This window comes from Uloborus diversus, chromosome 1 (genome assembly GCF_026930045.1).
Source record: "Uloborus diversus isolate 005 chromosome 1, Udiv.v.3.1, whole genome shotgun sequence".
NCBI classification, from domain to species: domain Eukaryota; kingdom Metazoa; phylum Arthropoda; class Arachnida; order Araneae; family Uloboridae; genus Uloborus; species Uloborus diversus.
In genome coordinates this window covers 191,855,123-191,997,049 of record NC_072731.1, presented here as the reverse complement: position 1 = coordinate 191,997,049, position 141,927 = coordinate 191,855,123, and the positions used below count along the sequence as shown (strand labels likewise).

General features: G+C 34.0%; 1 protein-coding gene across 1 annotated transcript; it reads right to left on the bottom strand.

Annotated features, from left to right (window-relative positions):
* Positions 1–45,861: 45,861 nt before the first annotated feature.
* LOC129234106 (ADP-ribosylation factor-like protein 5B) lies at positions 45,862–132,675 on the bottom strand. The gene is made up of 6 exons (XM_054867998.1): positions 132,479–132,675; positions 73,413–73,473; positions 70,866–71,013; positions 62,452–62,535; positions 59,687–59,838; positions 45,862–50,612 (listed from the first exon to the last, which is right to left on the bottom strand). Exons 1-6 carry the CDS (start codon positions 132,522–132,524, stop codon positions 50,561–50,563), a joined length of 543 nt encoding a protein of 180 aa, XP_054723973.1. The 5' UTR covers positions 132,525–132,675; the 3' UTR covers positions 45,862–50,560.
* Positions 132,676–141,927: the final 9,252 nt, after the last annotated feature.

The following is a 141,927-nucleotide window of genomic DNA, read 5'->3' as shown; positions in this document are numbered from 1 at the left end:
TATTTTCCAAAAATGCCTAGCAGTTAAATGGGGAACGCCAAGCAAAGGGATCGTTGAAAGTAAAATTGTTCAACAGTATTTAATTCCGCGAAATATTATGCAAAGAGAGAAAAGTGTATTCGAACACATGAACAAAAGATGATCTCAATCTTAAAATGCTCAGTACCCTTCATAGCATCAAATGTAGCAAACTTGCCAAAATAGAAGGATAATAAAGTAAAACTTTTTATTTTTCAAGACGTTGCATTACTTTTCTCCAAATTCCAACACATACACTCCTGTTTGTGCAAATTGCAACGCCACGAAGGATACGCGAGTGAGCTGAAAATTGCAAGAAATGTAAAGTAGGGTATGTCATGCAAATGATTAGAATTGCAGACCGGTAGCGCATGCGTATGCTGAGCAGTACCCTCTGAACGGCGGATCGAACCGAATATAGACTGCTGTAGCGAGGCGTGTACGACCCTTCTTCATACCGGTGGTCATGTCAGCTCGATTATTGAACTTTCTCTCTCATCCAGCGTAAAAGAACTTTGTTCTGGCGCGAAGATCTCTCCCGATCCGTATTCGTGTACGATTATCGGTGGTTATATGATAGAGTAAACGTTAGCTGAATCTTTACTATGCCTCTTCGACGAAAGAAAGCGAAATTTGAACAAATTTCGGAGTTTGAATAGGGCAGAATCGTCGGCCTTCGTGAAGCTGGATTGTCTTATCGTGCTGTAGCCGCTTGTGTGCAGCGTAACAGCAGCACAATCATGCGTGTTTGGAAGCAGTGGACGGACGAGATTCGGACAGCTGGGAAATCCGGGAGTGGACCCCGAAATGTGACGTCAGCTCGCGATGGCAGACACCTGGCGCGTATGGCGCTGACGAACCGCAGAGCTTATTCTAGACAATTGGCAGCACAGTGGTCAACAGCTACGGGTGTTTCATTGTGTGCTTCATCAATTCGGAGACGTCTGCTGCAGCGTGGGCTGCGCGAAAGGATTTCTTTATACAGGATTCCTCTCGCGCAAAATCATCGCCGCCTGCGGCTACAATGGGTGAATGTGCATAGGAGCTAGCGTGCTGATTGGCAGCAGATCGTCTTTTCTGACGAATCCCGCTTCAATTTGTGGCACCATGATGGCCGAATTCGTGTCAGGCGCTATGCCAGTGAACGGCACGTTCCGGGGTGCATTAGCGAACGCCACAGTGGACGAACACCCGGAGTTATGGTCTGGAGTGCCGTAGCATATCATGGACGATCAGAATTGCTACGAATTGTGGGCAATTTGAACAGTCCCCGATACATAAACGAAGTTTTACAGCCCCAAGCCATTCCTTTCCTGCAAGGATTGTCAGGGGCTGTATTCCAGCAGTATAATGCCCGTCCACATGTCACCAGGACTGTCAAATCCTACCTTGATTCGCAGCAGGTACAGCTTTTTCCTTGGCCTGCATATTCCCCGGAAAAGTCATCGATTGAACATGTGTGGGATTTCGTTGGGCGGCGTCTCGCTCGTGATCCTCGTCCTGTTGCTTCGACAGACGATCCTTAGTTGCGCATACAAACAATATGGAATCCTCTTCCACAGGCAGATATTCAAACTTTGTTTCACACCATGCCGAGTCGTGTAGCAGCTCTTATTGTGGCGCGTGGTGGTCACACAAAATACTAATTTTTTTAATCTTTTTTTATTGTTTGTTTGGTTTGAAAATGTAATCATTTATTTGTACCATTACCACTCAACTGTGTATTAAATTTCATTCAACTATGATGCTTCCTTCATGGTGTTGCAATTTTCACAGGAGTGTAGTACCGGAGACGAGCAAATTAAATTTATATTTATTGCTACGGTCGTCTTTGATGCACTCACTGTGTGTAGTTGCTTTGCCAGACTCAATAAATTTAAGTTTGATAGTGAGAACTTATATTCAAAACTAGTTTTATATTGTACACATAAATCGATAAGTTCGGAAAGATTTTGGTGGATTAGTATTAATTCATATCTATTTCAAGAACTTCTTTTTTTTCCAATGGCTGGCAGCAAGAAAAGGTTACAAAGAACAAAATAGCAAAAACAAACACAATACACAGAACAAGGAACAATACAGGAACAATAGAGTGAAATATTTAGCTGCCGATACGCTCTCTTGCTCCCCAATAACGGTCACACAGGCTACGTCTGGAAAGCTGGGTGCAAGTGTGCAGGTGACGAATGTCCATTTCTTCGTTTGAATTGCAAAGGGGACAATTGGGGCTCTTGACAATCCTCAAGCGGTGAAGGTGTTTTGGTAAACAGTCATGGCTAGTTAAAAGTCGAAACAAAGCTACTGACTCTGCTCTTGGTGCTGAAGGGACAAAATCACGGTTTATAAAACAAACTTTGTGGTTGCTTCTAGCTTTTAGGTCTTGCCAAAAAAAAAACTCTTGATCTATTTCAAGAACTGTGGTTATGATTTTTGTCAATGTTAAAGGTCTCTATGATTAAATTTGAATATTCGTGAATGAATATCCATTTTGAAATATCCGTGCAAAAATTGATATCAACTGTGTAACGGCTTATAAAAAGTCTTAAGGCTATATTTTTGGCTAAAAGAATTAATGTGAAAGTCTAATATACTTCCTTGTACGTAAATTAAATAATCGATGTCTTTTAAGAATTTAAAGGAATGGTTGCAGGTTGTGTATACTGACGTACCTGATTGGAAGTCACGTGCTAAAATAGAATTTTTCTTGTTACGTGATGTTGCAAACACTTTCCTGCATCTGCAAAGATTAATTGGTGGTTGTATTAAAATTTATGAAAGAAAAATTCAAAAGTGTCGCACATGATTTGTATTATTTTTGGGAAAATGACCCTAATGCAATTTCCGATATCAGGAGCCCACAAAAGCATTACATTTTCTTTTTTACGTTTAAAAGCACCATTCTGTATGCTTACCATTTTGTTATGGGTCTAGAAAGTATCTAAAAAATATGTGTATTTAACAGGTTCAGCGTCCGGCATTCTTTTCCGCATTTTGAGATAGCGCTGTGTGAGTTGTAGTGGATATACGGTGGTAGAAGTAGTGTCGGCAAATAGCAGCATACGTGTCATTTGAAGTAGTGGCATGGTGCGATAAGAATCGCCGTGCGGTGTGAAGGAGCATATTTGAAATGAAGGCTTTTTGATTACCGTTTGGCAAGAATTTTGTATTCAGAACCGAATCATGTCGGCCAAATTGGAACCGAAAGTAAAGTTTTTGCTGAGCAGTAATCAAAAAACAACCATTTCGATTATACTCCTCCAAAACCCACTGCGTTGCTTACCGCACCATGCCATTGTCACAACTGCAAATGACACTAATGTAATCTATCGATACTATTTCCAAACCCATAACTGGCACAACGCCCTCTCCAAATACGGAAGGTTAATATGTCGAATCCTGTATCTTACTTCAAATACACGAAAGAAACTGATTATTTGATTGGCGTACAAGGAACTAATATGGGGTCAGCATCATATTGATTTATAGCTCATCTAATACATTTCTTGATTGTTGCCGAAATATTTTTTGTGAATTTGAGCAGCCATATGTTTTTAATGGAAACGTACAATTTTTACTACAAACATCAAACCAGTTTTCAATTTGTTTCATTACTTTCATTCGAAAAGTCAAATGAGTTTAAGATGCTGTTTTACTTTCCAAGTCCAGGATTCCCATTTCCCCAAAAAGTAATTAAAATTTCCACCGCGAGCTCTTAATATTATTGAAAATGAAAATTGATTTCTCTAATAGGTACAACAAAGAAACATAAAGTAAAAAACTAGAGAAGGGGAAAGAATTGCTTGAGTAAAAATTAATAAACTGAATTGCAGATAATAAAAAGTCAGGTTAATAATTTTACGAAATTAAAACTAGAATGAGCTTTTTGATATTATTAATCATATGATCTTTAATTTATACGTTCCAAAGCAAATAGTAATTTTTTCTCTAGACAAAATATGCTCCTTGAACTCACTGTTTGAAGCATTAAATTGATAACAGCAAAAGTTTTGTATTTTTGAAAGCCGTTTTCTTTAAAGTACCTATGTGTTACACATTGTGCCTTAGATTTTTAAAATTAATTTAATTCTCAATAAGGTATTGAATGAACTTGTGAAACTATGTTTTTTAGAAGCATCATTGAAATTAAATTAGAAAAGCTTTGTTATTGGAAGAGTAAACTTCTAGTTTTAGTTTTAAAAATAAAAAATATCATATAATTAAAAAACTTCTGGTGTTGTTAGACTTAACAAACAATTTATTTTTGCATGATTGACAAAAATATTTTGTGTAACTGAAAAAAAAATACAAATATAACTTGAATTAAAAAAAAATCTCACTTAATTTAGCAAAGCATGAGTTTAAAATCTGAAGAGGGTTTCTTTTCGCCACTCATATATTGACATAATTTATCATAATTGTTAATGTTCTCAGCACTACGTTTAAGTATGCCTGAGCATGATTGTAAAAACGAGTTATAAATGCTTCTCACCTACTTCAACAAAGCATCGTTTTTAAGAATTCAAAATTGATGAGGTTTTTTAATTTTTTAAAGCCTATCACATTCATTTGCATAATTCATAAAAACTGTGACACCTTCTCAGACATATGCCTGAGCAGGAATCATAAAACATACATACTCAGTACTCTTAAATATAACTGTTTTTACCAGAAAGCCCCCCTCTAAAATTTCTTGTATTTTCGGTTCTCCACCGCAAATATGCAAATTTCCTAATCAATCCAATTGTATTATTTATTGTTTTCTTGTTTATAAAAATATTTTTGAATTAAAAAAAATTTGGGGCTTTTTTTTTTTTTTTTTTGAATGGAAAAACCTTTTTAAAATAGGAAATACAGAGTGCTTAAAATTCTGAAGGGAAAAAATAAATAAAAAACATACCTCTGCATTTGGCTACCAAGTTATGCTATTAGAAAAGTGACAACTTTAACTGTAGCAGAAAAGAAAGTTTCAATCCACTAGAGAAGACGGAATTCAGAAACTCAATGGGACTTTCGGAACACATTTTAGTTACACATTCAGGCAACTAGAACACCTTTTCTGATTTTTAGAGTTTCGCACGCGTTTCCAACGTGAACTGGGAATTCGCAGATTGTGTTTTAGTTACAGCGATTTATGAATAGAGATATAATATGAAGGGTCGATGAACATAAGCTTTGGAACCAAAACAACCGCGATAGAAGCCCAACGGTTGATAGCAAATTCAGAAACAACATTGAACTAACTTGCATGAATTACATTCTGAAAAATTCAAACCATGTTTTTCACAATCCCGGTTAAAAACATAACCTTTCAACAAAACAAAAACAAAGAAAAATCAATTTGAATTTCGACATCTTGAATTCAAATTATGCTTTTCGCAATCACGTGTGCGTGTGTGTTTGTGTCTGTGTGCAGGCCTGAGTGTATGGGTATGTGTGTGTGCGTGTATGTGTGTGTATGTGTGTAGGTGGGTATGTATATATGTGTGTGTATGTGCGTGTATAGGTGTGCATGTATGCTTGTGTGTGTGTGTGAAGGATATGGACGGAACCTGGAGACGGTTTTCGCTAGGGGAGCAGTATCATGAGTCCGGTCGACGGTGGTGCTGCAGAGGGAGGCGGGGGGGGGGGGGGAAATAAAACCAAAGGACGCCAAAACAGTCAAATGAGAACAATAAGCAATGTGATTGCTCAAAAAGAAATTTCGAGCAATAATAAAAATACGGAGACACGTTTTTACCTCTTCTCCAACTAAAAAGTATTTGAATTAATGTAGCAAAAGCAAGGGGGCCCATCCCCCCTCCAAGAGCAAGGGTGCACCTCCTTTTCCCCTCCCTCCAAAAAAGGACCATAGACCCCCCCCCCCCAGAGAAAGAGTCTCCCCCCCCCAAAAAAAAAGAAAAATACCCCTCAAAACAATTTTTAAAAAGTTCAATGGCTTAGTCTGCGCCATGCCCCTTCCCACGCCTTCCTCGGTGGTCACTTTAGGCAAAAGGGCGCACTACACTTCCAAAAAGAGAAATAAAAATAACAGAATAAGGGCAAAAATTCTGTAAAAACAATAATAAAAAATAACATTGCAGAAGATAAAAATAATTACTGCTTTTATTTACTTGAAACTCGCACAAACGATTTCATTAAACCTTATAAACAGTATAACTCCAACAAATAATCGTAACTGCCATTCGATCGAAAACATTATCAAAAATAAAATGTAAAAATATTTATCGTCAGCAAAAAACAAAGTGAGAGAGTCAAAGGCGGCCATATTTAAGCTTTGATGATCTTTCAGTTTTCTAGTAAGCGGATCTAACTGATTTTTTTAGGTTGAATTTAAACTTATTTGTATCACATATCAATTGCCGTTTTCTTGACAGATGAAACTAAAATTTTGCAATTCAATTTCAAAATTGAGTGTTATGCATCACCTCTGGAACGGTGTCCCTAAAGTGACCCACATGTTGAGATCATTTATAAAATGTGAAATTCATTATCGGATAACTATTTTTACTTCTTGAAGAGTAAATACAATGTTAATTTAAAACAAAGCTATTAATTACAAGTGAAAAAATACGAAAAAGATCTTTTCGATTCGATGCTGTCATGGCTTCATTAGTTCTGAACTTTTTTTTTATAAAATGATAGCAGAACATTTAGTTATGTTTAAAAATAACTGACAACAGTGGGGAACTGAAAAATACCTTACTGCGTATGTTTACTCTTTTTGCTCGGGGTAGTCCCCCTTGGGAACAGGCATATAGTCACCATTTGCGTGTCGTGAAATTATAAATCCGTTGAATTTATTAAAGTGAATGTTGTTAAATAGAGAGTAATAATCTTCCAGAAAACGTTTCTTAACTAAAAGTTCTAAAAATCTATACACAAGTAAAATAGTATATATTCCTAGCTGGAAATTAAAGCTATTCTTCCTCAAAAATGAAATCACTATGCATACAATTGCGACAAATCTAGGTAATCTTTACGAGTTTAGCCGTTTGCAAAACAGATACATGTTTTACAATGCCGTATACCGCCGTTTTGCAGTAAAAAATAAAATTATTTCTACATTTTGTTTAGAGGGGGGCAATTTAATAACTCTGACCGACTTTGGCCACCTATCTCAAACATAAATAAATGAATACGTCAGCTTTATTAACTTCATTGGTCATTCGACTCGCTATCTACCAATCACAAAGACAATATATTGAGAAACGTTAAGGCGCGTCAATGTGAAACCTATAATCGATCTTGATTGTTGATCTCATCAAAGTTAAACCGGACGTTCTTTCAGCGCATTCAGCCTCAGTAATGATACAGTCGAGTCCCGACTTACGCGAGGGATGCGTTCCAAGACCTCTCGCGTAAGTCGAAATTTCGCGTTGTGGAAAAGGGTGTGTATACGAATTGAAAATTTACACACCCAATTATTTTAGACATTTTTAAACACCCCTCAAACTGTTTTTTAGACCAATTTTTGCTATATATTATCGTATATTAAGTAAAAAGCTGTATTTTTAAAGCAGCTGCATTGTTCAACGCATAAAACCAATGATCAGTAGGAGAGAGAGACATAAAATAGTACGGTTTGTACAGTATGTAGTAATAATAAAGCGCTGCGCTATAATAGTGTACCGTATCGTGCAGTGCATACAATAGTTATTTATAACTTTAAAATTGAAGCGTATGATTTATGTAGCACAGTCTCAAATCGTTATTCTAAAATCTTTTCAAAAACAGTTGCTTCACATTTACTTTCATAACGATTCCATTTATGGTAATTCCCTCTTCCAGGGTATCTATAACACACAGTACAAGAGCAGCTTCCAATTTCCTACTGTTTGCATTTTGCTTCGACACTATACCCGGACTTCATTTTAAAGCTAAGTTCTGAACTTTTGCGGATCGCCTTTTCTAGTTTTTTAATGTGTGTATGTGTGTATGTATGTTTTTAATTTGTGTATGTATGGAAGATTCACCCATACTTAAATTTTCGTGCTACCTCGATCCACTTTTTAGTTGCTCAAGCGTATCAAGAATCTTTACCTTTCCTTAAAGTGTCACAAACTTTCGCTTTTTCTTTCTATATTCAAACCTTAGATGAAACAGTGTGCCAAGGTGACACAATATCTCAGTACCTTTCCCATTTAGAATTTAAAAAGGAAAAAAGACCAACAAAGCAATGTTTGGACTTGTGCAAACTTAAAACTTGCGAAATCAGTGATGCTTAAAATGATGAAAGTACATTCATGAAACCAATATTTAGTAATCGATAACGAAACTGACACTTAGCACCACGATTTTTTTCCAACTATTTTCGTGTTGCGAGTCAGAAATTCGCGTTAGCTCTAAAATTCCTTACTCGTGAAAAACTCGCGTTATAGCCATTTCGCGTAAGTCGAATCACGTTGTAGCGGGAGTCGACTGTACTTCATAAGCACGATTGAATTTGCTGAACTTGGATCAATGGAAAAAAGCATGTGTTAGTTGCATTTATTAACTGCAGATATGAACAAAGGAAATTTGAAGTTAAACTAATGAAAAATATTCAGAATTTTTCATTAATCAGTCAGAGAATTTGAACTATCATTCGGATAAAAATGCTGTTAATCGGTGAACTACACGCATGACTGATTGCAAGTTTCTAGCAAATAATTTCATGCGAGGCTAAGATGACTGAGAACTAGCTGTTGCTTTTTAACTCCTGGAGAACTGATTGTTCATGTTCCATCGCTAAAAAAGTAAAAAGGGCTAAAAGTTAGTTTAAGATTTATCTTCATTTTTAAACAGACAGCAATCTTCCGTGACAGTCGTTTATGTAGGAAACTTTTATAATATCATAACTCAATTAGTTCCCAACCTACAGCCCGTGGACCACATGCTGCCACAGCGAAGCCGACTGTGGGGTCCGTTGTTTTGTTAAATGTTAATCACAGTATTACAAATATGGAGGCAAATGTTCAGAAATTATTTTATGGAACTTAAAACAAAAATGATTTAAATAAGGAATTGTTTTTTGAGCGGAAAAGCAAATTAAAATCTATATTCCGTCGAAACAATTTCCATTCTAATTCTGAAAAATATCAGTTACCTGCTTTATACTCTCACTGCTCCTGCAGAGAAATTTGATGTTAATAAATCACTATAGAATATCCCATATTTTATTTTTTGTAGCAACCGAAACCTGCATTTTTCACCGTTTTTTCTTCTCAGCTTACTCTGTTTGCAAAGCAAAAAGTAACTAATGAATCGAAACTTGTTTATTGGAATTGCGTTTTGAATACAAGAGATATCCGCTGTTCATTTGAATTATTTTTAAAAAAAAACTTTTACATCCTAAGAAAACTTAACGCTTGGAAAAACGTATTTCTTCTTCTTCGTAAACTCGAAAGAAATCCTTTTAAACTTCCTCACCGTAGTATGCAAAAGAATGTTGCTAGGAGAATAATAGAAAACAGAGAAGGAACGCAAAAGTTTCAATCAAATGGCTTTGTGGAATTCAAGATGTACGAGCCGAAGGACTATGATTTAAACGATTTTATATTGGCTTAAATAAGTTTTCTTAATGTTAAAAGTCAACCTTAATGCAAGTTACCAACCAGAATTTTCCTTTATTTTTTTTTACACGTTTCTATAGAAATGGTAATTTGAATCTGTTCTTGAATTTTGGTGCTTTAAAAAAACGTAAAAATATCGTCACAAAGTTGGCGAATAAGCGAAAACAGTTTTTGTGCATTGTATGTTAAAATCGATACATTGCTAATTCTTTGCTTTTGTTTCTACTATTTTATGAAACATTACAGCTTAAGAATAATTGTATTATTTTACCCTTTTTTTTGAGCAATCACGAATTTGCTAATTGTTTTCACCTGACCGTTGAATGACGTCCGCCCTTTGATTTTTATTTTTTATGCTAATAATGCAGGCGTCCGTGTACCTCGGAATCACATTATTTATGATCGACCTTCTCGACTTTACACTATCCGTGTTACGCAAAAAAAGCATCCAGCACACAACAAACAACCAACCAGCACGCAACAACCAACCAACCAGCACGCAACAACCAACCAACAAACACGCAACAACCAGCCCCTGGCATTCATTAGAATTTTGGCGTCTTGAATTCAAATCATGGTTGTGCTAAAAGCCATTAGTAGCAACAAAAAACCTAACGAGTAGGGTCCTGTCACAACTCGTGATCGCGATAAGCATAACTTAAATTCAAGACCTCAAAATTCAATTCTTTTCTTTTTATTCAATTTTTATAACATTTAATTTCCGCTGTAAATTGTACTAAGCAAAAATAATCTACTACAATAAAACTATTTTTGAACTAAATAGATCTTTCTTTAATTAGCACTAAGATGAAAAATAAGAAATTACAAAGTCAAATAGTAGCCCTAATTGCAGATTACTCCAGATAGTGTTTCGGCGTTGCAAAGAGCGCCTTTTTCAATGCAAAAGACAAAAGCTGTCGACAACGCTTTCGTTGAATGTCTTTTCATCCATAAGCTCATTTCTTTTGCATTGAAAAAGGCATTTCTTGTGCGCCGAAACACGTGTCTGCAGTAATTAATGCAATTTGACGTTGTTGTTTCTTATTTTACTTTTTTTGCACAAAGGAATTTAATTGACTATGATGTTTGATTAATTATGATGTAGAGAAAGTGGTACTCAAACAACGCGATATCGTACGCCATACGACATAATGACGTTACTAAAAAAAAGTGTAGGAGAATTAGGATCCTAGTCCGTTTATACCCTTTTGCCCAAAATATTGGACAAAGATATTAACCCTCCAGAACCAGAGCCCTAAGCAGAATACTCACACTAAGAAGAAACTAGTATGTTACAGCCATTACAATTTTTTCCTTCTACGCCTTTCCCACGATATTTTAGTTCTCACGTATATTCGGTACTACGGTATTCTGTCATTCGTAAAAGCAAAATGAAAGAGCAAAAATTGAAAATCATATTAAAAGCCTTGCTCAAATTAATTACAAACATTTTACTTGATTACAAGCAAAGTTGCGATATATTGTAAACTCTCTGAACAACCAATAAGTACATTCATCTACATACTCAAATACTGTTCTTGTACACTAGATGAAGTCTCTGCGCACTTACTCAATTCCTACACCCCCCTCCCCCCCCCCAAAAAAAAAATTTATGAGCAATCTCTATTTGCTTTACCTTATGCATTAAAGTTAAAATAAACCTTTCTTTAACAGTTGCTTATATTGTACTTAACAAAACTTAACTATGTACTTAACAAAAATAAAAATGGATGTTTCACACCATTCCATACCAGAAAAAAAGTTAAAACCCACAGTCCTTGATGGTTAAAAATATGTTTATTCTCTTACAAATTAAAACAAGAAGTTCCGTCCAGAACTAAAAGAGCCTACTTTCCCATGTACCAATATCAACTTTCTAATATCTGATTAATATTCTCAAAAATAATTAAAATTGCATATTATTTCAAACATATTTTTTTAATATTTTAAGCTGATTTCTAGGAATAAAATATGCCTCACTCATTTAAATAATTAGATGCTTAAAAAAAAGAACAAATACAATAGCAGCACTTTTTAAACAAAGCAGCTAATACACTTTTCCCCATTAAAAGAAAGCTTTAACCGCTTTCAAAAAAAAAAAAAAAAAAGAATTAAAATTAATAAGCTCATTAAAATAAATACATCATATCCAAATATATATATATATACTAGAGGACCCGGCAGACGTTGTTCTGTACAAACTTTGTAAATTGAAAAGTTGAAAAATTTCAATAAACTATCAAGTCTTTGAACCTTTTTGTTGAAAAAAATAAATAAAAAAAAATGTTTTAAGCTGCTTGGTGTCAGAATGTGTATATTTATTACAACTTTATTTATCTAATGCCCACTGAGCAGTCGTTTTATTAATTATTTTTTCTCGCGTACTTGAAAGACCGTCATGGATTGCATGGTTTGTTCCTTCAGCGTTACTCAAAAGATAAAAATCGTTCTCAGATATTAAGTGTAAAAAACTAACTACCCATCAAGAACAAAAGGGAAATCCCGCTGCAACGTCTCCCATACAAAAAATAATAAAACAATCGAAAAGCTATTGTTTAAAGAAATGATAATGGTAAAAACAGTTCCCTGAATAAGCGAAAATCACTCTTCCCCCTCCCGATTTAAAAAAACATATTCTTCAACTAAAATGACTAAACATTCTTTAAAAACCAAAAACAATTCCTTGCAGTTTAAAATATTTCGTCAAGTAAACAAAAAATACAATAAATTACATGGTATAACTTTGATATACACCCCCAAAAATTACGCGCCAAATCTGGCATTTCCTACGGACTTTTTAGGGTTGCTGTTTCTTATTTTGGTGTTGCCAATTTAGGTTTTTTCAGCTTTTAGGTTTTTGCTGTTGCCAAATTTAGTATTTTCTTATATTTTGTACAATTTTTTGAGTTTTTTTTTAAGTTTTGTGATAACAATTTTTGTGGCAACAAAGTTTTATGTCAACAAAACAAAAAAAGTCGCCAAATTTCCGATTTGGGGAGGTATATCAAAGTAGTTCCAATTACATTAACAGTAGCTTTAAAATGTCAATAAATAATCCCGCAATTCTATTGTTTATGGTCAAAGTCGCCAAGCCACCACGTTACTGTAATCCAGCCGATCCGTGAGCGAAGCGAACTCCGACCAATTAGCGATCCGATCTTTTGAACGAAAACTTTTAAATCCCGTTCTCTCGCTGAGCATTTGTCTCACTATCTTTCCTTGCGTACATAAATGATCGGAACTACTTTGATATACCCCCCCAAATCGGAAATTTGGCGACTTTTTTTCTCGCCAAGCAAAATACCTGTTTTTTGGCGTTGGCGCAAAATACCTGGTTTTCAACAACAACATATACAGTAGGCATAATGAAAGCTAAAAGATAAAAATAATTAATAGAAAAAAAATATAATTGGAAAATAAACCAGATTTGCGGGAAAATACAGCAAGTCAGAAATCTGCTTGATCACTTCACAAAGAAATAGCGAATGAATGAAATGGCGCTAAAACATTATGAAATCCAAAAATTGTTGCCACAAAACTTTCAACAAAACTTCAAAAAAACTCAAAAAATGGTACAAAATACAAGAAAATACTAAATTTGGCAACAGCAAAAACCTAAAAGCTGAAAAATCCTAAATTAGCAACACCAAAATAAGAAACAGCAACCCTAAAAAGTCCGTAGGGAGTACCAGATTTGGCGCGTAATTTTTGGGGGGGTATATCGAAGTTATACCAAATGATCTTCACATATACTGCCTAATTTGTTCTTTCCACCAAAGATAAAAATCTTCCAATGCACTGACCTTTTGTGTACATCTGGTCGGAAAAAAAATGTTTCGTCTTTAAATTCCACCAACTTTTACTTTAATAACGTACTAATTAGCTTGAAAATCTTTAAAGTCTTCTTGCCAAGTTGTTGTACAATGTTGCTAAGTAGGGTACTTTCTGAGCATTTGGTTAGGAAAACCTGAGGCACCGATCCGATTACATGGTTTAACTACGACGAAAAATACGCTTTTTTCGTGAATCTAGTGAAAGAAATCAGATTTCTTCCAGTACTTGACTTAAAAATATATCACTGGACCTAAAATCGTTGCTTTCCAGAAATGAAGGCTTCGCTCTCTCTCTCTCTCTCTTCGTTTTATCTATTCTCAATTGACATATCACAGTAGGAAATTTCATTACAAAAAGCAGGGCTGACTTTTTTGTTGTCCTTTGGCAACGGGTTAAATGTTTATTAAAGTTCTCGCTCAACAATAGGTTAAAATAAATATTAATCATTTGTGAGATATAACCATCCAATGTTTAAATTAATCAATTAATTAACAAAAACGTTTCCGATTCGATCCATTGCGCTTCGAAACCATGCTTGCCACAACTTAATTACAAACAAAAAAATTGATCAAAATCGGCCCAGCCGTTTAAAAGCCTTATGGTGACAAACGTACGCACAGAAGATTTTTATATATTAAGATATATATATATATATATGGTTTGCTTTTTCTATGTTGCCAAAAAGAAATAATGTACTTTCAAAATAAATGAAAAAAGACAAAATATCAACTTTGAAAAATAATTTTCATTATCAAATAAATAAATAAATAAAAATTGCCTGCGCATATCTTGGGGATATTTCGATAATTGGGAATCTGGCGCTGTCGTCTCATTTTTGGCTCAAATAATTTTATTTTGGTAACCCTGCTGATTTATAGTAACCCTATGTGTATAGATGTTTCTGGTCTCTTTGTTTAGATTTGCAAAGAAAAATACCTCTCGCGCTGGCGCTGGAGCCAAAGATTGACGCCAACGGAGAAAGAGCTCCAGATTCCCAATTATCGAAATCTTGCCCATATCTTTATATAGAAACATCAAGGACTCTGAATTTCTCCGCAAAACACTGAATACATAAATTAAAATTTAGAGAGAAAATAAAAACAAATCATATCAACAAAAATTATTTCAATGTAAAAACCATGGCTGCAGAGTCGGAGTCAATCTCATTTTGGAACAAAAGAGTCAGATTTGAGGGCCGCAGATTTTTAATTCAAAGGCTCGGAGTTGGAATCGGTCATTTTTCTCAAAAGTCCGCAAATCTAGCAATGTTTGGGGAGTCAGAATCGGACTTATTTTGGGACAAAGGAGTCGGATTTTCGAGAGTCAGAGTCAGTCCTTTTTACTCCATGTATACATTTTTACCAACGCTACGAAATCAAAGTCAAAGTCGGGGAGTCGGAGTCCGACTAATTTTCGGGCAAAAGGAGTCGGAGTCAGGTGCCCCAAAACTCTCGAAGTCGGAGTCAAGATCTGTCCGTTGAGAACTATTTCCAACAAAATGTGTTTGAAGTAAATCCGCCTTTCGTAATCTATATTGAATTCCAGTTTTCCCATAGCCGCTAATGTTAAGGGATTGAACTGTTCAAAATTGAACGGAAAAGTGTTCAAATCAAAAAGTGAAATATAGGAATGAGGTGTCCTTGTCAAGATCTTTCGAACAAAAAAAAAATTGTTCGAATCGGACTATTCACTCGAAAGTTATTGGGGGGAGGAGCAGACAGACAGATAGATAGACGAACAGACACACAGACCGATGGATACTTTTTCCCATCTCCTTACCCTACTTAACAAGTTTTAATTTTTCGATATTTAACTATTTTCGATTTATTTAACTAATTTCGATTTTTTCCCCCGTTTTTCGTGATATTTTTGAGATGCATTACGCCTTCTTTCATGCTTTTTTCTTCTTTCTCTCACTTTTAATAAGAAAATACGCTAAAAAGTGCCAGAAGACTAAAATTTTTAAATGAAAGTTTAACTAATATTCAAAATTTTTTTTTCTTTAAATATTTTCTGCTTGCATGTTTTTATAACTAAATCAAATATTGGAAAACTTTTTAATGTAGCTCAAGAATTCAGCTGAAATTATATCGCACATTTAAAATTTACGACTAAATTTTATTGTTACAAATAATCAACAAACTTTTTTATTTCGAATAAAAGTTTTTTAACTTTTATTCGAATTAGTACATCATAGCTACATTTTTCGCATTTTACTTAAATCCGTTGAATTTTTCAATTTACTTTGTTCGTTTTTTGAAGTTGTTCTTAAAGTAACATCAGAAAATCAAGAGTTTGACTATGAAAAAACAAATTTGTCATCGTTAAAGTCATGTAATTAATTACGCGATTTATGTTACTCAACGTAACCGAGTATGTTTACTGAAACATCCGCAATTTTTCATAACAGTAAAATTTTCGGTTAATTTTTCAAATTCTAAACTAATTTAATCTTCATGCAATATACCAGACAGTCCAGTTATCGAATCCAGAGATGCCAGTTTCTTTCTTGTTAAAACTTATCAGTTTAGAATAGCGAATAACCGAGCTGGAGGCAGATGTCATCTCATCGAAGTTGAGAGAGCAAACAAACTAATAGATAAAATGAATTTATCTCACTAGTCCGCAGCGTGTTACGGTTCGACTCGTAAATTGAAGGCGAAGCTTGGGTATTTAGTGGTAAGTAACTGTCTCTAAGCCAAGGCTAAGACCAGAACTACATGCAATATTCCAGACATTCCGGTTATCACATCCGGCAACTTATTGGTAATTTAATCGTGCTTTCTCGAAAAAAAATGGCTGAATAACAGATCATCGGACTTGAACGCATTGCAAAAGTATATGGCGAAGAAAATTTCACGAAATTATAACTTAGCAAAATTTTTCTTTTCGAGATTTCCCCAGTGGAAAGTGCTCTACATCCTGCCTCCTATCTTGCACTCACAAGCACTTTGAGCCTGTGATGAAAATTCATGATATCTTTCCTCGAACAGCTTTTTCAACAAAATGCTAAGTTCCGAAAGGCATGTCTCTCACAATTTTCTCAGTTTGTTTTCTACTGAAAGGTTTAAAGCAATACTTCTTCACAAATAATTCTTAAAGTAAATTTTTCTGAAGGACTTACAAATTAATTATATTTTTACTGTTTTAGAACAACTTTTCTCTCTCCCTCTTTTTTTAAGAGAGAGAGAGATTTCCTGCTAATTTCTTCCGCTTATCAAAAAAGAAAAAAAAAGCTCTGAATATACATCATTCATTGAACGCGGCCTTTTTTCCTGTCCTAATATCGTATAAACGTTTTCTTTTTGATGATATAGTTTTAAGCAAATGTGTTCTATTTTATCCCGTTATGTCCCGACGGACCTTGAACCTCCATCTAAAATAATTGGTTAGGAAGACACAAAGCAACAATAATTAAAGCAATTGGAGATTCAAATCCAGTAATTCAATCTTTTACTTGCCAAAATTAAATAGCAGTGGAATTTCATTTGTACGGTAATGATTTACCATTATTTAGTTGAAGAATCCAATTAATCGATTGTGAGTTCGAAAGATTAGAAAAAATAAGAAACGTTTAAAAATTGGAAATTACTGAAAGAACTTCACCGAAAGTACTTGTTTTAACCCTAAAATGCATGATTTTTTTTAACACTAAAATATGTACCATGGCTTTAAACTTTTTTTTATCACGAGAAAATTCTTAAATCATAGTTAAATTTAGGTATGGCTTACAGTTAAGCAACCTTTTGCCAACATCGGACTTTAACTGAAAAAACAAAAAAAAAATTACCATAAAATGTCCCAAAACATTGATAATAAAAGTTGTAAAGGTGTCTTATTATTAAAGAAGTAGTAAACTATATTAGTCATAGAATTGAAACAAGAAGACATTGTCAAGCGCACTAAACTAATTCGCAACTCCAGAGCTAGAATACGCTACCTTGCGGTGAAAAACAATACTAAAGAAAAAGGTAAAACATTCCACTCCACGTGTTTTCTTTGGGGTAAGTTACAAGCTTCAGACAGTTTGGTGTAATGTAATTTCAGAAGAACAGAAAAGAAAGCTTCCCACAAACACGACGAAAAATTACTGCCATTCACTATGCGTCAAAGCAAGTTATAAGTTACGGCATTTGTTTGTTTTAACTTTTTCATCCGTCTTTAGACAGTGGCTACAGTGCCCCCTATAGTTTATTGCAGTTGCTAATAAAAACTAGTATGTTGTGACCATCACGAAACTTTCTTCTAAATCTTTCTTATAATTCTGATCCTTTTCCATGCTTGACGACGAAGCAATATTCCCAACAAAAACAAAATTACACATGTCGAAACTTGACGACTATCCCAATTCCTGATTTATCTCAAAAGCAAAGCAAAGAATGAAAAATGAAAATTATTTTAAAAGCCTTGCTTAAAATAATTTCAAACATTTATTTGTTAGCAAAAACAAGATGGCAACAGTTAAAAAGTTTAAAGCATCGCGATTTTCTGGTCATTTTCAAACAATTAAAATACGCAGACGACAGTCTATTACGATTTATCTTTCTTATTGTTGCATTTAAAAAGTTCTTTTTATTCAAACAAGAAAAATCAAATATTTGTTTGATTCCGTTCATTATTTCTTAAGATACATCAGTCACAATTGACGACAAAAAAAACTTCTATAGTTAAACCCCCGCTTGAGCTATTGGCACCAAAATTGAATCAGCACCTGTACCTGTTAGGGGCAACATATGGACCAAATTTTGTTCGGTTACGCCAGTTACTTCTTGGGGAATAGCAGGCACGCATAACTCAAGAAACGTCCCCCCGCTACAACCTACTACCCTACTACCTCCCCCCCACCCCTTAGAGGAATTCGCGCCAAAAACCGATGGGCACAAATTCACAAAGGGGGTACTTATGTGTAATGAATTTTGTTCGATTTCATGCGGTAGTTTTCGCTGTAGAGCAGCCACAAAAAATTAGTCACACACATACGGATACACACAGACAGACATTTTCCAAAAATGGTCGAAATGGGCTCAGCACACCTCAAAGCGTTCGAATTCGTCAAAACTCGAAAATCGAAAGTTTGCACGAATCCAATACTTTCTTCTATATATTAGATATAGAAGAAAGTAAAAAAGTCCTACACTCTTGTAAATGCCGAAAAAAAAATAATTTGTGTTTCATCAGATTGGTGCATTTACAAGTTTTAAGTTGATTTGATAGCATCTGTAGTGAGTATTTTCTTAGTTTTTGGCAACTGCAGATTTTCAATTTGTTGTTATAGAATTTAGAAGACTAAATTGGATATGTTTCCAAATGGCAACATGATGCATTTAAGGGCTAATTTTCTACTAGAAATTTTGCTTTTTTTCTTCAGTTCATCGTTTTTTCACTTTTAGAAATTTACATTAAACTTTCACAATACGCTTTTTCCTAGAGATACCGATCTCCCCTCCTTAAAGAAAGCTCCTGAATCTTTAACGGTTATCATAGTTGTCATCTCTGAATTGATTCCCCCTAAAATCGGTTTTGAGAATCAAAAACATGTGTCATCTCTTAGTCTTTCAACAGATCTTTCAAAAGCAAAGTCTTTGCAAATGATGTGAACAACACGGAATTGAGAAAGTAGGGAAAACACCAAATAAGCTACTTAATACCTCGCATACCACATGCTGTAGTAATAAACCTATAATCTATTCATGGGAAGAATGAAGCCTAGGGGTAATAGAGAGTAATTTGAAGAGAACTTAAATATTTGGCTTTGGTGAAATACATCGCATCCTGATTGCTATGCATAGACTTTGGAGAAAATAATTATTTCCGCTTGCGGCAAAACTGAAGATTTCTTCAATTTATTTTTTAAGATAATTTTATGAATATGGCAACGCTGAAGCTCCAAATCTAAGCGGCAGCGATATTTTATTAGAAGATTTACTTGGTGTTTTTGAAATCATGATTATGTATGCGGAAATATTAAGTTCAGAATTCGGAGGAAATTTGCTTGCGGAAAAAGAGAGAAAATCTGTAACTTTTAAAGGTAAAAGTCATGAGATAAAATTATTCAGCTGTTTTGGTAATTTTAAATGTTTTCAACAGACTAATGTTGACTTCACAGAAGTAAGTTATTTCCGGCACGAAATAACGGTCTTCAAAGCATTAAATATCAAGCATTATTACTAAAAACAGCTTCTTTTGGAGCTTTATTAATATTTAATATTAATTGAAATACAAACCCCTAATGAGGTTCAGGACAGTCCAGCAATGCTTCAACATTTAAAAATCATCTTTGTTTACATCAAGTGATTTTGCTTGATAGCCAAGTTTCCGGGCAATTTGTCACAAGTTTTTACATCTAAGTATGTGTGTAATTTAAATTGTACACTTTCTTTCCTTGGCCATAATCTTGACCCCGGTTAAAATCCGTTGCACTGTATTGAATAACTTGATCAAGATCTTATTTGATGGCATGTTTCAAACATGGTTAAGACAATTTATTGTGGTTTAAGTTGTGATTGAAGCAAGAATTATAATACGTTTACAAAATATATTTACCATTTAGAAAAAAAAATTCCGTATAAAAATCGTTGCATTATATAGGTTTGAAGGTTTGAAAAGCTTTTTACCAACTTTTAAACTTCCAACTTCAATGTGTTTTAGGAAGACTTAGAAAGAAAAAAGGGGACAGAAAGCTATCTGAAGTTTTATTACTGAGTATTATTTACACACAGATATAATAAAGGGCGATCACAATGTAATATGCAGCGTGTTACGTTGAAATTAACACTAATTTCTGTATTTCATTTGAAGATGAAATGAAAGCAATACGGAAGCATTTCATTTCCAATCCACTTCTCGTAACCGGCAACAAAATAGAGCTACGATTTCTTTAATCGCTCAATACTTCCACATTTCTGAAGTAACGTTTCTTACATTTCTGAAGTAACCACAGGTTGTATAAAGCATCAAACCACTTGCTGCCGTGGAAAACGCGCAGAATCAACTATAACCATTGTTAAACAAAGAAAAAAAACATTGACACTTTTACTTACATTAAAATTTAAAACAGAGGCATAAAACCCAGAAGTTAGTTATCAGAAAAATAATACAATTCACTTATCACTAGATTCCGTTTTAGCTCTATAGTATAAATTAAAACAGTCATGAGATACATTTCAAACAAACATGAAGAAAACTGAGAACCTCGCTCTTACCTGCAAGAGGAAACTGAATTAAAACAGCCATGCACTCAAAGATCGAAGATTTTAAAAGCCACATAATGCATTACATAATGTTAACCCGTTCCTTGTCCAATGTCCATTTACTTCCCAATCCAATTATTACAGGCCACAGACTTAAATCCTATTAAATGCTTTTCAAAACACGAATTTTAGAGCATGTTCTTCATCGACGACGTTAACAGCATGTTGCCATTTGCAGTAGGTCGGTGGAAAATTATAACTATCTATGTTGCCAAACAGAATGTTTTAGCAGGTTAAATTAAATAATGCCTAAAATAATGCAGGATAAAAATGCAGGAGAGTTTTTGGAATGAAAAAATATTAATAGACGATTCTATCACTTATTTAAACCAAAATCTTGAACATTATTTTTAAAAATCTGCTAAGTTTTGTAATGATAATAAAAGTGAAAACTTTTTTATACAAATTACAATATCAATGAGGCATACTAAAATGCAAACAAATCAAAGCTCTTTTTTGTCGTAAATATCAAGCATAAATGAGGCAGTGAGAAGCAAAGGAATGCAAGTGGACTATTTTAAGTTTCGAATAAAACGCGTTTAAAGATCAGATCCTAGGTAGGCTTTCATTGAAATTTTTTTCAAAATTATGCTGTACAGCAGCAGTTACCAGAGCTACTAGTACAATCTCTTGTCCCAAGACAGAGGAGAGGTTCACCTACCATTTGTACTGGTTATCTCCAAATTGTTAATTTTGCCACTTGCATCCCTTTGCTTCTCACTACCTCAAATGTATTTTTCACAACGTTAAAAGAAATATCGAGAAATTTAGTCAAAAAATAACGAGCTTAAAATATCAAGGCATATAATAATACAGATTCTTTTCAAAATTTGTTACACCTATTTTCATATAACATGGTTTAACAAAAATAATTATTGTTATTACAAAATGATAAAACTTTTGTAATTATAATTTTAAACATTAATTGAGGTGCTGTACCTATTCAGTTAATAACAAGGTATGTTTCAAGTGCACAAGTTTAACAAAATTTGTGAAGTGCATCTGGACAAAGTTAAATAGTTAATTTTGTTAACTCATTCATTCATTTATTATTTTATTTACATTCTTTAATTTATTAATTATCTTACTTACTCATCATTAGTTAACTCATGTTTTGTTTTGTCATTTATTCTTTTATTATTCATCAATTTATTCATTCATTCGTTTATTTACTCATTCATTTCACGTAAAATATTTTTAACTATCAAATTGGAAATATTTTATTAGAAAAACACTCTATTTTGAAGGTAAAACTTTACTGCCAAAATTTAAAACTATATGTAAATGCTACTTTTATTATAATGCATCGTTTTTCCTTACGCATTGAAATTTTCAAAACCAATTTCAGATTTGTTCATTTTGAAAATGGTAAGAGTTCTTAACTACTTTACTTTGCCCAACATTTCATTGCATAATGCTTAACCCGATTAATTAGAACTAAATTTCTGACGTTATATCGAGGTACTTTTTACAGCTTCTTCAAAGCGTTGCTGAAAGTTTATAATACTTAGTGAATATTGAACACTACCCCCCACACGTCGTATTCAGGAGCGAATCAATAGCAGTAGAAATGAAACAAAAAAACTAAAGAATTTTCGAAGGCGATGCTGTAATCAGAATTTGTTGCAATAAAATTCTGGAGCGTCAAGCTTCGACATTTAAGTGATTTTATATTGCTTTCTCCGAGTGTTTAAATGCCAGAATCCAGCCCCTCCACTTAAGAATACTTTCTTGTTCGAACGCAGCAAAGAATGCAGAGATTTTGTCATTTTCAATCTCCCCAGATATGAATAAATTCGACACGCATATGAAAAAAACCTTAAATACTTAGAACTTTCCCTTTTTTGTAGTGGGGGGGGGGGGATCACAGCATAGAAAGTAGAACAAAAGGTGTAAATATAGATACTCTTTTTACTTATTTTTATTTAAAAAAAAAAGGAAGTATTGTATTCGCGAAAAAAAATTTCCTCAAAAATCGGCCTTAATTTCCATTTTGCTCGCCCCAGAATGAATATTGAGTTTTTTTTTCAACCCGACCACACGTGGATATATGCCTAAGAACGTATAGATGCCCGAAATATCCATTTTGACGATCCCCGAGTTAACTACAACGAATTTTCTCGTGACGTCCGTATGTACGTACGTGCGTGCGTATATGAGTATGTGAATATGTGCATATGCAGGCCTGGATTTACGTACAAGCTAAGCAAGCTATAGCTTACGGCCCCCGCTTTGTTAGGGGCCGGAAATTAGCATGATTCGTCCCCCCCCCCGAAAAGAAAAAGAAATGTACTTGAAAAAATAAGTTTCATTTTCTAGTGCTTAAACATTTGGAAAGTGGCTACAAAGCACAAATAGGAGAAGGTAGGAAGAAGGAATGCCAACACATCAAATTCATCTCCAAAAATGTAAAAACCATGACTCTCACGTTTCTGAAACAAATTACATATTTTTGTGACTCACATGTTTCATGTCTTGCTATTTATATAATTCCAAATGCAGTATTTTGGAAATTCTTTTGTTAAGAGCTTACTTCTGCATATTGTCAACCTGTTTAGCATGGAAAAATATACTACCTCTGTTCCTTTTCGTTTTCTGCCCCTCTTGCAACTGAAGAAAAGTTGTCGTCATGAGAAATCTGTATAGTTTCTTTTTTCTTTTAAATTTAAAATAGAAGTTAGAACACATAATAGTAAAAATTTACAATCAAGTATTAAAGTATCAGAGACTGGAAAGTACAAATGATGTGCGTTAAATAATTTTAATTGTTCTAGAGTCCTTGAAAATAATTAGATAAGCCTTTAGAAATCCTAAGCAAAGTGGGCTCCGATTTTATTTCTTATCAAGTGTATAAATTATGAATTGTTCAAATGGGCAGTATGTTACTCTCTTGTTGCCTATTTTCTAAATCTGTATACCATTTCTTTTAAAGCGTTTTTACTATTGATCATTTTATATTCAATTCATTGTTGTATTTGTAGGTGGGTTGCAGAGGTAATTAAAAACTAATTGTTCCGAAAGCCAATGTGAGCGAGTAACAATGGATTGTCTATTCTCTTCCCGCGCTCTTTCTCTCTGTCAACTACTGTCATTGATTTGTCGAACCAAAAATAATTTTTACTGTGTATTATCTTAATTTTCAAAAGAGTATAGGGTAGGTGGGGCTAAAACCCCGCGATTTGCAGGTTCTATAACATCATGGTCAAGTTAGAATAGCTTTTCCCACTTTTTTAATTAGAGTAGTAGAACGGTTTGTTAACTATAACTCCACTGAATTCAAACTGTCTGATTTGCAATTATCCAGAAATAAACAATTTAGCTGAAAATCAAAATTGCGGGGTTTTACCCTATAAAATGGGGTAAAGCCCCGCATTGCGGGTCTTTACCCCATTCAAGATGAATGTGAATAATAAGAGTGACTGCTTGATGAAAACATTTGATAACCCCTATAGTATCATTAGTTTATTGTTATTCATCAGTATTGTACTCGAATATCTCATAAATTTAAGCATGATTTTTTTAAAACTAGTACAAAAATGATTCCATCTCCACAAAAGATTCAGTTACGTGGGAAAAATGACAGCCGCAATATGAAAAACAACTTAATTGACTGAAGCTAAGCTATGTATAGTTGGGACGAACCTAACCTGGCTGCATACTGAAAACTCTCTTGATTCTTATCACAGCATTATGACGCGATGCTGCCAGGTTAGTTTTACTGCAACTTTAGGTACCTGCGTAGCATATAGTTCACACCAGTTTAGGTCTCTTAAAACAGTTATTGTGTTGTGAAACCATGATGCTGTCCTGTGAGGTTACGACAATTTTTTAATTTATGTCTTCATTTACAGTGAATGACTTTGTGTCTTAGTAAATTTGCTGGCTACTGGAATATTTTTTAAATAAAAAAACAATTTTACATAGCCTTCTCCTTCTTGGCATATTGGAGTTATCTTGGCCACATTGCGCAGGGATAAGCTTTTGGTTTTTCCCAGCACTGTTACTCAAAGTGAAGAGAAATCTTTCTTTTTTGAAATCCCACACTTTTGTTCCATTTTTCAGAGATTTCTTCATTCGATCTATTTGAACCGATTTTTAATGTCTGCCATACAAAACGCAGAAACGGTGGCAATTAATTAAGTGCTTTATTAAGCTTGAAATTTCTCATGGTTTCAAATTGTTTTCTTTTATAAGTACTGGGACAGAAAATCATACGTACGTAAATGATCAAAAAAAGGAAATTATATTATAATATTGGAAACATATTTGAGTTTAAATAGATGTAAGGTTTTATACATAAAAATCCTATCGAAATTAAATCTTTATGAATAAATATCCACAGAAAATTTATTTTTAAAGTAGAATAAACTCCACAAAACGCATGCTAAACGAAAATGTCAATAAATTTTCAAAAATTACAATTTTAACCGCAATGGAGCAAATCTCCACACTTTTGGAGATGCGGGGATTTGCCCCAAAGCATCTGCGGGGGATTTTCCCCATTTTGCCATTTTATGAAAAACGCTCCCTGTTGTTTTCAAATAGACATTAGAATAACTATTTTTACTCAAAGGTGAAGCTGGAACGCAACAGTATCAACTCCTTGATTATTACTGTTACTCCTTGATTATTTTTTTCAAATCCTACATTTTCCAATGTTCAAATAATAATTTAGAAAAGTTAGATCAAAGTAGTAAAAAAAAAGATTTACCCCCTTTTTCTCGTGTCTGGATTGCCTGGAAAGGACAAATTTTCATGACACAATAGATTTTTAATAGGACCAAACCTACCACCTAAAAGTAAACTTCTCACTCCAAGGTGGTCAAGTCAAAAAGTCGGTGCGGGTTTTTACCCCGCGCGGGGCTTTACCCCCATCTACCCTATAGCATTAAAAAAGTTTTGTTTGCCTATTTTTTGACTTGATATTTTTGTAGTTCCAACTACATCTTATAAGGCTTCAAAATGCAGAATTTTATATGTATTTTTCAAAATTCCCATCGGGGGAGAAACCTCCGGTCCTCCTACAATTGGGGATATTCTATACTCCACTTAAAGAGGAATCCTGGTGCCACTCTCTTGATACCATTCCTCCTTTTAAGCTGAATCCAAAAAGGACATCAGGGAAAACGACCAAAAAAGTAAAAGTATTGCTGTATGTATGGAACGTCTTCTCATCGTTTTTGAACTTCAATAACAGCTGTAATAAGTTTAGTAAATAAGAAGCGGCTAAAAGTTAATTGATGTTAGTTGCTTCAATTCATAAAAGATTAACTGAAAGCTTCTAAAACAGCACAATAAAAAAATGAGTTACAAATATAAGCCCAGTCCAATAAAGTCACAAATGTTTTAAAACTGGAAAAAACAATATACAATATATTCAACCTACACTTCAGGTGTTTCAAAGAAATTTCTATCACAAATGATACAAATTGCATCTCTCGAATATGGTCTATCTTTACTTACCGTTGAGGGTTCTGGTGGACATTATCATTGCTGTCTACAAAGGGAGTGACGCAGTAGACGATGAGTGTGATGATAAATCGTATCGGTCCTAAGATCCTTTTTTTTTTTAGAAGACGATCGCTCTTTCCGCCTCCTCTTCCCTTGAAAAACTCAAGGACGTCCTCTAGAGAGGTTTTTTTTTTTTTGGAAATATACTTGGTTAATTGTATGGGGCTTTGCAACTTTTGGGAATTTAGCCTGGAATTTAAAAGCTCTCTCTCTTTCCTCAAAGCATACGATATGTTATAAATAGTTTAGGTGGAAAAAATGGTTAGGCACCCATATTTATTCCACTCTGCTGAAGAAAAAACGTCCACTATCAGATGAAACCTAAAGCCGTAAGTGACTAAACAAGTGCATTTAAAATATGCTTAGAATCATTCTATTCTGGATATGTTTGAGAAATTATTTCCTTAACTTGGAGGGTTGAGAATTCAATGCGAACTAGTTGAGGTTCATCCTTGTTAGTTAATATTGACTAGTGCACGATAACTCTGCCGTAACTACTAAGTCTTTCAAGTTTCCTATTCCAAACCAATCCTCTGGAGGTGCTCGATCAGTGATTTTACTGTTCCTGGCCTGGATCAAAAAACAAAACTGCTTTCAATGCTCCATCCAACAGGTTGAATAGCGTTTTAAACTGACGAAAATTAAGATGGAGAGGTAGAATAAACCCTAACAAGCCGCATTTTCCCGCTAATGATATTCATAGTAACCAGTGGCGTAACTAGGGTGGAGGCGGAAGGGTCGGCCCGCCCCGGGTAGCACTTTTTTAGGGGCAGCAAATTGACTTTTTTGATGTGAAAAAATAAACGTATTTTCCAAAAAAAGGAAATTATGGTTTTAATCTGTTACTGCAACCAAAAAGAAAATCTTTGAAATGTAAGACGTTTGTATCACTACCAGATTAAAATTACTATGATACAAAGCAAGAATTTTTCTTAATAGCATATCAGTACAATTCGTTGTTTTTCTCTGGGGGTGGCGACAGTGGGCAGTCATGGGACCAATGGTTTTTTAGACTGTAGAAGTTAACCTCCAGGAGGAAGAAAATAAGGAAGTTTTTCAATTTTCGTTATAGAATAGGTTAACGCTGGATTTTAAATGAGTTTCTTGCAAACCTCTTCGTGAAACAAAACTTCTTTTCTTTTTTCTTTTAACTTCAGGAAAATGGTGACACAATTAAGAAAGGGGAGAGTAAGGGAGGTGTAAAATGGCACACGAAACAATTTATTGCTCAACACAAGGGGTGGCTTTATATGTTTCAGAGTTTGCTTTGATTTCTCAATCATTACAAGAGTTCTCTACTTCAAAAGAAGTAAAAAGGAATTTCCGTTTTCTCGCTTTTGAGAGTAGAAAATGTATCCAACTTTGGATCACATGTTTGTCTATTCCTTATAGAAGATAAGTGAATTTTATTTTTCAACATTTGGTTTGGTCCTTCAACTTGGCTAAACATAGTCTGAAATTGCGTTTTAGCGCATTCAGTTTCAAATAATTCCGGCTGGAAACGCTTTCCCACCTTATGTCTGTAGTCGAACAGCATGAGAGATAGCTTCAAAATATTTTTAGACGAGAGAACTTTCCAATCTTTCATCCCTTTTCCCGATATCACCAAAGATAGATTAGAAATACGTTTTTAGATCTCAATGTAAAAAAATTTCTTTGCAGAGCCCCGAACCCTGTCTTTACCCCTAACGAAGCAAGCACAGCCAAAAAGTGTATGTTTAGGGCCTTTAATTTTTTCTGATAGAGAGCCCTTAATCCTCCCCCTTCCTCTTACGTTACGTCTCCGAAGATTAAAATAGCGTTTTGAAAACTTCAATTTCGAAAAATTTTCAAAGAAATAAAGCCAAACTCCTCACCCCTTTTCTTAACGTCGCCCAAAGATAGCCAAAAATTTCGTTCTTAGAAATTTGCTCAAGTGGGAGAGCTCGTGAACCTTTCCTTCTCAAAGATAGCCTAATATGAACTTCAGCTTTAAGAAAGATTTTGGGAGGTAATAAACCTCCCTTTGTCCTCTCTTGCTCCTAACATTATCAAACAAAGCCTTACGTCGTACGTCAATTACGGAAATTTTTCAGGAGAGAGGAGCTTGGCTTTACAATATTTTTGGTGTCGTTAGGTGTTAGAGACTCCTTTAGCGTCATCGATAATAGCCTGGAATTGTTTTTTTTTTTTTTTTTTTTTTTTTTTTTTGGACTCCGGTGCCGAAAAATTTCCAAAGAAAGAACCCGAACCTTCCCCATTCCACTAAACCTTCGAAAATACCTTTAAATTGATTTCAATTTTAAAAATATTTCAGTGGGAAGGCTCTGTGTCCCTCTCTCCTCCCAACGCCTACAACTGCGTTAGAATACACATGCAATTGCGTTGTCAAAGGTAGCCTGAAATTGCATATTTCAGAGTTTAAAATCTCCGAAATGAATATCGACCATTCCCGATTTTCTTAACCTCTCCAAAGTATCCTAAGCTGTATTTAAAACTTTGATTTCGGAAAATTTCCTTGTGGTGCCCACCGATCTCCTAGCGTCAACAACGAAACACTAAAAGAGACTTTTGTTTTGAAAAAGTCAGTAGCAAAACCCAACCCGCTCTTTCTTCTAATTGTGTTACAAATTGCCTAAAATTGGGATTTTTTACGTACATTTACAAATTGTTCTCCAAGTTTGGGCCCTTATCCCCCTTCCTTTTTTTCTTTTGATATAGAACTTAATTACGTCTTTTATTTCGATAATTTAATTTCCAGTTATAATTTAAACACCTTTGACTGTTTAATATATTAGCCATTTCACATCGAAAGGGTGGCAAACACTGTAATTACGCCACTGATTGTAACTCTATTCTGTGGCGGATACAGACTACCATTTTAGGGAAGGGTCCATGCTAAAGTACCCCCCCCCCCCTTTACCGTGAACGAACCCACGGTTTAGGGTACGAAAAATATCTGAAACTGCTTGGGTGTCAATAAAAAGCACCAAATCGGCCAGAAATAGGATACCAAATAGGGTATAAACGTTACTAATAATTTTCATAAGCAATAAAAAGAAGTAGCATTTTAAATACTAACTTTTAAAAATAAATTAATAAATTGAAAAAATTACTCAAATCGTTTACATTTAATGCATAATGTGTTTTGAACACAATAGAGGACGGATAATATTGACGATGGTTGGGGGGGTGAGTCATGACATCCATGATCCTCCCCTTGTATCCGCCCCTATGTATACTATATAATAACGTTTGAAGAACTCGCTTAAACCATTTTTTTTTCCGCTGTTTGATGGTTAATACATATTTATTAAAACCGATATTTTGAAAAATAGTTTTAAAAGTCAAAAGAAATAATTCCTATTTTTTAGCAAAGCAATGCCCACCGTTCTTAATTTCTATCATCGATAAATTCAACCGAAACTCGTAACTAAGTCCAGCTTCGAAGTTATTTGGCAGCATCAATCAGGGCAAGTCAAAGCAACCCTGACACTTGTTGACTCTGGAAACGTCCTCTCGACACTTTTATCACTCCAGTCCCGTGAAAGATCGGGAATATATTCTAGACTAGCACCAACCGGGTATAGACTTCACTTTCTCTGGGCAAACTCTTTTAGAAAGATATGAAAGGAAGAAGAGACGACGCGTCGTTGGCTAAGGAAATTCGCGCCTAGTAATAATAAACCTATTAGCCAATCAGCGAAAGAAAACCGCCGCGGGGCAATCTAGCATAATTTTGAGAAAACTTAAATATTTAACTTTGGTCGGTTTTCACCTTCCAGTTGCGAAGCAAAGAATATTTATTTTCCTTGAGGCATATCTTTGAAGATGCATTATGGCAAGACGTTTTCAGATGAAGGAGTTTTATGAATGTCAAAGAATGTATTCATAACTTTCCTGTCGTAGCTTTCTTCTAAAAATTAAATGAATCGGCTTCAAGGTTAAAATATAATCGCGAATCTTTTCTGTCTACAATGTTTCATTATTTCGAGAGAGAAGAAGGGAAGATTTAAATAACGTACCAATATTGGAACAAAGAATGCCTGAGTACAGATTCAAATGTAATTTCGTAAGGAGAAATTGAAAGAAATATCATTCTAAAGAGATATTTCAAACGAAAAAAATTTGGAGCAGATGTAATTCTTTCTACGAGAATTGGCATTTAGTAGGAGTAAAACGGAAATTTTTGATTCTCGGGGAAGAACATTTGTATAAAACTCGCTGTCTTTACTATTCACTCCTTTAATGTCGAATATTCGATGTCGTGGCTGACATTGATTCCAATATTGTGTACTCAGGGGTGGTTCATCATCAAGATTGCATGAGGATAAGTGATTTTTTGACGGCCCTAGATTTTAACTAAAGAAAAGCTAATATTACATTTACCAACATGGAAAGTTCATATCAAATCAGCCAGGGATACGAACTTCGGTATCAGGCTTCAATAATTTTTGATTTATAGAAAATGCGACTATGAAAAATAAAAAAAAATCTCTATCTCTGAAAAATTTAAGTCGCCTTTTCTTTTTTCCCTTTACGGAATTTCAGATGATTTGCGAAATTTTAAGCTCGGTTTCTTCAGTTATAAATCATGCAAGACAATACATTTTTAACGCTCTTTAAAGTTTAATTCGATACTGTTAGTGGCATGAAAAATTCAAAATTGAAGAAGTCTTCAGGTTTCTAGAAAACTTTGAATGAAAATTCACTCTAAATCAGGATTCTTACTATTGAGACAAAATTGTTTTTTTCAAGCACGTCTTTTACTCAGAATGGCTGCAAAAAAAAAAAAAAAAAAAGACTTTGAGTTGAAAAACTGGAATTCTTACTTTTGAAACATATCCTCTCTCTTCTCGAAAATTATTCGACATTATCGCATTTTCCGGACACTACTCTAATCAAAAATTATACAACATGTGTAATATGCGATATGTTTTAAATTTTGAGACGCTGCTCTGTTTCGAAGTGATTCGATATACTTCCCGTTTTTTGAAGCATTTTTTAAATTCAAAATTAGTTTGCGATGTCCTCATTTTAAAGTGTGCTTTTTATCTATCGTCGTTAGTTTAAAATTTGCACGTTAATCTATTGAAAAATTTAAAACACTTAATACGCTATCTTTAATTCAAATTTTTAATTTCTCCTTTCACGTCCGAGAAGTTAACGTGAGATATTGCCATTGTTTTCACAAAAGTTTTTGTCAAAATTTAAATTTGAAAAAAAAAATATTTTTGAACAATCACGAATTTTTTATTGTTCTAACTTGACCGATTCAATGTTCTCTTGGTTTTATTTTTCCATGCTCATAATTCAAATTTTTTTGGTGCGATGGCGAGCATGATTTTCCTCTTGAGCATGCAAACTCCTCTAGTCTACGGATCTCAACAAATGGGGCCTCCTCCTGGTTGTTATCGTCCACGTCTCCGGGAATCGACCATATTTATACCCGAATTATACCTTGTTTTTTTTTTTTTTTTTGGTCACAACAGCCCTTACACGTGTGTTAACTACTGTATTAGGATTGGCAACGATGTTAAAACCAAGACCTCTTGGGAAGGGGGTGTTTTTAGACCCCCCCCCCCTTCCCTTCTTTGAACTTCCCCAACGCTGGATTGTCCGTGCAGATGATGATGATGATTTACCCTTTATGCGTTGGCCAGCCTGATCCCCAAACCTAACCCCATGCGATTTTTTTACTTCCCTTTACAAAAAAAGAAGTATTGTATTCACGAAAAAGATTTCACTCAAAAATCGACCTTAATTTCCATTTTGCTCACCCCCAAATGAATGTTGAGTTTTTCTTTCGACTCGACCACACTTGGATAAGTGCCTAAGAACGTATAGACACGCGAAATATCCATTTTGACGATTCCCGAGTTAGTTACAACGAGTTTTCTCGTGACGTCTGTATGTACGTATGTTATGTATGTGCGGATATGCGTATGTATGTCGCATAACTCAAGAACGGTATGTCCTAGAAAGTTGAAATTTGGTACGTAGACTCCTAGTGGGGTTTAGTTGTATTAAAATTTATAATTAAAAGTATCAATTCTTCGAGGCAAACCTCGATATTTTAATCAAATTTTATAAAATCGGAACATTCATATGGTTTCTGAATTCTACTGTGCAGTATGTGGAAATATTAAGAGATGCTGGAAGATTTTTCACATCTTTACTTGTAAGTTTTCGTCCCTTTAGCTGTCAAATTTTAAGTTATCTTCGAAAAAAAACTTGAAGTTGACAGAATTAAACATTGAAATTTGTAGAATAACTAACATGAAATTGGTGGTGAAGACAATGGTGCTAGAACCTGATAAAAAAATCTACTTAAAGTAATACTCTAGTTATCGGACTTAAAGCTATCGAGAATTGACTATGAAAAAAAAATGTTTACCAAATACTTTCTACTACTCATTTTTACTACTAAATCGCTCGTCAAGGTTTGACGGGTGAAAATTGTTTCTACACTTGAACGAAGCAAATGCCTGTTTGTTGATATTTTGATACTTGAAATTTTAGCCCCAACTCCAGTGGATTAACCCTAAACTGCAGTAGATAGCGTTCATTGTTGACCCATTCTTTCCTTTCTTCATTCTCATAAAATTAGTCTTACCAGTAAAACAGTTAAGTGACCGGATCCAGTTTAGCCTTGTCAAAATAAAGCATTTCTCTGCATGTGAAACAGAGCCAAAAAATATCATCAAATTATCATGCTGTGGCGCGTGTTTCATTGTTCAGGATCGTTTCTCGATCAGTGAATTCACTATTATATGTATGAAGATTATGCATTGCATGAATTACGTGTTTAAAGCATTTCAGAAAACAGAATTTTAATCACTCTTCTGTATTACGGGAGAGACCTTACTCCACTAATAATCTTTTCTTAAAAATTAATATCAAATTTCTTCCTTCTCCCATTTTCAGTAAATAATGAACAAGAATTATATTTCATCATTACATAGCATTTTAGCAAATTAGTCCTTATTTCTGAATTTATTAAAAGGATATTCTTTAACCAATCAACTTCGTAAAATTATTTTCTTGTCTAGCAACGCCAGCTTGGTATTGATTTTCTACAATTTGGTATTGCTTCATATCTTTTCGTCACTTTTGTATTGCATCATATGTTTTTCTCCTTCGTTTCTTTCTTTCTTATAATCAGAATGAAAAATGAAAAGAAGAAAAACCGTTGGAAATAACTCCTGCAACTTGATTGCGAAACGAATTTTGTTTTTGCTGCGTAATAAGATTTCATTTAATTTCCTTTATTCTTTGTACCTGAGATGCATTAAATTATTTGCAGGTAATTGAATAAGAATCGTCATTTATTCAGTGTCCCCTACTTTTCGCCGACACGAAATTTCTTTCCTCCTGTTTTTCAGTTTCAAACGTTACCTTTTGATACATTTAACGGAGGAGGAAATTTTAAATGTCGGCAAAAGGTAGGGAAATCCATTTACTTAAATTCAAAGTTATGCATTATTTTTTAGTGAAATTTCTTAAACTGTTGAAAACAATAAAACGCTTTTTTTCTGCACGTTTGTAAAAATAATCAACTGAAATCCATCTTAGCGTTTCAGCGACAATTTTTTTCAAAAATCAAGTTCAAAATAGGTGTCAAATTATTTTTGTTTTTTCAGCAAGTTTCATACAAAACTATTTAAAATCGTACTTTCACTCAGTTGCGTACTCATGAATTTATTTTGCGGGCAAATCAGGCCCGACTCTTGGGGTAGGCAACCTAGGAGGTCACCTAGGGAGGCAGATTTTAGGGGCGGCAAATTTTAAAATTGATTTTTTTTTTTTAAGTGTGAATATCTGTTTCAGCGTCCTAAGATTCACAGTTTCAATGGTAAAAAATAATAACAATAATTTAGAGTGTGTATCAGTGTTTGCATATGCAAAGCATAGTTCGGAATTAAACTAGACATTCGATTTATTTTAAGAGGCGGCAAATTGCGCGATTTTAAAATCATTTGAAAAGATTAAAATCTGTTTCAGCGCCATAAGATACCCTACTTTAATATTAATAAAAATATAATTTAAAGTGTGTACCAGTGCTTAGATATGCAAAACCCAGTTTGGAATGTAACTAGAATTTCCCTTTAACTGTAAACACTTTACTACTGTTTTTATTTTATTAAAATATCATTATTTTCTATTAGTATTATTATTACTCATTGGGTGGGGGTACTTGTCAATATCGCCTAGGGAGGCAGAACTACTAGAGCCGGCCCTGGGTCAGATAATCGTCGTCTTCAAAGAATGACTCGGTGAAACAAAAAAAAAATAATAGTTTAAAAAACTTTAAAAACACGCTTTCGTAGCAAATGAACTAAAAAGTGAAAAATAATCTTTGGATGATAGTAGTTGACCAATCACTTAATTTTAATGTAATACAAAAAAGCGTGGGGTGCTGTCTATTTACATTTTTGCTTGGACAACAAATGAAGAAATTCAAGATAACTGATAAGAATCCCCCCACGCTTTTTTGTATTACATTAAAATTAAGTGATTGGTCAACTACTATCATCCAAAGATTATTTTTCACTTTTTAGTTCATTTTCTACGAAAGCGTGTTTTTTAAGTTTTTTAAACTATTATTTTATTTTTCTGTTTTTCAGTCTTATGTTGGAGAATTATCAGCCGACGAAATTATTTATAAAACGAGTGCGAGATAATTTCTTAAAGTTAAGACAAGGGCACCCCGATGGGAAGCTACTGTGAGTCATCGATGTATGTTTGCGGAAATTATATTTATATTACTTTGAAAATTTGAGATGCATTTGAATAAAAGTTTTGTTCAACAATGACAATGAGCCCAGCAATGAATTTCCAATTGAAGGCTCACCTAAATTTTGGCATGAGTTTAGTTAAAAACAATTATATTTCATGTTCTAATTACCTTGGAACATTGGAACAAATTTTGTTTGATGCAGAAAAATTAAAGGTTTTTGTAGATATTTTAAAATAATTTTTGCGAGCATTTTTTAATGTATTTTTTTTTTAATTTTTTCTTTTTCAAATTGTTGGATTTATGCCGAAATATTGATTAAAATTGGAGGAAACTAACAATTAAAAGAGTTAATTAATTAATTTGATTATAGAATATTGCATTGTCATCGGGTCTGAAGACGCGTGCCAAATTTCAAAAGAATCCGATCGCAGGAAGTGGGCGAAATTTGAGCTGCAAGATTCCGTTGCAAGATACATACATACATACATACATACATACATACATACATACATACATACATACATACATACATGCATGCATGCATACAGGTGAAGCTAATAAAAGCGTGTTAAAAAAATGCATCCGTATTGTTTATGATACTTAAAATCTGGTTCAATAAGAGGCCATATCAGCATAGTCGGAAACTATGTTCCCGGGCCTTGGGGGAGGGGAGACGTTGAAGCAAAAAAAAGGAAGAAAAGGGAGGGGGAAAAAAGGAAGAAAAAAAAAAGGGGGAGGGGCTCCCCGAATAAACGGAAAAATAAAGATAAAGTAAAATTTACTCTTTTGGTATTTACTGTTGTGGCACTTCTAATTGAGTTAATTTCTTTCTGGTAAGTAGTTTTAATTTTTTTTTAAATCTTTTTTTTTTCTTCGTTTTCTTCTTTTTTCTTTTTTGTTTGCCCCGGTGTCAAAACTGACTAGGGGCGCACCTTGGCTCTCTGCGGTCCTGCTTAAAATACATGAACCATCACACTTTTAATCAATAATGTTGTTAGTTTTACATGTCAATGTCTGGAACTTTGCGCCAAAAAAATGTTAAAATACGAACGTCATTAGTCGTTAGTAGTTCCTAACAGAGGAAAGAAACTACTCCAAAAGTGAAGTTTAAAATCTCTATAGCACCTATTGACGGTGCTCCGTCAATAAAAGAGAGTGGGATTAGAATCGAGACTTTCGCTTTACATTACGAGTTACGTGTCTGTCAGGTGATACACATCACGCTGTTGAGTGACGGCTGTTGACTGACAAAAACAGAATAATATAAAAATATTTTCTTCACTAAGTTTTTAGAGTTACTTTTCGGAGCTTTTTTATAGTTTTAGTTTGCGTTTAGTGCTAGAGAACAAATTTCTCGTTTTCGACACGACGCTTTCGACGATTTCGGAAAAAAAAGGAAGAAAAAAACAGAAAAGAAATTTTACACTTTTTTTTTTTTAATCGCATGCATTTTTTCCCGAAACGTCAGAAATTCTAAAAGCACAGCTAAAAACAAAAATGTTCTCAGAACTTTCGATTTAATTCTAATTTTCTACTTTTGTAATTCTTTGCACATTTACAACATCTTTATATTTATTTAACAACAGAACAATGTAATACTGATTTTTAAAATTCATTAAATATGTTCCTTTTCGTTTTTCAAATTTTAATAACTGTACGCCTTTTTTTTTTCTTTTTTCAATTTTTTAAATGGTACTCATTTGTGTATGTGTGCGTTTGCCTCATTTTTTAAATTTTTTCATCTATTGTATATTGGGTAATTGGGTAAAATGTTTGACATTATTTTAAATGGTTTACTCTATACAATGTTTTTCCACAGTTTGGAGAAAAGTTTAGATACAATTTTAAAAAAAAGGAAATTAAACAATGTAGAAATTAAAAGTATTTTTTTTTTTAATATATAAATAATGTACAGTTGACCAGCTACAAGCAAAACATCGTCACAAAAGGGAGCACATAGTGCTGCCATCTAATATTTATTTTTTGAAATAAATTTCCATTTTTTCCAGCAAAATTTCATTATTAAGTTTTTGACAAATAATGACAACATTAGCTTTTAATGACCACTTGAAGGCTCACATATTTCAATACATCTCAGCAACATGAATTTAACTTTGATAAAATTATTGCTTTTAAAATTTCTTGAATGTAACTTTTAATTATTAACTTTTAATTATTTACACAGAATCAAAACAGGTCTGTATTTATAAACTCTTAAGATGTGGGAAAAAATCCAGCACTACTCGTTTTAAGAGAGGTTCAGAGACTTCCCCTCCTCTCATCATTTTTTCACTTAATGAAATTTCAGCTAATCTTGAAACCTCCTTTAACAAATCGTATGACCATTGAAGGGGTCATAAAATTTATTTTTCTTCTCAAGCTTAAATTTTTAAAAAACTTAAAGATTGTCTTCCTAATTATAAGTTCAAGAATTCACATTTTAAGTATTTATGCTATGATCTTCTCGCATATTAAGTTGGTTCGCTTCAAGGAAAACTTTTAGTTATTGTACTTTAGCTTTTTGCAAAAGTCTTTTGATACACTACAGTATTTCGACATTACATAATGATCTTGTTAAAGCTTTCCTGTTCCTGATCTGCAAGTCGATTTTAGCTATAAGTTTATTCCTCCCTTTTCTTAAAAAAACTTCTTAATTACCAAGATGCTGCAAAACATAATGAAAAATACCTAGATTTAAGTTGTAATTGTGTGAATTTCTTAGGTACCGAATGTTACACTTCTAGCTTTGATCATGTTTTAAGTAGTAACTTAAACTTTTCGAAAAATCACAATCTCACACAAAAAAAAAAATTCCTCGGCACTAAATTTCGTCTGAATTTCGAAATCAATTTTCAAAAAGCTTTTGATAAGCTTTCTAATGAACTTGACGACTTTTTAAGAAAAATCTCCTATACATTTAACACTCCAGTTGTTGCCTTTCGAGAGTACAGGCATCGTTTTTTAGCTGTTTTAAAACTAGATCTTCGAAAATGTGTCAACAAAAGCTCCCCTTTTTTCCATTTTTCTTCTGCTGATCGCAAAGCTCTAATTGACCTCAAAAATGAATATGTCTTTACCGTTGTTGATAAAGCCAACTCAAATTTTTCCATTTGTTGTAAAAAGCTGAGATCATGAAAACAGAATTAGAAAAAACTGCTACTTACAAATTTTCTCCAAATAAACGAGATCACCATTTTGAAGAGATCACCATTTTAAAAAAATTATTTGCTGCCTATAAACTTTTTAAATTGCCTAGGCCTGATTCCATTCGTCTACCATACCTATATGCTATTCCAAAGTATCACATAATACCTGTCAGTTTCAGATTCATCTGTTCTGCCACCAATACAATAGGAACAACTCTCTGTATCAAACTTGAATACATGCTTAAAAAAATGTTAATGCAACTTAAACTTTTACAGGAAAAATAGTTTTGGATTGTTCATAAGATCATTTATCACATTTGATTATTTCACATCAGAAGAGGGGCGGTGATTTTTTTGTTCAACGGACTTCCTTTAACTTCTTAGCACGAGCATCGCCGTGCGGGTAGCGCTAGTGAGTTGAATAAATACCTCTCTGCTGAAAAGTAAAATAAGAAATAACGACGTCAAAAAGCACAAATTGCAGACTACTGCAGACACGTGTTTCAGCGTTATAAGAAACGTCTTTTGCAGTGCGAAAGAAATTGAATTATGGATAAAAAGACATCCGACAAAAAGAATCTACAATTTGTGCCTTTTGAAGTTGTTATTTCTTATTTTGCTCATATAATATTTTTCAATAATTAAGTTTGCTTATTAGTTAGTTTAAAATGTGTTTCCACATGAAGAAAACTGATGAAATTACGTACAACACCTGTTAAAACAAAAAAGTTGTCACCACAGAAACACAAAAAATAATTACTTTTACGTTCATATTTATCAAACTTTTAAAAAATTTATTTTTAACTACGGTATAATGTTTTGCCGGAATGCTGTCAAATTTTCTGAAAGTTTGGTAAAGCTTGACGAAAATGAGCGGAAACCTTTAGAGGAGAGTTGGTAGTTGTGAAAGAAATGCTTATATCTTCGTCATTCTTTTACAAAAATCCAGACTAATTGTAAATAATATTCAAACTATGCAATTTGTGAGATTTACAGCTTATTTCCTGCTTTCCAGCTTTTTACGATGCAGGGTGGTCAAAAAAACCCTTTTTGTTTCTTTAATTTAGTGTTGGTTCCCTAAATTAATATTTCCTTTAAGCTTTACGGGAAAGAGTGAGCGGAAGCATACCTTTTAACGACGCTAGTTGCAGAACCAAGCATTTTTTGAAATAATCGAAAAAATTCGAATTTTTGAAAGAATACTGATGCTTTGGGGAAAGTAGTGCAATTATATATATTTCTTTGTAGATAGTTTTTAGTTTTTTGATTGAGTTATAAAAATACTCTCATAACATGCATGCGCGGTCATCGATTCTCGAAAAAAAAATTTCATTGCTAAAAGCTACAAATACCAAATGCATTAATTTTTCAAATAAATCGCATCTAAACTCGTTCTCACCATATGCGTAAAATGAAATTTGCAACAGAAGATTCAAAATAACTTTCTTCGAACAACCGCCTTAAGATATGACCAACAGGAAACATGTAAACAAGCAGCACCTTCTCTATTACTCTAGGTAACAATTCAAGCATGTAAATATGAAAAGCAACTTCATCACTTTTCACACGTTTATATTTATTCGACCATCTATTTGATTCCATCTACAATATTTTAATAGACACAACAAATATCAATTACGAATTTCGTGGAAGGTGGGCATTGTTGTCTTGTTGATTTAGCAGAGCACGAGGCTGTGCTTGTATGACTTGGAAATGAGGGAACAAATGCCCTTCGGGAGCTTAATATATCTTTTAAGATATTAAAGTCATTTCGAAAGTGCAATACATGGGAGAGATTTATCTTGGTGCTTAGAAATATAGCTTGCATTAGTAACAAAGTAGAGATGGTTTTATTCAGAAATAAGGTAATTTTATTCATGATTTTTTCATTGAAACAGTTTCTACTTTAAGAATGTTTTTCAAATATTGACTATTAACGAAATAAAAAGTGCGTACCTGGTTGCAGTTCTAGTATAGCAAAAACTTTTTGAATGATTTTATTTTTCTTTCAATTTGGTATAAAACTACTTCTGAGCATTATGCAATAAGGGCACTTATTGCACAATGCATAGTGTGCAGTAAGTGCCCATGTGCATTTGTTAGTGAAAATATAAAAATTTTGTAAGTTTAAGATCTAATGTATTTGAATATGGGAAGCTCATTTCTGTTATTTGTAAAATACTGAGGATTGCCTACCGCGAAATAATTATGCAAAATATTCGATCATTATCGTATAGATAAAAGGTACAATATGTGATCGAGTAACGCTCTGACGACGCGACCAACAATGAAACTCGCGCCATGTGTCAGGCACTATTTAAAAGTACCTAAAATTCAGTGTAATTTGTTTTAATTTGATAACATTTATCGGCAACGTTTGACAAGAAGAGAAATGTTTTGTTTTTCCAAAACTGATCTGAATCCAGCATTTTAACTGTTTTACTAGCAAAGCTGTATCATTTCAGGAGAATGAAGAAACGAAAAAGGTGGTCAACAATTTACGCATCTAACCGGAGTGTGGGGTTAATTCAGAATGTATAATTAGCATTGTATTATTTATTTTAACACTTGATTATTTTATCATAACGCAGGCCTACATGTTTCTTGGCATTTTGAATTTGATAAGTGTCCTTATCTAATGCGAGTATGCTGATTCTGAATATGAATTTGGTTTGAGCCCATCATGTCAACATTTTTCACAAAATTAAAAAACTGATGAGATATTTTGTACTACAGCAAAAAAAAAAAAAAAAAAACCTTCTTGATATTTCCTGAATTACATTGAAATTATTACTTTAAAATGCCCTACTGTCAAGAAAATCAATTGTCAGCCACCAACAAAGCCAAATATCCATCACCAAGAAAGACGAAAGAAAATAAACACGCGACTAAGGACAGTTTACATGACAGAACAAGTTGGGTTCTTCACCTCTCTGTATCTCAGCCCCATGAAGATTCCCAGAGTTGATTTTTGGTATACTCAATCTCTAGTGACCCCTGATGAAGCCTTGATACACCAATTAAAAATATTTTAGTACAATGCTATGTTTATTTCATTTCAGTGTGGCCACACTTTTTCATTTTCGCATCTCTCAAAGTCAACTGACGGCATCAGTTGTTGTTTACGAAATAGTTAGCATCAGTTGTTTGTAGCACCGAGTTGTGTTTTGTTTTCTGAGTATTTAGTGCGTTATAATGTCATCAAGAAAGTGTAAAAACGGTCCTGATACATTTTGTTATGTGTGTGGTGATTTAACAATAACAAAGCTCAACGAAACATAGAAGTATTTATCAAGAAAGTTTATTACGCTTACTTTGGTGTAAAGCTTGGTGATCAGGACAAACGTTGGACTCCACACAAAGTGTGCTTAGCTACTGAGAAAATTGACAAAAGGTACAAGTAGCTCTTTACTTTTTGGCATTTCTATGGTGTACTCGTATAGAGAACCAAAAAACCATGGAGACGACTGTTACTTTTGCTAATGCGATGTCAAGGGTCTCAATTCGAAAGATAGAATTCAGTATTCTGATTTACCGTCTGCTGCACGACCTGTATCTCATAGACAAAAACTCCCATTCTTCCACCTTTTCCAACCATTATTAGACAGCAATCATCGAATGAAAGTTCAAACGACAAAACCGATGAAGAAAAAGCAAAAAAAAAAAAAAAAAAATTATTTAAATTTAAAAAAAAAAAACCCCAACGATTGTCCAATGTTGATAAAACTGCATTGATTTTTTATGAACTCAATTTTGTAAGAATTTTCTACTAAATACAGTTTAAATAAATATTCTTTCAGTATTTTTGGTAGTTTCTATGAAAAATTTCAAACACATTTTTCTTGAAAACCTGACGTGCTGGAAAAAAAAACTAAGCTCAGATTCGTGATCAGCACACCCCATTTACTATAGGGCACCTAAACACTTTTTCATGAAGACAAAAATGTAGGCCTGGGTAATTTACAGCAAAGTTACGGAAATGCGATGATGGCGAGATTAAAACATTCTTGACGTCATAGCAATTCCAAAAGCTGCATTAAAAGGGAAGACTTCGGTAAAATAAATGAAATGTGCAATGGAAAACCATAAAAAAAATTTCATTTCATTAAAAGACATTTTTATCTTGTGCACTTTTGTATCTCTTTCGATCCCTACAACCGTAGAGATTCCTCACATTTCAGACAAAGTAAATCCTCCACTATGTGCAAGACCTTAATTTCTTAGAAAATGGTAAGTAAAGTTGTGTTACCCTGGTTAATACAAGTTTCAAGTTCAAGATCTCCGTATCTTCGGTTCTAAGATCATGCTTAATCATACTGCAGCAAGCGCCTCGTGCTACTCATAAGTCACCAACCGTGAGTGGCCTTATTTCCACACATAACAACTGTTACCTCAAGTTCGAACTTACCTTTTACTGTTTGCAACTATTACACCAAGATGATTCTATGCTACCAATCTTTCCGTGCTCATTTGTCAAGCAATATTCTTTTTGACATAATAAAGGGCTGTAAAGGCGAAATAAGCTCAAATTCTGCAATTTAAATCAATTTGGAAACAATTAGCCAACTAACCACACCAGCCTATATCTGAAAATTTTGGCCCATCTAAGTTTGCTGTAATATAACAAAATGGCTGTAAAATGATATGGAGCCAGCAGCTGTAAGCATATGTAAAGAGTATGCGATTGAGAATTTTTTTTTTTTCAACATAGCATCTCTTATCCAAGAGAATCAGTCACCACACTCATTGCTATTAGTACAACTCTAAAAGGCTAGGCACCGTGTCATTTTTTCAAAAAAGTGTTAGCAGGACTTGTTATCTTTAACACACCTGACTGACAAGGAGTTTTTATCTCTTTTCAAATATTATGGATTTATTTCTCATGAGATATTCAAATAATATAAGTGACTTTATTTGGTAATTCTTAAAAAAAAGAAAACGAAAAGAAAAGAAAATTCATTTACTAGAACTATTTTTCATAAAGTGAATGTTAAGCATTAATAAGTAAGTGATACAGAAACTCCTTAGGAGTTACAGAGTTAGGGAACCTCAGTAAGTTGACATCCGCTTCAGTCGACATGTTTCATTTTCCCTTCGGATGTCGAGTTATCGAGATACCTTTGTCCTTGAACTATTGAAGTACATCGGCTCCCGACTTACGCGAGGGATGCGTTCGAAGACCCCTCGCGCAAATCGTAATTTCGCGTTGTGGAACAACGCATGTTTAGAAATTTTTTATAAGCTTACCCATTTGTTTCAGGTATGTGTTAACACCCCTCAAACTGTTTCAACCATTTCTTAACTATGTATTACCTCTATCTTTTATAAAAAACCGACTTTTTACTGTATTTTAGAAAAAGCGTTACTATTTAACATAAATTACTGTTATGAAGCACATGATCAATGAGATACATGAATTAAAACATTACGATACTTACATTAAGTACCGGTACTGCATTATAAGCACTGAACAGTAGATGTCGTAAACTTAATTATAATTTTTAAAATGATGAAGATGATAGTTTATGCAGTGTGGGAACACCCTAATTTCTGCCTGTTTAAGCCACATTGAAAGAGTATCTTCCATTTTCATGATGTTTGTATTAAGCTCAGACAGTACTCTGCGAGCTTCAGTATTAAAACTAAGTTCTGAACGTTGACGGATTTCCTTTTCTTTAATTTTAATTGTACGTATCGAAGATAAAATCACATCTAATTTCCGTGCTACCTTCGAAGCACTTAATAATTGTTCAAGCATATAGAGTTTCTTTATTGGTCAGAAACTGTCTCTTTTTCTTTCCTCTGTCGCCAACTTCAGATGTTTAGAGCTCGTTCGGGAGCCATTCTATTTTATCAACGTTCATATGTAGAATGAAAAAAAAAAAACGTTAAGAATCGGAGGATTATCTGTATAAACTAAAGCAAGCGTTGTTTACACTAATACAGTGTGTGAACTTCCGCTTTCAGTGATGCTAAAGGGATGAAAGTCCACTCACGAAACCAATATTTAATGTCAACTAAACCCATTTTAAAACGCTCCATAGCTCCTTTACAAAAAAAAAAATTCATGTTGCAGCTGAGCAATTTGCGTCAGCAATAAAACATTCATTACTCATGAAAAATTCGCGTTGTAGCCATTTCGGCTAAGTCGGATCGCGTTGTAGCGGGATCCGACTGTAGTTGGCTAATTGTTTTCAAATTTGTTGAAAATGCTGAATTTGAGCTTTCATTTCGCCTTTATAGCCCCTTAGTATATCAAAATGAATATTGCTAGAGTCAAATGAGCACTGAAAGGTTAGTAGCATAGAAGTCCCTACTCAAAATCATTGGCAAATCAGCAAATCCCTTCCCAAATTTATTTTGAAGCAATGCAGAAGCGTCTTTAGAAAAAATAAACATTTTCATTCAAAAATTATTGTATTGCATTTATTGACTTAGCCAGTGAAATATTAACAGCAACCATTACAATTAGCTGTCCATTTGCAGAGTGGCAACGACAAACGCATCACCGATATCAGAAACATTATTGTTTTTCCTATCTCAAAAAAGGCCCGAAGCATCTAAAGAAGTTTTCACTTCAGAAATGTTATATAAGCTTAAAAATGCGTTCTGGAGAAGAAATGCACTGATCTGGGTGAGGATCAAATTAACGCACCTTCAGATTACTTACTCAGGAGTCGGATTATGAAACTCACGCGCTGCTGACAGCACAAACTGAAGTTCGCAGTTCAAAATAAAAGCAACTTGGTAAAGGAACTGAAAGAAGTGCATGCACTTTATTCCAAATGTCGGTGAGGTGACGGTGTCGCGAAATGAATGGTTTTTTCCCACCTCAAAAATGCTCAGAGCCTAAAGATGTTTTCACTTTAAAAAAAAAAGAGAGAAAGAAGAAGAAACTCTTCAGTCTTCGTCCAAGGATTCTAACACCAATTTTTTCTATTCGAGAGAGTGACAAAGAGCGTATATTGATTGACTATTGAGTGATGTTTACAATTAAAGAGGGAAAAATTTGCAATAGATTCTCCAAAACCTGTAGATTTCAAGAAACTGAGAGGGTGGCGACATTTTTTCCAGATGATGTCATAAATAAACTTCAGCCGAATGAAATTCCAAACATTGTTCATTTCAAGCACATAACTTTTAGGTTAATATGGTTGAATAAATTGAAACTTTATACTTCTGATTTCAATTACATTTTCAATGAAAAATGTAATTATTTTTTTAAGATTAAAGTTGCATGCGAATTTTTGCTTATAGTAATACATTTACTTGTATTAGTCTTCAAATCTTAATTTAATGAGTAAATATTCTGAATACCTGTTTCTATTCATTCACATCATTATTACTTGCTTTTATTTGCTATTGTTAAAGGTAAATTCGAAAAAAGAGAATTAAGATTTTAATGTCTTCCGATTCACCCCCACCTGCGGAGTAAATTGGAACACCACTACAAAATTATGCACATAAATAAAAACTGATCAATTTTTTCGGCCCATTCAATAACTTTTTCTGTTTTTATAGCTTTTTTTTTCTTTTTAAAGAAAACCTAAGCAGTAGCGTTAAATTCCATATGAAGATTAAGTTAGAGATTTGACTTTTTGCAAAACCTATATGAATTACTCTCTTTAATCAGTTCCTCAACTTTATTATACACTCTCCCCCCCCCCCTCTTTTTTTTTTTTTTGAAATAAAGCACTTAAACCTAAAATTCCAAATCAAAACTGAACAATGGCTTATTGGTTGATATTGATTAGGTTTAATGGTTTTAGTGTATGCCAAAATTACCTGGTAAAATAATGAAAAGAAACTAAAGAAAAAAAATACAAGGTAAAATGATTTTATTTTCTACTTTAAAATAAATACATTTATAAAAGAAAGGAATAAAATATACACAACATTGGCAAACATTTTAAAATTCATTTGAGCAAAAATATAAAATTTTTTTTTTCTTTCGTCAAATGAAAGGGTGTAATTTATATACAAGAAAAACCATGAAAATGAAGTGTAATTTCAACTAGCTCTACTGTGAAGACTTCAATTCCATGAGATGAAAATTTTCTTTTATTAAGAAACTAATTAAATTGTGAGGTAAAATGTATAAATACAACATAATTATTTCTCCGCAAACAAACATTTCCGCATTCATTACAAACTGATGAATATCATATATTTTTGTAATGATGAAATTTAAAAAATTGAAAATCATTTACTCTTGGGGAAATAAATATTGGCATTGTTTTTGTTTTAAATGAAAGTTTTTTTCTTCTATTTTTTTCAGGCTAAATGGAAGTGCCAACAACTAACTGCGCAATTTTCTCAACCATTTGCAGCTTTTGCTACAACTATTTGCTATGTTCAGTAAAAAGACAATCACTTACAACGTCCCCAAAATCATTAATTTTTCAAATAATAATTTATAAATGCAATTTGCACACACATGAATCTTAGAGACATTGTGATAAAGCAGTTTTAAACTTTCGATATACATTACCATTTGAAACCAATCAGATGACAACTTTAAACAAGAGCTCATGAAACATCATTCACCTCATATTTCGATACCGAGAGAATTTTGAAGAACACTTTTTTCTACATTAAATTTGAGAAACTTCCATTTATCTATAAAGTTTCGAATTCTGTAAAATTTCACCCCAACATTTAAATACTTTAGTCAAAACATAAAATCGAAAAAAATAAATGAAAAAAAAATTATAAAGCATTTTATTAGGACACATTTATCAAGTTAGCCAACTAAAAAGAAAAAGCAAAAGTAATTTTACCCGTTGACTGGGTATGATGAATTATTTCATCAATAGCTTAAAGGGGGGTGATAATATTTTGTCATACAGCAACACTACTACTGCAATGAAATTTTTTGTCATTTCTTCTCATTGTGAAACAAGTTGAATAAAAGTTTACTCCCAGTTAAAAGGTTTAAAATAATGCTACCAAACAATAAATTTGTAAGCAGCGAAAAAAATATCATTCCTATGGTGTAGTAGTAACTAAAAACACTAGCACAGACAGAATTACCATCTGTAGGAATTTTTTTGATTATAACAGTCCTATCATTTTTTTTTTTTTTGGATTGGCAATAATGTTAAAATAGAAGTCCCAGGGGGTGTCTTTCACTCCTCTCTCCCCTCCCGCCTGCTGCATAACTGGTGTGCATAAAGTATTCAACAGCAAATTGGAGTTAATTTGCTCGTTATTTTCATTACTTAATGGATTATCGGCAGTAGCAAGCAGTCAATTCTGTGGATTATTGGAGTTGACTGTATTTTGCAATTATGAATAATGATTTTATTTAGCAACTTGCAGAATCACTTTGAAATAATTTGTCATCATTGTTCAAAATGCAGCATACATGCATTGGATTGCTTAGTTCTATAAAGAGAACCTTTATTACATTCCTTCTTTACAATAGTCAAAAATATGAACTCTCACTTCAAAATCTTCCTTTTTCCGAACCAAAAAATACATATGCAATCTTTTTTCCGGAAAAATAAAAAATATGACATTATCTATCTTAGCAATATTGCTAAAAAAGAGAAAACTAAGGGAAAAAAACGTACTCAGCAGGAACATTTAACCAGTGCCGATTTCACTGTATAGTTGAATTAAATAAAATATTATGCTTCCAGCACAATATATATTTTATGTTATTACATCAAAATTCATTTATATCTTGTACTCTGTATGGAAAATTAGCAGTATGTGTGATACAAAATCAAACATTTATGAAATATGCTAAGATAGAAGTATTTCTATTAAAGTGATTATGAGGATTAATTAAAGAAAATTATTTTTTTAAATGAAACTCCTTTCAAGAAGGTTTTATATGTAATTTTAAAATCAAAACAGGCTGCCACCAGGCCCGCTGTTTAAGCGGTTATGGAGTGGTTAATTGCCCTCCCCCCTGGCTTTGCAAAATTAATATTTTTATATACAAATGGGTGTGGTTTACCGATAAAGCTTGCATTCAGTATACACCCTTTAACCCTCAGCTCCAGTGTTGCCAGATTGGGCGGGAATGTTCCCATTTTGGTGAAATCTTGTGCTCTCTGGGGAAATGAATTTTGAGGGGAATTCTTTGGGGAATTTTTCTTTTTTTTCTTGGTAAAAACAAGAAAAAAAATATCCTCAGGAAAAAAGTTTTTTTTTTTGTATTTAAATTTGCGTATTTACATCTGATAGTTACATTGTTAGTATCAAACAGCGTTAGTTTAGCTTTGCTCAGGTTTATGGAATTTGCATTTCACATTATGTGGAACATTATGTTACGGAATTCGCATTAATATTCTGCGTGAGTAACTAGCTGATACGCGAAAATGATAAAAATAAGTGACTGTGATGAAGAATGTTCTTTGATAAATATGTGCAAACTCATAGCGTAAATGCACAGAAGCAGAGTAGTAAAGTAAAGTCAAGTAGAAAAAAATATTTGGATATTTTCTTATGTATTGGTTGGTCCGGGCCATCCAATAAAATCCAATGTGAGTAAAAGTCCTTTCTTGATGTTGGGGAATTTCGGAAGAAAATTTGGTTATTTGGGGGAAAATAATTTCAAGAGAAAAAAATATCATAGGAAGTCTATTCATTTTATGAAAATATTACTGGAAAAATTATTTTTGAACTTGGGGAATTTTGATAGAAAACCTCGCTTTTTGGGGAAAATTTGGAAGAGAAGTGGGGAAATCTGGATTTGACCATCTGGCAACACTGCCCAGCCATCAGAACAATTTCAAAAAAAATGAGGCACGGCTGTCATGGAAGCTAAATAATAAACTTCTCCATAACAACTCTTAAACCAAAATGTGTGCTACATTAAATCTCAAAGAAGGGGGGGGGGGGGGGGGGGGGTAGCTTTAAAAATGAGAGGGAGAGGGGAAAGATCTGTAAAAATGGAACCTGGTCCTTGATTTAGTTTTTTATACTAATACACTCAAAATGACCATTTCTGCACAGTAAAAATAATTCTGAGTTGAAGAGTTCTTCTTCATTTATCTCTTCTGCTCAGACCAAAAGAGTAAATTAAGAGAAATGAACAAGGCAAAACCAGAATTTTGAATGCCAAAAACTCACACTGGATAAAAGTTCTAATGGCAAATGAAATGAATTAAAATTAAAAAAAATATATTTCGCAAAAAAGATGAGCATTTTAAAAATACTTTTAATATTGAAACTTTTTTTTTTCCAAATATTTAGAAAGTTTTTTTTTTTTTTTTTAACCCTAACATCATGAATCTTGTTACAAACACCAAACATGTTGCGAAAGAAGTAGTTAACACTTGTCCCTTATTTTTATTACATTGAATCACATCTAGTATTTACATGCCACTGATTGTTTAAAACAATTTTCTGTAAGTTTTAAATTGTGTCCAATATTCATGATTTTATTAGTCACAGGTATAAAATTTATCTATTACTTACAAATGTCACCAAAAGTAAAAAGCCATAACTTTTTGCAATCAAGATTTGGAACCCATGATTCAAAATAACAAAGATGATGCAGCAAACTCTACTTAAATGCCTCTCTCTCTGAATGCAAAAATATTTGTATTAATAAAAAACTTAAATCGGATTTTTTGCACACTGTGAAGGCAATGTCACAAAACCAGAACTCTTACATATTTACAAGAGATGAAGATTTTACAAGTATTATATCACAGAACTTTATTAAATAAAAAAATTGCTTCTCAATATGATTTTTGCATTCAAATTCAATCGCACATTATGTTACAAAAATCTAGATTAAAATATGTACATAATATAAGATATTCATTTAAGTCATTTAACTTGCATAATTTCTTTAAAAAAATATTCCATCCGAGCTCCTTATGGTGAAAAACGAAACTAGTGATAATATATATGCAATGATTTAAGTTGAAACTGAATCCACAAGGTCTTAAATATCTACAAATACAGTATCCTGATTACCCGCAGGTCGTTTTACATTTTTTTTCTTAAACTGTCATTAAGTGTTTTTTAAACTTATGGTTGTGTTATTGTTTGTTTTTACCTTTTACATTTATTTTTTACATTCAATGTTAGTAGATGCAATGTAGTAATGTTTTTAGCTATGATTTAAATGTATGTGTGAGTGTTATTCATATTTTTTAGCTATTGTGTATACAGTAGTACAGGTTTTTTACCTCTTATTTGGATTATCCGTGGTAACCGTGCGACCCTATTTAGCGGATAACCGGAAGTTTACTGTATTTCAAACATATGGCAGTAAAATCTTTCCATTAAATGAAAATTGGAAGTCATAATGTCAATCTTCTCTTTGAGTCATTAAATGATAATTTCTTTTTAAAGAACACTCTGCAATATCGGAGTTGAATAAACAATTACAAATGTCAATTCGAAGTCTTTTATATACAAGTCCGTTTCAATAGCTTGGTACGATGGATACTTTTAATTTCAATTATTTTGTCTGGAAGAATTTCTCAGATCATATGTAACCTCAGAAATCTCACAGAAAGTAAATGACTGGAAAAGCTCGTAGGCACTAAAGGATGGTAGATATCATTTACGATTCTTCAGGTTTGAATAGATCCATTCTAGTCCTTGATATAGTCTAAAAAGAAAATTAAAAAACAAATTTTATACAAATGTATATCAAAATACGTTTAAGCATTATGCAAAAAAAGCAAATTCAAATAAAAACTAAAGGACAATTTTTTATGATTTTAACTTTTAAACATTAAGTTACACATTGAAATTGATTGAACTTGTTTAAACAGTGGGTTGATGATAAAAAACGTAATAAAGGCAAATCACACAGAGACAGTTCGGAGTTCAGGAAATTCCATCAATACCACAATACAGTTATATGAAGCATGCGTTTCTTGTAAGCCACAACACAAGATTTTTTCATTGTTTAACTTGTGCCTTATTGTTTCATATTATTAATAGAAACATTACATATTCTGAAGCTGCAAAGAGCTATTCAGTATAAAAAAATAAAGAGTTATGCAATGGAAATAGCATTAGCTCTATATTTTAGAAATTCCAAACTACAAGATGTAAAATTTTCAAAACTAACTTTCAAAACTAAATTTTTCAATGTTTATCACCGGCAAGAATTTAATAGCACTTTTTTTTTATAAATTAGACACAAAAGGAAACTCCCTATGCACCACATAGTATCACATAAGGCCAGAAGGTAAGAGGCACAACAATACAAAATACACAAAATAAAATGAGCACAACATACAATTAACAACGAATAGAGAAAAAAAAAACACACACACACACATACAAAAAGGTCAAACAACTGAATAAATAAAACGTTTAAAAAGAGAAAAAGTTTCGACGCTCTGAACCAGAGCAGAAGGAACAGGAGGCCAAGAAACAGACAACTTCCTCAGCTCCCGAATAAGAATTTCTCTCTGGGGGTTAAATGGATTGCAATGAAACAAGTGTTCTGGATTTTCAATATCCTGTCCACAATCACACACGTTACTAGTAGAAATATTAAATTTATACAAGTATTCTTTGAAATTACCATGCCCAGTAAGAAACTGAGTGACAAAAAAATCAGTTTTGAGGTGTTGCCGTTTCAACCTAAAGAAAATAGTGGGAAGGAAGCGCTTGGTCCATTTTCCCTTATTTGAAGACAAATACTCTGAATTCCAATCCTTAGTAGCTTTCTTAGAGTAGAACAGTTTCCAGAACGAGGGAGGATTAGCTACATCTAAAGAAAAAGGTAAACGAGTAGCCTCTTTTGCTAAAGCATCAGCTCTTTCATTTCCTCGAATTCCTGAGTGGCCTCGCACATGGGTAAAATCGACACAAATATCGTGTGAATTAATATCACTTGATGTTGTTATTTCTTATTTTACTTTTTACTCACAAAGGTACTTATCCAATTTAGTAAGATCTTAATTAGTCTGTAAATAATACTTTAGTCAAGTAACCTGTTTTTAACTTCGAGCATTAAAACACTTTTTTTTGAGAGAGAAAGAGAGAGAGGATGGGGGGGGGGGGGAGAGAGAAAAAATTAGGATAGTTTTTTTTAAAGAAATTTCTTTCTGTTTTTCTTTTTTTTATACATATATTTTTTTCCTTTGCTTAAATCCTTCTACAACATTTACACATATTTGAACATGAAACAAATTTTTACCAACATTTTCCACTTATTCAGATGTCACATAAAAACTCAAGGTAACAAACTCGGGGATGGTTAAAAAGGAAAAAGGATATTTTGGTTGTCTGTACCCCAATAGCAGAAACTTTCTAGCCAGTCTGCAACACTATTTTGGGCAGTTGAAAATAATCTGCAGCATTACTATTAGTTTTATTTTAAGTTTTCATACAATACACAAATCTTTTGTAAAGGTCAAGACTCAGAAATTTTCCAACTCGCCAGTGGCCACTAGACCCGAAATACTTAGTGGCCACTACTGTCGTAGAGTTTTAAAGTATAAAAGGGGTAGGGCGGAGGTCAGTTTCCACTACTCTCATAAAAATAAATAGAACTCTGAGCACTATGAAAAACTATTTTTCTATACATACTTATTTAAATATGGAAAGTTGGCAGGAAACTGCATTTTAGTTGAATGTTTTAGTTTATTGCACAGCTTCCAAAGCAATGAGGATCAAATACAAATTACATTCTCATTTTCAATGAAAATAATTTTAAAAAAGACATGATTTATTGTACATTTTATGTTATCTTCAATAGTTTGTATTGAGGTAAACATTAAATTCTGTTTTTGGAAACTTAGGCAAGGCAAGTAATAGTCTAGTCTCTTTCCATCTTGCGAATGACCAAACATGGCGTCTACACGAAAAATTCATGATTATAAATAGATTTTTGAATTTGTTACACAAAAATAGTAAAAAGTAAAAATCCTTAAAAAAACTATAATTTAGATGAAATGTTTTTAGCACAGAGTTTAAAGCAATGAAGATAAGGTAGTAACCTAAAGATAAATTTTTGTATTTTTCAAGACAATAATTAAGAACTATCTGAAAAAACTGGCTCATTTTGCATAATTTTCAACAGTTTGCATTGCAATAAACATCCAATCCCGTTTATGAAAGCGTAGGCACTTAGAGTCTTGCGTACCAACATCTTAGAAATGACCAAATTAAGATTAATTAAAATTTCTGAATTTGTTGCAAAAAAGTAATTTAAAATCCTCATGAGAGTACACTTTAGTTGAAAAGTTTTTAGCACTTTTGCATCCAAAGCAATAAGGATAAAGTGGAATTTTTAATATAATTTTTTTTTATTTCTCAAGAAAATTATTTTAAAAAAAATAAAATAAAAAAAAGATTTTCTGCACATTTTAAGTTATTTTAATTAGTTTGCAGCAAAATAAAACATCCAATTTCGCTTTGTTTATCGCATCTACTTCGATCTTGTGAATGACCAAATATGGCGGTCATGTTTCTAGCTGAAATGCTGAAGCATCCATCGACTTTTCAGACAAAAAACAATCTTCAACTAATCTTGGCCAAGTTGTATTCCATTTTTTTAATTTTATTTTTTTATTTTTTCTTTCTTTCTTTTCGTTGTTTGGTAAAATTATCTGCAAGCAGCTGAAAAATTTGTGACGCACGTCTCGCCTCTCACAGTTTCTGCTACCGAGGTCTGTACATTCGTAAGTGCAGATGCATGTAAGGGGGGGGGGACAGCATGCCAAAAAATGTGTTTTAGTATTCATTCTGGGGGGAGTAAAATTGAAATTTATGCCCAAACTTGAGTGAAAACATTTGGTGAATATATTACTTCCCATACACTAGGGTGGGCCGAAAAAACTTTTTTTTAATTTCAAAGTTGTAATAGCGCGGAGAAGTTGTGAATTATAAAGACAAAAGAAGGAAAAAAAAGACTTATGGAAACTAATGGAGACTAATGAGCGGCACTCGACGAGAGAAGACATAGCTGTTTTCCCCGCAGAAAGTGATATAAAATCCGCTCATCAAATAATAGCCCAAACAGATTTATCGATTCCCTCAAGGTCAGAATCATTAATAACTGGCTCCATTGAAGAAAGTAATAGTTTTCGATTTGGACTCATTGAATACCCCAACTTAAGCAATAACCCAAAAGGAGTGCTGGTAGCATCTACGCTTGTGGATCTTTCTAAAGACGTAATTCCTGTGCGAGTCGTCAACGTGAGTGAAAGGCCAAAGAATATCCGGAAAGGTGAAGTGTTGCCAACTTGTACTCCAGTAAACTGCATCATTAGAAGAATCAATTTCCCAGAGACTGTGTCTTCTGAGTCCTTGACATCGAAGTTAATTGGGAGTGCGCCATTATCGAAAGATCAAAGAACTGCTGCGGAACAATTGGTGGACGACTTCAAGTATCTGTTTTCATCTACATCGGAGGATGTGGGCCAGACGAATTTAACGTAGCATAGGATCTACACTAGAGAACACCCCCCAATTAAACAGCATTCAAGACGACTACCGTTCGCCAAGAAGGAAGAGGTTGAAACCCTCCTGAAAGAGATGAAGGAGAATGATGTAATCGAACCTTCATCCAGTCCTTGGGCCTCTCCCATCGTCTTGGTCCGAAAGAAAGATGGCTCCACCAGATTTTGTGTCGATTACCGACGACTGAATGAAATCACCAAGAAAGACAGTTACCCTCTTCCACGGATAGACGACACCTTGGACACTCTTTCCGGACACAAGTGGTTTTCGACCCTGGACTTGAAGAGCAGCCACTGGCAGGTTGAGATACGCCCTGATGACCGAGAGAAGACAGCGTTTACAACTGGACAAGGCTTATGGCAGTTTAAAGTGATGCCCTTCGGCCTCTGCAATGCACCAGCTATGTTCGAGCGTCTTATGGAGACAGGGTTAAGAGGACTTTCCTACGAATCCTGTCTGGTCTACTTAGACGATATCATCATCGTGGGACGCAGTTTCGAAGAACATCTGGCAAATCTTAGAAAGGTGCTGCAGAAACTTAAGGAAGCCAATCTGAAGTTAAGCCCGTCCAAATGTAATTTGTTCCGCCGGGAAGTGAACTACCTTGGTCACATCATCTCTTCTGAGAGTGTATAAACCGATCCAGAGAAGGTATCTGCGGTCAAGAGTTGGAGTAGTCCCGAAAACATCCATCAGCTGCGAAGTTCCCTGGGGCTCTGCACGTACTACAGGAAGTTTGTGAAGGGTTTTTCCAACATTGCACGACCTTTGCATAAGCTGACGGAGAGCAAGCAAAAGTTTGATGGTCCAAAGAATGCGAAGATGCATTTCTACGACTGAAGGAAGCTTTAACATTAACGCCTATTCTCTCATATCCTCAGCCTGGAAAATCCTTCATCCTGGACACTGATGCGAGTCACGAGGGCATCAAAGCTGTTTTATCCCAAGAAATTGACCGCAATGAACATGTCATTGCTTACTGGAGCAAATGCTTATCAAAGTCGGAGCGAAATTACTGCGTCACCAGAAAGGAGTTACTGGCCATAGTGAAAGCTGTAGAACACTTCCATCATTACCTCTACGGCCGAAAATTTCTTCTTCGGACAGATCATGCCTCGTTCACTTGGCTTTTGAACTTCAAGAATCCAGAAGGCCAGATAGCCAGGTGGATACAGCGGCTCCAGGAATATGACATGGAGATCAAGCACCGAAAAGGGTTGTCTCACGGTAATGCAGACGCTTTATCAAGGAGACCCTGTCCTGAGAACTGCAATTATTGTTCTTGAATCGAGAAACAGTATGGAACGACTAGCCCTACTGCCTATCAGGTGACAGTGACTCCAACATCACCAGAACCTGATCCATGGAGTGACAACCAAGTTCGAAACGATCAACTTGAAGACCCTGACATAAAACCAATTTTGGAGTACATGGAGAGTGACAGTCAGCGACCTAGCTGGCAGTACGTTTCCATCTTCAGTCCTGCAACAAAAAGATACTGGGCTTTATGGAACTCGCTCCATTTACGGAACGGCGTGCTACACCGAAAATGGGAACCTGACGACGGCAAAACATATAGGTGGCAGTTACTACTTCCCCGATCAAGGATTCCAGATGTTCTGAAAGAAATACATAGTAGTGCGACTGGAGGACATTTTGGTGTCTTGAAAACCGTCAATAAAGTTCGGGAACGCTTCTTCTGGAGCAAGGCGAAGGATGACGTGGAGAAGTGGTGCCATTCCTGTGACGCCTGTGCTGCTTGTAAAGGACCGAAGAAAAGAAGCAGAGGGAAGCTTCATCTGTACAATGTTGGAGCTCCTTTCAAACGAATTGGGATCGACATCCTGGGTCCTCTACCAAGAACTGCTGATGGGAACAAATACATTCTTTTGTTTCCATCGACTATTTCACCAAATGGCCCGAAGCGTATCCCATTAGAGATCAAGAAGCTACCATCGTAGCAGAGACTCTAGTCCAACATTGGATCTCGGGATATGGAACACCTTTGCAGATTCATTCCGATCAAGGGAGGAATTTCATCTCTGCTGTGTTTAAGGGCCTATGTCAAATTTTCGGAATTGAGAAAACTAGGACAACACCATCCGACGGAAAGGTCTGTCACCCAAATTGCAGTTGCATTGGGATGGACCCTACAAAGTCCTTAACCAACTAAATGACGTCGTAGTGAGGATCCAAAAATCACCTAATGCAAAACCTAGGGTTGTACATTATGATCAGTTAGCCCCATACTACGGCCATAGCTCATGAGTATTTACGTAAACAACCATGGTTGATAACATAAAAGTTATGGATAATTTTTTTTTGCTTTTAATGTTTAGTAACATTTCTTGTTATTGTATTTCCTATGCATTATTGGTTATTATTTAATGTGTGTATTTGTGAACTTGTGATAGAAGTTTGGCACCTTTTCTGGGGATTGTACTGCCCGGGACGTGCAGTCCTTAGGAAGGGGGCAATGTTACAAATTTTGTAAATAGTAATTATTGCAGTAACGTAACCTGTAAATAGTTTCCCGTAATGAATATACAGCCCCTGTACATTCGGCTGAATTATACAAACCCCCTATTTTTTTTCATTGATAAAATTTGTGAATGAAATCAGATAACGGTCTACGAATTTTGAGAAGGATTTCGAATGTTGTGGAAACTTTTCGATGTTTATAAAAGCGTCCCGCGTGATAAAAAGTGGAGTTTCGATTGAGAATTTGTTCTGAGAGTCTATTAGCTCTGTTCATTGCGAGGCATTTCGCTGTGTTGTTTTCGTATTTGGAAGCAAATATGTGTGTAACTGTTGAGTTTAAGGTGTTGAGTTATACTTGTTTAATTGCTGATGATTTATTTAGCAGTTGTTGATGATCTTCCCTGTACATAGTGTAAATAAATTTCCTGTATTCTTAATCAGGAACTGTGTCGTCCTTTCAAGAAAGTTGGAAGTCTCACCGAATCCGTTACAATATCTTAGAAAGGAACAAGGATAAATTTTTAGGCCCAATTGCTTAAAGTTAGGGTTGCCGAAATATGTAAGACAAAAGGCATTTTTAAAAGATCAATATCAAAAATCAGTATTTTGTCAATTCCAGATAATCAATTTTCATCTAGTTAACTAACTCAGTTTATTGTGATTTTTCATATTTGTTCATATATTTTTTCTACAATTTCTGTTACATGTTGTGTTTAAAATTTGTTTTATATCTTGTATAATTTTCTTGAAAATTAGAAATAATGTTTAATTTCAATACCGCGCGAGATGCTAAGTGTTTGTAACTTTATTGCCCCTAGCGAGGTTTTTTCTCAGAACTACTCATGCCAACATGTGGCAACTTTTTTTTATTTAATAAGAATGACAATAAGAAAATCCCTGTTGTAAAACTCTCCACCCTGTCCATTGAAAATAAATGATTACAGTCCACTCACTCGCTTCAAGATTATTTCAATCTAACACCGCACAACTTCAATACCCCAAAGCAGAATACTTGATGATGTTCTGCAATGTAAAATCATTTGACCAAAATTGTTTTGCAAGTACTTCAAGTATTGTATACACAAGCAACCAACGTGACCATTTCCACAAATCAAGAGCCTTAGAGTCGCTATATAAATAGGACGACGCATCAGCTTAAGTTTAGCTATCTTGGATCGGAATTTTCATTGTTGCGAAGCTAGGGTTATCAGAGAACAATTTCGGGCTTAGCCAAACTGGCAAAAAATAATACTTCATTTAATAAACAATTCATGCATCGCTAATAATTGCTCACAGTGAAAAATCACCAAACGCGATAACTCGCCCCCTCCCCCCCCCCACAGAAAGGAAAAACACTCAAACACTTGGCTCCGATTCAAAATGGCTGATCCTAAGCTGATGCGCCGACTCGTTTATAAAAGGGCTTTAGGGAGCCCTAAATTAAAATCATTTCGTACAGGTTTTTTTCTTTTTTCAGTTTTTAAAATTTTACATTTCTTATGCATTTCTGTAGAACCTAAACCGATTGAGATTCTCCAAAAATATTTTATATGCTTTCTAAAATGTATAGAAAGAGCAAAGATACAAAATTTCATAAAAATCCGAACCGCGTTTTTTTTTTGGCTAATTTTACATGGCATGAAGGAGCAAATAAAATAATGTTAATAAATAAATAAATTACTAAAATAATAAACAAAATGAATCAAGTTCCGGCTAGCATATAATAAAACACTTCAAAACTTTCTAAATAATTAAAATATTTTCAGAATGCAAAATGATTGAAATCTCAAACAAGACATGCAATTTTCGGCGATGGATATGTTTCAATGTTGGGATGTTTCCAAAACATACGTTTATGGGTGAAATTGCAGTGGATGAGGACCGATTGAGAAAAATAAGAAAAAGGGGAACCAAAACGCAAGAAATATCAGAATCTTTTCAGATTAAAAATATGAAATTTCTGCAGATTTTCTACAAATATCTTCCAACTCAAGCTAGAATTTTGCAAATTCTGCAGATTTTTTGAAGTGTAAAGTAAAGCTAAAGTTCCTGCAAAGGACTTATCGAATTCAACATTTTTTGCGAGCTTTCCATCGAATTATCGTAATTTGAGAGAATTTTAGATTTTCGGCAGAAATTTCACAAATATCTGTAGAATTTCTGTAGTAAACTTGTTTGAGTTTTCCTCTCGCATTTGAACAGAATTGTTCTGCTGCTTAGGCATCTGTTCTTCAACATATGTAGCAAATTTATGAGTATTCTGTTTTGGGGTTTCAATATATTGCTATTCATCATCCCCCCCTCCCTTCTCAAACCTGAAAGGCAGGAATAGTTTTGCTTATGTGTGATGGTTGTGTTTTTCAGGTTTTGTTATTGATTAATATGTATTTTTTAGTTCTGGAAACAAGAAATAACTTTTGTCTTGTTTCATTAAGTCAGGATATTCGGTAAAACTTAAATTTCAAAATTAGTAAAATAAATAAATAAAATTAGCAAATTAAAAAGTATTTGAAACTTTTTTTCCTTAATATGCTTTTTTTTTTTTCTCTCTAACAGTGGATTTTTTCTAAACAGGGGAGGCTTTAAGAAAGAACGAAGGGCTTACTGGTGCCTTCATTTCTACAGAATGTTGACACAAAACATGCCTTAATTATAATATTTTGACAATTAGCAAGTTATTTCACATTTTGCAAATCAACAGACATGTCATACTAAAATTTTAGCCATATATTTTGTATTCAATGGTAACTGTGCTTTGGTCATTAGTAAAAATCTTACCCTTCTCCAGATAATGCACAACAAGCTTGTATATGCCATCTATGTTTCTTTAGAGAGGTTAAATTTAGTTGCTCTGATATTTCAGCAGGAGTCATGCAACCTTTAACATCTTGTTTGTTTGCAAATATTAAAACAGCTGACTTGGTTAAATCCTAAAAGATAAATTGAAACAATTATCAAAACATAATGGAGCATTGCGATGACTTACAAAATGGTCATAAGTACTCTAATTGGGCAGCATAGTGAAGGCTATGCAGATCCCAATCAAATAATTACGATGCTGCGAGGTTAGGCTTGCCCAACTATAGTTGAAATTTAAATGAGACAGATTTGTTGGGTTATTTTTTAAATTAATACCCCTAACACTTAAATATACATCGTTTTATACATAAATACATTAATTGCTGTTGATAAACATACAAGACACATTTCTCACATTCAAATATTTTCACAGGTCAAAATTTGTGTATATGTTTATTAAAATTGTTAATGCGTAAAAAAAAAATCATTTTTCAGAGTAAACTTTTGAAGCTTATGCGAATACATACAGTTTTTATATCAATGAAAGTTGGGGCAGTGAGAAGCAAAGGGTGGACATTTTAAAGTTTTGAGTAAAACGTATTTAAAGATAACATCCTAGGTAGGCTTTCATTGATTTTTTTTTTCTAAATCATGCTGTATAGCAGCAACAACCAGGGCTACTAGTATCATCTCTTGCCCCAAGACAGAGGAGAGGTTCACCTATCCTGCATACTGGTTACTCCAAATTTTTAATTTTGTCACTTACATGCCTTTGTTTCTCACTGCCTCAGTTCATAACTTTTTGAAACATATATAAACTTGACCATTCCACGTCTTTAAATCCACCATGTTAATTATTTTGATATCAATCCAAAATTTAGCAAAGTCTAATTGGCGGAGTTAGTGTTGTAAACAAGAAGTAACTACATTATTTTAAAAGAAGCCTTTACAACATTTAATCTTTTAAAATTGTATTCCAGTTTTCTCCAATTGATATTACTTTTAAATTGTTTAACTTCAGGTGCAGTGCATAAAGTAGAATGTTTTCTGTCTTCAATAAATGTTACAATACAATATGGTACATAATGAGACAGGTGCAGCTCCTACTCGCAAAAATATAGTATTTTGTTTCATTATTTAAAACCACTCTATGCATTGAAATACAACACCAGCTCAGTCAATTTCAGCCGAGGACTGCAGTTTCGTGCTTATTAGCACTCACCAACCTGGAATAGGAAATGACTGAGCTAGAGGTGGAAAACCTCTTAGGGAAGCCAAGAGTGCCAAACAAACTGGTAGCTAATATAGAATTAGCACTGACTTATATTAGCTACCAGTTTGTTTGGCACTCTTGGCTTCATTAAAAGGTTTTCCACCTCCAGCTCAGTCATTTTCTATGCTGGGCTAATGAGTGCTAATAAGCATGATGCCACAGTCCTCGGATGGAACTGACCGAACTTGGCGGTGTATTTCATGTATTTCTGCCTTAGCCCTGGTTATAGGGCGGTAACTTACTGAATACGCTCTACGCATTATTATTCTGCCACTAACAATTTCTTACCGCCCAATTCAATTATAATTTTGCAATAGTTTTGATCACACGACTTTTGCTTTATGAATTCGAAGATAATAAAGATTTTTTTTTTTGATACTATTGAAGTGATTCATTTAGGATGAAAATCAACTATAGATGCAACCATGCATAACTTTCTGTTATAAATGGTTTTTTTTTTCTGACTCTTCTAGTGAGTAACTTTTTAGGTAAAATTCTTCTAATGATTTCCTAAATTCTAATCAGTTTAAAAAAAACTTGAATAAGAAATAGAAACTATGCAATGCAGAAGATTCTTTATGAATTAAGGTTATGGAACCACCTTGGTAAGTTGACAACTGTAACTCGAGATGTTGTTCATTTGCGGTGTTGAGTTATCAAGGTTTTACTGTATTTTATTTCGACATTATGAGTTAGTTACATCAAAATGAAATGAAAATTATATTCTTCATTTTTAGTGTTCAAATCTTTATAACTAATAATTCAATGTAAATGTTTGCAAAAAAAATTACATTTAACAATAGGAAAGTTTTCGATTTTTCAATTTTATTTTTATATGATAGAGTAACATGTATGAACATCATAGGTGAAAAAAATTTTGCGATACATTAAGTAGTTTTTTTTTAAATTAATTTTTAATGTTCAAGCGCTTGTGACGTCAAATGGCATAGGAAGTGACGTCATGCGCTCTTCCGATAGGGGAGAAGCCGAAGGTCACACATTCGACTTTGAAGACGAAACGTAAAAGGCTTTTAAAAGGCATTTAACTCCTTGCAATTCTGGAACATTAAACCTCTCATCCTCTCGGAAATATTCGAATATCATCATTGATGTTACATGAGGAAGATTATTTAGATTGTGCTTTAACGAATCCGGTCTCCATAGTGTGTTCAAAAGGATTATTGAATTTCTAAAAAATAAAAATATCAGCGCGCTAAAAATGTCCCTAGCAAAAACAAGGGATCTTCGGCAGAAGGCTGCCCATTCACGCCCTGTGACGTAGGCTCGTGACCTTTCAGAAGAGCGCACTTTTGCGCATGGATTTTTAAAAATTCATTAAAAATCAACCACGGTGTTTTAAAATTCGGCGATGGTGAATTTTTTAGTTTTGAGGGTCAATTAACAATATCCAATAGCCAAAATATGAACATTTAATAGGTTGCAACTTCCCTATTTCTAATGAACAACTTACTTCATGTGCTAACATTCGCCAGACTTCTTCTTTTGTAATTGATAATCTTTCCCTATCTGTGCTGTCAACAACCACTATAAGGAACTAGAAAAGAAATATTTTTGCATTAATTGAAAAATCGAACAAATATTTATTTAAAAAAACGGAATCTTGATGTATACAATTAAAGCTCTCTACCTTCTTAAATGGGACAAAAGTTCTAGGTGAGATGTATGTAAATGCTAGGTGAGATGTATATCAAACCCCCCGTGGGGGGTTTGAGATACATAGGTTATGAGTGTTATGAGAATATGCTTGGAACCGAAAACCGAATTATTAAATTTTTAAATTAAACTTCTTATGCATAAATACTGCTGAGGTACTATTTACTACAACTACACATTTTGCTAACTGTAGCAACTACGTAGAAAATAAACTACTTTATACATGCATAAACTCTTTGGAGAAAAATTAACTTTAGTAATTGTTATTTAATTCACTCTCAATAAAATGAAAATTGAACTTTCTTTTAATGCTTGCCATGTCATTTACTTACCTGTCAACCCCAAAAAAACTAAAGAGTGCAAGGAAATCGCTTTTATTAATAACTTTTGAAACGAATTAACCATTTTTCATCAATATCCCTTTCCCCAATTGTTTTAGTGGGTGGAAAACGTAGAACACTTTCTCCATAAATACATGGTCCCCACAGGGGGGGGGGGGAGCTAGGGATATAACTGCAACAGAACCCAGACTGAAAAGGGGTCCAGGATGCAAAAAAAAGGGGGGGAGGATTAAAACTTGTTATTGCATGCCTATTGACAAAAATGAGGTTTGTGGCACAATCTGGCAACTTGTAATAAATATGGGGCCATGCATGAACATAATGTCATCAGGGTTTCATTGCATCCAATGATTCAAAAAATAATTCAACTGCTGATGTGAGAAGGAATTATTTTTGTTTAGTTTGTGATGTTATTAGACATCAGTAGACCTCATGGGAAAAGGAATGAATTCCTCTGGGAATGAGTTCAAGCATCTTTCGAGATGTTCAGATTTTGAAGAAAATTAATTTGAGGCAAACATAGAAAAAATCTATTAATCCAGGGAAATTGAAAATGTTTTTGATAGAAAGAATTTTGGTGTACCAATGTTCAGGATACAGGTTCAACTATTTATATATGCTTTACAGTAGGTTACCATAACAGGCAGTAATGAGGAGAATCTATACTAATATTATAAAGGGAGAGGCAGGGGCGGATCTAGAGGAGGGCCATGGGGGCCATGGCCCCTCCCAAAGCCATGTGATTGTAGGAATTTTTTTAAGGAAAAAAAAATATTATGAGAAGATAACAAAATTTAACACCTGTGTTTTACTGAAAAAGAAGTATAGGCCTTAATTGAGAGATAAATTATATCCCTATCCTCAAAACAAAACTTTTATTACCAACATTTTTCTCCATCTTTTACATTATTTCGTGATTCCAACTACAGAAACTTGGACGATCTCTAAATGCTGCGGTTCTCAGAGTATACCTATTGTTCACAAGAATAAAGAAAGCCTAAATTTTCGTTTTTATGACTTTAATTTCGAAACTAGGGGGAGGACCACTTTCCCCATGCCCTTTCACAAATGCCTTGATATGTAGCTAAAATTGCATTTTAAGTCTTTCATTTGGAAAAAATGTCAACGGAAACTAGCTTATCCAGCCCTTATAACTTAACTTGCTTAAAAGCAACTTAAATGAAATTTTTTGGGACTTCCATTACAAACGATTTTTGATAGGACCCCCTCCCTCCCTAGTTTATATCGTGATGATAGCTTTAAAAGGAATGTTTTAGAGGAGCTCACAAATCTTCCATCCCTTTCTAAAATGTGATCAAATATAATTAAAAATCGAATTTTTAGAGCCCCAAAGGCAAAATATTTCCAGGAAGGAAGGATTCTAAGCACCTTCACACTTCCTTTTTATGTAAGCAAACATTACCTAAAGGTGCATTTTTAGGCTGCGCAGTTGAAGAGCTAGAAGAACACCCCTCCTCTTCTAACTTCTCAATGTATAATGACAGATATTTTGGTTTCTAAGCTTTATTTTCGAAAAGTATTTTGGGGTCAGCTCGCGAAACCTGACCTTTCTCTGTACATCATCAAAAATAGATAAAATGCGTTTTTAGTTTCCTAATTTTCAAAAATTAATCGGAAATTTAAATTTTCAAACATTTTCGAGGAAGATTCCTAAATCCACCCACTCGCCTAAAGTCTCGATACCCTGAAAATTGAGTTTTTAAAACTTCATTTTAATAAAATTTGTGAGGAGTTCGGAGTTCATTCAAAAATTTCGGATGGCCCCTCCCAAAACAATCGGCTGGATCCGCCACTGGGGAGAGGACGGATTTTTGTATGTTTATATGTTCGAGGTAATCTCTGAAAACATTGCAGCTATTTGAAAAATTCTTTCACTGTATGAAAGGTGCATTCGAATTTAGTCAACTGAATTACGTCAAGCTAAAAAAAAGTTATTGGTACATGTTGGACTTCAAATTTGTATTATAATTCATCATAATTTCCACCATAGATGGTGGCATTGAATTATTAAAATCTTTGTTCATGATTTAGTTTGTCATTTGTAAAAATATTGCTGCTATTAGTAAAAATATAAAAATTTATTTTTCCCCAAAAAATAACCATGGAAGCCTCAGTCTTATTTATTATTGAAAAATTCTAATTTAAAAGCAAAAGAAAAAAATGGGTAAGCAAAGACTTATTTCATTTTTGGAACATCAGGTTAGGAGTATTTTTGCTTTTTGTATTTGAAACATTTAAATCTTTAAAACAGCCTTGATGTGGAGTAGGGCCAAATGTAGGCTTTAAGGTGCCCTAAGCTATTTTAGGTTATGGGGGCCTCCTTTTGTTGTCTGAGCAATGTTTATGATAATGTCCAAAAGACCGAAATTTCAAGTCTTTTCTTTTCACTATGGATGTCTCTTCCTCTTACACATAAACCATGATTTCCCTTTTTTTTTTTTTTTTTTTGGCTGCTCGCTCTTTTGTGTGCGGGATTGATCTTAGAGAGGAAGAAGTATCAAGAGATGGAGTCAAGGACTGCCATTAATTGCAGCATAGAAGGGCCTCAATCTTAGGAGGTCCGCCAGTGTAAAATTTTGAAAACTAGATATGAAATTATGCATGTTGATGTTCAGGCCTTATAAAGGATAATTGGACCTACAAAAGTACAGTAACACCCCTCTTAACGGACACCCCTTAAAGGTGGATACCCATCTTATGCGGACAATTTTTAATTCCCCAGTTCCAATGCCAATAACATTATTAAATCCCTGTCCAGAGGACATCTCTCTATTGCGGACAAAAAAAAATTGTCCCGTTAGTGTCTGTATTAGAAGGATTTTACTGTGTTAGAAAAAGTAGGCAAACAAAAACTTTTTTAAAGTTGCACACTCTTTTGCAAATTATGATAATACAAAATTAAAAATTTTTTTATCCGACAAATTGTTGACTTTAATCAACAGAGGGAGGGGAAAAACTAATGCATTGTCACTTGCTCTTATCCGCTTTCGGTATAATTGATTTTTGATCACCCCCCTCCCCCAACTCACCAACAAACACAACCACTGAATAATATGTAAAATGCTCAATAGTACAAAATGCATTTAATTCTTGAAAGAAATGGTGCAGAGATTTAGGACATGGTTATCTAGAGAATAACATTCTAGCAGTTCATAGTTTATACACTTGATCTTTACTAATAATAAAGCTGAAAGTCTCTCTTCCTTTATATCTGGATCTCTGTCTGGATGTCTGAATCTCTGTGACACACATAGTGCCTAGACCGTTCAGTCGATTTTCATGAAATTTGGCAATTTGGCACAAAATTAATTTGTAGCATGGGGGTGTGCACTAGGGTGGGGCGAAAAATGAAAAGTTTTTCCGATCAACTAGTAATAGTTGCCAAAAGTTGTCTTATGTGATAGTTAGCTAATGTGCAAAATTTGACGAAAATCGGTTAATATCTTCAGGGGGCGCTGCGATCGCAAAGTTTTAACATTGTTTTTTTCCTATAATATCATGGTTTCAATGTAAAAATCATGCTTTTTTCTAACTTTAATTTCACCTTTTTTAATTCTAAAGGACATGTATGTATTAAGAACATATAGAATAGCTTCCAAAAGAAATTTTGTCACTAAACGTTAGCATTAAAAGAAAGCAATGCATGGTTTTGTTGTAAAAACTCCGTAATTTGAAGAGACACTGCCGTCGAGCTCTTAGAATCATGTGAAATGCCATTTAAATACGTCATACAACCTTGAACTCTAACCGAGAAAAGTTCCAGACGCATTTCTACAGCATCGAGTGCACAGCGCAGTGTATGTTTATATTTTCAGTGCATTGAAACGCCATCTCTAACACCATAATGAGCGGAAAACATTCGAAGGATTATTGTGCTGGATCGAAAGTAAAAACAAGGAAAATGTTAAAAGATTTCATTTTCGAAACACCAAAAAATTTGTCTGATTCTGTGTTACCTACTTATGAAGATGTATTTAAGTATTATTTACTTCTTGCACACGAAAAGAAACAGTTTAGTTCTTCCAAAGAGCTCACAGTGACTGAGATAGCAGAAGACGTAGCCACGAAGTTAGAAGAGATATGGCATCGTTCCTCTATTCCTATAGTTTCACATAAACGAATCGTTCAAATGATTCGACATTTTCACGGCAAATATAAAAACCTGAAGAAAACTATGAACAAAAAATCTGTTAAAACAAATGCGTTTAACGCAAAGATGCAGTTATTTTCATCCGAAGCTCGAGAAAAACTTTTCGACATCGCTTGTTGTAAATGCCGTTTCAGTGCGTGTAACTGCGACAAGACTTGCAAAGTTCCTTCCAAAGAACAACTTTTTCTTTTTGATCAGCGTGGTGATAGAAAAATGTTTATTGGAAACATTGATATTCAAACCACAAGAAAATTAAAACTGAGTTTTGAACGAAAAAAGAAAGAAGAATCAAGAGCAAAGAGGGAAAGCATAGTTAATACCCGTGAAGAAGGTTCTGAAGAAACAGAAATTGATAAAGAATATTCAAAAGAAGGTACGGATGAAAAGATCCAGAATTTATAGTTATAAATTATAAAGCAAGCACGTCGCAAGCAAGAGTCAGTTTGAACAAATTTTCTAAAACGTGTGACCGATACGGTGTTTCGAATAGATCAGCGGCCGCGTTGGCATCATCCATATTAGAAGACGTGGGCTTAATTTCTCCTGAAACATCTTGAAATATAATCGATCCAAGCAAAGTGAAACGAGAGCGTAAAAAAGTAAGAAAAAATCTGCAAGCTCATCACCAAGGGCCAAAATGTGTTGATGTACAAGGTCTGTACTTTGATGGCCGAAAGGATAGTACATTGTTCTTGGAACAATCTGTGTCCGGCAGTTATCCTCGAAAAATAATTATTGAAGAACATGTAACACTGGTTATGCTGCCAGATAATAAATACTTAGGACATATTTCGCCAAATCGATCAAACGCAGAAGGAATTGCAAACGGCATACTGGATTTCATTGTCGAAAACAAAATTGATATTACTCAGTTGTGCGCCGTTGGATGTGACGGTACTGCAGTAAATACCGGAAGAAAAAGTGGCGTGATTTTACGCCTTGAAACATTCTTTCACAGACCATTGCAGTGGTTAATATGCCAGCTTCATGGCAACGAATTGCTGCTTCGCCATTTAGTAGAATACTTGGATGGACCAAGTACTAATCCCCGAGGATTCAGCGGTCCTATTGGCAAAATGTTGATAGGCTGCGAATCACTACCGATAGTGAAATATAAAGCCGTTAAGTGCAATATTCAAAACATGCCAACTATCGACCGAGGGGACCTAAGTACTGACCAGAAATATCTACTGGAAATATTTGAAGCCGTTATTAGTGGCGACTGCTCCGTACACCTTTCTGAAAGAGTACCTGGTTCCTTGAATCATTCTAGATGACTCACGACAGCCAGTCGGATTTTGCGTTTGTACATCGGCACAGAATATCCAACAGCAAATTTAAAAATGCTTGTTTCATTCGTTATTAAAGTTTATACACCTTACTGGTTTCTAATCTTGTGGCACGTTATTCATCTGTCGCGTTATTTGCCAGACGACCTGTTACATGTCATCGATCCAGTCATTCAGCGGAACGCCTTTTTTGCACATCCTGAAAACATCTTGCTGGCGATGTTAAATGATGATCGAAGGCATGTACGGCAGTTAGCTGCTCGTCGGATTTTGAGAGTACGAGACACTAATTCTGTGAACAATAATGATATCCGTACTTTTACCATCCCTGAGCTTAACTTTTCTTCTTCCGACTATGTCGACTTGATCAATTGGCAGTGTGAAGAAGTGCTTATAACAAAACCTCCTATAACAAATATACTAACTGAGGACGAGCTACATGACTTAGTGAAAACCGGAGATGTTCCTCATTTTCTTCAAAACATGTGCAAATTTCCTTGTCATACTCAATCTGTGGAGCGCTGCGTAAAGTTGGTGACGGATGCATCTCTGGCCGTAAGTGGAATAGAAGCCAGGGATGGTTTCATTCGTGCACGTTTAGAGGCTCGAAAGGAACTGCCTTTCTTTGAAAGTAAAAAAGACGTTTTTCGTAAAAGCTCTAACTGTGACACATAAATTTGTATCACGTATGTAGTGTAAATTTTTACAGACTTTTAAAATTGTTTATTATTGTTTCAATAGTGCTGTTTAATTTTATTTGTATAATATATTTGCATTTTCATAATTTTTGTGTCACATTTTGTAAAATTCATCAGTGTTTACTTAGTATTGTCCTAAAAGTCACTATTTTTTACTTTTTTGTTTCTTTTTAAGATGCTGGAAATATAAATAAATAACATAAAAGAACTTTTATGGGTTATTTCATATGCTTTCAGTGCATAAATAAATCTTATGAGTAAAAAAATGCAATGATATAAGTTAACAGCATTATTTTTCGTATTTTAACCATGAAATCCGGGAAAAAATCTATAATAAAACTTTGTGACCACAGCGCCCCCTGAAGATATTATCCGATCTTCATCAAATTTTGCACTTTTGCTAACTATCACCAAAGACAACTTTTGGCAACTATTACTAGTTGATCGGAAAAACTTTTTATTTTTCGCCCCACCCTAGTGTGCACCTCAAAGGGATTTTTCGAAAGTTGGATTTTATTCTTTTTCCATTCCAATTTTAAGAAATTTTTACCATGCAAATTATCACAACATGGAAGAGTGTATTACCAAATTATCATAACGTGGAACAGTAACATGGGCAAGCAAATGAATATAGCAAATTAGCGAGAAATTCATCATCCATTATTTGTAAATATACAGGCAAACCAAATGCCCTTTTAATTTTTTACCACGGACAAAAAGCCGCAAAGCTTTTTGTCTACTATAAGTACTATGGGTACTATGAGTAAGAACTATCATTTTAAGACTTGATTTTATAATAGCACTGAAAACCCTTGCAATTTTGTAAGAAGCGTAGTGCTTAAAGCATCAAACTACAAACTAAAAGATTTTTGGATCAAATCCAACAGCTTGTATCGAATTTTATTCCACTATAACACTCAAATAGCTGTCAAGGCATGTCACACACACAATTATGAATGAAAAACTATTGCTTACTTCATATACAAGTAATATTTCATTATTAAGACAGTTGCAAGCATGTTTTTTTTTCTTTATGACAGCATTATGTAGGCTTGTCAGATGCCTTGGTTTGACCGGGACAGACCCGGTTTTCAGACAAAATCCCGGTGTCCCAGCGAGCAATTTACTTCACGTCTCGGAAAAAGATAAATTTGATTACAAATGACCAAATGGTCTAAAATTAATTAGCTGTGAAGGATTATTTAGGATAATAACTTTATCATTTGTAAATTTGACTTTTAAAATTAATATCGGATTAGCTTGTGAAAATTTTTACAACAAGATTTTTTTTTTTAAAAAGACCGTCTTAAAAAAGTCCTAAAAAATGAAAAGTCTATCTAAATACTGTTCATTTTTTTATTCCGTATTCAAAGCGTTTTTTCTAACAAAATAAATTGTAAATATTTACATCAAAGGAGTGAAATGTTCAAATTTTATCTGCTCATGTCATTTTTTATTACCCCTGATTTAGGTTCATACTTAGCAACCATTTATTCATAGCATAGAGAAAAAACTGCCCAATAAAACACTGCAAAAATCAGTGACCATATATGCACCCTTTTGAATACTAGCGACAGGAGGGGGAAGGGCATTCCAATGTCCTGGTTTAACATTTAAGAAATCTGGCAAGCCCAGCATTATGCTTGAACTCACAAACGTGATGTTTTTTAAAAGTTCATTTAAAAAAAAATAATAATAATAGGAATAATCACCTCTGTATTACTGTAATAAGTATTCCATGCTGCTCTTAATGAGTCTTGGCCTCCTAAGTCCCACATTATAAAATGCACATTTTTCCACACAACTTCTTCAACATTACTTCCAATGGTTGGTGATGTGTGTACAACTTCATCCATTAAGCTAAAAAGAATAAATGGATGATTTAGCAATCAAAACAAATATATACATCTAGATTCACAACAAGCACTTTAGTATGACAACTTAAAGCAGAACATATTTTATTTCCTAAACAATAATATAAGATGCAACTTCACTATAAAAACAACCAGAGTATTATTTTTTTTCTAATCACAGGGAACTTCTTTTCAAATACATAGAAGTAAAAGAATAAGGGGTGGGGGGAGAATAGTGGTAATTGTCCATGAAACATTCAACTCAAAACAAAGTCTTGAATTTCAAAATTTACGTTTTTAAAATCTGAATGTATAAATCACTCTGGTTTCATAGGATTAAGGTTTGTTCAGTACAGTGAAACCTCTCTGAGCGGCCACCGCTGCGTTTTCTGAGAAAATGTGGCTGCAGAGGGGTGGCCTCTCTTAAGGATTTTCATTATTGAATTCGAACTACAGTGGAACCTGTTTATCTCGAACCTGCTTATCTCAAAAACCTGTCTGACTCATTTTTTTTAAATTTCCCAGCATTTGTAGTAAAAAAGCCTCTATATCTCGAATTTCAGCAATGCAGTCGCATTTTCGGATTTGGTACCCAGTAATCTTCAAAACAACCAGCAACAACTTCCCTTAAACACAGAAACAGTAGTATTGTTCTCAAGGGCAGCGTCCGGGAATAAGTTTGTTTTGCTAGAAAGACCAACGAAAGGACAGTCATTTCGAGCACTCTCTCGAAAGTAGAGCAAAGGGCAGAGAATGGGACAATAAGGAGAGGGGTGGGCTTGATAGATTTGAAATGTTTGATGAGTTTTTCAAGTTCATGGTTAAAGATCATTCAAATTAAAGACCAATGATAGGCATGAAAAGAAAGATGAAAAAAATGAAATTCTAGAATTCTTGGATGGCAATACATTAATGGAAAAAAAAGAAATTGCTGCCAAGTTTAGTATTCTAGCTAGCACGCTTTTGGCTTTCAACAATAATTAAAAACAGAATGGTTTAACGAACAGAATGCTTTAAAATGGTTCCCCCAATGCAAGGACCAAGGTGTTCCGGTAAGTGGATAAATGCTACCAAAAAAAAAAACATGGAAGATTTTTCTATTGATGGATTTTCAGCCATTGGTAACCTCAAGAGGATAGTTGAATGCAAAAAAAATCAGGCACCAAAAAACAATAAAAAACTATTTTGCTTGAAAAAGGAAAGCTTAAAATTTCATTACCATCAAAATGAATCCTTAAACTTGCAATAAAGTATTTGGTATAAAATAGCAGAATAAATACTTAACAAAACTAATACAGAAGAAATTTAATATTTTGCATGTATTGTCTTTAGTATATAATTCAAACTTTCATCATCAGATTCTAAATTTTAATAAGTTTCTCAAAACCTCCATATCATAAAACCTCTTTATCTCAAATTCCCCCCCCCCCTCCATGAAATTCGAGATAGACAGGTTCGACTGTATACTACTAATGATATAATTCAACACTTTTTAATGATTTTTTAAGAAATAAAGAAAATGTTTTATTTTATTTCTCTTTTTAAGGAAAAAATGGTTCAATTTGTATTTGTTTACAATTTTATCGAAATAACTTTTGAAATTTATTTTTACCTTGTTAAAGATTATTTTTAACATGTTAATCTCGAATTGAGTCACATCAGCTAGGACTTCCAAATTAGCAAAGATGTCACAAATTTTCTCCAAAATTTGCTGTGTTGAAAACTATTTAAAATTTTTCCATAAAGTTAAGAATTATGCTTTTTCTTCTGGAGAAAAAATATCAGCCCTGCCAGTTGCAGAAACAGGGCAACACAAAAACAGAGAATTCCTAACAGTTTGCATAATGAAAGCATGCAGGTCAAAAATAAATTTTTTTTAATGAAATGAAATAGTTGCCAGTCTATTTCAAAGTCCGGACTGGCATCTACTCTGGTGCTCAGAGGGGTTTAAGTGGGCCGCAACATTGTACGAACAGGCTGAAAATTCCGTCCCGATGGAAACTGGCTGCTAACAGGGGTGGCTGCTAAACAAGAGTGGTCGGATCGAGAGGTTTCACTGTGCTCATTATTTGATATATTTATTTTAAAAAATTAAGTTGCTTTAAAAAGTCTTTTCCTTTCTCTTTTTTATACAGTCTATTCATTGAAAGTGCAAAATGTTCATTTTCTATGTTTTACAATTCTATATTTGTAGCAAAAGCATAATTGTCGGTGTTGAGGTTATTTTTTTTTCTCACTTCACAATAAAAAAAAAGAAAACAAAAACTTCCTCACATAAATTAACAAGTACATCACACTTAGCCATTTCTATGATAAAAATGAATATTTAACCTGTTTTGAAAATGAATAGTCAAGACAAAAGGAAAATTTAAAAAAAAAAAAACTGCTGAATGTTTTTAAACTTACAATTGGTACAGAATAGTTGTTTTTCCTGCATTGTCCAGACCCACAATTACAACCTTATGCTCTAAAATAAAAATGAGGACTATGAACAACTACAGTAAAACATTGCATTTAACTAAAATTACAAATTATAATACACAGTAAAATTAAAGAATTAAAAATTATAAGTTAACAATTCAACAAATCAATCACTCAAAATTTATGATTAAAATCATACAACTTGAATAGAATAACTTGATTGAAATGCAGAAAGTTTTCTTCAACTACTTTAGTAGAATCACTTTCTGCGTTCAAAATTTGCAGATTTCTTCAGACACTGATTAATTATTTTGTGATTTTTTTTTTTTGAAGAACATATATATCAGATATATAAGTTTGTTAACAGAGGATTGCTTCAATGTTCAGCATGTTTGAAAATGCTTCGCACCTTCACCAAATTTTAGGCAGGTGATTTTACACTCACACACAGAATACCAGATGAACCATTATCATCTTCACTTGGTATTTTTGTGATGCCAGAAAGAAACAGCAATCAAAATATTCTGCTGTATTTAGTTAAAAGCAGCATGTTGTAGCATATGCGAAATAATAAAAACAACCTTCCTTTAGCAGTAATTAATTATACAAGTTCAAGCCCCCCCCCCCCCCCCCGAAAAAAAAAGGTAAACCTGCCTACTAATGCAATGCATGTGCTTTTTTGCAACATGGCAGGACTTAACTAAGAGTATCCCAGAAGTAAAACACCGCCAGGAGTCCTGCAAGACTACAAATATCTTTATGAATGTCAAGTGTATTTTTCTGGAACACCATGGTGCAGGGTATCTTGCTTTATACCGTTCATTTCTTGGAAATGGGTGGCCAGAGCCTAACCAAAGAATTTTTCAATTGAAACCATTGTTAGTATTTCTCAGAGACTGTGCAGCTAGAACTTTCAAGTCTGATGAAATAAATTAAAAATGCAAATGGGATAGACATATAGGTGATTGAACAAGATGCTTCTGCGATCTCTCAGAACAAAATGTAAACAAATCAAAAGTTCTGTTTTGTATCAGGTCAGCTACATACCGCCAATAGAAGTTGGAAGCTCGACATGTTGGAAATAGACATGTTGGGTCTATAAACTGATAAAGTTGTTTCCATACCATATATTTGGAGATGAGACCATAAGAGAAGAGAATAAGTTTCTAGGCATCAACAGACCGATAGAGGTGTTGATGAGCACAGGCAGGGCTCGAAAATCATACTGCCCGACATGCCTGGGGCATACAAAAATTCTGATTGGGCATGAAGGGTAACTAAATTAGTAAGAGGACTCTCAGATTTAGATTATGATACCAGACTTAATAGGCTTAACATGTATAGCCTGGAGCAAAGGAGAGTCAGAGGGGACATGATTCAGTTAGTTAAATTTATCAAAATGAAAGATGTAAATGGATTAAATTTTTGCGGGGAAAGCAGGACAAGGGGTCATTGTTTTAAGCTATTTAAATCTCAGGCTAACTTGGAAATCAGGAAAAACCACTACTTTAGCAGGGTCGTGGGCACTTGGAATAGCTTACCAGAAGAGGGGTAATGAGCAAGAGAGTGGATAGCTTTAAGAGGGCCATTGATCTTCATTGGGGACTAATTAATTAACTAGGACCAGCCTAGCTGGGCCCAGAGTCTGTAGCTGGTCGTCACATTTGTATTTGTTTTTGAATCTTTTACCCTTACAAACACAGCTCCTAAAACTTTATCATTTCGTATTTTATTGTAAAATTACCGTATCTTTACTTGGAACTCAACATTTATTTCAAGCCCTACTTCGAAGATGGTTTGCTGTTTCCAGTTTGCAATAATTCCCGTTACATAATTTAAATTTCATTAAATTTAGCGAAGGCATATTATGTACTATTTATTCAAACTGTTTTTTTAATGATTTATATAAAAATAATTAGTCTGATTAATATTGCACGATAAATTCAAATGCTTTTATTGATATACAATAGGGAAAGCTGGGCATGTAAAAATTCGGGCATGTTATTTTTTAGACTAACATGCCTGGAAAGGCATGTAAAATTTTAAAGATTTTTCTAGCCCTGGCACAGGTGAGGTAAATGGCCTAGTGCCACGCAATCAACAACATTACACAAGTGAGCTTTTACCTGGGAAAACCCATGGGCCACCAAACAGTTAGCATGCTGATAAACTATGCAAGCCACACAGTGGAGCATACAAGAAGAGGGTCCACGTTCTTGTGTGCGTCACTTAAACCACATAATTGTAATTAATCTCCAACAATTTAAAAGGAATTTCTTGCTTATCTACCTTGATTGAGGATTCTCTTCAATAGTCAATGGTCTAGGTCTCTTAAGTGATGTTTCTGGCCACACTTCCCATATAAGGTTTGATGTTTTCCCAGGTACCTTACATAAGAGTGCCTTTCCCCTCCGAAGTCAAAGGCACACAACCTTAAAACCCTATGTCCCCCTCCCACCTTCAAATGAAACCAAAACCCCTGTAAATTCACCCCTAGAAATTTTTATGGTGCATAACAAAAAAAAAAAAAACTTCAAGCATAATGAAAAAATTTCACAGAGATAAAGAAGATTCCTAAGGCTTCTAAGAGAAATGCTGTCAATAACAGAAGTGTATTTCAAGAAGACTCGTAGAAAGCATTTCAGACCTTAATCTTCAGCAGATGAAAGGTTTCTACACTCAGTAGGCCTATTAGTAGCAGTTATTTCAGAAGACTCAGGCTATAAATATAGCTTTAAGCTTGACATGATGATGGGTGTGAAAAAGGATACATACACAGTCAACAAGTCATCATAAGTAGCAAAAAATGTGGATATTAATTCACAATTAAGGAGCACAATAGATTGAGAAGGCAAAATGTACATAAGAAATGAAAATTGACAGATTTTTTTTTCTTAACAAAGCTTTTCTAGGATCATAATGTTAATGTCTAGAATACCAATTGTATGATGCTCAAAGCCTATTTCAGTTTTGACTCACAAAAAATAATTTTTTTTCCCCCTTTTTCTTTTGAACGGGGTTCATACTCCATTTGGATGAAAACATTCCATGACTTTTCCAAGACTTTTTCATGACCTCGTTACACACTATGTGATCTCAAACTTGCTAATTTTTGGAAATGAGCATTAGCAAAATGTCTGCATGAATGCTACAGCCTCATTGAAGCACTTACTCGTAATACAAAAAAAAAAAAAAATGTAAGTGCACACTTAAAAAACTAAACTATTCTTATTTGTCTTCATCATATAAATTTAAGTAAAGTAAAAATGCAGTGAAACGAATATAATGATGCTTAAATGTCTGATATTTGTTTTATAAACAGGCAGAATGATATTGAATGGGACAAAGGTTGAATGAGTCATCACTATGTTTCAATAAGTTTGCTTCAAAAGTTGCATTTTAGTGTCCAACAGTGCATTTAATCATCCACGTAACTTGACAGTATTTTGGTTCTTTAAAGTAAAGCCACACAGTTTAGTTTTTTATGTTCCAAACCAGATCTTTTTTGATAGAACCATTCAGTAACGAATCAATCTTCTGATTCAAAAGTATACTTGTTTTGTTTACTTATTTGCATTTTCAAATGCATATAAATTAATTAGGTTTCGAAATTCCAGAACATGTTTGATTCCTGACATTGAACGTAGCAGTGGGTCGCATGGATTAATTTTGCGGGCCCGTATGTTGGGCACTACTGTTTTAGAGTATTAAGAATTCCTCTTTTTCTGTATTCTTTCTTTTGTCTGACTAAAGATCTTTATTTTCTAAAACCTTCAACAAATTAAGACAAACTCTGATAAATTTAATAATAAAGTTCTTACGAGTGATGGAATCAAACTCGGATGCAATTGAATTGCTTTTTAAGTGATGTCCACGCAGTAAAATCACATCCCCAAAAAAGGTAAGCGGCTGTGAAAGAATCCGATGCAATGAGATTTAGAAATTCAGATTTGATTTTGGGATCGTTCAGTTTTCCACTTTTAATAGCTTTTATATGTTATACTGTTAAATCACTCAAGATTTCTAATGCTCCTTTAGTTACTGTTACTTTCTCTTTGTTCAGTACATTTTTCCATGACTTGAAATAAATTTCCATGACTTTTCCAGGTCTGAAATTCGCTTTTTTTTTCCCATGACTTTCCAGGATTTCCATGACCCGTACGAACCCTGTTTGAAGTACTTTTCAGGAACTTTAGAATTCGAACAATTGAAAGGGCACTTTTACATTCCTTTAAAAAGGAATTAATGCAAGGTAATCAACAAAACAGAAGAAACTTCAAACATAAACACTCTTGAATAATGCCCCTACACCTGCACCCTCTAGAAAACTTTAATTTGCAAAAAAAAGTACCGTTGTTAAAATTATACTGATGCATGCCAAAGAGCCAGTGGTGGACATTAACTTATTCTCCATATTTTCAAATTAAACTGTCATTTATTTTAACCTCATAAAACTACTGCTTTCAGGATAACAGATTTTCAGAGAAACTTTCAACTTTTTAAATTCGGTACAAGACAAACAGTTTTAATTATTTTTAAAACATTTATTTAGCTTTATATGCTTAAAATAATGATCGACAGAACTTAGTATGGATTAACATTTAGGGACAGACCTTTATGTGGATAACAATTTTTTTTCAATAAAATATGTAACATTTTATTTAAAACAATTTTTTTTCACTTGAAACAAATGATTCGCCTACATGATTTACATGTAGAAAACACATTTAACTAGATACCAATACAAATGTACATAATTACGAAAAGTTATCTTCGTATGCATCAATTGAAGTTTATCTTTTAAAAAATACTGCATATTGTAAATACAAGATATTTACGCAAATTCACTTATTTAGGTGTTATTATTTTAATTGCTTCTTCTACTCGAGGACAAAAGGTAGGCCTCATTAATCTGGGGTGCTTTCGATTCTTTCATGTGCCCCCCCCCCTTCTTTTTTTTTTTTTTTTCTTATATTTTTCTTACTTTGAAACTTGCTTAAGACAGCACACGAAGGTCAACAAACAATACTTCCCAAATAACTTAATCATCAATAAATAGTCCATTTAATCCTACATATGTGAGGCGAAGTCGGATTTCGATGTTCTGACGTCAACAAGTGATCTCTGCCTTTATCAGATAGAAGGCAGAGATTAAAGCATGGTAAAGCTGATGTGATTCATTAAGAGGTTTGTAAACGGATGTCACTAATCGGCGGACATATATGAGATCCCTATAATGCTGAAGTTCAAGTGAGACAGCGAATTGCCAAACAGTTGTTTTTTTAGAAACTGAAATGAAAGATAAGTGAAAATAAATGATATCAAGAAATGAGCTCTCTTCGGCAGATGCAACGATGCTTATAATAATAATCAGTGGTGGGAAAATTATACAAATTTAGAAGTTTTATGATCAGCCAACAGTATTTAATACATAATAGATGATCGTCAAAAGAAAAAAAGTGAGCTAAATTGCAAACTGGTCTGCTTGCCAGATCATCCCTAAAATAATTCATCACACGTAATTTCATTTACGCACGCTTTTTAGAAGTCGGATCTTAATAACCTGAAACACTTACGTAAGTACCCATAGAAAAGAAAAAAAAAAGATTAAAAACATTAAAAAAGTCGGAGATTTTTTTTTGTAAGTAAACAAAAATTTCTAAATTATTTTCTGAATTCAAATAAAGGTGATAAAACCAGGGTTGGATTTTACCGTCTAAAACTCTTAAACTGTCCAAAAGTATGCTAAAGCGAAAAGGATAAGATGAGCAATAAATTGAAAAAGCAGATTGTAATTGGCTCCTAATTCGAACCTCAGTTAGTTTAATGACAGTTGGAAAACACATATTTAAATTAGTCACATCAAAGCTTTATTATTGTTTGTGAATGAAATATGAGCAAATGTAAAGTTGACCTTTGCGCTTGAAAAATAAAAAAGAAATAACACTGCATAAATTGCTTGTGCAAACATTGTTATTTCTTTTTTACTAATGAGTAATTGCGTTGTAGAACTCTCCTTCCACGTTCGAAAATTTGGTCGATGCTAATATTATATACCACTTTTAACTCTCATACTTTGTGTTAAATGTTTTGTGACATCTTACATGTTTGTTTTTACAATGTTGCAAACCTTTATGTGTGATGTTTACCACTTACATCTCTAAGCCTCGTGTTATACTCATTGAGCAGAGATAAAATGAAAGGAGTGAAGACTTTCATTTGTGGAGGGACCCCAAGTCACGTGATGGATTTTAAAGAAAAACATTGGAAGAAATCAGGTTTCCTTCGCCAGTTTCACGCAAAACATGTTAACCATTGGGTGTTGTTGAGTCACGTGGCTTGAGCACTTTGCCATTGTCACCACCATTTGTTGCTTAGCCAATGATTGAACTAACTCCCTCTATTTACTTATTCCTGCTCTAAGGTTATATGAAGCAGGAAAAGTTTGTGAATCTGCCAAATATTTAAGAAAAAAAACTCTAGAAACGGAGATATCAAATTAAAAAATTTTCTATCATGTTTAGTTTTTTACTCAAGACTTTTTTTTAAACAAATTTATAATGATTCGTCATTCTTTCTCTCCCTTTCGCCCTCTCATGTTTTACCAGAACCCGCATTTATTCTTAAAGGTTCAATGTGCAAAACGCTTTAAAGCGATACATTTTCCGTCTCCCACAATTGATTTGTATTCACTTTTTAAAATCTTTTCTTTCTTTCTTCAATTTTATATTTTCTTTATTCAATCGGCCATTAGCAAAGTCATAAAAGCGCTTACTACTATGAAAGTGGAAAAGGTATTAAATTCCATCACACCACAACTGAAAAGATCGTCCTGCGCACAAAGAATCGTTTTATTACTCACATCAGCTGTCACCAACATTCAATTCTTCAGCATTTCTGATCTAATAAAACGATTTTGGAATTCAATAAAACCAGTGATAACGATCAAGAAATCAAAACTGTATGAATCGTAATGGAGAACCTCCCTTCTCAATTCAAGTAATGAACATTTTAATGAAAAACGAGATTCGAAAGAAATTCTTAGCATGATCAACTCGAAAGCTGCTCAAACTCGCGAGAGAACAAGATGGGCAGTCAAAGTAAACAAGCATTCCAGCTGTTACTGTGTCTCACTAGTTTCGCATTTCACAAAGACGTCGTGGTGACGTAACATAATAAACGTAAAAATATACGTCCTGGGAGAGAACAACAGCTGAGGAGATAAACGATTATCTGACAACAAATCACAACTTTCTTCTCTAAACAAAAGGAACGTGATTCAGCGGAAGGGAAAGATTCTTAAATATTTACCAAATATATTATACTATTTAATAACAAGTTAAGACTTTAATTTTAACAGCGTTTCCTCAATGGTTGCACTTTTCGCAATATGCGAAAGAACATTCTTAAATTCTGGAAATGAAACTAATCTTTTTTTTGTTTTTGGTTAACAACAAGCTACTTAAAACAAATATTGACGCTCGCGAGGGGGGGGGGGGGGTATAGCAACATCAAATTAATCGAGCTCACCAGTTGTGTCTCAAAACGAGACTCTTGGTGTGTCTTCCCCTCCCCCTCAATAAGCCTATTACATCAGTCTTGTGCTGTCTTTAAAATTAAACTTAAATCCTTTTAATAGCAAGTAAATATTAATTTTCTAGAGCACATTTCAAAAGCTTCTATTACCTGATAGATGCACGCCGTGCGCGGATACATCCGCTGACGTGCGGATAGGTTCGCCACGGAGTTGCACGTCCGTAAAAGTTCTTAAAAGATATAAAGATTAGATCAATTGAAGATTAATTTGAAACGAATAAGAAATAAAAATAATTTCTTTACTTCTAAGTAAAGATATTATCTTAACTTCTAATTCGTTTTAAATTGATATTATTTATGCAGATTGTTAAAATTATAACAAGATAGTATATTATCCATCGTGTTCGGTGGATGTATTCGCTGCTGTGCGGATACCTTCATTGCGGGCACGCGCGATAATCGTTCAAATTCTTACTGCTTACTTCTAATTTTTTTTAAACTGATATTATTTAATTCATTTGTGAAAGTTATAAATAGATAGTGTATACGCAAGAGCGTAAGGTGGATACATTCGCTGCTGTGCGGATATATTCGCTGTGGGCAAGCGCGTCTCGAGATCGTCCAAGTTCTTACTTTTCATTTGTTTTAAACTGATATTATTTAATTAATTTGTAATAATTATTAACAGATAGTACACACGCAAGCGCGTAAGACAAATATATTCGCTGCTGTGCGGATACGGGTTTTCATTGTTTTGGTAGCCAAAAACATTTCGGATAAGGACACCCTAACTACTTAGTGTTATGAAATATACTTCACGACCTATTTTTATACCTACCAAAAATTTCAAAAAAATCGGTCGAGTCGTTTGAGGAGTTTAAACACAAACTCCGTGACGTGAGATTTTTATGTATTATATAAAAAAAAATTGTTGCCATCTACAGTTTGTCTACAAATGAAATGCTTGTAAAAGCAAGGCTTTTACAATGATTTTCAACAATAGTTTTTACAATGATTTTCAACAATAGTTTTTACAATGATTTTCAACAATAGTTTTTACAATGATTTTCAACAATAGTTTTTACAATGATTTTCAACAATAGCTTTTACAATGATTTTCAACTATGTTTTTTTCAATGATTTTCAACAATTGTTTTTACAATGATTTTCAACAATGGTTTTTACAATGATTTTCAACAATAGTTTTTACAGTAATTTTCAAAAACGATACCCTGATCACCAAGCGATATGAAATATACTTGATGTCCTTTCCTATTCTCATACCTACCAAATACACATAAAAAATTTCATGTAAATCGGTCGAGTCGTTTCGGAGGTATTTAAACACTAACACCTTGACAGGAGATTTATATATATTAGAAGACGTAGACGATTGTTGGTAAAAACAATAAAATTAGTGCCAACGAGCAAATTAACAAGGGCTCCTATCCTATTTTCTAGGTTTTTACCGCGGTTTTTACCGGTAAAAACATAGTTTGTTTCCCCCATGTCCTGGTAAGAAACAGCTTCCCCGGTAACCCGCCCCCCCCCCCCCTTAGACTTTCGTGAAAGTCACTGAGTCAGTTCACTATAAAATAAATAAATAAATACATAAGTAGTGGCTACAAAAGAAGCATGACCCACGCTCAAAAGTCACCAGGTTTCAGGAAAGGGACAAAAATGAGCGAAAAAAATATTTTTTTTAAATGGCTAAAAACCCGGAAGTTTTTTAAAAATTCAAGAAAAGTTTGAATAATCCTATTTCGAACAAACATATACGAACTAAGAACCCATATTTATTTTCATCCTTAATTTAAGCATTCTGCTCTTCAGTGTGTTTTCTGATTGTTAATCTTTTTATCAGTGGAGTAAACCATTAGATACCATTAAGTATATCATTAGACTTAGTTTGTAACTCGATTACTTAATAAACTACATCTGATATACTAACAAACGTACCTCACAAGCCATCGTCTATCCAGCAGCTCCCGATTCCTGTTTCAAGAACCTCAATTATGAACCATATTTCGGTATTACGATTTTGATAAGTTGATAACTGCCTATTTCCTTATTTCTCAGGATTTATTAAATTTCTACTCTTCAAAGAGGTTAATCTTTGAAGAGCTGAATTATTAAATGGTATTTTCTTTCGGGGAACAACCTTCTTCCTTGTCGACTTGTAACAAGAAACGTTTTGTAAAATTTAGTTAGTTTGCGTCTTTTATTACAAATCCTTTTTGGAATCAAACTTGCATTTCAAAAACTATAACAAGGCAGTAGATGCAGACTAGGGTTTCCAGTCCCGCATTCCCGATCCCAAATCTCGTGGGGTCCCGCATGATATTTAGCGGGATTAATCCCACGGGATTGAGAGCAAGATCCCACGGGATTTCCATTCCCGCAGCGATTTTCCATGCAAACGTTTCCCAATTTTTGCCGTCCATAAAACGAAAATTTTCGCAAGTATCATTTGAAATGTTTATCAATTTCTTGCATATCTACAAGAAAAGCAAGAAAAATTTTGTCTCGTATGATGAACGGTGGATTTATTATTCAAGAAAACAATAAAATTAGAGTATTTTTCCGAGAATAAATTGGTATTCACATTCGAAGTTTCAATTTTCATATGTTCAGCAGTTTAAAAAAATGCGTAAAAAATATTAACTTTATCACTACCACCCTACTCACCATCACTAAATATTGAAACCCAGAAAATTGGGCTTAAGAAAAAATTGAGAAAGTGTTTTATAGAGTGCAAAATCCGCTGGAGTTGCCTGAATACAATGTTGGAGCGCTTCTGCAAACTTAATGAATATGTTCAAAACCTCTAACTTAATAAAAGCGTACTTTTTTTTTTTTTGGAAAGAAGAAGAAAGCAATGAAAAACCTGACATTATTTTCTATTTATGCTCTCTAACCTGTAGAAAGTGCCTGTTGATGTCTTTGTCAATATGAAGCTAATAATAGAAATGTGGGTGCTACCTTGAAAATTATGTTGGATGAATTAGCTGAGCTATCTGCAATATTCGCTGCGACTCTAAAAAATGTGATAGAAACTTGGATGAAACACTAGATGATTCGCATGACAGAGCAGTACAGTAAGCTGCTCAAGTTTTGGTCAAGTCTCTTTAAAGTGAGGGGTAAAATTAGCGCAATAATTCAAAACTTTTACTGAGACTGCAACCCAAATCAGCTTTCATTGCAGTAACGAATCAAATAAAGTAGGTGAGGGTAAAGCCCCGCGATTTTCAGTTTTTATACCACGATGGTCAATAAATGGCATATTTTCCCATTTTTTCAAATTAGAGTCATTGCGTGGGTTGTTACCTATAATCCTTCAAATTTTAGCTACGTCTGATTAGTAATAATTGAGAAAATTACAATTTAGCGGGAAAACAAAATTGCGGGGGTTTGCCCCACAAAATGGGGTAAAACCCCGCAATGCGGATCTTTACCCCATTCAATATGAATGTGAATGAAAAGGGTGACTGTTTGATAAAAACACTTGAAAAACCTCCTTAAACCATTGGTTTATTGTTATTCAGCAGTACCGAACTTAAATATCTCACACATTTAATTTTTTTTTTTTTTTACTTTATCACGAAAATATTTTCTTCTCCACAAAAGGAGGATTAATTACCCGGGAAAAAAGGACAGTCGCATTATAAAAAATAATTTAAATGCCTGAAGCTATAATTTAATTGAATATCTAGTACCCAGTGCTTTAAGTTAACAGTACACTAGGTTGAGTTTTTTAAAAATGTTATTGCACCGTGGATGGAACCGTGTCCTGCTGAGGTTACGACAATTTATTTATAACGTCTTCATTTCCTATGACTCTTCCTGTGCTCAGTACATTTGCAGGCTTCTAGGTGTTTTATGTAAGAAAAACTCTCTTCTACATAACCTCCTCCTTCTAGTCATATTGAAGTTATCTTGGCCACATTGTGCAGGGATAAGTTTCGAGTTATTCTCTACAGTTTCACTCGAAATTACAGGGAAATTGGTTTCTTCTTCGAAGTCCCAAGCTTTTGTTCCATTTTTCAGAGATGTTTTTAATCGATATTTTTTTACCTAACTTTAATGTCTATCATGCAGAACGAAGAGAAGCCTGCAATTAAGGTACGTGTTTCATTAGGCTCGACATTTATGATGGTTCTGAATTGTTTTTCTTCTGAAGGTACTAGAACAAAAAATTAAACGTACGTAAATGTTCAAAAAAAAAAAAAAAAAAGAAGAAATTATTACATTAATGAAAGCACGTTTGAATTGAAATGACTGTAAGATTTTACCTAACAAATCTTATCCAAATTAAAACTTCATGAGTAAATGTTCACAATTATTTTTTTTAAGATGAATAAGCTGCACAAAACACATGCTAAACAAAGATATTAATAATATTTCAGAAAAGACAATTTTAAGCCGAGTGGAGAGAATCCTTGACTTCTTGGAGATGCGGGGTTTTACCCCAAAACAACTGCGGGGATTTTCCCCATTTTGTCACTTTCTGAAAAACGCCTCATGTTGCTTTTAATCAACCACTAGAATAACTGTTTTCTCGCGAAGGTGAAGCTTTAATGTACCAGTATTAACATGTAATTCATTGATTCTTCTTTTCAAATTCTACATTTTATAATATTCGAATAATATATTAGAAAAGTTAGATCAAAGTAGTAAAAAACAGACTTATCCCCCTTTCTCGTCTCTGGAGTGCCTAGTCAGGACAAAATTTCATTGATCAATATGTTTCCATAGGACAAACAAACCACCTAGAGGTAAATTTCTTACTCCAAGGTGATCAAGTTAAAATATCGGTGCGGGTTTTTACCCCACGCGTGGATTTACCCCCACCTACCCCCTACACTGATACAGTGACCAACGTTAATGAAGCAACAAGGCACGTTAAATTGGATAGAGCAATACAAAACTCAAACCGACTTTGTTTTTGTTCGAAATTTGAAGTTCACGAGCAAAAACCCCTAACATGATCCCTATAAGAAAAGAAAAATCTATTTTAAAAGGTGGTGAAGTTTATGGGGATATTCTTTACTAATAAGAAAGCTGAAAGTCTCTCTGTCTGGAGGATGTCTGGATCTCTGTGACGCGCATAGCGCCTAGATCGTTCGGCCGATTTTCATTAAATTTGGCACAAAGTTAGTTTGTAGCATGGGGGTGTGCACCTAGAAGTGATTTTTCGAAAATTCGATTTTGTTCTTTTTCTATCTCAATTTTAAGAACATTTTCTGGAGCAAAATTATCATAAGATGGACGAGTAGATTACGAAATTATCATAACGTAGAATGGGAGAGCGAATGAACATAGTCAATTGGCGAGAAATACGTCATCCATTATTTGTAAATATACAGGCGAACCGAATGACCTTTTAATTTTCAACTACGGGCAAAGCCGTGCTGGTACCACTAGTTTGCTACATTTCCATCGTTTTTTAATCTCAGTAAAACCAACTGAAGTGGAGCCACTTCACGCGTTTTCATCAAGTACATTACTTTTTTGCGCAAAAATCTTTTCCGTCCCATACGAGCGAAAGCGATGCCTTGTTAAGACGCATTAGACTTTTTTAAAGTACACTTTTGCGTACCAAACGATATTCGCTAATTAAGATGTGACTTTGTAGAACTTTGCAATTGATGTATAGAATGCGAGATAACGACTAATTCATGTAACAAAAGCAGTCCTTCCTTTAAAGCACTACTTTTTTCAAAAAAAATTTAACTCTTAGAAGAATAAAGTCAATTCCGCGGGATCCCGGAATATCGCGGGATTGGTTCTTTACAGTTGCGAAAGCCCGCGGGACTGGAAACTTTAATGCAGAGATGCAGACAATGAACAGAAAATCGAGATCCTCATTACACTTCGGCTTTCAACGAAAACGATTTAGAAAATTCCGAAAAATGATCGAGTCATTTAATACAGAAATTGTAACTGAGGTTTAAAAACTAAATATGAAATCCAGTTTGGCAACGCCCAAAAACTCGGCTCTCCTCCCTCCCCCCAATCAAAACAGAACAATGACATTAAAGGAAATGCAAGGTTAAATTTCGGAAAGACATTAAGATAAAGACGTTCGAGCTAGCAACGACCCTGAAAGAAGGATAACGGGGACAACAACCACTATGCGGAAAGCATTCATAAGTTATGCTGTCTTGTATTTACGCTGAGCTTTGGAAAGAAGATTTGATAATGAGAAAAAAAGAAAAAAAGAACTTTTGTGATCATTTATCAAAGAATGATTTCTATCAGTTAAGGTCATAAATCCATGAACCGTTCTGTTTTGTTAGTGGATAGAACTCTGCGAAGAAATTGAATATAAAACATAAACAGTTGAAGAAAAAATGTTAATAATTTTTTTAGTCTGTATAAGTTTCGTCTACAAGTTTAGATCTATAAAAATAAGACGGCGCGTACAGAACAATTTTGAACCGAAATATTCCTATCGTAGAAAAATCTGTGTAATAAGTATCGTTTTACTATCTTGCGTTCTGCTAGTGAGAAGATCTACTTTTAAACACTGATTTGGAATCCAATATAGAACGTCGCTCATTCAAATCTATAGAGAAAGAAATAGTCCAATTAGGATACGAGAAGGTTCCAGAGAAGGTAATGTGTGCATGAGGTTGTTAAATTTATTTGAGATTACTTGAGTTCTGGTGCACATTTTTGCGCATTCCTATATGTATCCCTTCGTCCTCTATCGTAGTCGTAGTTAAAAGTAAAAACTGCTAAGATTTAATTTTTTTTTCTTTCCTTTCTTGCAGAGGTTCCCAAACTTCTCCGATCTGCGGCACTCTTTGAAGAATTAAATTTTTTTACGGCACCCTTGTCTATCTCTACTGCATTTGTAAATATTGATATCGTGTTCTCTTCGCGGTACCCCTCGCCTCTCCCTACCTATGGCACTTCAGGCGGTCGCAGTATCTGATGGTTCATATATTTCATCAAAAAATAATAATGTTAAAGGGTAATGATGAAATTTTTTGCTTAAGAAATCACACATAAGTGTGTAATTTGTTAATCAGAAAAAATTGTTTACAGTACTGTTTTTCTTGAAATATATGAGGCGTCGCGTGGGGTACAAAATGACCCGTTATCCGTAGATTGGACCTGTTGCATTATTTCTTTTGAAGGGCAAGGTTAGAAAAAAAAAAGAAAAACGAAAGTCAACATTTCTTTGCCAAGTCATAACGAGCTGATGTGTGCATCACATGACTTCTTTTTACTCCAATTAAATGTCATTTTCTCATTATTTTCAGCTTTAATGTGATTCAATGGTTTACTCTCTAAATATCCCCAACAGTGGCTAAATTGAAACCAGATTTTAAAAAAAGGAAAAAAAAAAGAATTTAAAAAAAAATCGCCAAATTGGTCGCCAAGTTGGCGGCAAAACTTGGCGACCAAAAGACTGGCGATATATCACCAATTGTCCGCCAAATTATAACACCACTTGAGTTCACATCGAAATTAACAATGATTTCCCCCAAAAAAGGTGTAAAAGACCCCCTTAGGAACATCCGAATGCAACCACAAGAGAAGGTGCACAACTAGACCCCACTAGGAGTCTACGTACCAAGTTTCAACTTTCTAGGACATTCCGTTCTTGAGTTATGCGACATACATACACACATACATACGTACGTACATACAGACGTCACTAGAAAACTCGTTGTAATTAACTCGGGGATCGTCAAAATGTATATTTCGGGTGTCTGTACGTTCCTAGGCATATATCCACGTGTGGTCGGGTTGAAAAAAAAACTCAACATTCACTCGGGGGTGAGCAAAATGGAAATTAAGGCCGATTTTTGAGTGAAATTTTTTTTGCGAATACAATATCCTTCCTTTTTACTTTCTTCTATATCTAATATATAGAAGAAAGTATTGGATTCGTGCAAATTTTCGAATTTCGAATTTTGACGGATTCGAACGTTTTGAGGTGTGCTGAGTCCATTTCGACCATTTTTGGAAAATGTCTGTCTGTCTGTATGTGTGTGTGTATGTGTGTGTGTGTGTGTGTATGTGTGTCACGTCTGTGTGTGACCAGTTTTTTGTGGCCGCTCTACAACAAAAACTACCGCATGAAATCGAACGAAATTTAGTACACGTATGTGCCCCTATGTGAACTTGTGCCCATTAGTTTTTGGCGCGAATTCCTCCAAGGGGGGTGGAGCAATGGGACGTTTTTCGAGTTACGCGTGCTTGCTATTCCTCAGGAAGTAACTGGCGGAATCAAACAAAATTTGGTCCATATGTTGGTATTAACAGGAACAGGTGCTGATTCAATTTCGGTGTCAATAACTTAAACGGGGGTTGAGCTATAGAACGTTTTTTGTCGTCAATTGTGACTGCTGTATCTCAAGAAATAATGAACGGAATGAAAGAAAAATTTATCGGCAAGTAGCCCTTAGTGGGTATAAGAGCTGATTTTATTTTGGTGTCAACAGCTAAAACGGGGGTAGCGCAATCGCCCGTTCTTTTTTTCCATTGTGAGTGCCCTATCTCAAGAAGTAATGCTACGTTCTGGTTGAAATTTGGAATATATGTGAATCCATATGTAAACAGGCTTTGGTTCAATTTTGACGCCAATCGCTCCAAGAGGTGTTGATTTTTTTTTTTTTTTTTTTTTTTTTTTTTTTTTTGCGAATAAAAATAGTTTTATTAATGCAACAATAAGAAAGATAAATCGTAATAGATTGTCGTCTGCGTATTTCTCGTGATTTTAATTGTATGGAAATGACCGGAAATATTATCTCAATGATTTAAAATTTTTAACTGTTGCCATCTTATGTTTGTTAACAAATAAAATATTTGTAATTAATTCAAGCAAGGCTTTTAAAATAACTTTCAATTTTTGCTCTTTGCTTTGCTTTTGCAATAATTCAGACATTGGGATGGTCGTCAAGTTTTTGCATGAGTAATTTTGTTTTTGTTGGGAATATTGCTTCCTCGTCAAGAATGGGGAGGGATCAGAAAAAGGAAAAATATAGAAGAAAGTTTCGTGATGGCCACAATATACTAGTTTGTAAAAGGAAGAAAAAGGATAATGTTGTTTCAAACAAATGGAAAGTTTGTATGAACGAAGATATGATGAACATTTTTAATTGTTTTCGATTTTATTGAATGCTAAGTAGACACATTTTTCAAAGCAGTAACTGAACTAGTATGTTGTGGCCATTACGAAACTTTCTTCTATATATTTTTTTTTTCTGTTCCCTCCCCATGCTTGACAATATGCAACATTCCCAACAAAAACAAAATTACACATGCAAAAACTAGACGACCATCCCAATGTCTGAATTATTGCAAAAGCAAAGCAAAGAGCAAAAATTGAAAGTTATTTTAAAAGCCTTAAATATTTTATTTGTTAACAAACATAAGATGGCAACAGTTAAAAATTTTAAATCATTCAGATAATATTTCCGATCATTTCCATACAATTCGGAACTCCAGCGCTCGAATACGCTACCTTGCGGTGATTTATAAAACTGCGAATGCAACTAAAACTTTGCCACGTTGCGTTCCATGTGTGTCTGTTGACGTAAACACAGGCAGTTTGTTCTGAGTATTTATTAACGCAATCGATGTGTCTTAGTTTGCTTTCAGCTACAGAAATTAATTCGTCCCTTAGTAGTATTCTCGAGCTCCTCAAAATAATGTTAGTTTTCATTATTTCCTTAATAATAGGCGAAAGCGAAAATTCTGGATTAACAAACTTGGATAACGTTCTACAAGGTAAAAAATTTTATTGTTTTGTATGAATTTGTAAGAATATGGGAGTTTTTTTAATCTTAAATTAATTAAACTTACCATATTTTACAGCAGCATTTAGTTGGAATGGACAGTATGCAAAATATTTTCTTGAATATATTATCGTAGAACAAAATGAATAACCGAGAAAGAATTTACTTTATTCCTTTTATTCTCAGCTGAAAGGTATCGCCAAATTTGTTTAGGGTTATAATTTTGGCATTGTGCGAGCAAAGTAGCCTTGGCGAGATTTCGCGTTTTTAGTTAAACCATTTTCAATTTTTATCATGAGTGGAATAAAATGGTAGTAAGATTACAGAATTCGATAAGTAAAAAGAAATAATTGTCAATCAACTGAAAAGAAAACTACCACCATATATCCGTGAGAATTTTGTTGATGATTTGCATAACATGACACAATTAAATCGTAACTCAGAAATTAGAAAAATCGAAACAGAAAATTTTTAAATTAACCGATTCGGGAATTCAAGAGAAATAACTCAGCTACAAATGGAAAACAAGCGCTAGCCAAAGCAAAGCAAAGAAGTATCATCTTCTTTTGGTAATAATTTGTAATGTCATATTAAATTTTCTAGCATTAATTGTTATTCTTGTCAGGCCACAATTATTATTTAGTTTTATCAAGAATTGATAAATATCGAATTCAACATCGTGAAAATGGCTGCTTAGAACTACGAACTACGTACTTTGCATTAATGTTTGACGTTTAGTAATGCTTCTTGAATTGTCATTTCTTTCTACGCGGGTCAGAATATCAACAAGACTTTGAAAATTAATTTAAAAAGAATAAAGCGAAACAATCATACGTACGAACAAAAATCACAACACTTTTAGCATTTTCTTCGTTACCATGTGCGTTTGTTTTAGTTTTCAATTCCGCCATTAGACAGTGACTTCAGTGCCCCCTATAGTTCGTTGGAGTTGCGAATTAAAATCACGAGAAATACGCAGACGACAATCTATTACAATTTATCTTTCTTATTGTTGCATTAATAAAGCTATTTTTATTTGCAAAAAAAAAAAAAATCAAAACCTCTTGGAGCGATTGGCGTCAAAATTGAACCAAAGCCTGTTTACATATGGATTAACATATATTCCAAATTTCAACCAGAATGTAGTATTACTTCTTGAGATAGGGCACTCACAATGGAAAAAAAGAACGGGCGATTGCGCTACTCCCTTTCTAGCTGTTGACACCAAAATAAAATCAGCTCTTATACCCACTAAGGGCTACTTGCCGATAAATTTTTGAGCAATCACGATTGCTTATTGTTCTCATTTGACAGTCCTTGACGTTGGGATTATTTTTCAGCTTGGACCAGCAGCACCACCGCCCACCGGCGCGGCGGCGGCACGGCTGCTCTGTTCCTGAGCACTGTCCACTCCGGAATCCACTTCTGCTGGGTGGTGACGTCCATATCCTTCACACGCATGCTCATACACACTCGCCAACGCGTGAGCGCCTTTACACACATACACAGGCCTACGTACACACACTTAAGCCTGCACACACACTACACACATAACCACCCAGGAGGAGGGACATGCTTGGGGGGGGAGCCATTTCTAGAAACAATAACTCTAATGAGTAGGGTCTTGTAGCAACTCGTGATTGCGAAAAACATAATTTGAATTCAAAGTTTCAGAATTCAAATTAGATTTTTTTTTTAATTCTTTCATTTCGTTCATTATTTCTTGAGATGCAGCAGTCACAATTGACGACAAAAAACGTTCTATAGCTCAACCCCCGTTTGAGTTATTGACACCAAAATTGAATCAGCACCTGTTCCTGTTGATGGCAACATATGGACCAAATTTTGTTTGATTCCGCCAGTTACTTCCTGAGGAATAGCAAGCACGCGTAACTCAAAAAACGTCCCATTGCTCCACCCCCCTTGGAGGAATTCGCGCCAAAAACCAATGGGCACAAGTTCACATAGGGGCACATATGTGTACCAAATTTCGTTCGATTTCATGCGGTAGTTTTTGCTGTAGAGCGGCCACAAAAAACTGGTCACACACAGACGTGACACACATACACACACACACACACACACACACACACACACACAGAGACAGACAGACATTTTCCAAAAATAGTCGAAATGGACTCAGCACACCTCAAAACGTTCGAATCCGTCAAAATTCGAAATTCTAAAATTTGCACGAATCCAATACTTTCTTCTATATATTAGATATAGAAGAAAGTAAAAATGCGTGCGGCAAATATGCAGGGCTTAATTTACATGCCAGTCTAGCTTTTCTGCACCTTTTTTTCAGCTTTAAATAACTTTTTGCTTTTATTTATTCTTTTTTTCTTTTTGGCAGTTTTCTACAGAAATAAAGGGTTTAGAGGGTCACTACCTTCTCTCTTTTTACTTCCTTTTACAAACTAGTATGTTGTGGCCATCACGAAACTTTCTTCTATATTTTTCTTTTTTTTTTCTGATCCCTCCCCATGCTTGACGAGGAAGCAATATTCCCAACAAAAACAAAATTACACATGCAAAAACTTGACGACCATCCCAATGTCTGAATTATTGCAAGAGCAAAGCAAAGAGCGAAAATTGAAAGTTATTTTAAAAGCCTTGCTTGAATTAATTACAAATATTTTATTTGTTAACAAACGCAAGATGGCAACAATTAAAATTTTTAAATCATTGAGATAATATTTCCTATCATTTCCATACATAATTAAAATCACGAGAAATACGCAGACGACAATCTATTACGATTTATCTTTCTTATTGTTGCATTAATAAAGCTATTTTTATTCGCCAAAAAAAAAAAAAAAAAATCAACACCTCTTGGAGCGATTGGCGTCAAAATTGAACCAAAGCCTGTTTACGTATGGATTCACATATATTCCAAATTTCAACCAGAACGTATAGTCCAGTCAATAGGTAGAAAAAAACGGGCTTGCCTTACAAAAAATGGGGTCAAAGATTTTATTTTTTTAATTTGTGTATACTAGTGCCAATATGAAAAAACCAAGTTATCCAACACGAAAGACCTCGGGAAAACTTTTGGGGGCCGAAAACCCCCAAAAATTTGTGACTTTTTCTAGTATTTTCAAAATATCTCAAAAATGGTTAAAATTACAAAAAAACTTTCAATGCAAATGTTAAAGAGGATTAAATTTCCTTCAACTTTTGTCATTACAACATTTTTGTAGCATGAAAAGCAAGCGAGTTACAGCTTCTTGAAAGTCACACTTTTTCTGAACCCCTTCAGCGAAGTGCGTGAAAGCGCATCGGATAACGGAGGAAAAAAGGAGAAACGCCGGCAGTCTGACCTTGGAAATCATTTGTCTTTCACAGCTGAGGGTAAATGCCTCCGTTCCCTTTAATTTAAACAAAACACCCCCATTCCATCCCCCCCCCCTTTTTTCCTCAAAATGAGATGAATCGACTCAATAGCTACTCATGTTGGTCACTTCAGGGTTTGAGCGAGAGTATGTTTTATCAATTTGTGTGTTCTGAATTACTATTTTTTTCCTAGAAATGATTACGCCTGACCAAAGTTTTTTTTTTATTATTATTATCATTATTATTTGCGAAATCAGTTTACATGAATGCGAAATAAAGATTGTGAAGGGGAAGGGAACAGAAAATCTTCAAAGATGCAGCGCAAAACGGCAAAATGAAGAACATCAGCGTTTTTTGAAGTTCTTATAAGAAGTGACAATTCACACTGTCTGTCACAAATGCTATATCAATGAGCAATCAATCTCTTCCCTTGAAGTAATGGTTGAACCTAACATGTTAACTAAATTCCTTAAGAAAGATTTCTGGCAAATTATAACAAAAAGAATTGTCTTATTCTACTTCTTGAGACATATTTCGAAGAGTGTGGCATTGAAGTCAGGCAGACTCAAGATGATGCCGACTCACTCACTTACTGCTCTTTCAAAGACAAAAGAAATTGAAAAGGTTGTTATAGTGAGCGAGAGGACTGATGACAGCGTTAGGACAGCCTTTCAGCAACTTGTTCTTTTTAAAACCTGGAAGAGGGAATGCTTGTGATTTGTTTTTTCCCCACTAAATCTTTTAAGTTTGACCCCAGCAATATTCTTTTCATCCATGCGTCTAGTGAGTGGTGATACGACTTCGGCAATCTTTGGCCAAGGCAAAATTAAGTTGTACAAAATAGTCAAAAAAAAAAAAAAAACCTCCTGAAATTAAGGAAGCTATTGAAGTATTTATGGACCCAATCTGTCATCATGATGCCTTCCTTAGCTGCAGCTGGAGAAAACATTTTGCAAATATTATACACAGGTGACGTAAAGTATTTGAACCTATCTTTGGATACTTTGCAATTTAATCTTTTTATAAAACTAGTATACAGGGCTAAGATAAATCTTGCAGGGCTACCTCCAACGTGCTGGGAGGGGGGGGGGGCATGCTGGACGTTATCACTCATATCGGTTCTACCACCAAATTCAAAGTTGGTTGGGCAACATAATTGATCCAGAGAAATGGGGTTGGGAACGCAGGACGCAAGGTCTAATGCATGTTGACACGAAAAGATATTCAGTTACTCAGAATCTTTTGAAGATTGTACCTTGTACCTGCAAGAAAAATTACACTGGAGCCTGTTCTTGTCACAAGGCAGGCTTAAAATGCTCCAGCACGTGCAAACACTGCAGTGGCACAAATTGTGAAAATGTTGTAGAAATTTCATCTTTGGATGAGACTGCTGAAGAAGATAATTTGTTCCAGGCGCTTTTGGAATTACCGCAACAAGGAGATGAACAATTCAAGGACCAAAGCTTCTTTCTACCCCCTACAACTCTGAACTGGGAGAACCTGGACCTTCAAAACGGCTTCGAAGAAGATAAACAGCGTATTTTGTTGTTATTTCTCTATTTGCTTTAAGGTCGAATGAATCTCTCTGTAATTTAGATGTATGTATTAATCTTCTACAGTTGGATTTTCATTTTGTAAGGTAATTCTTATGGGTTTTTCATGCCTCAAAAAGTCAGTTTCTGCAGAATTTTTTTCGAAGTGTTCATTACGTATTACTATTGTACCTTTATTTATTCATTTTTATGTCTATTGCTTGCTTATTATCACCCTAATATTTATTCATTCACATTTATATTCGAATATTGCATTTTCGCTTGTAATAGAATAGATGGTACGAATTATGTGCTTTAAATGAATGTGAGAAGATTTTGTAATTCAATTACAAACTGCAATATAAATCATATGTTATTGGAGTCTGACTGAAGACTATCTCTGTCAGACTAGAAATATTAGTTCGTGAGCGGTGGGGGAGGGTTTATTATTATTATTGTATCAGAGCATAGGATGCATGACTGTGTTGATTGTTTGCTTATTAGCTGCCTAATATTCATTCCTTCGCATTAATATTTAAAAATCGCATCTTTGTTTGCAATAATTAGACTGAAATGTACGAATTATATCCCTCAAATAAATGTATATATTATGTAATCCAGTTACAAACAACAATATATCATCTATTATTGGAGTCTGATGAAGACCACCTCTGTCAGATCAGAAAAGTTAATTCGTGAGCAGTGGGGAAGGTTTTTTTTAAAATTTATTATTGCATCGTCGTATGTGCTTTAAATGAATGCGTATATATGTATTTCAGTTTCATAATACATCGTTTGTTTTTGGAGTCTAGTGGGAACTAATCTGTCAGCCAGAATTGCTACTGTGTCCAGCGGGGGGGGGGGGAGGTGAGCAAAAAACTCAAACTACTCTAACTGTCGATAAACTCTCTGAAACTAAAGTTTCTATTGAAGTTCTAATAATTATGACGCCTTGCTTTCAGTGTGAAAGCTTTTTTTTTCGGAGTGGAGGAAAACTGCCTATTTTCAAAGAGCTATAGCAAGCTTGTTATGTGTGCTACAAAAAAGTTGTAAATACAAAAGTTGTAGGAAATTTTATGTTCTTTAAACTTTACATTTAAAACTTTTTTCTAAGTTGAACCATTTCGGAGATATTTTGGAAAAAACAAAAAAAGTCATAAATTTTTGTGGTTTTTCGGCTCCCAAAAGTTCTCACGGAATCTTTCGTGTTGGATAACTTGGTTTTTCCATGTCGGCACCAATATGTACAAATTAAAAAAATAAAATCTTTGACCCCATTTTCTGCAAGGTAAAATGTATCTATTGACTGGACTAGTAGCATTACTTCTTGAGATAGGGTACTCACAATGGAAAAAAAGAACGGGCGATTGCGCTACCCCCTTTTTACTTTCTTCTATATCTAATATATAGAAGAAAGTATTGGATTCGTGCAAATTTTCGAATTTCGAATTTTGACGGATTCAAACGTTTTGAGGTGTGCTGAGTTCATTTCGACTATTTTTGGAAAATGTCTGTCTGTCTGTGTGTGTGTGTGTGTGTGTGTGTGTGTATGTATGTATGTGTGTGTATGTATGTGTGTCACGTCTGTGTGTGACCAGTTTTTTGTGGCCGCTCTACAGCAAAAACTACCGCATGAAATCGAACGAAATTTGGTACACATATGTGCCCCTATGTGAACTTGTGCCCATTGGTTTTTGGCGCGAATTCCTCCAAGGGGGGTGGAGCAATGGGACGTTTTTTGAGTTACGCGTGCTTGCTATTCCTCAGGAAGTAACTGGCGGAATCAAACAAAATTTGGTCCATATGTTGCCATTAACAGGAACACGTGCTGATTCAATTTTGGTGTCAATAACTCAAACGGGGGTTGAGCTATAGAACGTTTTTTTGTCGGCAATTGTGACTGCTGTATCTCAAGAAATAATGAACGGAATGAAAGAAAAATTTATCGGCAAGTAGCCCTTAGTGGGTATAAGAGATGATTTTATTTTGGTGTCAACAGCTAAAAAGAGGGTAGCGCAATCACCCGTTCTTTTTTTCCATTGTGAGTACCCTATCTCAAGAAGTAATGCTACGTTCTGGTTGAAATTTGGAATATATGTGAATCCTTACGTAAACAGGCTTTGGTTCAATTTTGACGCCAATCGCGCCAAGAGGTGTTGATTTTTTTTTTTTTTTTTTTTTTTGCGAATAAAAATAGCTTTATTAATGCAACAATAAGAAAGATAAATCGTAATAGATTGTCGTCTGCGTATTTCTCGTGATTTTAATTGTATGGAAATGATCGGAAATATTATCTCAATGATTTAAAATTTTTAACTGTTGCCATCTTATGTTTGTTAACAAATAAAATATTTGTAATTAATTCAAGCAAGGCTTTTAAAATAACTTTCAATTTTCGCTCTTTGCTTTGCTTTTGCAATAATTCAGACATTGGGACGGTCGTCAAGTTTTTGCATGTGTAATTTTGTTTTTGTTGGGAATATTGCTTCCTCGTCAAGCATGGGGAGGGATCAGAAAAAAAAAAAATATATAGAAGAAAGTTTCGTGATGGCCACAACATACTAGTTAGCTGTTGACACCAAAATAAAATCAGCTCTTATACCCATAAGGGCTACTTGCCGATAAATTTTTCTTTCATTTCGTTCATTATTTCTTGAGATGCAGCAGTCACAATTGACGACAAAAAACGTTCTATAGCTCAACCCCCGTTTGAGTTATTGACACCAAAATTGAATCAGCACCTGTTCCTGTTGATGGCAACATATGGACCAAATTTTGTTTGATTCCGCCAGTTACTTCCTGAGGAATAGCAAGCACGCGTAACTCAAAAAACGTCCCATTGCTCCACCCCCCTTGGAGGAATTCGCGCCAAAAACCAATGGGCACAAGTTCACATAGGGGCACATATGTGTACCAAATTTCGTTCGATTTCATGCGGTAGTTTTTGCTGTAGAGCGGCCACAAAAAACTGGTCACACACAGACGTGACACACATACACACACACACACACACACACACACACAGAGACAGACAGACATTTTCCAAAAATAGTCGAAATGGACTCAGCACACCTCAAAACGTTCGAATCCGTCAAAATTCGAAATTCTAAAATTTGCACGAATCCAATACTTTCTTCTATATATTAGATATAGAAGAAAGTAAAAATGCGTGCGGCAAATATGCAGGGCTTAATTTACATGCCAGTCTAGCTTTTCTGCACCTTTTTTTCAGCTTTAAATAACTTTTTGCTTTTATTTATTCTTTTTTTCTTTTTGGCAGTTTTCTACAGAAATAAAGGGTTTAGAGGGTCACTACCTTCTCTCTTTTTACTTCCTTTTACAAACTAGTATGTTGTGGCCATCACGAAACTTTCTTCTATATTTTTCTTTTTTTTTCTGATCCCTCCCCATGCTTGACGAGGAAGCAATATTCCCAACAAAAACAAAATTACACATGCAAAAACTTGACGACCATCCCAATGTCTGAATTATTGCAAGAGCAAAGCAAAGAGCGAAAATTGAAAGTTATTTTAAAAGCCTTGCTTGAATTAATTACAAATATTTTATTTGTTAACAAACGCAAGATGGCAACAATTAAAATTTTTAAATCATTGAGATAATATTTCCTATCATTTCCATACATAATTAAAATCACGAGAAATACGCAGACGACAATCTATTACGATTTATCTTTCTTATTGTTGCATTAATAAAGCTATTTTTATTCGCCAAAAAAAAAAAAAAAAAAAATCAACACCTCTTGGAGCGATTGGCGTCAAAATTGAACCAAAGCCTGTTTACGTATGGATTCACATATATTCCAAATTTCAACCAGAACGTATAGTCCAGTCAATAGGTAGAAAAAAACGGGCTTGCCTTACAAAAAATGGGGTCAAAGATTTTATTTTTTTAATTTGTGTATACTAGTGCCAATATGAAAAAACCAAGTTATCCAACACGAAAGACCTCGGGAAAACTTTTGGGGGCCGAAAACCCCCAAAAATTTGTGACTTTTTCTAGTATTTTCAAAATATCTCAAAAATGGTTAAAATTACAAAAAAACTTTCAATGCAAATGTTAAAGAGGATTAAATTTCCTTCAACTTTTGTCATTACAACATTTTTGTAGCATGAAAAGCAAGCGAGTTACAGCTTCTTGAAAGTCACACTTTTTCTGAACCCCTTCAGCGAAGTGCGTGAAAGCGCATCGGATAACGGAGGAAAAAAGGAGAAACGCCGGCAGTCTGACCTTGGAAATCATTTGTCTTTCACAGCTGAGGGTAAATGCCTCCGTTCCCTTTAATTTAAACAAAACACCCCCATTCTATCCCCCCCCCCCCTTTTTTCCTCAAAATGAGATGAATCGACTCAATAGCTACTCATGTTGGTCACTTCAGGGTTTGAGCGAGAGTATGTTTTATCAATTTGTGTGTTCTGAATTACTATTTTTTTCCTAGAAATGATTACGCCTGACCAAAGTTTTTTTTTTATTATTATTATCATTATTATTTGCGAAATCAGTTTACATGAATGCGAAATAAAGATTGTGAAGGGGAAGGGAACAGAAAATCTTCAAAGATGCAGCGCAAAACGGCAAAATGAAGAACATCAGCGTTTTTTGAAGTTCTTATAAGAAGTGACAATTCACACTGTCTGTCACAAATGCTATATCAATGAGCAATCAATCTCTTCCCTTGAAGTAATGGTTGAACCTAACATGTTAACTAAATTCCTTAAGAAAGATTTCTGGCAAATTATAACAAAAAGAATTGTCTTATTCTACTTCTTGAGACATATTTCGAAGAGTGTGGCATTGAAGTCAGGCAGATTCAAGATGATGCCGACTCACTCACTTACTGCTCTTTCAAAGACAAAAGAAATTGAAAAGGTTGTTATAGTGAGCGAGAGGACTGATGACAGCGTTAGGACAGCCTTTCAGCAACTTGTTCTTTTTAAAACCTGGAAGAGGGAATGCTTGTGATTTGTTTTTTCCCCACTAAATCTTTTAAGTTTGACCCCAGCAATATTCTTTTCATCCATGCGTCTAGTGAGTGGTGATACGACTTCGGCAATCTTTGGCCAAGGCAAAATTAAGTTGTACAAAATAGTCAAAAAAAAAAAAAAAAAAACCTCCTGAAATTAAGGAAGCTATTGAAGTATTTATGGACCCAATCTGTCATCATGATGCCTTCCTTAGCTGCAGCTGGAGAAAACATTTTGCAAATATTATACACAGGTGACGTAAAGTATTTGAACCTATCTTTGGATACTTTGCAATTTAATCTTTTTATAAAACTAGTATACAGGGCTAAGATAAATCTTGCAGGGCTACCTCCAACGTGCTGGGAGGGGGGGGGGCATGCTGGACGTTATCACTCATATCGGTTCTACCACCAAATTCAAAGTTGGTTGGGCAACATAATTGATCCAGAGAAATGGGGTTGGGAACGCAGGACGCAAGGTCTAATGCATGTTGACACGAAAAGATATTCAGTTACTCAGAATCTTTTGAAGATTGTACCTTGTACCTGCAAGAAAAATTACACTGGAGCCTGTTCTTGTCACAAGGCAGGCTTAAAATGCTCCAGCACGTGCAAACACTGCAGTGGCACAAATTGTGAAAATGTTGTAGAAATTTCATCTTTGGATGAGACTGCTGAAGAAGATAATTTGTTCCAGGCGCTTTTGGAATTACCGCAACAAGGAGATGAACAATTCAAGGACCAAAGCTTCTTTCTACCCCCTACAACTCTGAACTGGGAGAACCTGGACCTTCAAAACGGCTTCGAAGAAGATAAACAGCGTATTTTGTTGTTATTTCTCTATTTGCTTTAAGGTCGAATGAATCTCTCTGTAATTTAGATGTATGTATTAATCTTCTACAGTTGGATTTTCATTTTGTAAGGTAATTCTTATGGGTTTTTCATGCCTCAAAAAGTCAGTTTCTGCAGAATTTTTTTCGAAGTGTTCATTACGTATTACTATTGTACCTTTATTTATTCATTTTTATGTCTATTGCTTGCTTATTATCACCCTAATATTTATTCATTCACATTTATATTCGAATATTGCATTTTCGCTTGTAATAGAATAGATGGTACGAATTATGTGCTTTAAATGAATGTGAGAAGATTTTGTAATTCAATTACAAACTGCAATATAAATCATATGTTATTGGAGTCTGACTGAAGACTATCTCTGTCAGACTAGAAATATTAGTTCGTGAGCGGTGGGGGAGGGTTTATTATTATTATTGTATCAGAGCATAGGATGCATGACTGTGTTGATTGTTTGCTTATTAGCTGCCTAATATTCATTCCTTCGCATTAATATTTAAAAATCGCATCTTTGTTTGCAATAATTAGACTGAAATGTACGAATTATATCCCTCAAATAAATGTATATATTATGTAATCCAGTTACAAACAACAATATATCATCTATTATTGGAGTCTGATGAAGACCACCTCTGTCAGATCAGAAAAGTTAATTCGTGAGCAGTGGGGAAGGTTTTTTTTAAAATTTATTATTGCATCGTCGTATGTGCTTTAAATGAATGCGTATATATGTATTTCAGTTTCATAATACATCGTTTGTTTTTGGAGTCTAGTGGGAACTAATCTGTCAGCCAGAATTGCTACTGTGTCCAGCGGGGGGGGGGGGGGAGGTGAGCAAAAAACTCAAACTACTCTAACTGTCGATAAACTCTCTGAAACTAAAGTTTCTATTGAAGTTCTAATAATTATGACGCCTTGCTTTCAGTGTGAAAGCTTTTTTTTTTCGGAGTGGAGGAAAACTGCCTATTTTCAAAGAGCTATAGCAAGCTTGTTATGTGTGCTACAAAAAAGTTGTAAATACAAAAGTTGTAGGAAATTTTATGTTCTTTAAACTTTACATTTAAAACTTTTTTCTAAGTTGAACCATTTCGGAGATATTTTGGAAAAAACAAAAAAAGTCATAAATTTTTGTGGTTTTTCGGCTCCCAAAAGTTCTCACGGAATCTTTCGTGTTGGATAACTTGGTTTTTCCATGTCGGCACCAATATGTACAAATTAAAAAAATAAAATCTTTGACCCCATTTTCTGCAAGGTAAAATGTATCTATTGACTGGACTAGTAGCATTACTTCTTGAGATAGGGTACTCACAATGGAAAAAAAGAACGGGCGATTGCGCTACCCCCTTTTTACTTTCTTCTATATCTAATATATAGAAGAAAGTATTGGATTCGTGCAAATTTTCGAATTTCGAATTTTGACGGATTCAAACGTTTTGAGGTGTGCTGAGTTCATTTCGACTATTTTTGGAAAATGTCTGTCTGTCTGTGTGTGTGTGTGTGTGTGTGTATGTATGTATGTGTGTGTATGTATGTGTGTCACGTCTGTGTGTGACCAGTTTTTTGTGGCCGCTCTACAGCAAAAACTACCGCATGAAATCGAACGAAATTTGGTACACATATGTGCCCCTATGTGAACTTGTGCCCATTGGTTTTTGGCGCGAATTCCTCCAAGGGGGGTGGAGCAATGGGACGTTTTTTGAGTTACGCGTGCTTGCTATTCCTCAGGAAGTAACTGGCGGAATCAAACAAAATTTGGTCCATATGTTGCCATTAACAGGAACACGTGCTGATTCAATTTTGGTGTCAATAACTCAAACGGGGGTTGAGCTATAGAACGTTTTTTTTGTCGGCAATTGTGACTGCTGTATCTCAAGAAATAATGAACGGAATGAAAGAAAAATTTATCGGCAAGTAGCCCTTAGTGGGTATAAGAGATGATTTTATTTTGGTGTCAACAGCTAAAAAGAGGGTAGCGCAATCACCCGTTCTTTTTTTCCATTGTGAGTACCCTATCTCAAGAAGTAATGCTACGTTCTGGTTGAAATTTGGAATATATGTGAATCCTTACGTAAACAGGCTTTGGTTCAATTTTGACGCCAATCGCGCCAAGAGGTGTTGATTTTTTTTTTTTTTTTTTTTTTTTTTTTTTGCGAATAAAAATAGCTTTATTAATGCAACAATAAGAAAGATAAATCGTAATAGATTGTCGTCTGCGTATTTCTCGTGATTTTAATTGTATGGAAATGATCGGAAATATTATCTCAATGATTTAAAATTTTTAACTGTTGCCATCTTATGTTTGTTAACAAATAAAATATTTGTAATTAATTCAAGCAAGGCTTTTAAAATAACTTTCAATTTTCGCTCTTTGCTTTGCTTTTGCAATAATTCAGACATTGGGACGGTCGTCAAGTTTTTGCATGTGTAATTTTGTTTTTGTTGGGAATATTGCTTCCTCGTCAAGCATGGGGAGGGATCAGAAAAAAAAAAAAATATATAGAAGAAAGTTTCGTGATGGCCACAACATACTAGTTAGCTGTTGACACCAAAATAAAATCAGCTCTTATACCCATAAGGGCTACTTGCCGATAAATTTTTCTTTCATTCCGTTCATTATTTCTTGAGATACAGCAGTCACAATTGACGACAAAAAAACGTTCTATAGCTCAACCCCCGTTTGAGTTATTGACACCAAAATTGAATCAGCACCTGTTCCTGTTAATGGCAACATATGGACCAAATTTTGTTTGATTCCGCCAGTTACTTCCTGAGGAATAGCAAGCACGCGTAACTCAAAAAACGTCCCATTGCTCCACCCCCCTTGAAGGAATTCGCGCCAAAAACCAATGGGCACAAGTTCACATACGGGCACATATGTGTACCAAATTTCGTTCGATTTCATGCGGTAGTTTTTGCTGTAGAGCGGCCACAAAAAACTGGTCACACACAGACGTGACACACATACATACACACACACACACACACACAGACAGACATTTTCCAAAAATAGTCGAAATGAACTCAGCACACCTCAAAACGTTCGAATCCGTCAAAATTCGAAATTCGAAAATTTGCACGAATCCAATACTTTCTTCTATATATTAGATATAGAAGAAAGTAAAAAGGAAGTATTGTATTCGCAAAAAAAATTTCACTAATCGGCCTTAATTTCCATTTTGCTCACCCCCGAATGAATGTTGAGTTTTTTTTTTTTTTTTTCAACCCAACCACACGTGGATATATGCCTAGGAACGTACAGACACACGAAATATCCGTTTTGACGATCCCCGAGTTAATTACAACGAGTTTTCTCGTGACGTCTGTATGTACGTATGTATGTGTGTATGTATGTCGCATAACTCAAGAACAAAATGACCTAGAAAGTTGAAATTTGGTACGTGAGCTCCTAGTGGGGTCTAGTTGTGCACTTTCCTTTTTGGTTGCATTCGGATGCTCCAAAGGGGTTCTTTTGCCCCTTTTTGGAGGGAAATCATTGTTAATTTCGATGTAAACTCAAGTGGTGTTATAGTTTGACGGACACTTGGCAATATATCAAAAGTCTTTTGATCGCCAAGTTGTCGCCAACTTGGCGACAAATTTGGCGGTTTTTTTTTTTTTTTTTTTTGAAATCTGGTTTCAATTAGTCCACTGTTGGTGATATTTAGAGAGTAAACTATTGAATCACATTAAAACTGCCAATAATGAGAAAATGACATTAAATTGGAGTAAAAGGAAGTCATGTGATGCATATATCAGCTCGTTTAATTTTTACATCCTTCACTTGTTTACTTACAAAAAGACATACGTAAGTATAGGCAAAAATTACAGAATAAGCCACAGTTCTTCGAGTTTTTAGAACATGTCATGTCTTGAAATTTACGTTTTGCGAAAAAATCGTTGATAGGAAAAAAAATCAAAATCGATTCCAGAATCAGCATTAAAAACACATAAGAATCAATGAACGAAATAGAGAAACATGACACAACTGAAATTTCACAGTTTAGTGTTACACTGTGCAAATTAATTGTGAAAAAGCTATTTTTTCACGAAATTATACACAGATTGATAAATTTACCGCCAACTCAAGAACGTCGGGAATTTTAAATTGATTGCTAGCTTCAGCAAATCACTGTTTTGGACTACTTAGAACTGGTTTAGGTGAGAAATGGGGAACATTGAACCATTTTTCAGTTTGTTTCTGAGTAGTGATGTGGATCGGGTAAATACCCAGCGGGTAGATAAATATTTTTTGGGTATTTACCCGGGCATTTACCCAAGGCCTGGGTAAATACCCAAAAACTGGGTATTTTACAAAAATTGCAAACAAGTGAATGGGATTTTTTTTTTAAATCTAAATGTGAAATAATTGGTAAAACTGATAGATACATATATGTATTACACAGTTTATAATATTTTTTTATTGAAAGACTTGATGAAATCATGAAAGAAACATATGGTGAACCAAAGAATCTTTCTTTTCAATGTCATAATTGGAGAAGCATAAGCAGTTCATTATGAACTTCAGGATTTCAAAATCACAATCTAGGTTAGTCATATCCAAAATGAAAAAAAAAGGAAGCATGAGGGATGTTTGGAAGAATAAACTGAGAAGTTATTAAGACTATCGTGTTATTTATTTTATTGATATTTAAGTGATAACATGGAAAATATAGAAACAGTTTTCACATTAATAAGCAAAAAAAAGCAAAATATTCTTTGCTGTTGCCTTGCTCATTTGCATTTGCTCCCCTGTAGGGTGGGAAGGTAAATATTTTTTTGGGTATTTTTCCGAAGGCAGGGTAAATCCCCTAATAATTGCGCATTTTGCAAAAAAATTTTAGGTGGTATTAAAAGGTGACTATTTTCTTTTTTAAACATAAATCCTAAAATAAAAGATTAAAAATTTTAAATGTTTATGTATATTATGTGTGTGTGTGTGTATATATGTGTGTGTGTGTGATACAGAATACACCTGAACAATTGAACTAAGTTTGGAGGAAATTTCTGCATAAGATATAGGTAAATAAATAGTAATAATAAATTGAGCGACATTTCGTTACATTTTGATGTCATGCAGGGACATATTACTGCGTTATAAAAGACTAGGACCTTAAAAAATTGATGTTTGCTTTTTTTGTAACCAGTTAATCTTTTTACTTTTTGTAGAATGGCTTTTTATATCTGAAATTTGGCTATCGACATTGATCAGGCATATCCAACACATTTAATGTGAATATCATATTAGATTGCTAAGCTGTTTCACACAATAATTCTTTAAATATGTGATCAAAATACAATTTTTGGGCAAAAATTTATTGTTTTATATATTGTTGGTTGTATACAAAAAAGTATTTTAGTTGAATATAAATTTTTGAAATAAATACCCGGGTATTTACCCATTTTGGGCATTTACCCGGGTATATACCCTGGGTATTTACCCCTAAAAATAAATACCCGGGTATTTTACATCACTATTTCTGAGAGAAAAGGAAGTCTTGCTTCAGAAATACGTTTCGCATTCGCTCATTTTACAGTACAAAAACAGCAACTAGAAACAGGCTAAGATTATCGCTCTGTTTGCAATTGGTATAGTAAAACAGGCTGCTTCTCTGTTTTTTAAAGACTGGAGAGTGTTGAGAAAAGGCAAATGGGAAAGAATAAGGGAGAAAAACACTAAAATAGAATTGATTGCTACACTGAAACAGTAAAAAATTTGCAAAGACCTTTAAAATCATGTATTGAATTGATATTCATTCTTGAAGCATACAATGCAGACTTCTCACTGCAAATCGAAAGGCAAGAAAAAAACAGAAAAAAAAAACCTTTATGTGAAGCTAATCAAATGACGAGTCAAAACTTAAATTGTTAATTATAATTTAAGAGCCAACAATATAAGTTCTTAATGATTATATATCTGGCTATTAAGACTATGCCAGTGTAAACCCTCTTAACAAATACTCTGGGTCGTTCTCAATGTAGATGGAATTGGAAGTCGAGTTCTTAGGGATGGAATGATGGTTTCATCGAACCACCTTAAGCTTGAAACGCTCCAGTAGCCATGTTGATATTTAATAAAATTACGATCTTGCACCAAAATTTAACAAAAAACGAAAAAAAAAAAAGTTTGAAAAAGGAAAAAAAAAAAAAAAAACTATCACCTTCCTACAATAACTGATTAGCGCATCATTAAAAGAACTGAAACTCTAAAATTCCAAGACCTCCTTAACTTAAATTATTCGAACGCAACACGTTTTTCGTGTCAGACATGAACGTTTTAAATGACATTTATGAAGAAAAAGCGCGGGAAGTGGGCAGTATATCAGCTCCTATTATCGCAAGAGAAAAAAGGACACACACGAATGGCTTCTTTGTCTTGATCGCAAAATCTTTCTTTTGTTTATAGGAAGTTGGAGCAGCGTACAATAGGTCTCACTGGCAGGTGAAAAGTTATAGCGGGGCTTAAAGAAAGGACGAAAACAAGTTCTGGGGCATGCAATTATATGGTTGAAATATTTTTTAAAGACAAAAAAATGCACAAAGAAAGTTTCTCAAAAACACGGAAATAATGCAAAAGAAATGAGATTGTAATTATCTACATCAGAAAGTATTGAAGTATTGTGACAAAAAATGTGTAAAACTACAACTAATTAACCGCTAGTATGGTTCGGTAAAGGGCAGAAAAAAGAGTTAGGAACTACGAAAAAGTTGAAATACTATTCTTTAAATGCTACTTCTTGAGGAGTCTTGATGATCTCAATTCACCATAATAGAAGTAGATAACTTCGTATTAGAGAGTCATTGTTCTTTTGTAGTTGCAATTCGATTCATTAGTTTTCGTGCTTTGTAATCCTCTCCGTAATTTTTAGAAAGCTGATTTTTTTTCTTTGAGGTCGATAGAATTGTATCACCCTATTACTGAACGAGAGCTTGCATCTACAATTTTTCAACATAGGTTCTTCACTTGCAACAACATCCTTACAAGCCTTTGAAGGTGTGATTGGTACAGCATCGCGTCTGTATTTTACAAAAAGCATTTTTGTTCTGAGAAATCAGGACGTTTGGCCCTCAGTCCAAAGAAGTAGGAAAAATGAGACGAGTATCCACATTACTAAAGAAAGTTTAGTTATTCACAAAACCATCTTTAAATAAATTAGCCCACGAACATCATCTGTATAGGGGAGGGTGGCCCAAAGCGGGGGGGGGCCTTCGTATTCCGCTCCCCCCCCCCCCCCCCCCCATGGTGTGTAAGCGGCGATGAATACCGTATGTCGTGTTTACATGAACACCCACCCCCGAGTTTTTATCAGTCCCAGCGAAACAGCAAAGAAGCGTTAGGGCGCAACCAGGCTTAAAATAAAAAAATGATACATTTCTTTTTTAAAAAATGAAGTTTTATAACTTGTGATTAGTCGAAGACCAGCTTATTTTTTTGATTGTCAATAATATTACGTTATTCTGACACCATCCACCTACAAACTACGATGGTCATTTCGTTTGTTTCTTTTTTAAATTTAAAGTTATATAATTATTGAAATAAAAAACGTGCCTTTGGACAAAGCGGTTAAAGGATTTAATCATATATTTCTTCAATTTCTTGAATCGTGTGCTAACTTAGATTTTCTATTTCAATAGGATAAGTATAACTTTAAAAAGTTATTTTTCAGGATGGCAATTAATTAGTCAATTAATTTAATCAGTCAGTTCTTTATGTTTTATAAACAAATGTGCTGACTTTAAATTGGATACGTACAACTGTTTTATATATATTTTTGTATAATGGCAAGTAGCTAGTCAACTATTTTAATCATTTATAACTTCATATTTGATTGGCAAATGTACCAAATCACAATCAATTAAGCTTACCCGCTTTGATCTTCCTGGTAGGGCAAAGCGGGTTTTTACAATGTTTGTAAAGTTTAATAAATATAAGGTTTGAAATAATATAAAAATCACTTTTAATTTTGAAGTTTAAGAACCCTGCTAGGAAATAAAACCGAAATTGTTGCGATAAAAGTCCAAAAACTACGATTTTCCAGCGTTCTTAGAAAGCCTACCCGCTTTGAGCCACCCTCCCCTATCTAAGATTCTGGATGACTCCCGAAACAGTACGAAGATAGAAAATTTAACCTCTTTCCAATAAATCCTAAAACCAATCATTCTTAAACCAATAGGAAATCAAACACATCGACCCATCTAATGTATTCCATATCCACTATCCACAAGAGAACTGAAGGGATTTCACTTTCGACATGGAATCAGCAGGATAGCGGGCAAGGAAGCGGACCATTAGGAAGTCAACCGTGCATATCTGCAACATTGCGTGATCTTCCTGCAGGAAAAGGAGGAAAATCGAATTAGGCATTCAAAACATAATCCGTTTTCCCTCTGCCAGTTGGGTAAGGTGAAAAAGTAGGTGAAATATGAACAGCAACGTTTTGTTTGGAAACGAAACAGGCACCATTTCTGCCTCCGCAGACAGATGGAAACAGAAAGTCAAATAAGACCGGCTGCATTGCTAATTATGTCTCTTACAAAAGGAAACATCAGTGGGTCAAAATAAGGCACTAGGTTGTTTCGGTAAATACGCCATGTGAATGTTTCACGTAAGTTTATGCATAAGAATTTTACATGGAATAAGATATGAACTTTCTTAGCAAAAAATAACTACGTACTTACATTTTAAAATAAAATATTAAGCGGTCCTTGACGTGGTGATGATCTAAAAAGCACAATTTTGTCATGATTTAGTTCTTCCATTTTGCAAAATTTTAATTCCAGGTTTTCAGTCATTGATCAAAAGTCTACTATGCTGTAAAAACTAGAAAATGTATCATAGGTCGCTCCCAGGCATAAGACGACTAAATGAAATAATGACGATTAAAAAAATCGGCATTCAATCGCTACTCGAACGCTAATCAAAAAATAAATGGATCTTCAAGATAATTATATTTATCTATTATTATGTTATGTATTACGAAAAGTAATTTATTGAAAATACATTAGTTACACTAATTCATGATCATTAACTTCAACATATTAAATGTATACCACGTTTTGTACTTAAAAGTAAAAAGAGGCTACTATTTCAAAACAGCGGCTACAATCGAAAATGTTTGTCATACACTTCTCGTTTAAAAAATTCCCAAACTTTTCCAGCTTGTTTTTTAGAAAATTCCAGGTTATTCGTTTCATTCAAAATTAAGCTCAAATAAAACATTTTTTATGCAACAAAACTTGTTTAAAATGGTAGTGGGGAAGGACCGAAACTTTTTCCCTTTTAAATAAAAAAAAAGGATAAAAATATTGGATTTTTTTTCTCTCTCTCAAAATTTAAGTTTTTTTTTTAACGTTCTAAGTTGTTAACATTGGTTTATTACTTGTTGAAAACATAATACTTTCAACTTATTTTAACGTTTCTTCGATACCAACTGTTATGTGTGAGATTAACGTTTTACTTGAATCGTACAGCAATCTTTTAGTATCCGCTTTTGGTTTACAATACTTCCCCTTATTTTCTTATTAGTATATAATAAGGATTTTCGAACTGGGTGCCGCGACACCCTGGGGTTCTTGGGGGGGGGGTTCGTAGCATTTGAGGGGGAAGGGATTCTGATGAACTTTGGCCTACCAATTTCGGTGCGTAAAACGGGACGGGCTTTAAAACGAATCGACTCAAGGAGTTTCTCAAAACTCTTAATTTTCAACTTACTGAAAACCTTTTCCAAAAATATAATGCACATCAAGACTTTATTCAACGACTAACATGTTAAACACTTAAAATAATGGGACCCGTTAACGTTGCCAAACTTAAATTCAATGCATCCAGAAAAAAAATATCTTAAGGATACTTTTCAAGGTTTAATTTTTTGTCAAAAGATTTCTCTAAACGTCCTTCAAACGAACCGCGTTTCTAAAGAGTATGCGCCCCAAAAAAGGTCAATTCAGTAGAGCCCTCAAGTTTAGCGACCTATCCACAACCCCCAGACAGCACCTAGATCCCCATAGTATCATTTAGCATAATGGTAGCAACAGCAAAAGCTCGGGAAACAGTTGAAACTTCAGCAAAACCGATTCTCGTTCAGACAGATGTTCCACTCCTAACAGGATCATATTTTTCCCTCCTCATTCTCCCTTCTAGAAAAGGACATCTGCTATCTCTCTCTGAGCGCTTTTCCTTTCAAAACGTGTATATGCCCTCCTAAGCAAAATTGGCGTACCTCAGAAAGTTGAAATTTTTTGATATGATCACCGTTCTAAAAATGTGCTCCCCAGCCCTTAATAACTACAAATTTTTGACCTTAATGGTATTTAATCGTGTATCCGTCTTCAAATGAATGAAAAATGCTTATACAGTAAAACCTGTAAAGTTGACCACCCTTGTAAGTTGACCGTTATTTTCAGGCACAGAATTCGATCTATGTCATATAATTCAACCTCTTAAGAGTTGACCACTAAAGTAGTGCACCGCAAGTGGTACAACTAAATTGCAAAAGAAGTAAATGATTTTTATAAGCAAACGAGCTGATGTGTGCATCACATGACTTCCTTTTACACCAATTTAATGCTATTTCCCTATTATTGCAATTTTAATGGGATTCTCTCTCTAACTCTTTAAATATCACTAGCAATGGCCACATTGAAAGCATATTTAAAAAAAAAAAAAAAATTGCCAAATTTTTCGCCAAGTTGGCGACAAAACTTGGCAACCAAAAGACTGGCGATATATCGCCAAGTGACCGCCAAATTATAACACCACTTGAGTTTGCATCGAAATTAACAATGATTTCCCCCCAAAAAGGTGCAAAAGACCCCTTTAGAAACACCCGAATGCAACCAAAATAGGAGGTGCACAACTAGACCCCACTACGAGTCTATGTGGACTTCTAGGACATACCATTTTTGAGTTATGCGAGATACATACGCACATACGCACATACACACATACACACATACGCACATACATACAGACGTCACGAGAAAAGTCGTTGTAATTACCTCGGTGATGGTCAAAATGGATATTTCGCGTGTCTATACATTCTTAGGCACTTTTCCGCATGTGGTCGAATCGAAAAAAAAACTCAACATTCATTTGGGGGTGAGCAAAATGGAAATTAAGGGCGATTTTTGAGTGAAAATTTTTTCGCGAATACAATACTTCCTTTTTTGTAAAAGGAAGTAAAAAGTAATGCTTCAAGAAAAAACTTATGTCTTTTTGCTACTAGTACAGTATAACGAAAGTCGGGGGGGGGGGGAACCGATGACTCATAAACAAAAACAGTATTTCGTTTTAAAATCTCGAAATGATGGTTTTAATAGACTTTTCATTTATTTGCCTCCTATTAAAGCGAAGTTAGCTTGAAAAAAGAGCAAAAGTCGATTCTTTTATTGGATGCAAACAGATTGCATTTTTCAAAATGAAGGTATTAAAAGTATAAAAACGGTAAATAAAAAAGTTAATTAAAGTGAAATAATTTTAGAATTACTATTTAACAGGTTTGCATTCTACATTGAATATTATTAATACTCACTGACATATTCACCGAAAATTCGGAGTCGGGGGGAAAAATGGGATGAGGGGAGGTATAACATAACAGACAATACCGGATTTCTAATATCAACTAACAAAAAATTACGAGAATTCCGATGTATAGCTTGACGTTAATCAACCATGCTAATATCGAAAACTCAAACCCATATCATTTTCTCCCAAAATAAACACTGTGAAGGCACAAATATTGCCAAAGTAGTAAAATGATGGGAATATTTTCCGATTAAATCACTGTCTAGGTTTAACACTAGAGAGACGCTAAATATCGATAATTCTAAATCTGATAACCCTATTTAAAGCGATCACATTTCAATGCACTGATAAATTATTTTTTTTCCCTTGTTGTTTTAAGTTATTAGTGAGGAGAGAGAAAAGTCTTTACGCAGCATTTTCAAAGAAGTTTATAACAAAAACACTGCTAACGATATGACAAAACAAACAAGCAAAATTATTCACTATATTTTGCACTACATATTAGTTATTTATCTCTTGCAAGAGTATCATAGAAGTGCGCCGACTTATTATTTCTTCGTATATTCTTGGTTCACAACATGTGAATTCTCACTTCCGTGGCATGTCACACACCTTGTGTGACTGTTTATGTAGCTTAATAACTTGTTTAATTAAATATATATATATATATATATATATATATATATTATTCCTTTCACAAGTGTCTCAAATACTAATTGTCAAAGTATATTTACTTTTTTTAATATTGTGTTTTAGTTTGTTTTAGTAGAAGGAGGAGTCATGTCCCACAATAAATGCTCACCTCCGTTACCTAAACACAAAATGCTATTTCGCATGAACACATGGCAGTAAAATGACATCATATTTTATTTTCCTTGATACAAGGCAGCCCCCTTGCATCTTTATTTTATTTTATAGTTTTCATGATCAACTAATTTTCCAAATTCAGTGCTCTTTAATTAGTCATTAGGTTGAAAAACTGTGATGTTTCCGGAAATATCTCATTTCCACAGAAATAAATAGCAACAGTCCAGTTAAAAAAAAAAAAAAAAAAAAACTTCTATATGAAAGGATTTTGATTTTCGGCACCCAATTCGTGGAAAATGTCACGATTTTTAGCGTACAAAATGCTTGAAGTACTTGCAGAACAATTTTGGTCAAATGATTTTACCGTTGCAGAACATCCTGAAGATTCTGCTTTGGGGATAAGGAACTAGAAATATAGTAGAGGTAAGTTAAACTAGTATGTTGTGGATATCACGAAACTTTCTTCTATATCTTTCTTATAATTCTGATTCCTCCCCATGCTAGCCGAGGAAGCAATATTCTCAACAAAAACAAAATTAAACACGCCAAAACTTGACGACCATCCCAATTCCCCATTTATTTCAAAAGCAAAGCAAAGAATGCAAATTGAAAATTATTTTAAAAGCCTTGCTTAAAATAATTACAAACATTTATTTGTTAACAAACACAAGATGGCAACAGTTAAAAATTTTAAATCATCGCGACTTTCTGGTTATTTTGCAACTAGCAAAAATACCCGGCGTTGCCTGGGTCAGTAATAATTATTAGAAAAAATCGTTACTTGCTTTTGTTTTCTGTTTTAAGTGAAAGAATTTAAAACACATCTTTTTGACGTGATTAAAAATCGAGTTTCTTCCTTACCCATAAAACTAAAATAGCAATAAGTATAAAGAACAAAGTAGTATTGATTTAGAAACGAAAGCACTATATTTAAGCATATACAAATTTAAAAAACATGAAATTAATCTTCTCATATTTAAAAAGATTAATCTGTTGATACTTTTTTTTTAACATGGAGTCTAAAACCTTCTCTGTATGGCTAATGAAGTACGAAGTGATTAAAAAAAAGTAGCTGCGCTCGTAATCCCCTTATACTTGCTTTAGTTATTTCGGGAAATTTCAATCATTGTGGCTCTTGGTGCGATTTTACCGAATTTGCGTAAGTCGTTTCGGGGTACCTTCGATGATGCTCCCCCATTCTTTCCTTACTTTGTAAAACGATATATTAATTTTCGTTACAGAGATATCGTCGCCAGATGCTGAGATATTTTTGGTCCCCATAAAATGGCGCTAAACAGTTTCATCCGAAATGTTACCAAAATAAGTAATACAATTTGGTGATTCTTTGAAATTGTGCAAAAAGGAAAATTAATGGAATTTTTTGTGCTGTTTATGGATTTGCCTAATTTAGTTGCTGGATTATTTAACACAGTAAAAAAAGTCTTTTGAAAATTCTTTGATTGGCGATATTTTGTTTACATGGTGAAAGCTGAGAAACATTATGACGTAGTCTTCGGCTTCAAAAACAGCAACGTTGAAAAAACTGCCAAATGCATCAGCTACGGAAATCTTTCTGCAAAAATTTTGGCGATCTGCTGGTTGTTTGGATAATGAGTAAGTGTTCAATCAGCATAAATAATAATAAAAACCATTAATTACATTAAAGTTCCGTTTAAATGGAAAATCATCAGCCAAATCATGTATTATTTGCCAATCTTGCGCAAAAATCTTACTTCAAGATTTGACTTGAGAAAAGCCTTGAACAATCACGAAAAGCAAAGAAAGTCAACAATACAACAATTGTCGCTATCGACAGGGAGTTGAGATGATACACTAAATACTGTATTGAGTTGAGGAAAGCCTTCGAACATGGATCTAAAAAGCTCATAACTCGTTTTTTATTCTACTTAGAAATTTCGAACAGGTGCCATCTTCAGCAGAAAAATCCGAGCTTTCGATGGACATATAATGTAAATATGTGCAAGTATTTTTTCATCCCAATATTTGAGAATTTATACAAAAATAGTGTTTTATTGCCCCCCTAAGGGGGTTTTGCCCCCCCCCCCCATAACGGGACGAAAACTACCCTATGTGTTATTCTGATGCATAAGCTATATTATTGTAAAGTTTCATCAAAATCCGTTCAGTAGTTTTTGCGTGAAAGAGTAACAAACATCCATAACAAACTTTCGCATATATAATATTAGTAAGATAGTTAAAATCGCACGAAATACGCAGACGAGTCTATTACGATTTATCTTTCTCATTATTGTTGCATTTATAAAGCTACTAGAAGTACCCGCACAGCGATGCCCGTGCTAAAAATGTAATAGAAGTCCGTTAAATAAAAAAACTCACGCCCTCTCTCCCTCTGATGTGAAATGATCGTTTTTCTTTGTATAAAATGCGTACACACCTTTTCAAAAAAAAAACCTATTTTAAATTCTTTGGAATTTAAAACTTTTCGTCAAATCATTAAATTAGATTTACAGTTGCTTTAAAACTCTATTTAGCGAGTGAAGCGGTTTTTACTGCAATTTAAAATATTTCGCCAAATAAACAAAAAAAAAGACATCAAATAATATCTTTCAAATGTAAAAATAATTCCGCAGCTCTATTGTTTGTCGCCAAACTTGCCCTGCAACCACGCTATCATAACCGATCCGTCTAACGGAAAAAAAAAAAAAAAAAATCCCGTGGAACATTCAAAAATCATCGTCAGAAAAAAATAAGTGAAAAGTGCGTCAGAAAATGTCGTACATTTCACTCAGATAAAAACAAATCAAAAGTTTCTTTTCTTTCAAAACAAATCGCCAAAACAATGAATTACATTGACGGTTGTCTTAAAACAATACTCCTAGACTAACCCCCTCCCCCCCCCCTGCTCAGCGCCAAACGTGCCAAGCGACCACGCTACCGGAACCCAGCTCTTTTGCGAGTGAAGCGGATGTTTTTTGTTTGGCAATAACAAATGTTTCGCCAAACAAACAAAAAGGTATAAAATCACATTAACAGTAGCTTTCAAATCTTTATATATTAAGAGCTGCGTTGCCCGGCTTTGACCGATCTACCTTGATACCAAAAAATGTGTCAACTGACATATATTCAACAATTAATTAAAAGAATAACTTAATAGTTTAAAGAATAACTTAAATAAAAGAAAAAAAACACCATGCAAAATTACCCTTCCAGACAATAGCGATAGATATTAAAAAACTTTGAAGAAATTAAAATGCGAAAGATGGATTTTGAAAGCGTAACCATGGAAACATGAAAATCAAAATGACATATTTCGAAATTGATTTAAAAACGCTTGTAACTTTTTTTCCTTTGAAGATAGAAGCTAATTTTTTCGACTATAGGTCGAGAGAGATCTGGAGTAAAAAATCTCGCTTTTTCCAATGCTGTTAAAAAGAAAACTGTGGGACAATTTCTTCATTTTTTATTGATAGATTTAACGAAGAAAGTAGTGCCTGAATTTCAGCTAAGTCTAAAAAAGTTCGAGCTAAAAACACAAATTATTCCCACCGTAACTAAGTTAGAGCATTGAAATAAATTGTTTAGAACGCAGAAAATTCTACCCTTTTTAACGATATATAATATTAATTATACGCAAGTAATTTTTTACCCCTTTAATAGCCAATAATAGGCAATTTACGTGAAATATGGGCCTAAATTTGAATAAAAAAAAAGAACTATTTCTCGGATTTTTTTTTTTTTCGAATTATAGCCTATGTTACTCAGTAAGAAAGCACCTTTCATGTAGTGAAAGAATTTTTCAAATAGGTGCAGTGGTTCCGGAGATTACCTCAAACATATAAACACACAAAAATCTACCCTCTCTCTTTATAATATTAGTAAAGATTTATATTCACACAAAAAAAAAAATCTGCCCCACCATGGAGCGATTGGCGCCAAAATTGAATCAACGCCTATTTACAAATGGATTCACATGTATTCCGAATTTCATCTAGAACGTAGCATTACTTTTTGAGATATGGCACTCATAATGAAAAAAAAGAACGTTCGACTGCGCCACCCCCTTTTCAGCTATTGACACCAAAATGGAATCAGCTCTTATACTCTCTAGGGGCTACTAGTCGATAATTTTTTTGTTTGATTCCGTTCATTATTTCTTGAGATAAAGCAGTCACAATTAACAACAAAAATGTTCTATAGCTCAACCCCCGTTTGAGTTATTGACACCAAAATTGAATCAGCACCTGTACCTGTTAAGGGCAACATATGGACCAAATTTTGTTTGATTCCGCCAGTTACTTCCTGAGGAATAGCAAGCACGCGTAACTCAAAAAACGTCCCATTGCTAAACCCCACTTGGAGGAATTCGCGCCAAAAAGCAGTGGGCACAAGTTCACATAGAGGCACATATGTGTAACAAATTTCATTCGATTTCATGCGGTAGTTTTTGCTGTACAGCGGCCACAAAAAACTGGTCACACACAGACGTGACACACACACAGACAGACATTTTCCAAAAATGGTCGAAATGGACTTATTAGCACACCTCAAAACGTTCGAATCCGTCAAAATTCGAAATTCAAAAATTTGCACGAATTCAATACTTTTTTCTATATATTAGATATAGAAGAAAGTAAAAATCAACCGCCCCCTCCTTGAACATTTTTTTTTTTAATATTTGTGGAAGAAAGAAAGTTGGAGGAATTAACTCCCCGAACCCCTCCTGTGGCTGAGCCAATGGACTGAAGTAAACATTCCACTCCTGACTCCTGTTATCAAGCCTTTATAGAAAGTAGAAATTTAATTCGAATCATATACAAGAATTACATAGTCAAAAGAAAATAGCAAGTTGAGGCATAATGGTAGGTATGGGATAAGTTCTATCCCAAACAGAAAATTATAAACAGATGATCCCATAGCAGTGGCGGTGACTCGAAGGGACAAGAGGGGAGACTGCCCCCGCACTTTTTTCATTATCAAAGATTATCTGAGCTTTCTTAAGATTTTAATTTGAAAAATTCTTTGGAGATCACCTGAGCATCATCAATGATAGATGAAAATTGACATTTTTAGACTTTGGTTTCGAAAAATTTCCAGGGGAGAACCCGCAAACATGCTCCCTCCTTCTTGTAACTTCAAAGATGGCCTAAATTTGTTTTATTTAGGTTCTAATTGGGTCATTCCGATGAAAATGGTACATTTCATGTCCGACACTTTTGGATTTTTTACAGAAAATTTCATAGTTAATATGAATTAATCATATTTTTTTTCTTTGTTCTTCATGCAATTTTGTATCATGAGGTATTTTTTGTTTTTAATATTTTGATTTAGGGATTAAAAAAAATTATGTTAGTTAAAAAGGCAAAATCTTGGTGTCCCAGCTTCAAAACAGTGACAGTTAAAAAGTGATTTAAGTAATTGCTTAGATGCAACAACAAAAAAAAAAATTTCCAATTATATTGCAACACCTTTATTGTAACAATTTAAACAATAAATTTTTTTTAGAAAAATGCTTTTTTAATGAAAATGCAGGGAATTTACAACTGTCCTTACAGTTTACAAATTTTGAAATGTCCACTCTGTTACAGTCATTAAAGAATAAAAAAAATATTTTTACAAAAAAACTAGCAATATTTTTGCAATAACCAGATGGTAAAAACTCCATGTTTAGCTAACTCTAGTGGATTCAACCGTCAACAAGCAAGGTAAGATTCATTCTTTGTCTCTGATAGTAAATTTGAGTAACAAAATGTCCACCATGTTACATTAACTTTACTTAGTATTAATTTTTTTTAATCTAAATTACATATAAAGTAGTGATTTTGGAGTTGCTCTTTGCTTTTGTATCACTATTTTAACTGTTACTTTATGTTTAAGTTTAGAAAAAAGAATTTAACCATTTATTTGTCCATTCTGTTACACTTCTTGTGTAACAGAGTGAATATTTATGGAAATAGTAAACAAGTCCCATATGCTGTTGATGTTTTTCCAAAAAGCTTAGCTTTACAAATTTATAGAAAAATTGAATAAAACACAAAATTTTAAAAAATGAAACATTGTCTATCTATTTTCTCTGCTTAAACATAGAGATTACTTCTATCTTCAATAATAGTGTCCACTCTGTTACAGGTATGTCCAGTCAGATACAGGAATATTTTAACTGATTGTAATTTTTATTTAATTTAAAGGTTAATTTGCATAGAAATACAATTACTAACTAGAATATAATCCAACTTCAATTTTTTTTCAAGTTTGTTTCATATAATAATCTAACTTTTGCAGATGATTTTCCAAAATTTTGTATTTTTGAGTAAGATAATTAGCAATAAAACTTAAATATGCCTTTTACAATGACATTTTAAGCATTTGTGAAAGATATGTTCCATTTGTTTATATTAAACAAAAAAAATTCAAAAAATAATTGAACATCTTGAATTTGTTGCTTTTTTTTAAATGTGTAAGAGTGGACAAAATATTTCATTTCTGATAAAAGAACTGAGAAAATTGGATATTTATACCAAGTTCAGCTAATTATTTTTGATAGTTCAGGTAAATTAACCCCTTTTGCCATTATTTGACATTAATTTTTGTTGGATTAGATGACTTTGAAAAAAAAAAGTTTTGAAAACTGAAATGTACCATGTTCACCAGAATGACCCAATTTCAGAATTTTATTCTAGGATGAAACCCACTTGCTTCTTACATCAGTAAAAATATGTAAAAATGTGTTTTTAAGACACCAATTACGGAACAAACTCAGGGGTAGACCTCCGAATTTTCCTTTGAAGTCACCAAAGCAAGTTTAAAATTGAATTTTCAAAGCTTTATCAGTTCCAAGGGAGAACCTCCGGACTCATTCTTTCCTCATTAAGTCATTCAAAGATGTCCTGAAATAGCGGTTTTGAAACGATAACTACCTCGGCAGCAACTTGCCAACCCTGTTAAAGAGCAAAATATATTACTAGAGACCACATAGAATTTTAAAGTCTTCAAAACTGTCATTTTCCAATGCTCAGGAGCTCCTTAACATCTATAGCTGTGCAAGTTGGTACAAATTAATTCGGATCTTAAACTCTTTATATAAATTCTATTTTTAAGGACTTTTATTATAATTGACCTAATTGTCACGGATAAATCGAAGACTGGGTTTCGCTTATATCTCAGCAACTAGACCACCAGAGCATTTTTTAACATAGGGACTACGCGACACCAATGTCGCGTAGTGAAAAAATTCTGTCGCCTAGAAGATGTAAAATCAAACCACTGGGCGACATAGGAAAATCCAAGATTGGTTCACTCATTTTTGTAAACAGTTTTTAAATCTTTGTAAAACCTTAGGAAGCCCCTCGTCTTCTTTAAAACCGCTGACTCATACTTGCCGAAAGAAAGCTTTTTTTCCTTGTGGAAAAGTCCTGTACGGGCCACCTAGGGTCACCTCGCACTAGGCGACAAATTAAACAATCGATTAGCACCCCACCTCATAAGCGCTTCCCTTGATGATAGCCGATAAGTCTGTGTACAGGAACGCTGACGTGGGACAGCAAAAGTAGTTTGGTTTCAGGCCCTGGTTTGGTTTGGTTATCTTTCCTCAACACCCATGACTTTCTCCGATCAGTCTGCTCCCCTGAGGGAAGCAGACTGCATCGGAAAAAGCCATGCAACACCAGAGGGAACTTCGGGAAAGTTTCATTCGTCAACAATGAGTAGTAGCCATTATAAACCTTTCTCGAAATCGTCCCACTCTCATTTGTAGGAATGGTTTTGAGGGAAGGCCATATCAACGCCCTGGGCCATATAGCGAAAGGAAAGTGACACCTTGGGATAATCCATTGAACTATAAGAAAGTACTTACTTATAGTTCAATGGGATAATCAGGGAAGGGGCTGTCCACAGCGGAGCCATTGTATACAGCACCACATTTTTAGAAAATGCCATGGGCTCCTACAGGAGGCTTGTGAGTCTCTGAGGCTGCACAATGCATATCTATTATTGGTGTCCATAGCAAACTTTTTCTTTCTCAAATTAGGGAAAAAAATCTTTCAAAAAATCGAAATACAGAAGAAAAAAATTCAACCTACTCCAAAAGTGATAGGTAGGACATTTTTTTTTAAATGTCTTATTTTTACAATTTTGTGCCTTACACCTTATTTTGGTATCCCATTTAAATATTACGTTTAGACAAAAATAGCATCGAATAAATAACATATTGTCATTCTGCACACTCCTTGTGTTTACAGTAGTCCTGTAGTTTGTCATAGGGTTATTGAGCAATCACGAATAGCATATTATCCTCATTTCAACAAAACTGATGCTGCTCTGGTTTTTCAGATTTCTGTGACGACAATAGTTTTTAATATTTATTTAAAGAGTGAAATTTTCTTCGTCCTAGTTAAAAATTTTCTGCGGTTTGATTTTATTCATATTTATTTCAGGCCTTATCTCAAGCAAACTTTATCTTAAAAAAAAAGGTTTTTTTTTGTGTGTGTGTAAAATTATGTTTTTTCATTAAAAAAACGCCTATATAGATTAACTGAAACAGCGAAATGTCATCTAATCGTGTTTAATATTTACAGATTACTAATACCCATCTTTAAGTTTGATAAGAAATTAAAATGCATAACGTTACACGCTGTAAATAATCTTTATGCTTAGTGTACTGGTGGATATCGGCCATAAAAATCTTAATCTTTATTACCGGAACCTAATTACCATTTCTTTTTTATGGATATACCTCGTGCTACCTATTGTAAAAAATTACCAGTACCACCCCGGGTGCCAATTTCTGGACCATTTCCGTTCCATTTGAATAAACAAGAAACCCAACGAGTAGGGTCCTATCGCAATTCGTGATTGCGAACTATATAATTTTTTCACAATCACGAATTGCTACGAATTTGTCCACTGTGTCCCGGAAACTCACAACTCTTAGGCAGGATTATGGATCACAACAAAATAAAATACTTTTCAGAAACTGAAATAAAAAAGAAAGAAAGAAACGAAGGATTTGAAAAGTGTAACTTACCCCAAAGTGCCTGAAGTGAAGCGAAGACTTGAAATATTTGGGTTTTTAACGCAAATAATTCCCACCATAGTTAAGTTAGAGAATTGAAAAAAATTGCATATAGAGCAGAAAAATCTGCATTTCCCAACGGTAAAAACTGTTAATATGAGCGGGTAAATTTTCACCCCATATTAGTTAATTTATGTGAGACGCTTTTTGGAGACTTCATTTCATGCTATCTAGAGATGATTAAATTTTTTTTTTTGATTAATTACCTTTTATTAATGCCTTAAAATTTTGATTAGCTAATTAATTTGAAGCTATTTATTATGCATTAATAACTGTAGTTTTAATTGAAATAGTACCAATTAATATAATTAACAGCTAAAGCTTCGTGTTCAGTATTCCCCCATTTTTAAAGTTCATTCCGTCTTGGAACCCCCTGCCCCCTTAACAAAATTCTAGCTACTTGCTTGCGGCCATGATCATATGTTTTAGAAATATTAACAAAACTGCAGGGCTGAATTTAGCTCCATGCCACCCCAAGGCAGATTTGAAATTTGCCTCCCCCTCCCCCCTAAAAGAAGGAAAAAAAAATCTTTCACTCAAAAACACGAAAAAAAGGGTTCTATAAATTTAAACTGTCAAGCTTATTAAGAAATGATGACGTTTCACATTCAGAGGCGCCCCGATGGGATGTCACAGTGATCTCCCCAAAAATTCCGTGTTCCTCAAATTTTGCTGACGATTCGGCAAATTTGGAAATAATATTGCTACATAGAAATTGGTATAAAATTGAAGTTTTCCTGAACCCAAAAATTTTGTTCGACGCGCCTCTGTTTATATTATTTAATTTTGTACATCGGGGGTTTATGACTCAAGTACTGCTCTTGGGTAGGTTATTAAACGATTCAAATAAGACCAATTTCATTAATATTTACAATATGTATATTTATTTACAATTAACAATTAATAGAGCATGGTTATTATTTTTTCATGGTAATATAGTTTCATAAAACATGTTTTCTTTCATTTTTTGAAGTTTTAAAACATTTGCTTATAATGACAACGCAAATGAAATACTGAAAAATGATATAGACATGAGTTACACCTATAAGGGAAAATATAATGATAGAAACAGAAAGCGAGATTTGTCTCGAATGCTAAACATGTTAATATGTTTCACATAAGACAGCATATTTATTTTCGGAATTAATTAACAAACTTCTTTGTTGTTTCATTATTTGTCCCCTTTTGCTTAAAAAGACTTCTTGATTTTACAGAAAAAAAACAGGGGAAAAAAGATGACTTTCCGAATTAATTCTGTTTGTTTTTAAAAAAAAGTTACGTATTAGTGCTCTTGTGATTGAAACTGTGTTTTGATGTCAAAACTCTAGCTTAGATGTTTAACATCGATATAGCTGAATCTTTTGATGAGCACTAAACTTTAATGTCTTGTGTGTTAACCATTTCATCAGTTGTCATCTTTTTTTATAACAGCATCTTTACAATGATTTTTTTTTCATCTACAAATCAACGATTTGAATAATTTCCTCTGTTATTACGTTCACTCACTTAGTATTTCATTAGTAATTGTTACTGGATTACGTTGCAAAGAGTCCAAAGTTTTCGCTTTTGAAAACTGTCCTCTTGAAAAAAATATATCACGTTAAAAAATTTTAAAAAAATAAATAATTTTCATTAGGTGTGTGAAAGTAATCATTATTAAATTTCAAGGAAATTGGTCTCTATGGAAAATAAAAGAATGCAAATATTTTACTTTCAAGAATAAAAAATTAATTTTAGAAATGTGTGGTTAAAGCAAAAAAGCACCTGAAAATTTTGCTGCCCTAGGCCTTCTCTGCCTATTGGGAAATTGGACCCTGCAAAACTGGCTTTATGCTGTGAGTGCTATGTAATTATTCTTCATGCCCTTTTTAATATGGGACCCTCCAAACCACTCCTCCTGTTAATATTGCCAAAGATCGTCTAAAAACTGCGTTTTAAAAAAGAACTTGTAAAAGTTTCCAGGGGAGGGTCCCCCCTCTCATTTTCGCCAATATCGTTCAAGATCTGCCTAAATTTTGTTTTACGCGCTTGAGTTTCAAAATGTTTCCGGGGGAGAACTCCTCGTTCTCTAACATCATTGAAAATCTTCAAGATCTACGTTTTTGGAGCTCAATTTCGAAAAATTGATGGTCCTCTTAAATCTGCTCATGAATCATAGATTGCAGTGGTGTCCACCAAGGAGGGGAGGGTCATGGCGCAGATTGCGCCATTGAAATTTTTAGGGGGTGTTTGTGTTTTGACTGGTATTTTTCTCATTGGGGGGGGGAGCTCTTCCTTTTGTGGGGGTCTTCACGATATTTAAGGGGGTGCACCCTTGCTCTTAGGGGGGCTGAGCACCCCTGTGGATTGCCTACATTTGCAATTTGTTAAAAATTTGGGAGTAGACCTCAGAACCTCTTCAACCCCTAACCTTATCAAAGATAGTCTAGAATGCGTTTTTAAGTCTATAAATTAGAAAAATTTCCTTGAGACGGGCTTTTTCATCTCTCCTCCCCTTAACATCACCAAAAATCGTCTAAAACAGCCTTTTTAGAGCTACAATTTTACAATTTCAAACAATTTCCTGGGGAGCGCTCCAAACCTCTTTTGCCCTATTATTATAAAAGATAATTAGAATGCATCTTTAAGACTGCAAATTAAAAAAAATTCTTGGTGCGTGCCCTTGAATCGCTCCTCCATGTAAAATCACGAAAAGAACGTATTAAACTGCGTTTTTAGGACTACAATTGGAAAAAAAAAAAAAAAATCCGCCTGAGAACCCCTCGAACCTCCCTCTTCTGAACGTTATTCGACATAATGTTTGCGTTTTTAAGGTTTCAATTTCAAAAAATGGGCGGGAGGGGGAGGGGGTCGCACCCGAGCGCTTAATATTACGAAAGACAGTTAAATGCATTTCAAAGATTCCAAATCAGAAAAACATGTTGGATGGGCCCTCAAATCTCTCCTCCCTCTAACATCATCAAAAAGAGCGTCTAAAACTGCATTCTTAGAGCTACAATTTTGAAAAATAGACAAGTGAGCGCCATCAAACCTCCTCCCCCAACATTACCAAAGGTCGTCTAAAATGCGTTTTTGAAGACTACGAATTCCAAAATTTTCCGGGGGAGAAACCCCCAGACCTCCTTTACTTCGGAGTTAATATTATACTTACGTTAGATTCATATCGGCTTCCTCTTAAATCAGAAGTCCCATGGAATCACCTCAGAACAAACAGTACTTACAGAAATACTACTATGAGGCGACGATACATGCACACGTTTGTTGAAAAAAGAGGAAAATTATTGGGAATGTTACAGCCTTTATGATAAAACTTGTGTCGCCTAGTAAACATTCCTTAAAAAATGCTCTGTAGACCACTTAGAGATTTCGGGATTTCACTAAATGATTTGCTTAATCTTAAGGTACAACTTAGCACTGAAAAATTAAAATTCTAAAATAAAATTATTATTTCAGTTAGGATGGAAAACAGCAAATTTCATGTAATTTCCCTATCAAATATTTGAATATAAAACCCATTGTTACAAATTTTGTTGCCTTGCAACAGTAATGGGCAGTTCTCAAAAGGTGGGAACAAACACAGACCTCAACTTTGAAGCTTCAACACCAAATAACTTTCATTTTAATTAACTCACAAATTTTTGAGTTAAATTATAATACCGTATAGAGACAAGAAATGCCATAAATTTTTGAAAAAATGCTCTTCAAATGCCCTTAAAAAATATTTTCTATGCTAAAAGGCACAATTTTGGACATATCAAAACGTTAACCGAGCAAATGTACCATTAAAAATTTTTTTTTAATTATTTCCATACGTTTCAAAAAAAAAAAGGCATGAATCTTACACTGAATAATTTTTTGTTAATATTTTACACAAACAACAAAAGTAAAGACAGATTATTTACTTTGTAAACGATTTTAGAAAAAAGTAAGTTTGAAATTTGATGCATGTCCAAAAGTTACGATCTTTACAATGCTATTTTTTGAGAACTAAGTTTATGATGTTTTCGTTTTAAAGGTATTTATCGATGCTCAGAATCAATTTTTAATTGTTTAAAAGTGTTTTCATAAGCTTTTATGCAGTATCTTAGAAGAAAAATAATTTTTCTTAAACATACATGCGAGATGTCCAAATGGTGTTACGATCTTGACGCCGATAATTCTGTCCGTTTATTCATAATTTTTAGATGATCCACTGTCTTCTAACCTCAATAAAAAAGGTTATTATGATGTTATCTTCTTTAATCTATCGGTATTTTGCATAATTAATTTCTGTTCATGACATTGAACAATACATAAATTACAGTGGAAACATGGCTGGTTATGATCGCAACGAAAGCCATTTTACGCTAAAATCGCCAAGCAAACCTCCGTTAGCGACAACACAGTATACGATAAGCTAAAGGTTACCAGAGGGGAATTCCAGTTTGACAAATGTAGTTTATCGTCAGCTGCACTAGTTTTGGCGACGTTATCACCTGCGATAGCATTTTTTCCCCCCCGCTTTCATTATTTTAATATTTTTTTTTCTCTTCTTTCTTTTGGAAACATAATTTAACGATCTCCAAATAGAAATACGAATTTCTTTTTTTAATAATTTTTTTAGACATTGTTTTAATTCTTATGACATTAGAAAAAATATTTATTATTAAAACTGATGATATCACTTTTTATATTTGTATTATTTTTAATTTGAAGCATTTTTTTACCTTTCATCAACTTCTTCAAAATCATTCCAAAACTTTATTATACAGTGGCTCCCAAAAGTGTTCGTACACTTTGAAATTTCTTAATAAAACCAAAATAACGCGAAACTGAATTCGAATATGACGTCCAATATTTTTTTCACATCATTCCTATGTCATTCTAAATACAATCTAGTAGTTTTTTCAAAATATCGATGGATCTTCTTTTTGAAATGGGTCAAAAAACGAAGATACAGAGAAATAACAGGTCACAAAAGCCATCGTACACTCAAGTATTTTCGGAAAAATTCATGATTAAAATTATCATATGTCTTTTTTTTATTATTTTTGCATTGTGTTGACCCTTAAAAGTCAGTTGGCTTTAATTTTTTGTTTATTTATTCCCTAATATTGTGCTTATTACTTTGAAATGGCTGGTATTCGTAAAAAACAACAAACACCATTCGAAATTTGATTTTTTTTTCCTCACAGTAGTAGTAAATTGGTTTGAAATATCTGAAAATTAGATAATTTATTCCATTCTATAGTAAAGTGCTTCATAAAATGCTTTAAAGAAAAGAATAGGACCGAAAACAAGGCAATAAAGGGTCAACCAGCAAAGTTGACAAAGCGTGATCGGATATTTAAAGTTAAAAAATTTATGAAAAATACACATTTGAGTGATGTAAAAGTTTCTACAGAGTTGAATGAAACATTTTACATTTAATTTTCACCTAAAATTGTTCGCCAAGTTCTCTGGTTAGCTGGATTAAATGGGACCTTTTCCAGCAGAAATTTTCTTGGTCGTGCGAAAAACAGAAAGCTTACACTTTTCGTCGCAAAATCAATGATAAATAAGCTCAAAACGTTTTGGAATTACGTCTTACTTAAACATAAATATAGATTCAACATTTTTGGTTAAATTGTTGTATAATTGTAAATAGAAGAAAAAATTAGGAACTTAATCTTAAGAACTCAGTTGGCTCAGTTAATCAGTACGGTGAAGATGTTCTTGTGTGTGGGTGCATATCAGCATCAGGACTTGGTAGTTTGGGATTTTTTGATGAAATAATGAATCATGCTGATCCTTTAATTATTTTAAAAACCAATTTTAAACTCTTAGCCAAAAATTTGGTTATCGGAAACAATTTTGTTTTTTATCAAGATAACGATAAGAAGCACACAGTGTTCAACGTTTGCGGGTTTGCGTCTAGGCCCTTGAAAATTGTCCTAAAGTTTATAAAATACCCCCTCAATCTCCAGATTTGAACTTAATGTAACATATTTAGAGATACCTGGAGGCTAGATTACGAAAATATGGCTTTGAAACGAAAATAGAGCTAGGAACAGTAAAACTCGAAGAGTGGTTGAACACTTACTTAGAAATTACGCAAAAAAAGAAAGAAAAAAGAATGAAATCTATTCCCAGACGTTTAAGAAGTGTTGTTGGTACTGCATGATATTCTACTTATTCATAACTAAATAAAAAGTTAGATTATTCAATAATAAATAGACATTTTTCAAAGTGTACGAAGACTTTTGTGAGATAAAATTTCCAACACTTTTTGGTTTTTAATTTTTAAAAAATTAAATGTGAATATTTTTAAAAAAAAACTCATGTAGTTTTGTTAAAAGTTGATCATAGATCTTATAATTAAATACCTATTCCGAAATATTAATTCTAACCAATGGATAGGGGCCTATTTCATTAAAAGTCGTAGGTGTACGAACACTTTTGGGAGTCACTGTATGTAAAGAGCAGTATGTATAGCCATTCAAGTACTTCATTAATATCCTCTTTATTATTAAATTGCAAAATTCTAAAAGTAGTAAATAAAATTTTTATTGGAAATGTTAAAAATCAGATTAACAATTGTCAAAAATGGTGAAACTTACATTATGATGATGTCCAAAATCCGTTACCTACAGGACAACAATGTCCAAAATCTGTTAACTACAGACTGCTGATTTAATTTGTTAATTAACAATTTTTACAAATACCTGCTGTCTTTTCATGTTCATATATTGTGTTCTAGGTATGCATACTATAGAATAAAAGCAAAATTGATGTCAAATTTGAAAATTTTTGAAGTTGCTCAAAGTTAACTTTTTTGTTCCCACCTTTTGAGAACTGCCATAATGTTAAAAGCAATCATAATGAAAATTTTGAATCAAGGCTTCTCTGAAGCAAGCATAAATCCTAGAGAGGAACAAGGATTAGATTTTAGTGCCAACTGCTTAAAGTTTTAGACACGTAAGGTTTTTTTCCTTTTAGTACTGAGCATTTATATGAAAAAATAGGGTGAAGTTTCCTAAGGGTAAAATTATTCCAATTCTGAAATACATTTACACTAAAAAAAATTAAATAACAGAATTTAAAAAAGAAAAACAAGCACTTTTCATAATGCACTCAAAAGGACAAAATAACTTTTCTGGGTCAGAAATGACAATTTAAAAATTCCTGTAGCTTTTGAAAATTCCAAGAAAATGACATCACACATGAAGAAAAGTGCGGTTCTAGTCATTTCAAACCAAACTTTCCCAATAAGGAAAATATGCATGCTTCAACATTCAAAGTTATGATTGAAAGCTAGATAATGGTAAGAAATTCTGTTCATGACTTGAGCCACACCTTTCTTTGTTTGTGGTGTCATTTTTTTTGGAATTTTCGAAAACTACAGGAGTTGTTAAAGTGTCCTTTCTGACCCAGAAAAATTATTTTGTCATTTTGAGAGTGCATTATGAAAAGTGCTTTTTTTTTTTTTAAATTCTTTCTATTTGAGGAAGAGGGGAAATTTCATTTTGTATGAAACGGAACTCGTAAAATGCGTCTTTCAATTTTATTCTTTAACGATTTAAATATTGCTGAATCAAATAAGATTACAAAGCAATCTTTGGTGGTTGTTGAGAGCAAGCAAGCAGGGAGTGGAGCCCTTTACTTTCTTTTAAATAAGATACTATATCATGAATTTTCGTACATACATTTTAAATATTTTCTACGTACGAAGTTTTATTATTTTTTCAAATATCACTTCATGATCTAATAATGTTAGATAATTTGGAGATACAAAACGGTGGCATTTGAAAACAAACAGTTGAAGACACGTTTCTTTATTTTATAATACAGCCATTGCAATGACAAAAACATTGCACCAAAGTATCTAGTTAAGACCACTGATTCACTTTGAGTGAAATACTTTTAAACTACAGTAAACTTCTGATTATCAGCAGAATAGGGTGGCACAGTAACCACCAATAATCCAAATAACAGGCAAAAAACTATGCTAGTGTATTCAATAGCTAAAAAATATGAATAGCAGTCACATACATTTAAATAATTGCTAAAAACAATAACATTGAATGTAAAAAACATACAAAAAGGATAAAAACGAGCAACAACACAATCATATAAGTTAAACCCATAACAGGGGTGGTACGGTCTCACAGACCCTTCAAAAGTTCATCCCACCACCCCTATTTTATTTCTAATCAATTGAAAGGTTTTTCCCAATAGCTTTGTGACCTTGAACACCCTCCTTGCTTATCAGTATCTTTTAGAGAGTGCATCTGGCTTAAATTTCATTGCATTCTTTAGGAGCTGTCTGTGAGACATTACCTTCACAAATTTTCAAATTTTGACAGTAGTAAACATGGCTCTTAAGATTAAAATCGCGGAGATGGATTTAATTATCTTATCGGCCAAATGCGGAGGAGATGCAAAATATTCTAGTTCAGGTTGCGAGTTGCTTTTAAATGTTTCCAAACCTTACACAATGAATGTTCTAAGCACAATGAGCACAGCATTATTCCCGGAAATACAACGCTATAGACTAATAATTAAGGTGCTGTCACAACTTTCCTGTAAATAGTTTAGTTTTTATTGAGAGTAGTAAACTATTTACAGTGCAACAATTTTCTCTAAAATTCTTAAGGCTTTAGTAAAGGTGTCCTAGGAAAAGGTATTTTCAATGAAAAGTTCTATTTTTTTTTCTTTGTGCAAATAAAACTTCATTTAAATTAAGATTAAAGAACATCTAAGAGAAATTACAGGACTGCATCTTAATTACACGATTTTTTAAAAACTTAAAAACAGAGAGGTCTCTGAGACTGCACATCCCCTGTTATGTCCTACATTTTCACCCCCTCCCCCCCCCCCCCCCCGTTATGGGTTAAAAAACATTTAATGACTATAATATTAGTACAAACGGTCAAAAAAAAGTGTAAAAAGGCCTGCGAATAATCCGGCTGCTCTGATAATGGGCAGCATACTTTATTTTTTAAGTTTATTTTCCTTCGAAATACTGCGAAGAGCAAGTAACTACTTTAATCTAAGAGAATCAAATTTCTCTTTCAAGCATAAGTATTCCGAAACCAAATCAATGAAATTGCAAAACTCAATCAGGTTTTTACTTAATACAACAGCAACCGTTCATAACTGGGGCATTCCACGGTATTTTTGACATTATGTAGAGTCCGTAACGTGACCTTTTTTTGCCATAACTTTTTAATTTACCGTTTGATTTGCAAATTATTTTAATTTGAGCTGGTGTGTTGGTAGGAAAAGATCAAAATAAAATAATATGCTAATCAAACAGTAAATTAAAAAGTTATGGCAAAAAAGGTCACGTTACGGACTCTACATAAATGTCAAAAATACCGTGGAATGCCCCAACTACTAAATCAAGATCAACATAACGAATTCAAGAGTTTTTCTTCCAAAATCAACAGAATCAAGTAATTAACATATTTTCTAACTTTCTTTTCACATAAATATTACACTGCTTCACTGCAAAACGAACGACCTAGGTATAACTTTTTAAATAAGATTCAGATTTTAATTTATACTGATTAAACTGCAAGCATAAAGTATATAATCTTAAAAGTAGAAAATTGTACACCCCAACATTCACACGAGGGAAAAAAAAAAAAAAATAGGGTTTTGAACATTTGAACTTGAAGTAGTAGATAGATGATAACTAAATACTTAAATTACATACCTTCGTTGGAAAACAAACTCCACAGTTTAGCCAAAAGAATACCCATTTTTGAGTGGAGAAATGAGTTTCACAAATGAATAACGTTAGCTAAACAATCAAGTGCATAGAATCGAGCCCATCTGCTACAAAATACAGCTAATGAAAACAGTTCATCAAATCGGAGTCCAAACACTGAGTCCAAAACGCATACGCTTCAATTCAATCTCTTCTGCTGAAGAAGTTTAAAGCCCGAATGAGTTGTGTTGTTTGTGCCACTGAGCTAGATTAGTATGCAACTTTTTTAAAAATAAAATGTACTAACACATGTCAATCATAAATTCGACAGTTTTTTTTTTTTTTTTTCAAACGCGTATAATTAATATTAACTATTTATATCTCATGAAATTTCAAGTTGAAGAGAAAAAAAGTTGGTTAAAATGCCCTCTCGCCAACGCCAAATTTGAACTGAAAGTTACTCAATTGGCGTGACTTCGGCCAATTTGCATGTTTGCTCTTGCTGTAAAAAAACTAAATACGTTGTTTGCCATTCCGACATTTATAAAAGCTTATATTTTGCGGTAGTAAATATTTTATAGTGTTTTTATGTAATTCAACTGAATAAATATGACAATGTGCCATGTGCGAAAGGGAACGCTTTCGACAGAGGCATCATTTGGCATTTTTTTCAAAGTTCGCCAAATTTTTTGGCGCTGAGCACAAGGGGTGTTTTATTTCCACGTTTAGGGACCGAGACAACGTCAGGTGAAATGATGGTGCAATATCTCCGCTTTTCTGCCCGATTTCCCTATCGCTCATGCTGCCATCTAGTGGGTAGCTGTATGAGTATTAGTCAATAATAAATATTTTAAAAAGAGGTTGCTAAGCCCTCTTCACGATTTTCTTTTTTTTTTCCGAATTCATTTATTCTTTTCTTTTTTTTTGCAGTAATATAAATATTTTTAAAGTTAAATAGGCTAGAATTATTGACTACGGTGAGAAAAAAAAAGGGGAAAAGTAAACTCTTTCATTTACATAGATAATTATTTACGCTAGATTACGCAATCTTATTCACAACTCCAACAAACTATAGGGGCGCTGCAGCCACCGTTTAACAGCGGATGAAAATGGTAAAACAAATGCATGCCGTAGCGTAGAAACTGCGAATAAGACTAGTAATTTTTGTTTGTATGCGTGATTTTTTTGTTTTCCTATCATTTTATTTTCCCACCAGAGCACCCCCTGCCAGCACCGCCGTCGCATCGACCGGCCTCACGATGCTGCTCCTCTTGCGAAAACCGTCTCCAGGTTGCGTCCATATCCTACGCACACACGCCTACACACACATACACACACTCATGCCTGCGCACAGACACAAACACACACTCCTACACACACACACATACACACTCATGCCTCCACACAGACACAAACACATATGCCTACATACACACACGAACGCCTACACACACAGCACTGCATACACAACACGCACCCACATACATGCGCTTACACAAACACACACACATGCGCCTACACAAACACACACGCGCATTCATACACACACACGCTCGTGATTTCGAAAAACATAATTTGAATTCAAGATGCCAAAAATTCAAATTAATATAACTTTTTTTTTTGAGCAATCACGATTGCTTATTGCTTTCATTTGACTGTCCTTGACGTTACGGTTCTTTTTTCAGCTTGGACCAGGGCTGCAGCACCACCGTCCACCGGCGGCGGCGCGGCTGGTCCTGAGCACTGTCCACCGGATTCCACTTTTGCTGGGCGGTGTTGTCCATGTCCTACACACGCATGCTCATACAGGCTCCCCTACGCGCGCGCTTCTACACACATAAGCACGCCTACGTGCACACACGTAAGCCTACACACACAACTATACACACGTAACCACCCAGGAGGAGGGACATGCTTGGGGGGGGGAGCCGTTTCTAGAAACAATAACTCTAATCAGTAGGGTCTCGTCGCAACTCGTGATTGCGAAAAACATAATTTGAATTCAAAGTTTCGGAATTCAAATTAGAATTTTTTTTTTTTACTTTATGGCAGTATTGGTCTTTGAAATGGCTTATAATGGTTAGTGCTTTTAAGGAGTGAGTTCTAGTCCTCACTGGCGCAAAAATATGGTTTTGATGATTTATTTTCTTCAGCAGAATTTTGATCCGAATTTCCACGAATATATAATTTAAACCTATTGCATTATTTTTGAGCTAGTTATTTTGTTAAAAAAAGGAAACAACTCATGAATTTAGTATAAAACGAGCTGATGCGTGCATTATATGATTTCCTTTTACGCTAATTCAATGATAATAGTGCCTTGGAGACTTGGAGTAAGCAAAAAAACACTTCAAATATTTTCACCCCAAGTTCGTTGCGAACCGAAGCAAAAAAAAAAAAAAAAAACGTTTTATGCAGATTAATTTTTCCAATATTGGCAATTTCAATGTGATTCAATGGTTAAATCTCTAAACTTCTCCAATAGTGGCCAAATTGAAACTAGATTTAAAAAAAAAAAAAAAAAAACAAATTTGTCGCCAAGTAGGTGACAAAACTTGGAGATCAAAAGATTGGCAATATATTGTCGAGTGTTTGCCAAATTATAACATCACTTGAGTTTACATCAAAACTAACAATGATTCCTCCCCCCCCCCCCACAAAAAAGGGGCAAAAGACCCCTTTAGAAACACCCGAATGTAACCAAAATGGAATGTGCACAACTAGACCCCGCTAGGAGTCTACGTACCAAATTTCAATTTTCTACGACAAACCATTATGCGAGATATATACGCACATACGCACGTCACGAGAAAACTCATTGTAATTAACTCGGGTATCGTCAAAATGGATATTTTGGAAATCTATACGTTCTTAGGCATATATCCACGTGTGGTCGGGTTGAAAAAAAAAACTCACTATTCATTCGGGGAAGGGCAAAATGGAAATTAAGGCAGATTTTTGGGAAAAAAATTTCGCGAATACAATACTTCCTTTTTGGTAAAAGAAAGTAAAAACGTTGTTAAAACTTTCAAAACATATCTTTTAAAAAATAGAGTTATCGATTTTATTTTATTTTGGTATTTTATCAAGCTTTACTTTATGCTTTGAGTCCCGAGATGGTGAATCATTAACTAACTGGGTTGCTTAGAGCGTCTTGATGCTAACGTGAAAGTCGTGGGTTTGGTCCTCCCGTGGACCATAAAATGTTAATTTTGAACGACTAATATTTCTTATCTCATTCGGATTCGAGTTTTCATGAGTATATGACCTTAATATTCTTTTTAAATTAATTTTTAAATTCTTGTGGATTTCTGCCTCATGTAGAATAGAAAGAAATAAGAATCTCTTTCAAAAAAAAAAAAAAAAGCTTCGAACACCCGAGCATATTTTTCGTTAATTTCATGCAAATGCGAAGTTTGTTGATCTAGAGTCTTATTGTGTTTACGCTTTCGCCATTTACGACAATCAACACACTTTTTAGAGGAAAATAATGAAAACTAAAATTATTTTGAGAAGCTCGAGAATACCATTAAGGGACGAAACAATTTCTGTTGCTGAAAGCAATCTAAGACACATCGAATACGTTAATAAAACTCATGTTTACCAATAGGCACACGGTGGAACACAATGTTTTACTCAGGTTTTACCCTTTTCTGTAATTTTGTAAATCACCGCGTAAGGGGCTGTTCACACTACGGCCGTCCGTCCCGTCTAGAACCCCTATAAGTGGACCCCATTTCCTTTTTCTTTCTGCATCTGCTGGAAATCTGAAGAGCTGAAATCCCTTTTTGGAGATGTTTGCACAATTTAAAGCCGAACAACCACCCATTTGACTCAATTTAACACATGCTAAAGAAATGTAAACATCAGCAGCAATGCTATCGCTACGAAACACTGGATCAAGTTTGCTCCAAAATGGCGGATGCGTCGGCTCCTCCTCTATAGGGGCCTTACCTGATACCACCTATAGGTGACACCAGGTAGCTTATTCGAGCGCTGGAATTGCGAATAAAAGAAAGAGAAGAAGAGTATTATTTTTGGTTACACTTAGTATAAATGGATGAATAAAAAAAACTTTCAGTTATTTTAATTATTTATAATCTTGATAAAATTCAATCGTTAAAAAAATATAATTATTCAAAGAGACAAGAATAAGGTAGCATTATTTTTAACCTTTTTTCCATTTGGGTTGATCTGAATAAATACATGGCGCATTCACATGAAATAGACTTAGGATATGTAAAAGCTACGATTCAGGCAAAAAGTAATTAAATATTGGACGAAATAAATAACAAACATTGAACTTGCTTGGGAATTGATGTTTGTTACATTTGGAGGATGTAAAATTATAAAATATAAGTTAAAGTAACCTCAACTGAGGAAAGTGTTCATTCAACTTCACTAAAAAATATTTTAGAACTGAATTAAAAAAGTATTGAGAGAATTATTTTCCTCCTATTTATTTACTTTTTACAATTAGCATTCATATGAATTAATGCCAGGTGAAAAACAATTAAGTACAATATAATTTAAGTTTTTAAACTAATTTGCTGATTATCATATCTTTAAAAATTAAAAAATGAAAAGGGTGCTGAAAAATGTCAACTATTTCGGAAACTTCTCAGCAGAGAGTCCCCGACTACATCCGTTCCTCCTAAAGCAGCGGTTCCCAACCTTTTTCCCCTTGCGAACCCCTCCAAATTCCGAAAGAAGTTGGCGAACCCCTTAGCCTTGTACTAGGTACAAGCAAAAAAAAAAAAAAAAAAACACGCTTCCCGCGCACACCCACATAGACAATAAAATTTGTCTATTTGAGATTTTTTTAGTTTGATGCTGCTCCACAGTTTATAACAAGAGCGAAAACATAATTACAAAATATAGAATTACAAATATTGCTACGAACCAAAAATGATCGCTAAAAAATGAATGCTAAACGAAATCACCAATAAAATAAATACTGATTATTCTGTGTTAAACTTCAATCAACTTCTAAAAAATTTTGAAAATATGATATTTGTTGAACAAAGACGCTCAAAGTTTAGCTGAAATTTTTCTAACAAAAGTTTATATTTATCTCTATTATCACTAAAAATCAGGAGTAAATTAAGGAATGATCTTTAAAATACCTTTTACGGAACTGTCTCAGATTAACTAAATGAACTTAATGATAAAGATCTCTAGGTTTAAATCTTCTTGAAAAGGACTCCGAGCCTAGCTTGTTTGATAAAGATATACTGCTTATATTAATCATTTGACTGCTGAAGAATTTTCTTGTAATTATGCTATAAGTGCGAAGTAAAATGCGTAGATTTAAAAAAAAAATAAAAAATAGAAGTGTCTATTTTCAAAATACGTATTTGCTTAACTTTTACACAAAAGGTAATTTTTAACAAAACAAATGTTTTTAAGCTCACTTAGAACAAAAAAATTGTTCTACAAATTTCATTGATTCCTTATTTACATGTAGCGCAAATTAAGTTGAATGAATAAATTCCGTTGATATTTTTTTTTCTGTTTTTCTAAATATTTTTTTAATTTTTTACTGCGTAAACCTCACACTGCAAAACTTTCATCCACGAAAATTTTCTATAGTCTTTAATTTTTCATACTTCCTTTGGTATTTTTGGGTCGTTAGCCATTCTTAACAAACAACAGCGTGATCTCACTTCTATGCATTTTTTACTCAACACAAGAGAAGAACGATAGCTCTTCGTTCGACTCAAATTAATGGTAAACAAACTAAACATCAAAAACCTTTAGACGCACGCATATGTTCTATGTGATGTTTTTACTCAATTTAATCAATCTTTCCGATCAAAAGCTTCAGAGGAAACGAACGCTTTCCAATTTTTTCATCTGAGGACATTGTATTCATAAGTAGAACTTTTTCAGCATGGCTTCAGGGCTACCATTCTCAATGGAAGCTCTAAAACCGGCGCTTTGCAATGACAAACTAAATTATTTAGATGCAAAATATGTCAGGAAGTATGCAAATATTTTAATGATAAGAGTATCGGATGTGCAAGAGACAAATGAATAAAAAAAAGGAGCAAAATTTGCTTCAAACCGCTTGAACGTGAGACTTCATCAGAAACCACTGAAAGTCATGTCTTCACCTTATCAAAGACTAGCCGCCTTCGGCGATCAGCTGGTCCACCTCTTTACGCCGTTCGCCTTTCTATGCGAGCAACCGCCTTGTCATTGACCATTTACCGCCAAGATTGCCGCCTTCTGTGAGGCTGTTAAAATTCATTTGCTGACGATGTCGCTTCAGTTCTTTCTGCACAGATTCTAAAATCATATCTAAAAAAATTAAAGTTTTAAGTAGAGTCCCACCACCACCCGACATGACACAGGCATGTCGCCTCAGTCCTCATGTACGGATTCGGAAAAAAAAAACCTAAATAAAGGATCAAACTTTATATTTAAATGTAATATCTAAAACTTTAAATTTCAGTTGAATGACTAAAACCTTGAATTTTAATTTAATTTGAATGAGATAACATAAATTTTTCAAATGAAATTTAAATGAATTGAATGCATATTCAATATAAGTGGAAATGCTTACCGGGAAATTATTATTGCTTACTGACATAAGAGTAAGAACTTTTTTTTTTTTTTAAACAGCCCCCACGCGGTTTCTTTAGTCCTTTTTTGTAGAACCTAAAGACTTTTCAAAAATAAATATTATGGCTGGAAGGAAAGTCGCAACACAAAGCGCCCATGTATTCTTCAGTCTGTTTTTGAAGAGCCTAAAAACATTCAAAAAATAAACGTAATGGTTATAAGGAAAGTCCTATTACAAAACACACGGGTCTTCTTATGCATGGATTCTAAAAATATTAAAAAAAAATACTATGCTTTAAAATTTGAATGTAAGTAAAAATACTTATCGGCAAATTGGAAGTAAAAATATTGTGATTTTCGATTTTCAGAAAAGTCCCGTTACCACCCGATAAAATTGCACATTGTTCATGACAATAATGGAAATGAATAACCGAAATTGAAAAAAAAGTCGATTCAAAGAACATTTTTTTATTTCAATTAAGTTTTGCATGCATTTTTTAGGTGAAAAACGTAAAAATTCAGTGTCTGTGCGGTTTCGAAGATGAGAATGATGACCATGTTGAGTGATGATGCTTTTTTTTTCTAGATTTTTACTGACATTACCGTCTTCTCTTTATATATTTTACAGGTTTTTAAATAAGATATTATCTGCCAGTTTTTAAAGTACCAAATGAACGATGTTCTGCAATTTTTTTGAAAATTCTTTAAAAGTCACTTTTTTCCCCATAACAGATTCTCATTTCAAAGCTAGAAATAGTAAGATTTCTTTCAGAAATGGAATAAAAGCCACTTGGTTATTCAATAAATGGAATAATCAATAATATTGCAGTTAATATTTTAAAAAGAATACCAGTAAAAATTCTTCATTTTAGAAGCTTATTTGTTTTGCTGCTTATTACGTAGAAAATAAATTTTAGCTTTTGGTATCAAAACAATTGTTTGAACTTTTTCATTGGTTATTTTAGGGTATGTATCAAAACAGTATTACTTTTAGAGCATACAGGTTTTTTTAGAACCGAAAAATCTTCCTTTTTGATCAAGTTATAAGGAAAACAAAAGGTACTAGGCGGCTATCTTTGATACGCCATTTTGGATGGAAGCTCACATGGGAACTTAGGGGACTTTTTAGGATTTACTACATGCTATGAGGAACTAATTCTGAAAATATTTCTTAACTATAAATTTGTGGTGCAAAAAATCCTACATTTACTGAGCTATATGTCGCGAAAAGAGATCACTTGCGATTTTTTTTTTTTTTTTTTGGAGCAATCACGATTGCTTATTGTTCTCATTTGACTGTTTCGTTTGCTACCATGTTATTTTCCCACCAGCACCCTCTGCCAGCACCACCGTCGACCGGCTCCTCACGATGCTGCTCCTATAGCGAAAACCGTCTCCAGGTTGCGTCCATATCCTACACAAACACGCACACACACACGCGCATACAAACTCACACACCTACACACACTCCTACACACACATACACACACACACAGGGGCGGCAAATAGGGGGAGCGAGAGGGGGCGGTTGCACCCCCAAATGTTTTGGCTCCGAATGATAAGAAACGGGCAAATTTAATTCATGTAAATCGCAAATCACTGATCATACGCAAAAGGAAATTACAAAAAAAAAAAAAAAAAAAAAAAAAAAAAAACGCCAGCTGATTCTCCATAATAGATGATACATCTTGAAACATTTCCAGACGCAAGCAAATATTATTCACTATTTGAATGATAACTTGGAAAATCTTGAATCATTTGCAGCTCTATTCGGAGCAGAAAAAACTGTTGGAGGATCAAATTTTGTTTAAACTAAAGAGGTAATCTCTTCATGCAGGCTAAATATTTCATACTTGTGTGCTCAGTGATATGATAATGCATCCAATGTGAGAGGGTTGCACGATTTTACAAGAAATTCTTTTGAATTTTGCATACGTTGTTACGCTCATATTTCAAATGTATGTCAAATTAGTGGGTGAACACCAATTCCTTCTATTAGAAACACATTTCACCAACTCAATACATTATATACTTTCATCGAAAACTCTTACAAAAGACTTTTTTGAAAAAAGTCGCACATCAACAAATCTATTTTCTGTGTGCTCTTTAACTAGGTCATCTCTGAGTGAAACAAGATGGTCTCCAAGATTTAAAGCTGTAAAAGCCCTCCTTATTTAATTTAAATATTTTGAAAGCCGCTCTTTCAACGGTGGTAAAGCTGATACCCTTTAACATGTATGACTTTGTTTGAGTTTTTATTCGCTTTGTTTGTACTGTGAAGAGTTTTTGAAAAATGGTTTTACTCTATCAAAACATCTTCAATCCGCTAGCCTGAATTTTCGGACTGTCCAAGCTCAGCTTAATCTGAAATTAAAACAATTTATAATTTTTGCGCGGATGTATATTTTAACCAAGAGTGAAACGAAAAAAAAAAAAAGAAATTAAAACAATCTTAGTACGGACCAAAAAAAAAGATTGAAATGAATTTAGAAGAGGTTACAAAAATCTACATGATGGGGAGAGAAAATCATAAAATTGAATTAATATTTTGTATAAGATAATAGATTCAGTTTCTAACGAAATTATACCACTGTTATTGTCCAATAAGTTCAGTGTTTATATTGATAGGTTATTGAAAAAGAGAAATCACGGGACGCCGGAGCGTCCCGGTCACCAAGAAAAACCAAATGCCTACCGCCAAAAGGAAACCAAACGTCAAGCAGCCAAAAAAAGCAAATCCACCGCCAAGAAAGACGAAAGAAAATTAACGCGACTAAGTAGTTTACACGACAGAACAAGTTGGGGTTTTCTGGGATTTTCACCCCTCTGTATCTCAACCCCATGAAGACTCCCGGAGTTGATTTTTAGTACACGCAATCTCTAGTTGC

Coding starts and splice junctions, on each gene's coding strand:
- LOC129234106 (XM_054867998.1), bottom strand. CDS start 132,524: ATGGGTATTCTTTTGGCTAAACTGTGGAGTTTGTTTTCCAACGAAG. Junction 73,474..132,478: donor GAGTTTGTTTTCCAACGAAG/GTATGTAATTTA, acceptor TTTTTATTTTAG/AGCATAAGGTTGTAATTGTG. Junction 59,839..62,451: donor GGCGAATGTTAGCACATGAA/GTAAGTTGTTCA, acceptor TTTATCTTTTAG/GATTTAACCAAGTCAGCTGT.